We start from the raw sequence: 106,431 nt of genomic DNA on the forward strand, positions 1-106,431 counted from the left end.
CCCCAGAGAAGAAGGAGCCCGTGTCCGGCCGGGCCGCCGCAACCGGGCGTCGGCGCCTCACTCCCGCTGCGGCTCCTCCAAGGGGATTAGTGGGCCGCCTGCGCGGCTCGGCAGCCCGGGAGCCATGTTGTCCGGGGGGCTTGACAACGCGTGAGGGACCGGCGGCCCTTCCCGGAGGCTCGGACCCTCGGCGTGAGCTGGAAGGCTGCTGCGGCGGCGGAGGCCTGCGCCTCGGAGGCGCCTCGGGTCTGCCAGTCGCTGGGACCCGGACCTGCATCCGGTCGCCGCGGGCGTCGGAGGAGCCGCTTTCCTTGTGCGCCTCGCCTCGCCAACTCTCGGGACGCGGTCCCCGCACTTGCTGGTGAGTTGGCGGCTGGCGGCCGCTCGGGGCTTTCCCTGCTGCCCCGCCGACCCTGGGCTGAGAGCGGCCGGAGGGTGCTTGGGACTGGGGGCCGGGGCGGGCGGCTCAGGCCCGGCCGGGAGGTTGAGGAGGACGGCGCGGCGCAGGGGCTCGCTTGTGTTTGTCGCCCCTCGGGTCCACTTCGGACCCCGGTCGCCCGGGCATTTCCGGGCGTGGGGTGGGGTGTGAGTGTCTGACGCTTGGGCTCCTTCGCGAGAGGCGCCTCCAGCCGCCGCCGCCTCCGCGCTTGCTGCCGCTTTGGTCTCCGGGGGAGGCCGGTCTCCCCGCGAGGCCGAGGAGGGGAGGAGGCAGAAAGTCCCCCGAGACACAAAGGTCCCCTCGGCGGGGGTGGAGCTGCGAGGGCGGGCTGCGCAACTCCGAGGGGAAGGAAGGGGCGCAGGTCCGCGAGAGGTGGGAGAGGAAGCGGCGGTGGCCACCGCGTTTCCAGCTCCTTGGAGACGCCGGGGGTGTGCGTGGGTGGGGAGCGGGAGGAGGAGGGGCCCTCGCGTGAGGAGCCGGCCGAGACAAAGATCAGGGCAGCCTCCCGCTGGCGAGTCACACCCCTGAGTGTGGGTCAGAGCAGAGGTGGAGGGAATGTGGGAAACCCAAAGAACCGATGGGGAGGGGCACATGGGGCGGGGGGGGGGGGCTGCCAAGTATTGTCGTCTCCGTCACAGTGGCTTTTCTCAGCGTTTTCGTGCCCGATGGTTTTGCTCCGCAATTCAGCTGGATAGCTCCAGATTCGCTCCCTCCCATCACCCCCTCCCTGCCACACTGACTCTCCTGTGGTTTTCCCCTCGTTCTCCCCGTACCTCTCACCGCTCCTTTTTGGGTAAGCAGTATTTTGCCTTCAGCTTGGGGAACGTTTGCTAATGACAGGATGTCTGAGCTTGTTCTGACCCTGAACTGCCTTGAACTCCTCTCTCTTCCTCCCACCCTTTCCTTTCTGGGATCTTATAATGTCACATGGCCATTAACAATTAGCTTTTCTTCTGCAAAAATGGCAAAAGCACTTAGCTGAAATCCCTGGCGCTCCTTCTTTATATTAATGTGTCCACCAGAGACACGTCGTTGGTCATGGATTATCAGCTCTTATTAACCAAATTAACTTTTTAGATAAAAAAGTGGCAAATTTTGTTTTGAGTTTTGACTATTCCTAGGGTCAGCAAAGTGTATCCCTGGCAGCCGCTAGACCTTCTGTCACTTATCAGGAAATGCTTGACTTAGACAATTCTTTCCTCCAACTTTGCTGATTCTTTCTCGAGGCTTTGTTGAAGGATTTCTTTTAAAAGGCGCTTGCGTATAGAGTAACAAATCTGAGTTACTGTATTGTAGACTTATTTTTTTGGCTATTGGACAGAAGAAAATGAATGGGATTTAAGATCTTTGATGCCTTGAGTAAAGGAAAGCCTTCCTTGAAGGTAGAAATAAGGTTCAGCCACATTTTAAGAAAAAAATTTGCTAGCATTAATATTATTGATTTTGTTCAGTTCTTTTATGAGATTAAGTAGTTGGTTTATTTAATGTTGAGATGTTGCTTTGTTGATGAAGTCATTTCAGTCTTTGTAATCCTAGCACCTGCATACTTCCATAAACAACGGGTTGGAACAAAAGAAAAAAATGTGGCTATATTTAAGGAATATTCTTTTTTTTTTTTATGAGCGAGATTGTTGGAATTAAAAGTGATAACCTTTTTGGTAAGTTATCTCATAGGTCAGGAGCACTAAAAGTTTGAGTGCTGGGCTTCAAAGAAAATAACTTAGTCATTGAATTTAAGCTGTTTTAAAATTACTGTGCAAATATAATTTATTATTGATTTTTTTAACAGCGAAAATAACATTGGAATATGAATGGAAAGAAAAGTAAAGCCTGTTTGATGTTTGGGACATTACTGTTGATGTCATTGTAAGAACAGTCATGTCTTGCTGCTTATTGCCATTAAAATGTTGACACTATAAAAATCGTGAACGGGATTTCAGTTTAGGGACCAGTCTCTGAATTGAGGGACTCCCTCAATTCTTTGTGAAATTAACAGGTCATACCATAAATAATCGATGTTTTATTTATTTATCGAAAGGTCATATTGAGGATACGCTGATTTTTTTTCCACTACATATTAATTAGTGTCTAATTAGATACCTGAAGTTTTATTCTCACTAGAAGGAAATCTACCAAAAAGTTAACAAAGATTTCTGGGTGGTGAGACTTATGGATGAATAAAAATACATTTCTTTATTTTTCAAATTTTCACATTACTTTTACAATCAGTAAAAAGAGTGTGTGAAGAATTAAAGTCTTGTTTAAAAGAAAAAAAGAATTAAAGTCTTGTTAATATCCTAATTTGCCTGTTACTTAAAGAAGCTTTTATAAAATGTGTAATTTATTCTCATCCTCGGATTCAGGCCCATTAAAGTCACTTTTAGTGTGAGGTATTTGAAATAGTGCAGCTTGTGAAATGTACTCTGGTTACCTGAAGGAAAAAAGAGATAGATAGTAAGGAAAGATGAAATTAGAATAATTAATTCTAATTAATTAATTAATTCAGTGTATGGTAGCGATCCAGTGTGGTAGCTTTGTACACCAGCAATCTTGTTCTAATAAGTCATTGGTTTTACTGAAATAGAAAAATTAAATTTTATCTTTTCTGTAGTACAAAATAGCTGTGTTGAATAAGATTTTAAAGTATATAAATGTTGATATATTTAGTTTTCAGTTACTTGTTTAGTCCTACGATTATGGTGGAAAGAGATGGCATATAAAATAATTTACTCTATCAAGGCTTTTATTTTTCCCCTTATTTTCAGTAATGTTTTTCTCCTTTTCCTTTATTGGTGAAATAGTACTAACTAAAAAACTGCAAATATTTTATTGTGAACAATGGAACTATAGTGGCTTCTGAGATGGATATTCAAAAGTGAAAATGATGATCCTTAATATAAAAAAATTTTCTATGAACACAAAATTTTTGCGGTGGTATTTTCTTTGTTATTGTCTAATAATACTGAATATTTATAGGGCATTACATTTTGAATCTTTATTACTGTTCTCTAGTCTTAATAAAAATAATAGCATCATGTCATGGCATTCATTTATATAGCTTTTATACTTCCATGATGTGTAATTACAATGAATGTATTGCTGTATTGTAGAAAAGAGACATTATATGTTAAATAGAGTATTTTATCTATTTCAAAAGTTGCCCCCTTTCATACATGTGAAGGAAAAATAGTTTTGAGTTCTTTGAATTTTGAATGTGTAATTTTTGCTTAAACTTTTAAATAGAAAAATTATTTTAAATGCATTTTGTAAACTGATTGTGGCATTTTGCATTTGAAATGATGAAGATAAACAGTAGGTTTATGGCATTTTTATATGTACTTCATATAGTATTTGTCAGGTAAAAAACTGCCTACAATAGAAAACCTGGTATAACTTGTGTTCAGCCTACAGTGTTGGCAATTTCTTTGACTGGTGATGAGAGGACCTATTAGACTGACTTTTTAAAAAAATGTCTATGAGCCAAAAAGTCTTACTGTCACCAGTGAATTCTTTGTCATTATTTTGCTCCCAGGCTTTTTTTTTTTTTTTTTCAACTTTTTATTTTGTATTGGAGTATAGCCAATTAACAATGTTGTGATAGTTTCAGGTGCACAGCAAAGGGACTCAGCCATATATATACATGTATCCATTCTCCCCCAGACTCCGCTCCCATCCTGGCTGCCACATAACATTGAGCAGAGTTCCCTGTGCTATACAGTAGGTCCTTCTTGGTTATCCTTTTTAAATATAGCAGTGTGTACATGTCAATCCTAGACTCCCTAACTGTCCCTTCCCGTTGTCAGCTACTTTGATATCTGCAAAATATTTGACCTGAAAAGAGGAATTGCCAAGGACCAGAAAAATGTATTGAATGTATTTGAGTGTCGGTTACCTTTCCTAGCCTGTTTTCCTCTCTCTTTTGGCCAGCTTGGAAAATCAGTAGACGTCTATGCGTAAATCTAACAGGTGGGGTGCCTACTATAAATAACGTTATGTTCTGCAGTAACATATAATATTGAATATGGTATTTAAGGAGTAGATTTATAAATCCATGACATTCTGCAGTAACATATGATATTGAATACTGTATTTAAGGAGGTAGATTTATAAATCCATGACATATCGGGGTAAGCGAAAATTGCCTTTATTTTGATTTTTTTAATGTGTTAAAATTAGTTCACATTATTTGAGCATGTGTCATAAAAGGGAAGATAGCGCCAGATACATACTGTGTAGATTGCTTCAGTGTTGGGGAAAAATTTGCCTTAAGGTAGATAAAAGCTATGTCTATATTTATACAGGTATAAGTACTTACTGGTTTTTGGTTTGGTATTGCATATTTTAATTAACTAAAGTGTAATTTTGATCTTTGAAGTTGTACACTTCATATGTGGCTATGTATCACTGAAAAATGGAAATACCAGACCAAATTGTACATTTTTGTCATTTTTTATATTAAAAACTGATTCTTATATAAATTGCATATTAGTATTGTTATTATCTCTTATTCAGATTTAAAAAACAGAACATGTTATTGACTTGACCTAAGAGTAGTCCATTAAAGTGAAAAACAATGAAAGAAGGTTTGCTTTCTTTCGTTTGTGGTAAGAGTTTAAAAGGTTAACAAAATCTCTTTTTAATAGCACATTTAAAAAAATAAATTTATTTTATTTTATTTTTGACTGCGTTGGGTCCTGCGTTGGGTCCTGCGTTGGGTCCTCGCTGAGCACGGGCTTTCTCTAGTTTCAGCGAGCGGGGGCCACCCCTCGCCACAGTGCACTGGCCTCTCATTGCGGTGGCCTCTCTTGTGGAGCACGGGCTCAGTAGTTGTGGCTCACTGGCTCTAGAGCACAGGCCCAGCATTTGTGGCGCACGGGCCTAATCGCTCCGCGGCATGTGGGATCCTCCCGGACCTGGGCTGGAACTCGTGTCCCTTGCATTGGCAGGCGGATTCCCAACTACTGTGCCACCAGGGAAGCCCTAATAGCACATTCTTGTTAGTGTAAATACTTTCAAGAATACTCTAAATTTTGTATGCATATTTGTAAACAATGGGAAAAGGACCCAAGAATAATTTTTCTTTCACTATATTCATTACTAACTCACTTTGGTCTTATCATATATTTAATCCTGCTATTTTCACAGTTGATGGTTAATATTTGTTACTAGTGTGTGTTAATGTTAAATGATATAAACAAAAGTTGGTTAAAATTGGTATTAATACTTGTGAAAAATTATCAGGTAACAACACTGAAGCTCTTACTCCAAATTTAGAGGCATTATCCTTTAAATTAATTAATACATATTTTAAAGTATTTTATAAAATAAACTTTTGAAGTATAATATACTTCCAGGTTTTAATATTTTAATTACTGATTTGTATTGCTGTTTCTGGTGAGAAGGAAGCTTTTTGTTGATTTTTTTTTTCTTTTTGTTGATTTTTGAAGTAAGTTTTGGATTCCTTAAGCAGACGTTAGTCCCTTGAGCCCATCTTACTGAATTATTTTTAAGAAATGATTTTTTATCTATGGCTTTATTATACTTAATAAATATGCATTTTTCAGTTAATTCAGAGATGTAATCAGTAAGTACCTTTAAAGCATTTGTCATGTCCTCAGCATTGTGTTAGTCATTGTACGTTATAAAAATATACTTTAATGGGTAGAAATAATGGCAACATTGGTTGTCTGGAATGTTCTGTCCTTGGCCCCTCTTCTCATGTTTTACATGATCCCTGGGCATTCTCATCTGTATTTAGTGCTTTGTTCTTATCACCTATATGCTGATGATCTTCATATCTTTATTTCTAATCCAGACCTCTTTTTCTTAGTTCTTTTCTAGCTGTCTCCCAGATATTATTGCCTCTTGGCACTCCCTTACCAGAGCTGAACTCTTTTATTACCCCCCTACCTCTATTCCCAGCCACAGTGAATGCGCCACCATCAGCCTAGTCACTTAAGCCAAAACCTTTGGCAGCTTCTTATGTTTTTCTGTCATGCTCTTCTCCCTCTAGTCCAGTCAGTCACACCCAATCTTGTTAATTTTATTTCCTAAACATCTTTTAGATTTATCTTTTTCTGTTGCCACTTTCACATGTCAGGATTTTGGAATGCCTCATCTGAATTACTACTTCCAGTTTTACCCTATTTTAATCTAACAGTTATTCATTCTTACTTTATATATGTCTTTTTTTAAAAAGTATAGCTGATTTACAATATTGTGTTAGTTTCAGGTGTACAGTGAAGTGATTCAATTATATATATACTTTTTAAGATTCTTTTCCATTATAGGTTATTACAAGATATTGAATGTAGTTCCCTGTGCTATACAGTAAATCCTTGTTGTTTATCTCTTTTATATATAGTAGTGTGTATCTGTTAATCCCATACTCCTAATTTATCTACCCCCCCTTTCCTCTTTGGTAACCGTAAGTTTGTTTTTTATGTCTGAATCTGCTTCTGTTTTATAAATAAATTGATTTGTATTATTTTTTAGATTCCACACGTAAGTGCTACAAAAGAATATTGGTCTTTTCTCTGACTGACTTCACTCAGTGTGGTAATCTCTAGGTCCATCCATGTTGCTGCAAATGGCAATATTTCATTCTTTCTTTATGGTTGATTAATATTCCATTGTACATATATACCACATCTTCTTTATTCATTCATCTGTTGATGGTTTGTGTCTGTCTTTTTATCCCTCTGTTCTTTTTTCCTTCCATCCATCCGTCCATCCATCTGTGCATCCATGTCTGAAGTGCATGCCTCCTCTATACCATCACTGTGGTCAGTGCTAGAATCAAAGATGAGGAAACTGGTGTGTTGATATTACAGTGCTGTGACAGTTGGAGAGAAATTCTCATTTTTGAGGACAAATGTCACTTCCTCTGAAGTCTTCTTTGATCCATTCTGGCAGAGTTATGGTGATTCTGCTATAGCATTTATGTCTACTATAGTACTTAATATTGTATTGTAATTAATTATTTACAAATCATCTACCCTTTTGTCTGGCTTTGTGCTACAGAGGGGCCATGCTTTTTAAATTTTGGTATTTCCCCCATATTATGTATTGTTTAATTGAGTGAGTGAAGTGATGGAGTTAGGAGAAACAACACTGAATTAGTAAGTTAGGGTCAGATTAGTTATGACCTAGAAAGGGTCAAGAATTAATTTTGATACAGTAGAAAATAAAAAGCCATTAAAAGTTTTGAGTGTTGGTGCTACATGTAGGCCATGTAGGCTGTGTTTGTATGAGAGTAATTTGGATGCAGTTGGTAGGCCAATTTGGAGGGGCAGTAATTTGGTATCACTGGGCCTTTTTAACTACTCGTGAGCTGTACTAACTTGTTAGTGAAAATGGAGAGAAAAGGGCTGTAATCTTCAAAGATTGTTATCTTTTAGACAAATTAGAATCTAAAATTACAATATATGTAAATAAAATATCTATTTCTAAAGGTCTAAAAACATTGGTCAATATCAAGAGTAAGATTTGGATAAAATTTCATCCTTAATGAAATCCAGCTGTTTAACTGTATAGTACTAGACTTAAATTCATTAAAATAAAATACAGAATTGCATTCCAGAACTGCATTTAATGTCATTCCTGTTACCCTGATAGTTATGTATACAGTTGACCAGGAGATATGTTTTCACTGGAATTACTGTAATTAAATAAAAACTGCTTTATGGTCTACTTTTAAAATTAAAGACATTTTATTTAGGTTTTTATCAGTAAAATTGAGTTTTAAATTATATCTCTGATATAGTAAGTGTGTGATTAAAAACTAGATTCATTGGAGAAATCAGATTTATTTGAGAAATCAGATAATAATGCTTCCCCAAGTAATAACTGATAACTATGTGATCTTGAGCTAGTTACTTAAACTCTTAAGGGTCAGTTTCTTCTATAAAATTGGGAATGACAGAACCTACTTCATAGGGCTGTAGAAATTAAATGATATGTATAAAGCACTTTGCAAAGTACCTTGCACCTAGTGAGCACTCACAGTTAGCAATTATTTTTATCACTCTGTATTATAGCGGGGAAAACTTGGTTATGGTACTAGAATTGTTTTGCAGATCCATTCCTTCAGGTTGATGAATGTCTAAATAAGTGGTTCACAAGGGCAATTGAATCAAAATAATCTCTGGCTTTTTAAACCGTACATACCTCCTGGATTTTCTAATATGCCTGTCCCACCAAATTTGAGAATCAGTGTGTTAGTGAGTTAGTGTTACTAATGGGTGTATGTTGTACCCTGTAGGTATATTGGCAGGAAGGGAATAGTATAGACTAGTGGACTAAATAATTTAGGATATTCATTGTTGTTTCTTATCTAATGATCATTAGGGATAAAACTGTTGTAATCTTCCTGATGAACACATTGATAAGCTTTTCCTTAGGGCCAAATTTTTCGTGTAACCATTTGCTCTGTTTCCCTTCTTCAGGCTTGTGCTATACCATTTCTTTGACATCTTAACAGTTTAGGCAATATTTGCTTTCCTTCTTAATGACTTTTGTATGTGACTCAGCTTTTCTGAAGTCAAAATAGAATAACAGGTAATACAACTTATCCATCAAGAGAAGAAACTGGTTTGGTTTTTCCCTTTGTCATAAAATCTGCTTAGATGTTTACTGTTTATTATTGTTTTTGTTTATTATCTTATGTTCTTATAGGTCAGTGGCCTTAACCTGAGCTTCAGAAGCACTCTTGTTGATTTAAAAAAAAAAAAAAAAGAAAAAAGAAAAGCTAGAAGCCTGTGTGAGTGTGTGAGTGTGAGTGTGTGTGTGTGTGTGTGTGTGTGTGTGTGTGTTTGTGTGTGTGTAAAATCTCAAGCTCTGTCCCAGAGCAACTGAATTGGATACTCTGGGTTTGGGTTTTTTTTAAAACATTCCAAGTAACTCTTGAGTTTTAGAGTCATTGTTCTAGGATTTAAATTTAAAGTAAAGGCAAAATGATTAAAACTTTCATCATTCCATCCTAATTTTTCTCCCTTTCTATTCTATTTTGGATTTGCTAGTTTAATCATGTTTGGGGGGAAGTTTTCTTAAGTTGATGTATAAAAGTCTTCTGTTCCACTTATTTACTTTTCCCTTTAATGAATGTTTTTGTCTTGCTTTTTTAGTTTGTTTTGTTAAAAGGTAAACTGAGGCACATTAAAATTTTCAACTTTATTTGAGCGTACATTGATTTGAATCAGGCAGAGCCAAGCCAAAGGTGGTTAGGAGTGCTCCAACAGGAGCTAGGGTGGAGGTTTTCATAGAGAAGGCGTGGAAGCGAAGCAAGGAAGTTATTTGATTGGCTATAGCTTAAGTGGTTACCTTATTTAGGAAAGCCTAGTTGGTTGGTTGTGATTGCTGGTTCTTAAGTATCATTTCTTCAGATTCAAGTGTATTGAGTGTAGCTTAGGTTTTGGTTTGTTTACTGCCACCTCAGTCTAATGCCCTTCTTGTTTAATTACTTTAGTTTCTTATCAGTGTCTTACTGTTTTCTGTCTTTATGATCTCAATTATTATGTTTTAAAAATTACCTTTCAAATATAAGAACATAAAATAATGTAGAAAATAGACTATAATCTAAATTTCCAGTGTGTCTTTTTGCAAATGTACGTAAATGTATTTTATTTTGGAGGTTTTTCCATATCTAAAGATCTTCCTTTATTTTTAATAGTTGTAGTACTTTTGTTGGATATATGATCACTCAGTCCTGTGTGGATCTTTGGGTTGTTACCTATTCTTTTGCTATTACTTTGCCAAATGAACAACATATACATACAACATTTGCATAAGCAAATGCGTGATTTAGATTCCAAGAACAAGGATTTCCCTAAAATTCATATGTTGAAACCTAATCCCCAGTGTAGTGGTATTTGGAGGTGGGACCTTTGGGAGATGCTTATGCCATGAAGGTGGAGCCCTCATGAATAGACCTAAGAGAGATCCCTTTCCCCTTCTGCTGTGTGAGGACACAGTGAGAAGGCAGTCTGTGAACTAGAAAGTGGGCTCTCACCAAGTACTGAATCTGCAGTGGCCTTAATCTTGGACTTCCCAGCCTATAGAACTGTGAGAAATAAATTTCTGTTGTTTATAAGCCACCTAGTCTAAGGTATTTTGTTATAGCAGGCCCAACAGACTGAGAAAGTTAACTTCAGCAATCATAAATTATGTCAATAGTATGATGTGATGAGAATAGCACTTCACCTCTATGGTCTTCCTCCCCCAAAATTATAACCCCAGTCTAATCATGAAAAAAACATCAGACAAATCTCAGTTGAGGGATATTCTACAAAACAGCTGAACAGTACTCTTCAAAACTGTCAAGGTCATCTAAAACAGGGAAAGTCTGAGAAACTCACAGCCAAAAGGAGCCTAAGAAGATGATTATACTGTAATGTGGTATACTCCATGGGATCCTGGAACAGAAAAAGGACATTAGATAAAAACTAATGAAATCTAAAGGAATGACTTTAGTTAAATATATCAGTTTTCGGTCAATAATTGTGACAAATGTACCATACTAATAAAAGATCTTAATAGCAGAAACTAGGTGTGTGGTGTAGGGAAACTGTACTGTCTTTGAAATTTTTCTGTAAATCTAAAACTATTATAAAATAAAACATTTATTTAAAAAAAAAGATAGGGGCTTCTGTAATTCTGTTATAGCCAAATTACCTTTTTTTACTACTACCTGAATGTATGAGAGGCTTGTTTTCTTACAGCCTCACCAGCTGAATGTGTTGTCAAACTTCTGGAATTTTGTCGGTTTCATAGATGAGAACTGGTGTAACTCAGACTATTGTGTTTCTCTCATTATGAATGACATTGAGTATTTTTTTTTATATGTTTAATGGGCATTTTACTTATTTTCCCTTTCTGTGAACTCTCATGTTCTTTATTTTTCTATTTGGTTGCTGGCCTTTTTTTTCTTGATTTCAGGATTTCTCTATAGGGAGATGAGCCCTTTATTTGTGATATGGGTTGCAAATATATGTTTAGATTCTTTGATATTTTTTCACACAAGTTTTTTCCTTTTTTATATGGTAATTTTTTAATGTTTCTGGATTTTGAAATATAGTTGGAAAAGTCTTCCCCACTCCAAGATTATAAAGGAATTCATCCAAATTTTCTTCCAGTACTTGTGGTTTCCTTTTTTACACTTAGATCTTAAAATTTGAATTCTTCAGTTCCTCCCAATCATTGAGGCATTTTAAATGCTTAACCTTTTCTTTCAAATTACTCCTGTGTAAGCATGCCTGTGGTCTTACACGTACCTTAAATGATTTATAGTAGAAGAAATGTTTATACATTTACTTTTGGTGGATATGAAGCTTTAACTTTCTAGAAAATGTATTAAGCATTTCATTGTATCTTAATTCCAAATCATAGTTTAAAAATAATTTTAAAGTAATGAAGACTCCTTTAAAGTTTGTTTTCACTGTTATACTGTAGTATATTTAGCAGTATTTTTTCTTCTAGATTATTAGCATTGTGGATTATTCATATATTAATTTAGTTTTTTCCCCATCCTGTTTCTCCTAAGATTACGGTTTAGATTATTAAACCCCTCTGTGATTTATCTTCCATCTTCCTTAGAACTCCTCACTGGTTTTATGGCCCCTTTGATATTAGTAATCTCTTTATTTGGTATTATTTAGAAATTTAATTAGCAGGCCAGTTAGCTGTTTTAACTCATTAAGAAGCTGGAAGCAATAGTGTCAGCAGATGTTGCCTAACGTAGGGTGCTGATTTCTTATAACATTTTATAAAGGTTTCATAGTTTCCTCGCACTACTTGTGATGAACTATTATTGCTGAACTGAATCTTAAGACATTTGAGAAACTATCTGATAGTGCTGTGGAATGTTGGCTCCTAGAAAATACTACCCAAAATAACATGGTGAGTTTATTGCTTATTGTAGTAAAGGAGAACACCACCTTTCCTGAGTTGGTAGGATCTGCTGGGGGAAGAGGAGGGGTACGTGTATGGGTGAAAAGAAGAGCAAAGTTAGGAGGGAGAGTGAAGTTGGGATATTTACTGAGGATTTGGAATCTTTAATGCAGGTATTTCAGTGCAGGAGCTTGATTAGAATTAGTAGGGATCATGTAATAGTTTAGGATTGATAGACGTAGCAAAACAAGGGTTTTAAGGTGAGATTTTTTCAGAGTTTTGGAAAGTGAACAATCATTTGCTGCTATTTATTGAAAAGTTGAATAGTCTGATGTTGGTTTATATGGGGTTTTGGGGAAGTTCCTGGAATGAACAATGAAGTTATTTGCAATTCTTATCTGCCTGGGCAAGAGTTTCCTGGAATAGTGAAGTCTTGTTGTTGAAGACAGCTGAATAGTGATGCTAATGTAGACTGTAAACTCTGGGTGCAGATGGTTTTAGTTCTCAGTGCCCATTCAGAACCACAATAAGTTTGAAAATGTATTTATAAAAAGTCTAATTCTCAGGCCCGTCTACAAAGACAATACATTCTGTTGGTGAGGGGTTTGACATTGAAATTTTTTCGCCTGAGGAATGAAGCCTAGTAGGTAGTTGGATATATGTTTCTGCAGCTCAGAAAAAAGAGTAAAGTATCAGACTGGAAATTTGGGAGTTACTCTTTAGATTGAACTTGTGTGCCTAGGTGACTTTGCCTTGGGAGGAAGCATAGTAAGAAGAAATCTACTTGGGCCTTAATAGTGCTTAATGGCTATAGTGTGTGTGTGTGTGTGTGTGTGTGTGTGTGTGAGAGAGAGAGAGAGAGAGAGAGAGAGGGAGGGAGAGGGAGAGGGAGAGGGAGAGGAGTGGAGAGGAGGAGGAGGGAGGGAGGGAATACATTCCTCCTACAGAGGAGTGGCCAGAGAGGTAGAAAAAAACCCAGGATATTGTTTTGTGATCTCTGGAGGTGTGGCTGTAAAGTTGGGGGGTCAGTACACAAAAGCTTTTTGTGCCTAAATGGAGGAAGATCTATTGGCCCCAGTGATGAATTTTCACTCAACAGTTCTGTGAATGTACGAAATATAGACTGTTCACAGAACTATTTGTTCTGTCATGATATTCTTCACGTAAGAATTGCCTAGTGGGCAATTCTGTTTGCAGGGTAGGTATTTGAAATTAAGAATATTTTCTTAGAAGTAATTTTACCGTCTTGCTCCCACATGACCCCATAGAAGTTACTTGATCTCTCATTTTGACTGTGATTGAGGAAGGGAGGTCATTGGTGTGTAGCCTGCAATTTTGTATACAGTACGTATATTTGCTGTTCATAATTTGGGAGGAAGTTACGTTTGTTGAATGCCTACTATGTGCTAGACACAATATATATACAATCTAATCTATATCTCACATTCTTTTGAGGTAGTTGTTAATTCCCTTCTTCAAAGAGGAAACTAAGGTTGGCTTTCTCAGTGTTCTTCTCACTCTCCCCAGTGTCCGTATGAAGGAAAAAGGATTTGAACCTGTGTTAGACGTACTCTCACTTTCTACTACACCAAGTGGACTTCCTGTATACTATACACCCTTCATCAACCAGTGCCAAACATGTATGTAATTAACATTTTACCACAGGTATGAATTAAATGTAGGAACATTTTACCGCTCAGCTTTTGAGATCAAGACTGAATGAATAGGTAGTAAGCAATAACAAAGCAGAGAGGATCGAGGCCCTTATTATACTCAAGCTTTGATTAACTAGAATCCATTTAATTCCACTTAAGGGAGATACTCAGGTATTGTCAGAATTCCAGTTAATTTCAGGTATTACTGTTTAAAAATATTTTTCTGTATCCTCATAGGTAACCTTTCTTTGAACCTTTTTTTTTTTCATTTTTCTTAAAAGGTACATTTTACTCTCTTCTTTCTTCCGTTGTGTTAATCTAATTTAGTTCTTTGCTTTTCTTGTTTCTAGTATGCAAAGATTTCCTAAATAAGTAGAATTAGTAGAATAAAAAATGCTAGAGATAAATACGAAAACTTTTGGAAAATACCAAAGTTGTAGCTGTGGAGTTTAGTCAGGTACAAATTGTCTTCTTAATCTTTTGATTGAAATCTTACAACCTGGCCTCTACTATAGATCTTATAAAGTCAATTAAGTGTACTTGTGAATTGGCTTGTTATGCTCCCTCCCTCTTAGGATTGGTATGTGAGCAGTTTCTAATTTTCCATTTAGCAAGTAATGTGGTGTAGAGGGTTAAGTTTTTGGTTTTTTGTTGGTTTTGTTTTTCTCCAGAATCGCAAGAAGGCTTTTCTGAAGGTGATGATAGTTTTAAAAATTTGAGATCAACTGATACATGATTCAGCCTTTAGGAAGATCTCTTTTGAGGGTATTTACTATATCATCAAAACTAACCACTTTTAAGAGTTTTTTTCCCCCCTTAAACAGCCCTTCCTTCCCCAAAGAAAAACTTTACCAGAAGGTCAAAGAATGCTGGCATTTTTAATGCCACTGTTGCTGAGGAAAGTTGGCCATTATCCAGTAGAATCTGTCTTATGAAAGCTTTAATAAAGTGTTAGTTTTTTTAAAATGTGAAATATTATTGTGTCACAAGTTACAGAATGACAGAATAGCACATTCGGTTATGTAGTTCAGATGTTTATTGGAGAGAAAGGCTAGAAAGTTGCCTACACACTTTGTTTTTTTAAACATCAGAAACAAGTTCATATTTATCTTATGCCAAGTATGCTAAGAACATTCTGAGTGAAACCTACACGGATATTTAGAAAGTAGGAGATTTTGTGAAATTTGTACTTTGACAACATGTAAAGACTACATAATTTTTTATTTGGTAATTGAAAAATATGTTGTGTGATTTATTATTTTTGAAGGAAATTGAAGTTTTATTCTTACAGTAGCCATAAGAATGTGACCTTTTAAATATCTAAACATATATTTTACATAATTCTTCTCCTAAAATGCTTTTAAAATTTCCTGCTGTTGGAGTTAGGAGGTGGTTGAAAGAGTGAATGATTAGCTGAGCCTTACAGGATGTCTTTACATTAGTGAGGTCATTATGTGTCACCATGTGGTGAAGTCTGACCTTTTCAGTTTTACCGGTTGACATTCCTTCAGTTTATTTTAAGGTGATGTGGTATTACAGAATCTTTTATGTAATTTAGGTATAAAATATAGTGTTAATTTAGAAATGTACAGTGAAGTAATCTGGATTGATACAACAAGTTTTTTTTTTTTTTGATATGAGTGTTGTGATGAGGGTAAGGAGGAACACAAAGATTTTTAAAAATGTTTCTGTTGTTAAGCAATTTGTAATATGGTGAAACTCAGGAACTTTCCATTTACATAGCCCACTTATCCTGGTGAGTAAATCAGTTTAGAAGACCAGATTTTAGATCTGAGGATTGGTTGAGCATAGCTTTTTAGATCAGTGGCTTTTCAACCTTTTTGGTCTCAAGTCAAAAAAATGCTTTAATTTTTACATTAATTTTAATATCTGCTTACTTAAAAATAGCAAGCATTAAAAATTAACATAAATATTTTAAAATGAAAAATATTAAAAAAATATGGTGAGAAGGGTAGCATTGTTTTATATATTTGCAAATCTCTTTAATGTCTGTCTCAATAGAAGACAGCTGGCTTCTCACAACTTTTGTGTTTCACTCTGTTGCAGTATTCTGTGAAATGTAGTCTGGAAAACTCCACTTTATACTTGTGAGAGAAAAGTAAAAAAGGCAATTAAGTTTTTAGTATTATAAAAATAATTTTGACCTGAGGAACCCCCCACCCCCACCTTTAAAGATTCCACAGACTCTACTTGGAGAACCTCTGCTTTAGAGCAAAATGGAATTGGATCCTAATCCTGCCCTTGATCATTCTCTCTCAATTGGATATTCTTAGGGGCTATGTCTATTAAGCTGTAGTAACTCACTGAATTCTATTTCTCAAATCTATTCCTGGCTGTCTTCTTCTATGAATAGCCTTGGAGCTGTAGGTTTTGATTCTTATATTCCCTTACCTCTTTTGGAAATGACAAGGCTTACTAGCTATATGGTCTTGGGCAGATTCATTAACATTTTTGAGTCTGTTTTTCTCATTTGCAGAAATGGGCAGAGCAATACGTACCAACTCATAAGTCTTTCATGGAAATCAAATTATAATAGATGATTAAAGTTATATACAGTTGCTAATAAAATCTTATAGAGCTTAGCAAAAAAACCGCTACCTGAGGTATGCTCTAATTTTGGATCCTCTCTTTTTTTATAAGTTACTCTAGAGAGTGACTTTTTTTTTTAACTGCTCTCCTTTCTGTCCTGTCCAGCACTTATCTGGACCTTCCTTCTTAGAGCTAGGTCCTACGCAAGGAAACGGGATTTAAAAACACAAACAGCGAAACATCCTTCTTTCTCTGAAAGTTTTCTTAATTTTGTACTTAAACTAGTTAGAAACAAATAGGAACATGCTATATAAACGATGTACAATATATGATTATGAGAGCATAGTGTAGGGAATACTCTGTTCTGTCTAGGTAGAAGTAGAATAAGGAAAGGAAAAAGGATTAGTACGCGCCTTATTTCTCAAAAACTGGTTTTTGTAACTCCTAGAAGAAATAAAAACTGTTAAGCACCCAGCCAATTCATGTTTATTGAGTGAAGCAGTGTGTTAAACCCTATTCTGGGTGATATTAGTTAAGAGCATGGACTAGGTAGGGTCTTACACTGTTTGAATTCCAACTGGCTCTTCCTTTTACTAGCTGTAACCTTGAGTGAGTTTTACTCTTCAGTGACTGAGTTTCTTTAGATATGTAAAATGGGGATAACTTAATATTATAGGATTACTGTGGTAGTTAAAAGGAGTTAATGTAAATAAAGCACTAGAACAGATTGGCACATCATATTATTAACTACTTTTCCTATTACATAAAATTGGGAAAAGACATCATTTCCTTGATAATATTAACTTCTAGTAGTCTCACAGAGATCTTTTATTTTAAAAGGATTGCTGAAAAGAAAAATTGTATAATGTGAAAGGTTAATTTTGTCTTTTTTCATTTTCTTGTTATTGTTATTTAAAGCACATTTTATTACTTAGACTTGCACAAGAGGAGAAAATTGATAAAAGGCCAGATCTCATAACAGTTAAAATATATTTTACCTAAATTTACATTAATAATCTTAGGTACTTTTTTCCATTGAATTTATTATAGACGCCTTCTTACATGATGTTGCTAGAGAAACTAATGTGTAAAGAAGTACTTAAACTTAAATCTCACTTGCTGAGAGAAAAACTGTTCATTAGTACCACGGGGTACTAGTCATTTTCTGTACATTTCTAATCATTTGCCAGTGTATAGGGACATAAACTTGTGAGTTACCTGGTTAACTTTACAAACAGAATTGCTCATAAATCTAATGTTGAGACTGGTTTACTTGAACAGATCTTTTGATGTGGTAAATTAAATTTTGGATCAAAACCAGTGTCGGGTTGAGCAGTAAGCTATAACAATTATTGCATTCTAGGACAGTGATTATTAAGAGGTAAGAGTCATTTGAGCAATCAGTGAAAATCATTATTAAATTTAATCCCTTCTGCTTACAGAAATAATAGAAAAAGAATAGAAACCTTTCTCCTTTCCTGTTTCTGAGGATGTCAAAGAGATAGTAATGCTAGTGAAATGTGTACATGGAAGGCAAATACACATCAGCGCTCCAGGAAAAGCTTAATTGGTGTTACATGCTTAAAACAAGAGACCTATACTGCCACTTTTTAATTTCCAGATAAAAAATCAAGTTTGAGTGTCAGAAAAATAAAGTCTTATTTTCTCCTTGGTGAAAGAAGCCATATTTTTGGAAGCAATTGGAACCACAAAGGAGTCTATTTTGGACTCCAGGCACTTAAAAAAAAATCTACTAAATTGAACATGCTCACTCACTGTAATTAAATGATAACCCCCCCATGTTTGAATAAAGTTAGAGTAAAATACATTCTGGGGTTCAGTAATAATGAATTCATACCCATTTTACTGTCTCTTACTACTCATGAGTTCTGGAGAGCCTTGGTGAGTGCTGTTAGGTTTTCTTTCCTATTGATTGTTTGCATACCTGATGACTTGGATTTTAATCACATATTCAGCCTGCTGTTATGGAAGCAATCATATAAATGAACATGTACTCAAGTGCCTAGGAGCTCAAAGCATGATAAAAACAAGAATTGATTTTTCAAGCATCAGGTCAAATTCTGTAATAAATATTTATTTTTAATTTCTATATAAAATAATCAAATCTTAGCTGATATCCACATATTTCAAACAATATCTGTTGTAAGAATGAAATAAGAAAAAGTTTCTCATAATGGAATTTAACCTTATTTTTTAGAAAAGAAATCACATTCACAGAGATGGGCTGATAAGATTGTGCAATAACATTTTTGTTTATAATACTGAGTTTGGTTCTTTCCTTTTCTCTGGTTAAATTCTTTTCCAGTTTAAGAATGTTTTTTAAAACTGTGTAGAAATTTTATTACAGTGTGTCAGCACTCCATATAGAAAGTTCAGATCATCCACCTATACTGCAGTTAATTTGCTCCATTTAAAGTATTTTGGATGAGATGATTGCATGCTTGCAGAGACATCTGTGTGCAGCGTTTAAGAAGGCAGGTGAGGGGCTTCCCTGGTGGCGCAGTGGTTGAGAGTCCGCCTGCCGATGCAGGGAACATGGATTTGTGGCCAACGGGAGAGGCCACAACAGTGAGAGGCCCGCATACCTAAAAAAAAAAAAAAAAGGCAGGTGAGGGTGTGGTAGAAGCTCTGACTGATTTGTGGCCTTCAGTCCCTGTGTAAGACTACTGACTGATGGTCATGGCATGTTCAGTAGTAACTGATGACTAGTAGGCTTTTCTTTAGTTTGACCGTACATTCTTTTCCTACCAGTTGTATGCCAGCTTTACTTGTAATTACATAATGTAATCAAATATTACCTGAACCAATAAAATATCAGTGTATAAGGAGAGTTATTTCTGTGAAAACTTTGGAAAGACTTGATAAAGGCAGGTTGCTAAAAAAAAAAAAATCTGTGGAACTAGATGTAAGGAAGACAACTAAAAGCCTGGAAGGGTGATACAAATCTAGAAGTTTGGCTTTGCAGGTGTTTTCAACTTTTCCCTTCAATTTAAAAACAATTGACTAGAAATGGTAGAGTCTTTATTGGCACATGGGTTTATGTAAGAAATTCTGTCGTGGCCTTTGTTTTACAGCAGAAGATTGGTAAGCACATTTGAATGTTTTAAGTTAAAATGCGTAAGGTAATTTTTTCTCTTTTTTTGTGATTCATTGAATTACTTGATTAGTGGACTGGTCCTTAGGTGGTTCACCAATTGTGTTTAGTGACTATACCATTCTATCTCAGACATTTTTCTTGAACTCTGACTTGAAAGTTAGTAGTAGGATTGAAGCATATTTTCAAACTTTAACATGGATTTTGTAGTAAAATTGGAATATTCTGTGATTCCATAGTTAATACCACTTGTGGTTATAACAGTGGTCATAAAATTTTGTATTCAAGCTGTGTCCTTTAACAAGACTTTGTATTAGTTACCTAGGTTTGGAAACCCTCTTATGCTCCTTTCTAGCCTTGGTTGCCCCTTTTTAAAAAACACAGAATGGCTTCCTTTTGAATTTCCTCTTCCAAGGAATCAGCTGATGCTTCTACGGCTGACTCTTGAGCCAGTATAATGGTTTCATACAGAGGTGTCAAAATATTTCATTTTCTGGTGGCTGTTAGATTAAAATGTGGAACAGTTCAATAATTATAGGTTACTTGGAAAATTAAAAGGAGGATATTTCCTATTTATGTTTATTTTACTTCTTATCTCAGGGAGCTAAAAATACCTTTTAAGAATTAATGTCAACAGCATCGGACTGCACTTGAATCTTAGGAGGCACAGTGCCCGGAGAGGGCCCCAAAGCTGTTTTGCTGGCTGCCTACTCTGGAGCAGCTGACTAACCAGCTGCAGAGCACATTGATCTGGTCATAATTGCTTTCATCCTGGAGCAGAGCAAGTTAACACAATTTAAATCAAGAGCCACATTAGAGGATCCTGACCTCAGGATAACCTCTCATTTCCTACCTTTGAGAGAGGGAACAATTCCAGTCACTTCCCTAACTTCTAGCCACAAAATAGCTTGGGAACATATAGCCACATCTAAAGATTGTGATCTCTTGACTTTTTTTTATACTTTATACAGGTGGATTCAGAACAGTAAAAGGAACAAGTCTTAATGTAGTATTGTTAGTTGAATAGAGAAATAATCCCTCCCCTCCTCTACTCATATTTTTCCTATTGAAATCTCCTAGACCATTCCTATAGAAGCAGTATAGATAAAATAGACCTGAGATTGTGTTTTGTAAGCCTGCCTTTTTCCTAAAAAAGCCACCAGAGTGTGACAACTCTCTTGTCTGTGTTAGATAGCAGACCAGTGTTTCTTGATGTATACATTTTTGGACCACTGCTTTCTTTTGATAAATCTGGGCCTCCCATTATTCTCTGAATACTCATACCAGTCACTGTAGAGGTTTTATTGAGCTTTATTTTCTAGAGGTTTCAGTTGTATGCTGTGACTCACATGACAGCAAAGATAATTTCACATATGGAAAACTATAGATAAGAGAGACTGAGAATTGTGAGCAATTTCCGATTCATAAACTATAAAACCATTCTTCTCTCCCATTCATTCTTGGGAGTGACATTATTGAAATAACCCTGAATCTGCTCTAATTCATTAAGTATAATTCACATAGTTCTTATTTCAACTGTTAGTAATTCAAGTGCTCAAGTGCTCTTGGAGGACATACTGAGTTAGAACAAAATAAGAAGCAAGAGTAGAAATCATTAATCATTAAAAATGTCATGCAGTGAGAGGATAAAAGGAAATAAGGAGGTAAATATATTCAGATGTTTTGTAAGTATTAAAATTGTGTTGACTTATGTAGTTAATACCTTTCTAATCAGAAAAGGACCCAGTTATCTAACCAAGGTCACATCCTTTGTGTATCCTCTGTGTCAGTGATGACATTGAGCCACCTATAATCTTGGCTAAATTCCCATAAGACCAATGATACAGAGTTCCATTTCTTATTTCGTAACGTCCAGAGTTATGGATACATTATATTCCTAGTAGTGCAAAGCTAATTGATTTATATAAGGATCAAATTATGGGTCTTAGCCTTAACCAAATACTTTAAACAAGCATGAGTTACTAATAACTGACTTTTTGGTGGGGGGATAGTGGAATTTAAATAACACGAATCATTCAGAGATGATGTCTACTTTTTTCATGTCTGTTTAGCCTATATATTGCAATACACTAGATATAACATCAGATATTATATAATATAATATGTCAGGTAGTGGCTATGGTTTATTATACTTAGAATTTAATGGAGCTTTTCATGTAGATATTTATTTTACTTTTTCTTATATGAAGGACTGGATTATACTGCCCATTAGTGACAAAAATGGCTTGCTATGTATGTATTGATAGTAAGGGTAATGTCTGTGTTCATACAGTAATGGGTGTGGCCTATTTATTTCTCTCATGGAATGTGTCATACTTGACAATACTGTCCTCAAAAAGAGTTTATTAATAATTTTAAATAACTTCATTTAAAAATACACTGACTAGGAAGGCTGGATAGCTGCTGAAGGTTTGTCCTTCCCTTTGTCAGATACCTCTTCTCAGAAGTGTTGAAATATAACCAGGAATAGTTGAAAAATTTTCTTAACCATTTGTGGAATTGAATCTGGAATTTATCTTTATGAGTCTGCTCAAGGAGTAATGTTTGTAGGCCTACTGAAGGAGGAAGGAGGAATACTTACAGGTCTCCTGCAAATGTACTATTTATAATATCATCTACTTTGTATAAACATAGTTTATATTTAAAAGAAATAGCAAATAAGATACCCTCATTAGGAAATAATTTGTTAAGCACATTTTGGTAGGATAGTAAGTAAAATCTGTTGACTTTCAGATAATTTTATATTGCTAAATTTGCTTTAAGTTGTGGTTTTTCTTTTGAAAAAGATTATCACAAGTGCTTTGACTTATTTTACTCAAGAATATTAACTCAGTTTCACAAAAATTAAAAGGAAAGGCCATTTGTGGTTCCCTTGTAATCTGCACATGAACCAACTTATTTGTGTGTAGGTTAATGGAAAGAACACATAGGATTTGAATTTTGGCTTTATCATGGTTTACTCAGTGTAATGACTCTTCGGTGAGTTACTTAAGTTTTGAGATTTTATTTTCTCATTTGTGTAATGGGAAAGGTAAATAATAATACCTTTTTTTTATCTCATAGAATTATTCTGAGAATCAGGTAAGATGTGAAGACTGTAAATTCCATAAGGCTAGGTACATACTGGTGTTATTCATGTTATTTTAACAGTAACTTGGTAAACTAATTATCTGTGTTGTGGCTATCAATGCGTATTTCATCTTTGAAGAGAAAAGCAATTTTATCTTAATTTTAACATTGAATGATATTTAAGGACAATTCTAAAGCTTAAAAATGTTTATGGATAAATATAATAGATATTAAATACAATAACATATTCAGAGGATATTTAATTTGGCAAAAAAATATTTGTGATAAATAGACAAAGTATTGGTGTCTGAAAGATTTCATTGTAACCAAGTAATAACTTTTTGTAAGTTCAGCACCTTCCTTATATACTGTGCTGTCTCATATTTGTGGTGACCTCTTAAGTCCTTGAACATATTAAATAGTTTTTTCGTGGATGAGACTAATGGTAGGGCTAGATTCCCAGCTCTCTGCCTAAAAGGGAGGAGTAATTTTCTAATCTTAAATTTTTTTCAAGGCAGTTTTTGAAGTTCATTTGTGTAACATAGGGGAAAATATTTTCATTTCCCCATTTTAGGGAGTAGAGTAGAAGACCAAGCATACTAAAGTGATTTCCTGTAATACTTGCTATCTTTCTTGATAGTACCCCCTTGGAAGGGTTGTTGTAAAGATATGTTTAAAGCACAGAGAGAAAACAAGATGGAAAGAAGCAGAACAGCATAAAAAACACCTATGTATAATTGGAGTCCCAGAGTACTGTGTTCCAAATGTTTGTTTCCTCAAATTTTTTATTTAAAAAAATTTTTTTTGCGGTACGCGGGCCTCTCACTGTTGCGGCCTCTCCCATTGCGGGGCACAGGCTCCGGACGTGCAGGCTCAGCGGCCATGGCTCACAGGCCCAGCTGCTCCGCGGCATGTGGGATCTTCCCAGACCGGGGCACGAACCCGTGTCTCCTGCATCAGCAGGCGGACTCTCAACCACTGCGCCACCAGGGAAGCCCTCCTCAAATTTTATATGTTGAAATCCTAATGCCCAGTGTATTGGTATTAGCAGGTAGGGCCTTTTGGGAGGTGCTTAGGTCATGAGGGTGAAGCCCTTACACATAGGATTAATCCTCATATTAAAGAGAACCCCAGAGAGCTCCCCAACCCCTTCCACCATGTGAGGATGCAATGAGAAGTCTGCAACTTACATGACCATGTTGGCACCTTGATCTCACACTTTTAGCCTCCAGAACTGTGAGAAATAAATTTCTGGGTTTTTTTCCTTCTCTGATTGCCGTGGCTAGGACTTCTGTTGTTTATAAGCTAGTCTGTGGTACTTTGTTATAGCAGCCTGAACAGACTAAGACATTGATGAAATAGGGGAAAGGGGCAGAAGCAGTATTTGAAGAAATAATGACTATTTTTTGAAACTTAAGACTACAAACCAGTGATTGACAAGAAGCCAGTGAACCCAAAACAGGATAGATAACAAAGAAAACTACACTTAGCCTTAGTTCTTAGAAACTTTTTCATAGCACCCCTAATGCAAAAGAAGTAACGAATAGTTCTGTTTATTAGTAGTTAGGTCCAGATAAATGAGCAGTAGCAGTTAGTACAGTATCTGACAGATGTTGCTGTGTTTTCTTCAGCACACAGCTTGGGATCAGTGCTAAAATCCACATGTAAAAGAAAAACCTTAAAAGCAGTCAGAGGGGGAAAGACATGTTACTTAGAAGGAACTAAGAATTTGGCAAGTCAGCTTTTCAGCAGACTATAGAAGTCAGAAGACAGTGGAAAGACATTTTTAAAGTGGGAAAGAAGATACTGCCAACCAATAATTCTATACTCAGTGAATATATCCTTCAAAAAGCAAAGTGAAATAAAGATATTCTTAGGTGAATAAAAGCTGAGAGAAGTCATCAGCAGCATATCTCCACTTAAGGAAGTTCACCAGGATAAAGAAAAAAATCTCAGATGGAAGCATGATGGTGAAGAGTACCAGATAGGTGAAATATGGTAGGCAGGATCATTGACTGCTTAAACCAACAGTATTAACAATGTCTAACAGTGTTATATTGGGGAACAATGTAACATACAATAGTCTCCCCCCCACCCGGCCCAATCCATGAGGAATATGTTTCAAGACCCTCAGTAGATACCTGAAACTGTGGATAGTACTGAATCCTATATATACGATGTTTTTTCTTATACATACATACCTATGATAAGTTTTAGTAGAATATCCAAATTGCCAGCATCACTATGCTTCCACTTTGGGGCTATTATTAAGTAAAATAATGGTTACTTGAAAGCAAGCACTGCGATGCCCTGACAGTCAAGCTGATAACTGAGACGGCTACTAAGTGACTCATGGGGCTGTAGCATATCCAGCATGGATATGCTAGACAAAGGGATGATTCACATCCTGGACAGGACGCAGCTGGACAGCGTGAGATTTCATCACACTACTCAGAATGGTGTGCAATTTAAAACTATGACTTGTTTATTTCTAGGATTTTTCATTTAGTATTTTTGTACTGTAGTTGACTGCAGGTAACTGAAACCACAGAAAGTGAAACTGCATATAAGGGGACTACTGTATGTATGATATGATATGTATTATATGATAGCAGTAGCAAAAAAAAAAAGTAGATGCAGTTGTAACAATCTCTCATTGTTGGGGACATGGTAAAAGTACTAATGTAAGATAGAAAATAAAGGTGCTGTTTTGTATCTTTTACAGTAACCACTGAAAGAGTGATGCTAAAAGATAACAAGCCTATAGAACACATAAAATAGAAGAATAAAAAATACTTGATTAATAGAAAAGAAGGAAGGAAAAGAAGAACAAAGGATAGAGAACAGTGAGACAAATGGAAAACAAATAGAAAAGATGGTAGACTTAAACTCAACTATATCAATAATTAAATGAAATTTAATGTTCCCATTAAAAGATATCATCAGACTGAATAAAAAAGTATAGCCTATCTGTAAGGTGCTACAAATTATAAACAGAGAGGTTCAGAGTAAAAAGGTGGAAAACAATATACTGTGCAAATACTAGCCAAGAGAAGACTGGTGTGACTACACTAATGTTAATGGCTTTAAGCCAAGAAACATTATTGGAGGTAAAAAGGGATAATTTTATAAGGGTCAGCTCATTAGGAGAGTACAACAGTTCTAATTTGTATGCACCTAATTGCATAGATTCAAAATATATGAAGCAAAAATTGAACTACAAGGATAAACAGATAAGTCCATAGTTATACTTGTGGATTTATTAGACCTCTCTCACAGACTCTCTGATAGGATACACAGACAAAAAAAATCAGTAAAGAAATGAATAACTCACATGCTATTCAAAAAATATTTGAGGGGACAAAGACAATTACAGAAATGACTCACAGGTATAACCTTATACATCTAACCCTTACCTCACAACAAATACAAAAAATAATTCAAGGTGGATAATAGACTTAAATTGAAGGACTAAAACTATAGCTTGTAGAAGAACTTGTAGAAGAAAATAACTTGTAGAAGAAAATATAGAATAATATTTGTCATCTTATGGTACTAAAAATTTCTTAGGACACAGAACCAATCATAAAATAAAAAAAGAAAAATACTGGACTTCATCAAAATTTAAAATATTTGTTCCTTAAAAGACAATATTAGAACAAAAACAAGCCACAGAACAAGAAAAAAAATTTTGTAATACATAGTTTGACCAAGGGACTTATATAATACATAAAGGAATTTTAGTAAGACACATAAGTTGAGTAAAAATGGACAAAAGATTTGAAGATGGATTATATTATATGGATAATCACATGAAAAGATGGTCAAAATCATTAGTCACTAGGAAAATGCAAATTAAAATGACAGTGAGATGTAACTCATCAGAATGGCTAAAATTAAAATAGATAAAATCAATGTTTATGAGGATGTGGAACAACTGGAACATACATTGCTGGTGGGAATATAAAACTGGTACAATTGCTTTGGAAAATTGGACATTCCTTAGAAAGTTAAACATCTACCATATGACCCAGCAAAAAAGATTTGTACGAAAACGTTCCTGGGAACATTCAAACACTGGAAAACAACGCGTGTGTTCTTTAACAGGCTAATGAAGACAAAGTGGTATATCCATACAATGGAATACTCTTCAGCAACAAAAACAAACTGCTGGTACATACAACATGGATTAATCTCACAGTCACTATGCTGAGTAAAGAAGTCAAACATGTAAGAGTATGTACTCTTATGTGATTCAATGTACATGGAATTCTAAAGAATGTACTACCTCAAGGGGCTCGCAGACAGGAAGCTGCTAATGGAGATCTTTGGTCACCTTCCAGCACTGTGAGCTCTCTTTCAGTGTGCAAAGTTCAAAGAAAAACTGTTTTTTTTTAAAGTCACGATCTCTAAAACAAGTAGCACCTCACAGGACGCTAAGATGCTGTGGAATCCCATTTGAAAAACTGTACTGTGATTTATTTCCTTTCAAAACTGGAAATGATGTGAATTTTGATTAGATGTATAGGGCATGTATCTGTGAGTCACTTCTAGAATTGTCCTCTCAAATAGTTTTTGGATGTGATGATTATAAGTGTCTGAGGGCTGGCTTCTTCGATTAATGCACCTTGGATACTGAAAAGGTGCATCTAGAATATCTGATTTATGACGTGGAAATAATTTTTGTTTCCAAGCCCCACCCCTACCCCCCGCGGCAGTGCATGAGAGGAAAAATGAATTTCTCAGAAGACTAATACTGCTCTTCCGTTTAGTTTCCTCCTTAATGTTGTCATCACTTTGGGCTACTTTGGACTGCTTGTTTTCTGAAATAGAAAAGCAGTATGTGATTGGAGTAGAGTCAACAAGCAACAGTTCTAGAGCTAAGAATGGCTTTACATTTTTAATGGTGGTTTTAAAAAAATTTGGCAGGTGCTGTATGTGGTCCACAAAGCCTAAAATAGTTTCTGTTGAGTAATACACAGATAAAGTTTGCTGATACCTGAACTAGAGAATCCTATAATGCAGCGGTCCCCAACTTTTTTGGCACCAGTGACCGGTTTAGTGGGAGACAGATGGGGAGCGGCAGATGAAGGTTCGCGCACTGGCCCGCTGCACGGTAGCAGTCTGCGGCCTGGGGGTTGGGGACCCCAGCTCTAATGTATAGTTATTTTCAGTTATTTCAAAAGTATGCTATAAATATTTTATGTTCAGTTAATTGTTTTGATGTGAGAAAACAATTTGTCATAGATACAGTTACTTTAACAGCTTTGTTGAAATATAATTTATGTACTATAGAACTCACCCCTTTACAATTCACTGGTTTTTTTAAAGTTATTTCTGAGATATACATTTTAAAGTAATAACTAGAATTATGACTTATGACATTATACCAGAATGTATAAGATTTTTAGAAATTTCATGTAATGTCTGAAACATTTATATTAACATATTTCCATACAAATAACCCAAAGAAAGTTTAGTATTAGTTGGTTTTTTCTTTTAATACTGCAGGTTCTTATTAGTCATCAGTTTTATACACATCAGTGTATACATGTCAATCCCAATCGCCCAATTCAGCACACCACCATCCCCACCCCACCACAGAATTCACTGGTTTTTAATATATTTACAGTTCTACAAGCATCACTATAATCTAATTTTAGAACATTTTCATCACCCTCCCCCCCAAATAAAAACCTTGTACCCATTCCTCCCCTTCCTTTCCCATCCCCTGCCTTTGCCCTACAAATGTTAAATAATATTATTTAGCTCACTAGTTTGAAATGAAGTAAGGTTAATCTTTGTGCTCTTTCTAGAAAAAGGGATTTGTTGAGTAAATAGTAAGGTAAACAAAGCTACAAGAAAAATAAAAGTAGAAGTTTAAGAAACCAAAATACATGTACTCTAAAAACCAGTATAACAGCAATTGACAATAAAAAAGTTATTAATCAAAGTGTATTCTGAGTAGAGTTCTTTCAATAAGTTTTAAAAGTCCATGGAAGAATTCATGAAGTCATAGTTTAATTTATAGCATTTTTTTCCTTAGTGGTTTATGCAATTATGCTATGCTCCATAATAGATGGAATGTTAGATTTGGTGAAATGTGTATGTTTGAAATGATGTATGCATAAGTCAGCTATTCCAGAGATGCAGAACATTTCAAGCAATAAAAATATTAAAGTTAATCACTAAGATTAAGATTTGGTCTAAAAGAAAAAGCGACTTACGTTTGAAAGTAATGAAATATCATTTATCTAAAATTTTAGCAATTCAGACCTTTCATTAATCCACCTTAATCTTTTCCTTTGATATTTGAATAGGTGAGAGTTTAAAATTTGTATGTAGACATTAAATTTGAGGCTTCAAGGTTTTGCTGAACTCTTGAGATTCTGATTTTGTGTTTTAAGATCTATACATTGCCTAATTTATAGAGTACAGAAATGCTTGTTCTTTTAAAGTTTGGGTTTTAAAATAGATGTCCTCGTTTTGGTCTTGATTATTTAATTTCCTCACAAGTCATGAGAAGACTCAAATAGCCTTCATTCAACTAGAGCTTTGTAATTCTAAATATTTGCAGAATGTTATCTTAAATATTTAGAATGGAGAAGTAAAATTATATAGGTGGTGCTGGCTGTTGAGCTATTTTCTGTCAGCTTCAGGTTCATCCTTCTAAACTTTATTTTGTGGTGTATGTTTCTCTTTTGCCAGCTGGTTCCCTGTCACGTTCTGCAAATAGGAGATACCAGTGGGAGACAGTAAAGCCAGACGGGGGACAGGGGATTTGCTCCTCCTTGTTTACCTCTTCTTCCTGTCAGTATTTCCACAGCAACAGGACCACACCCTGGCAGGAGTAGGAGTGGTAAATGGCTCCCGTTTGCCGTTTGCAGGGACCCTCCTTCAAGTTCTTGGTGAGCTTCCAAGAATGCTTTCTTTTCAGAGATTTGGGTCCCAGTTTCATAAGGTTTCTCCAGGCCTTTGAGTTTTATTCTTTTTTTTTTTTTTTTTTTTTTTTGCGGTACGCGGGCCTCTCACTGCTGTGGCCTCTCCCGTTGCGGAGCACAGGCTCCGGACGCGCAGGCTCAGCGGCCATGGCTCACGGGCCCAGACGCTCCGCGGCATGTGGGATCTTCCTGGACTGGGGCACGAACCCGTGTCCCCTGCATCGGCAGGCGGACTCTCAACCACTGCGCCACCAGGGAAGCCCCAGGCCGTTGAGTTTTAATACTTCCAGCCACTTCCCTTTGTTTCCCTAGCTCTGGGGTCATAGCTGCTTCCCTCAATTGCTATCAATCTATGCCCTCTTTTTTGCGTTTTCAGTTCTCCATTTCCTGATTAACAACTAATATTGAATTCTCTCTGTTAAAATTACTGGTGTCGTTTCTGTCTTCTGACTGATTCCTGACTAATACACTGGTCAAAATAATAGGACTTTGCAAATTATAGTCTTAGAGATCACATTAGGCTACTCTTCATTTAGTAGTTAGTTAGCCTCTGCAATGTGCGAGGCCTTTCTTTGTTCTTTGTGTTCACTATCAGACATCCTCATTTGCGGTCCCAGAGCTGTTTGAGAATCATCATCATCACGCTTCATTATTGTTGTCTGCTTTTCCTTTCTTTGCTTTTTTTTTTTTCATATTTATTTATTTGGCTGTGCTGGGTCTTAGTTGCGGCCCGCGGGATCTTCGTCATGGCATGCGGGATCTTGACGTTGCGGCGTGCAGTATCTTTTAGTTGTGGCATGCAGGATCTAGTTCCCTGACCAGGAATTGAACCCCGGCCCCCTGCATTGGGAGCACGGAGTCTTAACCGCTGGACCACCAGGGAAGTCCCTGTCTGATTTTCTTTATTTCTCACTTCAAGGCCAGTGTTAGTGTCTTTTGTCTCTCTGTCCTTAGTTCCTAACACAAGATTTGTGTATACTGGATGCTCAGTGAATATTTTATATAATGAACATGCTTGTAGATAATGCTTGTAAAGGGTAGAAGTCATGATAAAAATTATCTGATGAAGGGAAGGATCTTATTTTGATTACTTTTGGCATCTGAAGCTCCTCGGATATTGAGATGTTTAAACCAAATGTTAATATGACATCAAAGATTATATGATAACCCTCCAGAAGTCACATACTTGAGGCTTGGTTGGACCTTTCTGGTTCAGTTGTTACAGTTTAGTTGTTCACGCGATTGAATATGCCTAGTTCTTTTTTTTTTTTTTTGCGGTACGCAGGCCTCTCACTATTGTGGCCTCCCCCGTTGAGGATCACAGGCTCTGGACGCGCAGGCTCAGCGGCCATGGCTCATGGGCCCAGCCGCTCCGCGGCATGTGGGATCTTCCCGGACCGGGGCACGAACCTGCATCCCCTGCATCGGCAGGCGGACTCTCAACCACTGTGCCACCAGGGAAGCCCTATGCCTAGTTCTTAGTAGCACATCTTCACCAACTCTTATACAACTCTGTTCCAGGGAAGAATCTAAATCATGATACCTCTCAGGTTATCAGTCCTATCATGTCTCACTTTTGATTAAGCCTTCAAGCTTCCCTTTCCCTTCTACAGAACTTCATTGTGATTATAGAGTATGAACCCATTTCTACAGTGTACTTTCATCATCATTACTTGTGTATGCTAGATACAGGGTAACCCAGAGGGTTTCCAAGTCTTCTAGTTCAGTTGATTGCAACATACATTCCTCTCCAGTATTTGGTTGGATCATCCTGGCCTTCATCAATCCCAGTTCTTTCCTCCATCACGGTACATCGTATGGGACCCATGTCACTCCTGTTGTAATACCTTAATGCAGGCTACCTTCCCCTCAGTTTAAATCAAACAGTTTAAATCTGTAGTTAACTGTTTTCCAGAATGAGAGTTTGGGGGACATATTTCTATTCCTATTTTATTTCCTAATTTCCTGTGGACAACTTGAATGTCTTAGTCAGCAGTACTGAGATTTTAGGGGAAAAAGTAAATAGTTCCTTGAAATGTCTTTATGCTTGTTGAGGGTTAGAGATGTTTTTTTCAATCTTTGGAATTTTGATGGGGATTTGGTTTGCATTTGACCTTTTCTTTATTTGCTGTTTGAATTTTTATGTTGTTAAATCTTTAAAAAACGAATTATGTTGGTTATTTCTTTCTGTTCTTGAGTTTTTAATACATAATAGTATGTTAACATTACATTTGATGTTTGTCTCCAAATGCTAAAACAACGTGAAATTGTGAAAATTGTTCACATATATTCTGATTTTCCTCTTGGGAATATGGTAGCAATTCCTGCCTGCTTAAAATTAGGCATGGCCATGTGACTTGATTTAGCTAGTGAAGTGTGATTAAAAGTGATACCCTAGATAGAAGCTTTAAGAGTTAGTATATTCTTTGCCACACTCTTTGTTCCCTTCCTGTGGTGGCTGCTACTTCAGATTAGGTCCTTGAAGACTTGGAGCAGAGCCCCAGTCAACTCTCGATGGACATACAGCATGAAAGAATAAAAGCTTCGTTATTTAAAGCCACCAAGATTTGTCTGTAACTGTAGCATAACCTAGTTAAACCTTACTTATACTTATTTTGTAGTAACAACATTCATTTCACAGTTGTTCTCCCAGGGTATATGTGTCTTTTGAAGTTCAACCTAAGTGCTTGTAATAATCAGTATAAGTTATTCAGAGAATCTGCTGGGATGATTAGTTGGGTGCCTTATTTGTGTGCAAAATAGTACAGTGACAGGTATTAGATAATGTTGGCAGGCTAGGAATGGAAGGGAAGCCAAGAATGGAATGACACATCTTCCAAAAACGACCAGATTTCATACCTGATAACATTAAATATAGTCCATTTGTTTCAGGAAAAACTGAACTATGGACTATGCCTCTGACCATAGTCAATTTTGCAAACTCACCTGTTAAGTGACTAGCCTAAGATTACATAGCGACTTAGTGGCAGAACTGGGAAAAAGAAATCAGCCCTTTTGACTCTAGCCCTCTGTCCTTTTTTTAATTAAAAGATTTCACTCATTCTCAAGATTTTTTTTTTTTTTTTTTTTGTGCGGTACGCGGGCCTCCCACTGCTGTGGCCTCTCCCCTTGCGGAGCACAGGCTCCGGACGCGCAGGCTGAGCGGCCATGGCTCACGGGCCCAGCCGCTCCGCGGCATGTGGGATCTTCCCAGACCAGGGCTTGAACCTGTGTCCCCTGCATTGGCAGGCGTATTCTTAACCGCTGCGCCACCAGGGAAGTCCCTCAAGCTTTTTTTTTTTTTTTTTTAAATCACAGAGAATTTGGTATAACAAATCTAGCTGGAATAAATAATTAAAAGAGAATTTGATTCATTTACAAAGAAATAGATAAAAATGAATGAGGTCGAACATTTTTCATATACCATTTTGTTTCCAAATCTTGGCTGCTTTTTCAGTGGGCCTTTTCCTTTTTGTATATACCCATTTGTGTAACAAAATGAGGCACTACCTCAAGTGATTACAATAGCTCTCTTGGTTCTGCTCTGAGTAAGACCATTATTGTCAAAAGCATCAGATGACATTTCTTAGTAGATGACTTTCTGAATTCACTGAAACTGAACAGCTGTTTCAAACAGAAGCCCTTTCTGTGAGAATTTATCATCTGCAAATCAATTGATGATTATTCATGATGAAAATGTCTACATTTTGAGTGATTTTTAAATCAGGTTTTAATCATTTTAAATTTTTTTCTCTTTTTTAGTTTTTCATGGAAGTTATTTTAAATTTTTTATTGAAATATAATTGACTTACTATCTTGTATTAGTTCTAGGTATACAACATAGTGATTCAATATTTTTATAGATTATACTCCATTTAAATTTATTACAAAATAATGACTCTCTGTGCTGTACAATATATCCTTGTGCTTATCTTATTTTTTAACATTTTAGTATTTTATTTTTAAACTTTATTTAATTTTTATTTTATTTATTTGTTTTGGGTGCATTGGGTCTTTGTTACTGCACGCGGGCTTTTCTCTAGTTGCAGCGAGCGGGGGCTACTCTTTGTTGCGGTGCGCGGGCTTCTCATCGGGTGGCTTCTCTTGTTGCGGGGCATGGCCTCTAGGTGCGCAGGCTTAGTTGCTCCGTGGCATGTGGGATCTTCCCGGACCAGGGCTCAAACCCGTGTCCCCTGCATTGGCAGGTGGACTCCTAACCACTGCGCCACGAGGGAAGCCCCTAACTTTTTAGTTTATATTGGAGTATAGCCGATTAACGATGTTGTGGTAGTTTCAGGTACATAGCAAAGTGACTCAGCCGTACGTATGCATGTATCCATTCTCCCCCAGACTCCCCTCCCATCCAGGTTGCCACATAACATTGAGCAGAGTTCCGTGTACTATACAGTAAGTTCTTGTTGGTTATCCTTTTAAAATATAGCAGTGAATCACATTTTGAATTTTAACTTATTTCCCATTAGAAAATGTATGCAAAAATACATGTTTAAAGAAAATAATTAAAATAACTTTTAGTGGAAAACTGTTACCTTCTAAAAGCCAGAAGTATTTGGGGGATTATTTATACCAGTGAATGTACTGAGATACAACATTAATAAGCCCTTTAGAGGCTTCTTGGCGACTGGTTTAGGTTTCATCTAAGCTGTTAATTGAATACAGGGGATAACGAGTCATTTCATGTACCTGTAGGGGTTCCAGTATAATGAACTAAATGTCTTGATCTTTACAACCTTAAAGTTAGCCAATCAAAATAAATTTCACATGAGTTGTCACACTGGTGAAGCAATGTTCACAAAAAGTGCAATTTGAGTATTCTCTTGGTTGAATAAATTGTTTGGCTTTTGTAACAATTATAAAAACATTTAATGTATTAACCTAGAGTTACATTCACTTGCAGTACTACAACTTCATCGTTCTGAAAATGATATAACACCTCCCCAAACTAAGTTTCTTATGGGCAGAGTTCATATCTTATTTATCTTTCTGCCTCATATTGCCTGGGACATGGTAGGGCCTCTATGTGAATGTTTGTTGAATGAATAAATAAAAGTTTTTAATATAAAGGGGAAAACCTAAGCAGAGCTATCAGAATGGGACAGTGATCTAAAACTTTGCCAGTTGATAGATTGACTTTAGGTAGGAGAAAGATCTTCTGTTATAAAAGATGACTTAGCTCTGTTATTTGCTTTCATTCAAACAGGTATTTATGAGTGCCAGGTTTTGTGCTAAATGCTGGGTTGTACTAAATACAACAGTTAACAAAACATTAAGTCCCTGTTCTCAAGGAGATTAAATTCTAATGGAAGGAATCAGCAATAAACCAGTATTTAGAATGTCAAGTAGTAAGGCTATGGAGGAAATTAAAACAGGCAAGGGGAATGGAATGTGTAACCTGGGTGTGGAGTTGTCACTGTTTAATACAGGGTGACCAGGGAAGTGATGTTTGAGTAGAACACAGAAGGAAGTTAGCCTTAAGCGTATCTGGGAGAAGTGCATTCCAGGCAGACAAAGAGCAAGGGCAAAGGCAGGAATCAGCAAAGAGACTGTGCTGCTAGAGTAGAGTGGGTGGGAGTAGAATTGTAGTAGATGTGGTTAAAAAGGAGAGTGGCAGACAAGTCATATAGGGTCTAGCAAGCCATTTAAGGACTCTGGGTTTAACTATTGAGTAAAGTGCCAGTCGTCAGAAGATTTTGGAGAAGAGAGATGAGGTTATTTATGATTTAGTATGTTTGCTCTGGCTGCTATATAGAAAATATACTATGGGCAGTGGGGCAGGGAGGGAGAAGGTGGTGGGTGGGAGCGGGAAGACCAGTTAGGATGCTCTAAATATTATATTCTAGACAAAGAGATGATGGGGCCTGGCTTAGGATTTTAGCAGTTCATGTGGTAAGAAGAAGGAGCCTACAGGTTTTGGTAATGTATTGATTGTGGGGTATGAAAAAGGAAGACAGCCAGAGCAGATGATAACTATAGAGTTACCATTTACTGGGATAGTGAAGATTACAAGAGGAGCAGGGTTTGGAGGCAGTGGAGATACGTGTGTTATTTTCTCCTTGATACCTTTCCCAGATGCTAGACTTTAATTCTGAATAGCTACATTCATGTATGTAAACGTGTCTCCATGACATAGGTTTGGGGGAAGAGCTGAAATATAATATTTGATAGGAAAACAGTCTAATTTGTGTCCTAACTCTGTTATAACTTTAGTTATATTTAGTTCACCACTGGTATCAAATGTTCTGAGTGCAGAATCAGAATTTTCCCTTCGTTAGGGCTTGAGGTCTGAGCTACCTGTGAGACTCAGGAAATCTCTTCCCACTTTAAAGCCCAGCCAGCAGTTGGCAAAACTGTAAGAGATCTCTGTTTCACAACTCAGATGCTGAGGTTTTGGGCAGCTGAGCCATTTTCTTTTCTCTTTAGCCCCACCCCTGGCTTTCCTCACCTGTGGAAAAAGCATTCACCTAATACCCTTTCTGTAGTAGGCCTGGACTTGCCCCTTGGGGACAGAGTTTTTTCTCTTAGCTCTGCTGCACTGTCCCCAGCATTTTGCAGTCCTACCTCCCCACTCTCCTAATAGAGCTCCAATACTTGGAAAGGATCCTTTTGAGAAAGTACAGATTTGCTCTGTGACTGAAGCTGCTCAGGGTTTTAATGTCTTGCCAGACCCCATGAACCCCTAAAAAGTTTCTTAAAAGTTGGGCTAGTTTTCCCCTTTTATAGCAAGTTTACTCCTCCTTTCACTGTGACACCAGACATTCCTGTTTTCATTCCTGGAAAGGGCTAGTTCCCTCTAGGAATTTAGTTCATTTATGTTGTGTGGCTTTTTTTGTTTTGTTTTGTTTTTGCGTCTCAGCTCTCTGAGTTTAAAAAACTATGATTTTATAGCCTGTCTGGGTTGTTCTTATTGTTGAGATGGGAGCAAAAAAGTCTTTTGTGAGTTTCTGTATCCTAACCATAAGCAGTAGTACTAGTTACTCTTTTGTGTTCAAAATAATTTGTATAGTTTGTTCATACTGAAATTATTTAGCCTGTTCTTTTAATAAAATCGTACTAAAATAAGGTATTGACCATATGTAGGTTTGATAAAAAACTGATGTAAATAAATGCATGCTGACACAATAGTTGATTTTTTTTTATTGTGGTAAAATATACATAACATAAAATTTACCATTTTAAACATTTTAAGTGTATAATTTAGTGACATCAATACATTCAAAAAGTTGTGTAACTATCACTACTGTCTACTTCCAGAACTTTCTCATCATCCCAAACAAAAACTCTGTACCCATTAAACAATAACTCCTCATTGCCCCCTCCCTTCTATTTCCTGGTAACCTCTGTTCTACTTTCTGTGTCTATGAATTTGCCTATTCTAGATATTTCATACAAGTAGAATTATATAATATTTGTCCTTTTGTATCTGACTTATTTCACTTAGCATGATGTTTTTAAAGTTCTTCTACACTTTAGCATGTATTAGAATTTCATTACTTTTTTATGACAGAATAGTATTCTTTCCATTGTATGTATTTTTGTGTATGTATTTATGTGTATATATACATATTGTTTACCATTCACTTATTGGACACTTAGGCTTGTTCACTTGTTGGACACTTAGGCTGTTTTTACCTTTTGTCTATTATGATTAATGCTGCTATTAACATTTGTGGAAGAGCATCTGTTTGAGTCCCTGTTTTCAATTTTTTGGGATATATCCCTGGGAGTGGAATTGTTTTCTTTAGTCTATAGCTATTTTCTAATATCTCTAGTTACTACTTCTTTAATCCATTGGTTAAGAGTGTGCTGTTTAATTTACACATATTGTGAGTTTTCCAGTTTTCTTTGTTATTGATTTCCAATTTCATTTCATTGTGATCAGAAAATATACTCTGTATGATTTCAGTCTTTTTAAATTTATTAAGACTTGTTTTGTGGTCTTACTAATGTCTGTCATGGAGAATGTTCTGTTTGCACTTGAGAAGAATGTATATTCTCCTGTTGTTAGGTGGAGCATTCTAATGTCTGTTAAGTCTAATACACTAGGTATATAGTGTTGTTCAGGTCCTCTGTTTCTTTATTGATCTTCTGTTTGGTTCTTCTATCCAGTGTTGAAAATGGGGTATTGAAGTCTCCAATTACTATTGTAGAACTCTCTTTTGAATTTTTTCAGTTTTTACTTAGTATATTTTCAGGCTCTGTTGTTAGGTATGTATGTTTATGATTGTCATGTCTGAATCTGTTACCATTATATAGTGTCTCTCTTAGTCTCTTTTTTCACTATTCTATTTTTCTGACAAAAATTTAGTCATTTCAGCCCTTTTGGTTACTGTTTGCATGGAATACCTTTCTCTATCCTTTTACTTTCAATCTCTTTGTGTCTTTATATCTTGGGAATTAGAATTAGCTTATAACAACCTAGCTTGAATAATACCAACTTACCTCAATTAGTATGTAAACACTCTGATCCTGTATATCTCCATCCTTCCTCCTCTCTATTGTTATTGTCACAGATTACCTCTTTATACATTGTGTGCCCATTAACATAGATTTATCATTTTTATGTGTGTGGACATTGTCCTTTAAACCATATAGGAAAAAGGGGGAAAAGAGAAGTTGCAAACCAAAAGTACAATGATACTGTTTTTTATAACTGCGTATACTTACCTCTACTGGTGTTCTTTAGTTCTTCTTATGGCTTTGAGTTACTGTCTAACGTCCGTCCTTTCATTTCAGCCTGAAGCTCTTTGATTAGCATTTCTCATAGGGCAGGTCTACTAATAATGAACCTCTTCAGCTTTTGTTTATCTGAAATGTCTTTATCTCTCTTTCCTTCTTGGAGAATAGTTTGCTGGATATAGAATTCTTGGTGGACAGATTTTTTTTTTTCCTTCCCTTTTCAGACTTTAAATACATTATTCCCAGTGCCACCTGATCTTCATGGTTTCTGATGAGACATCAGCCATTAATCTTTTTGAGGGTTCCGTGTGTGTGTGTGTGTGTGTGTGTGTGTGTGTGTGTGAAGTTGCTTCTCTCCAGCTGTTTTCAAGATTGTTTTTTATTTTTATCTTTGGGCTTTGACACTTTGAATAGCATGGATCTTTTTGAGTTTATCCTTCTTGGAGTTTGTTGAGATTTTCAGATGTGCATATGCATGTTTTTCATCAGATTTGGGAAGTTTTCAACCATTTCTTCAAAAAGATATTTACCCTCTTTTTTTTCTCTTCTGGGACTCTGATGTCTTTGTGGGTATACTTGATGATGTCCTACAGATCCCTCAGAGTCGGTTCATTTCTCTTCATTCTTTTTTCTTTCTGTTCCTCAGACTGGATAATTTTGACTTTATCTTCAAGTTCACTGATAGTTTCTTTTGCCTACTTAAATCTCTTGTGAATTTTTCATTTCAGTTACTGTATTTTTTTAGCTCTAGAATTTGTTTGGTTCCTTTATAATATCTGTCTCTTTATTGATAGTCTCTATTTTCATACATTGTTTTCCTGGTTTCTTTTAGTTATTTGTTTCCTTTAACTCTTTGAGCATATTTAGGGCAGTTTATTTAACATCCTTGGCTACAAATTCCAAAATTCTGGTCTTCTTCAGGAATGGTTTCTATCAAATGCTTTTTTTCTTGTAAATGAGCCATGCTTTCTTATTTGTTTATATGCTATGTAATTTTTTTGTTGAGACATGGGCACTGTACTATAATGAGGTAACTCTGAAAACCAGATTCTCCCGCTCCAAGGCTGTGGGTGTTTCTTGGTTGTTGAGGTCTGCTTCCATCCATTTGTGACTTTCCCAAATGATTTTTGCGAATGTGTATTCCTGTGTGTGGTCACTGAAGTTTCTATTCCATTACCTTTGCAGTCAGCTAGTGACCTACTGAAGATCTTCTTTAATATTTGGCTCAAGCAACAGCAAAAGAAAACATCGCTGTCTCTTTTAAGTCTCCCAGTAGATGCCAGTACAGGCACCCCCTGCAGCTCAAAAGGGCCTTAAGGAAGGCAAGTGCCTGCATCAGTGCCAGTCTCTCAAGGGGTTTGTCAGACTGCCCCAAATCTGCAGCCCCCACTTTGTTGTGTCAAGGTTCCCCACTGTCTGCCCTGGCACCAGCCAGCTGCCCTAGGAATGCAGCTTGCTATCTCCATTGTTGGGACCAGGCTGAGGAAAGGGCAGCGTTAACTGGTTTGCACATGTGGTTCTCCTATCAGGATCAACAGCCTCTTCCTTCAGCAAGCACTCCCCTAGTTGTTATACGTGTTCAGTCAGGTTCCAGAGTTCTGAGATAGTTGATTCTGGTCCTTTTTTCCACTTTGCTGGTTGTTTATGGTGGGGGGACCAACCCCAAGAGCTTCCTACTATGACATTTTGCATCTCAAGTGTCACAGTATTATATTGTCTTTCTAATGTGTGTTTATGAATAGAGGAACGTCTTCCGGTAGGTGTCTTTTTTCTGGTTGGTGTGTTTGCTCAGACTTTCAAAGGAAAAGAATCAGTCTCAGATTTGAACTCATAAAGGATTAAGATGTTTAAAGTGTTTGGTGAAAAAAACCTATAAGCATGATTGAAATTCTATTTCAGTGCTCTGTTAATATTTTGTACAATAACTTCGTGTTTTATACAAATAAGAAATTTGTGTCTTCAGTGAGAAAACTTAATTTTTGTTATTCCTCCTCATCAAGTATAGCTAGCTTAAGTGTCTTAGAAAGTGCTAAATATTTATCATGATTTAATTATTGAGGAAAAGCTATTAGAAAATTTGCTTACAGGCCACTCAGTGAGTTTACCTCAGTTACAGAAGGTTTAATTTAAGACTATAGTCACTGAAGAAAATGTTATAAAGAAATAAATAAAGTTCTCTTTGTTGAGAAGTCATATTATTCTACTTGATATTTTGGAAAGATTGACAACAGCAGGACTTAGTGGAAAAGTACTAGTCTGTCATTTCAGTCTTAGATTTAAATTCAAACTTTAAAATGCTTAATTTGTTCTGCACGTAAATTCTGCTTCTTTACCTACAGAAAAGTCATAGGCATTTTTAAAACAATCTCAGCTTTTTCTTCAACTTTTCCTGCAATTATTAATAAGAAGTTGTTTTAAGAATGTTTCAAAGACATAAGCAGAGAATTACCACTCAAATAAGTCCTTTAATCAAGAGAAATTTGGATTATAAGGTAAATTTGTGTACAAAAATTTTTTATTGGAAGTACCAAAGGGCCACAAAATGACAGCATTTTTTCAGGTAAATACTCATAGTAGAGGATCTAGTTTGTGAGTTTTCATAGCTGTTGTCTTAACAACAACAACAATAACAAAGTGTTTCCCATTCCTAGGGCAAAACTCAGTTGGCATTCCAGGATGGTTATCTGTATTCTCTAAGTAAATAGAATATGGGCATTCCTCAGATATATTGCAGATTTGTTTCCAGACCCCTGCATAAAACTTATGTTTACACTATACTGTAGTCTAAGTGTGCAATAGCGTTATGTCTAAAAAAACCAGTGTATACACCTAAATTAAAAAATACTTTATTGCTGAAAAATGCTAACCATCATCTGAGCCTTCAGTGACTTGTAATCTTTTGGTGGAGGATGGCTGTTGACTGATCATTGTGGTGGTTGCTGAAGGTTGGGGTGACTGGCAGTTTTTTAAGATAACAGCTGCTGCATCAATTGATTCTTCCTTTCATGACCGATTTCTCTATAGAATACAGTGCTGTTTGATAGCATTTTACCCACAGTAGAACTTCTTTCAAAATTGGAGTCAGTCCTCTCAGACCCTTCTGCTGTTTTATCAACTAAGTTTGTATAATATTCTGAATCATTCGTTGTCATTTCAGCAGTCCTCACAGCATCTTCACCAGGAGTAAATGCTAGCTCAAGAAACCACTTTCTTTGCTCATCTGTAAGAAGCAACTCCTCATCTGTTAAAGTTTTATCATGAGATTGTAGCAATTCAGTCATATCTTCAGGTCCCACTTTAATCCTAGTTCTCTTGCTGTTTCTACCAAATCTGCAGTTTCTTCCTCCACTGAAGTCTTAGACCCCTCAGAGTCATCCATGAGGATTGGAATCAACTTCTGCCAAACATTCTGTTAATGTCTTCCCATGAATCACGAATGTTTTTTAATGACATCTAAAATGGTGAATCCTTTCCTGAAGGTTTTCAATTTTTGTCTAGATCCCTCAGAGGAATCACTATATATATAGCAACTATAGCCATATGAAGTGCATTTCTAAAATAACAAGACATGAAAATCAAAATTACTCCTTGATCCGTGGGCTACAGAGTGGATGTTGTGTTAGCAGTCATGAAAACAACACTAATGTCATTGTACATCTCCATTAGAGCTCTTGGGTGACCAGGTGCATTGTCAATGAGCAGGTAATATTTTGAAAGGATTCTTTTTTTCTGAGCAGTAGTTCTCAAAAGTAGGCTTAACATGGGGCTTCCCTGGTGGCGCAGTGGTTGAGAGTCCGCCTGCCGATGCAGGGGACACGGGTTCGTGCCCCGGTCCGGGAAGATCCCACGTGCCGCAGAGCGGCTGGGCCCGTGAGCCATGGCCGCTGATCCTGGGCGTCTGGAGCCTGTGCTCCACAACGGGAGAGGCCACAACAGTGAGAGGCCCGCGAACTGCAAAAAAAAAAAAAAAAAAGTAGGCTTAAAATAGTCGGTAAACCATGTTGTAGACAGATGTGCTGTCATCCAGGCTTTGTTGTTCCTTTTACAAAGCACATGCAGAGTAGATTTAGCATAATTCTTAAGGGCCCTAGGATGATTGGAATGGTAAATAAACATTGACTTCAGTTTGAAGTCACCAGCTGCGTTAGCCCCTAACAACAGAGTCACCCTTTCCTTGGAAGCTTTGAAGCCAAGCATTGATTTTCCCTCCTATGAAAGTCCTAGATGGTATCTTCTTCCAGTAGAATGCTGTTTTGTCTACATTGAAAATCTGTTGTATAGGGTAGCCACCTTCATTAATTATCTTAAATCTTCTAGATAACTTGCTGCAGCTTCTACATCAACACTTGCTGCTTCACCTTGTACTTATATGTTATGGAGATAGCATCTTTTCTTAAACCTCGTGAACCAACGACCTCTGCTAGCTTCAGACTTTTCTTCAGCTTCCTCATCTCTCTCGCCTTCATAGAATTGAAGAGAGTTAGGGCCTTGCTGTGGTTTAGGCTTTGGCTTAAGGGAATGTTGTGGCTGGCTTGATCTTCCATCCAGCGCATTAAAACTTTCTCCATATCAGAAGTAAGGCTATTTTGCTTTCTTATTCGGGTGTTCATTGGAGTAGCACTTTTAATTTCCTTCAAGAATATTTCCTCCGCATTCACAATTTGGCTAACTGTGTGGCACAAGAGGCCTAGCTTTTGGCTTGTCTTGTCTTTCAGCATGCTTTCCTCAGTAAACTTAGTCATTTTTAGCTTTTGATTTAAAGTGAGGGATGTGCGACCCTTCTCACTTGCACACTTGGAGGCCATTGTATGGTTATTGATTGGCCTAATTTCAGTATTGTGTCTCAGGGAATAGGGAGGCCTGAGGAGAGGGAGAGAGTTGGGGGAACCGCTGGTGGGTGGAGCAGTCAGAACACATATAACATTTATGAAGTTTACTGTCTTAGATGGGCGAGGTTTGTGGTGCTCCAAAACAGTTACAATAGTAACATCAAAGATTGCTGATCACAGATCAACCCAACAAATATAATAATAATGGAAAAGTTTGAAATATTGTGAGAATTACCAAAATGTGACAGATACGAAGTCAGCGAATGCTTTTGGAAAAATGGCACCTGTAGACTTGGAGGGTTGCTGCAAACGTTCCATTAGTGTAAAAAACACATTATCTGTTGTGGAGTAAAACAAAGTGCAATAAAGATGCACTTTGTTTTACTGCATGCTTATGTATGCTTGTAGTTACATTTTCAGGATTAAAAAAAAAATGAAAAAATTTCTTAATTGTACAGCAGGCAATCCCAGATCAAATTTTAGGTGATAAAGTAAGGTAACACATTACATGTTTCTTTTAAGCACTTGTAGTTGGAAACTGATTTTTGAACATTTTCAGCTCTGTGTGTGTGTGTGTGTGTGTGTGTGTGTATAAATATATATGGGGAGGGAGGAAGAGAAAGAGGCAGGGTTTATAGTAAGTCATTCTGAGTATCATTTATTGCCCCTTTACCTTTTAAAATTTGATCTAGCTATGGCAAAAAGCTGGAGATCTTTTTGACAACTAGAAAGGCATAAAAGTTGTTTTGTATTATACATGCACACAGATATATTCGAATGGGTATATATATATATATGGAATATATATGTATTATATATACGTGGTAAGTGCTGTGAGTAAAAAAAAAAAAACAACTAAGGATAAAGGAATAGAGAGGGTCAGGGTCAGGAAAGAGCCCTTTGCAGGGTAAAGCTTATGTTGAAATTTGAGCATTTATAATTGTTCTCTAGATAGCTAAGTCTTTAAAATATTAAAACCAAACAGTTGTGGAGTTTTTATTTAGAGTTTATTTTAAATTACAGTACATTTACTTGTAAGGTAAAAATAGCTTTTTCAGTGGCATGAATTTAAATATAAAACAATATTTAAGCGTTCACTATAAATTACTGTTAATATATCTTAATCTTCATGAAAATGACAGTGTAAAGATCCTAACAATCCCAAATAAAAGTTTTTGCTAAAACAGAAAAAATATTTTACCCCAACTGTTTTTTAAAAAATATTATTTATTTATTTGGCTGTGCTGGGTCTTAGTTGCGGCACGCGAGATCTTTAGTTGCAGCTTGCGATCTCTTGGTTGCGTCATGTGGGATCTAGTTCACTGACCAGGGATTGAACCCAGGCCCCCTTGTGTTGGGAGTATGGAGTCTTAGCCACTGGACTACCAGGGAAGTCCTTTAACGCAACTCTCAAGGGTTTTGGTTTTAGGAAATCAGTAGTTTAGCACTGCTTTATTAATATACAGTACATATTAGTTAACCTTCAAGCTAATGTAAATAGTAATATTTACTTCACAAAAGGTGTTTTATTGTAGCATTGCATGTGTTTTTGTCCTCGACCTAATGGGCAAAAAAGTTGACATGCGTAATTCTTCTTAAAGATAATTAGATATGTCAAGGAATCTTTAATTTGGGCGTATTTTTTCTTTAATAATGATCTAGGCATTGTTGATGAAATTCCTTAACATCTGTGTTTACTGATCATTGTGACTTAATTAAAAGGTTACAGTTATAGCATGGAAGATTAAAAAAATAGGACCTTTTTGAGGATGCGATGTGTTTTATTATGAAGTTTTTCTTTTTTATAAATTTATTTTTGGCTGCATTGGGTCTTCGTTGCTGTGCGTGGGCTTTCACTAGTCGCGGTGAGCGGGGGCTACTCTTCGTTGCGGTGCGCGGGCTTCTCATTGTGGTGGCTTCTCTTGTTGTGGGGCATGGGCTCTAGGTGCCTGGCCTTCAGTAGTTGTGGCACGTGGGCTCAGTAGTTGTGGCTCACGGGCTCTAGAGCGCAGGCTCCTTAGCTGTGGCTCACGGGCTTAGTTGCTCTGCGGCACGTGGGATCTTCCCAGACCAGGGCTTGAAACCGTGTCCCCTGCATTGGCAGGCGGATTCTTAACCACTGCACCTCTTATTAATGAATTAGAAATGTCCTTCTTATTCCTGACAGAGAAGAAAATACATAAAGTTAGTTACTTTATATACTAGAATTTTCTTCACTCTTGATGGAAATGCATACTGTTCTGAGTTATAAACACATAGAATTTCAACTAATATATTGTTCAAAAGCATTGTATGAAGAAAAAGTTAAGGCTTATGTGATTTCCCTTTCCCCCCCTTTTCTGTACCCACTTAAAACCATCAAGATTTACTTGGCGCTCTATAGTGGCATTGCCCAATATAAATATAATGTGAGCACCATACTGAATTTTAAAGTATTTTGCAGGTATATTTAATTAGTAGAGTTAGTTTTAGAAATATTGATAAATTTTACTTAAATATGTCTAGAATTTTTCAAAATCATGTTATGCATATAACAATAGATTTTTTACGTTCTTTTAAAATACTAAGTCTTTAAAATCCAGTGCATATTTTTTATTTACAGTACAAGGCAGTTTGGAGTGACCACTTTTCACATACATGGTCAGAATGGGATGTTACCATGTTATGTGAATTAATTCTGTAATAACATGTCTGTTATAGTTTGTTATTTTATCCTTATTTGTCATCTAAAATAAGAGGCAGGTACATGGTCAGCAAGCTTTCAAAAATGGTGTGCAAATTCTGAAGTGGTGATGTTTGTATAGTTACGTAGACATTCGTGACCACATGACTGTTTGAGAAAATTGGAGTCAAAAGGTTGGTAACTGTGAGCTTCTAGCACTTAGGGGTTTTTGTTAGGGCACACAGATTTCTTGAAGGAGTGTGTGTTGAGGGTTCCTAAGATACTCTCATGCTTGATAATTTGCTAAAAGGGCACAGAAATCAGAGAAAAGCTGTGAAACTCATGATTGTTTTATTACAGTGAAAAGATAACAGATTAAAATCAGCAAAGGGGAAAGGGTATATAGGGTGGAGTCCAAGAGAAACCAGGTGTGAGTTTCCAGTTATCCTCTCCTAGTGGAGTTGCATGACAGTGCTCCATTCCTCCAGTTGTCCTGTATGACAGCATGGCAAAGTGGTGCCAGCCAGGGAAGCTTACCTGAATCTTCGTGTCCAGAGGTTTTTTTAGGGGTCAATTATATAGGCATGGAAGTACCTACATGACTGTCTTTAGTTACTTAGTCTCCAGTTTCCCTTATTCCTCCTCCCCCCTGAGGTCAGGCTGATAAATGGTGTGGCCCAAAGCCCCAGGCATACAGAGATAGGGATTTACCATAATTCACATTGTTAATATAAATTACCTGGTGTGGCCCAAGATTTTAGGTGTACAAAGAAATTTATCAGGCAGGATATTGCAAGGGGTCAGAGGTTATCTTCTAGGAGCTTGTCTTAGGTGATTCCTTTCTTTGGAATATGCAGAGTTTAACCCCCCAAGCTTGCAGAGTTACCCCTTAACTGCACAGGATGATTCTGGATACAAAGGAGGGTGTCTCTAGTATCAATTCTTAGAGAAACAAAAGGGTAGATGAAGATTGGTGATAGCTCAATTCACCTTAAATATCTAATATGTTTTAAGCAAATGGCATGGATTACTGACTGTCAAGGTAGAGCTATATAAAGGCTGACTTTGAGAAGTAAAGAATCTAGCATTTAGGACAGCCATATAGTTACAGGTTTCTTAGTTGGAAACAACTCTTAAAGTTTACTGACTGCCTCCTATAAATTCACCTTGTTTGCTAAAGTATATGTTATCTCCTTTAATCCACATCTGAATGTCCATTTCTGCCTGTGATGGGAGGAACTTGTATCAGACTAAGGCTCCCTATGAGACTAGGGAAAAAATATAGTTTGAAGGCATCGTAGAGCTTTTGAGTCAGTGAAGACTTCAGGAGTAAAGATTCAGGAGAGAAGAGAAATAGACATATTCTGTGGGTTTCCTCTAGAGATATTTTCTAACTCTTAAGCTCTTTTGGATAAGAAGATAAAAGTTGAGCAGTGTATGAGAGGTGAGCAAAAAGCAGCTGAGGGAGTTGAGTGGAGCTTTCAATAGTTTCTGTTGTTGTTTTAGTCCTAGGTTTGCAGTTTGAATCTTTTGAAAGGCCACACCATAGGAGTGGGAACAAACAGAAGTAGGCCAGACTTTACAGTATCTGAAACTCAGTCTCAAGCCAGCTCTGTTCCTGATTGGACTGAGGTAATCTCTTACTCTGACTGCTTGTTAGAAAAAAATTAAATCCTTTCTGGAAGAAGATAATAACATCATCCAGAGCTTCTACATTTTTTCTTCCATATTTTCATACAGTCATTCACATACAATGTGTAGTATTCAGTAAAAAAATCACTATGCATTCAACAGGACCAACAGAGAAAAACCAGCATAGAAACAGGTTATGCATGTTATTCATAGGTTGTGTAATTCTGCAGTTATAGACAAGAACTTTAAAATACTATAACCTAGTCATGAAAATAGATGGCAAGGTGAAGAATTGCAGTAGAGAACTTGAATCTATAGAAAGGGATCAAATAGGAATTCTAGGATTGAAAATACAGTAACTAAAATTTAGAACCCAGTAGATCAGTTTAACTGCGGTTTAGGCACTGCTGAAAAGAGGTCAGCTGGAAGGTTAGTCGAAAATATTCCGCAACATTGATTTGTCTTTAAGTATGTAAAACAGAGTTGGTAAAACATAGTATTATCACTTATAAACTTGTATTCAGTACCCTACCCCGAGCCTTTGAGCAAACAAAAATTATTCATTAAAAATATCTTATGTAGAGTTCACTTGTTCAGCACACTCAGCTACTTGGAATAGAGCCTTAGGATGAGAAAATAAGCAAAATACAGATTCAAGATAGATATCCAGAGCTGGATGGTAAAACAGGTATTTTAGCATAGGGGAGTTAGAAGCAGCTCTTAGTTGGGGTAATGGTTACAGTACACTTGGTAATCTGGTAAACTAGCTCACCACAATTAAGACTGTAAATTAGAAAAGAAGTTACAGGTAAATAATTGAGGAATTGGTTTTGGCAGCAAATACCTTGTTTGATCATATCCAAGACTCCACTATGAATTATACCATTAGTGTATGTACTACTAGGAAAAAAGAAAGCTGTCAATTATAATTGACATCCCATTACAGTAAGTCCCCTACATACAAACCTTCAAGTTGTGAACTTTCAGAGATGTGATATGTGTTCCATCAACATCAGGCGTGAGTGAAATTGCAGCTTGCCCTCCATCTCCTATTGCAGATGATCCTTCATCTCTGCCAGTTCCCACCTCCTCTCCCTCCTCCAGTCAGTAACTCTTCTTGCCTGTTCACTCGATGCCAGCCCCTGTATGCCAACTGTTGTACTGTACTACTGTACTTTTCAAGGTAGTGTACTGTAAGATTAAAAATGTTTTCTTTATTTTTTGTGTTTGTTTTTATGTACTATTTGTGTGAAAAGTATTATAAACCTATTACAGTACAGTACTGTATAGCTGCGTGTGTTAGTTGAGTACCTAGGCTAACCTTGTTGGACTTATGAACAAATTGGACTTATGAACACGCTCTTGGAATGGAACTCATTCGTATGTAGGGGACTTAACTGTAATTGTGATACATCCTGATTTCAGAGATGTTAAAATGTGGGGGAAAAGGTAAATGGTAATCTTAGTTTTAAATCTCAGTTCTATCCATAATTGTTTGTTTGCCTTCTGTCAGGGAACTTCTTTGAGCCTATTTGCTTATTTGTGAAAATGGGATAGTATAGTATGCTCTTTAGAATTAGGAAGACTAAATGAATTCAGAGACATGAGAGTGTCTAGTATGGAGTAGGCATTTGAAACCTGTTAATTTGACTTTTATTTTTTCCTTCTAAAATTTGGCATTGTTAAAATAATAGGAGGAGACTCCTGACAGCTGACCAGGGTGGGGGGAAGAACAAACCCCCAATATATTGGCTAAATAAGAAGTTAAAAAAGAAAATTTCTGTTGGAGCTGTTTAATAAATTGTCAAGCATCATTCTTTATTCTCCCTACCCCACCTCTTTCACCTGTCTTATCCCCTCAGTTATATTTAAAGGTATCACTGACTGGTTCCAATATGATGATTGATATTTATAATAATGGAACCTACACATCAAAATAATGATATATTTTCACTAAATTGGTTTTTACAAAGCTCATTTTAGGAAGATTTGTAATCCTTCTAAGTTTAGTTGTGATGCTTAAAATCTCAGTCTTTAGTTTGTAGAATTCTTGCTCTTCTGATGATGCGATATGAGTATGGCATTAATTCAAGTGAGTGGATCTTTTTAAGGAAGGGTTGGATTTTGTGATGTTTGATGGATGTGAGAATTCCTCATTTTATTCTTATTTTGAAGATTCCCAGTAAACCGAGAACAGCATTTTTCTGGAGCTGTAAGATATTCATAGCTTTAATCTTATGTTCATTCTGTTCTCTTCTTTCAGGATTTTTCAAGTCACATTCAGTTGATAGGATGAAAAAATTTAAGAGAAGGCTATCCCTCACGCTTCGAGGAAGCCAGACTATTGATGAATCGTTGTCTGAATTGGCTGAACAAATGACTATTGAAGAAAACAGCAGCAAAGATAATGGTAAATATTGAGGGGGTAGGGAAGGGGAGGAGAGAATTGAATTACATGATAAATCGAATGTAAATTTACTTTCCTGATTAGTCCTTAGTAGGTTCCTTCTGTTTATTTCTCTGCCTCCTTCCCTAGTTCAATAACTTTGGCTTGCTTACTGGAATGTTCCATTCTTACTCCAACAGTGTTACTATAGCTGGTCTCTAACCCTGATGAATTCTCTATCCTGTTTATCTTTCCATTTTTCATTAGTTCTTAAATAAGAATACTTTGTATAATATTATCCTAGTTAAGTAGCTATTTTAAAATTAACATTTAAATATTTTTGTTTTCTTATAACAAAGTTTATACAGCTTAAAAGTGCATAGTAAGTTTGTGAAATTCCTGGGAATTCCCTGGTGGTCCAGTGGTTAAGACTCTGTGCTTTCACTGCCGAGGGCCTGGGTTCAATCACTGGTCAGGGAATTAAGGTCCCACAAGCCATGCGGCGTGGCCCCCCAAAAAAAAAGTTTGTGAAATTCCTGTTTTAAATTTCATCAGTTTTATAACATTATATATGCATATATTGACTATCCACATAGACGACAAGGTTTATCATATGAGTGAATCATACCATTTTTTTACTTTATATTGACCAAAGAATCTATCCATAGTATTGAAAGCAGTTAATAGTAGATAGGCATATAATGTTTCACAAGTTTGACAGTTCTTTTTACAGTGTAAAGTAGTTAGTACACAGATGTTGATATAAAATAAAAAGTTTGTTAAATTGAATGGATTAAAATGCAAAATCCTGATGAAATCTGTAGAACAAGCCTACATATTCAAAACTGAAATAGCCCTAGAGATGTCATAGTAATAACCAGGAAGGAGCTTACAGGAATGGCTGCCAGTGTGTCATAATGTGCAGATTCTCTTCCTTGCCTCTGCCTGAAGTTCTTCTGTTTAGAGGTTTGTGGCAGTTGGTGAAAACATGAATACCCTCACCCCCTCTGGATGAAATGTAACTGTCCTTGTGAGAGAGGGAAAGGTATAATGGAAAGTGCTCTGGACTTTAAAAGTCATGGATTGGGACTTCCCTGGTGGCGCAGTGGTTAAGAATCCGCCTGCCAATGCAGGGGACATGGGTTCAAACCTTGGTCCGGGAAGATCCCACATGCCGCGGAGCAACTATGCCCATGTGCCACAACTACTGAGACTGTGCTCTGGAGCCCGTGAGCCACAACTACTGAGCCCGCATGCCACAACTATTGAAGCTCACGCACCTAGAGCCCATGTTCCACAGCAAGAGAAGCCACCGTAATGAGAAGCCCGCGTACAGCAATGAAGAGGAGACCCCGCTCACCGCAACTAGAGAAAATCCGTGTGCAGCAACAAAGACCCAACGCAGCCAAAAATAAAATAAATAAATAAATTTATTTTTTAAAAAAGTCATGGATTGGAATTTGGGATACACTTACACACTTATTAGTTACATGACTCTGGGTAAGTAATTTATCCTACCCAACCTTCAGTTTATCTCTTCCTCAGAAGGGTCATTATTTTACTCAAGGTTATCTGGCTCATAATATAGGAGGGGAAACATAGATGAGTTTGGTAGAAAATTTAAAATAATAATTTGGTTATAATTTACTTTAGGAGAGAAATATTTTACATTTGGATCAAATCTCAAAGCTGATATTATAATGTTTTACTTTTATTCCTTTTGCCAGGAGAAAAATCCTTAATTCTCTCTCAGATCCCCTTTGATTTCTTGTTATTAATTAAACCCTGTATATTCATTCTTATGATCCACTCCACGAGTCTTGCGAGCTATTCGCCAATGATATTCAGGAGTAAAGTAAGCACAGAGTACATCTTGATAGATGCTTTCTGGGAACACATTCTGGATGGGAATTTGACTACAAGACAAACCTCTTAAAAATAAAAAAAGAGTGTGAGTCAAAGAAAATGTACATACTTTTTGGAGAGCCAATTAATATTTTAGATTCATAGCATATTTCCTGGAATATTTTAGTATTAATTGTCTTAAAACATGCTTAATTTATAATGAATGGTGAAACATTGAAAATTTTTTTCAAATAGAACATAGTTTAAAGTTTACTTTTATTCTAATAGTAACATTAACAATTAGTAAAGAAGAGAAAATAGAAACTCTGCTGAGTTTCCTCTTTAAGTTTTCCGAATTACTTGAAATAATACTTGAAGATGTCATAATAGACTGATTCCTCTTGGGTTGCAGAGATTGCTGGTAGCATAGGCTATCTCTGAGTTATATCTGCTATTACTTATTTCCTATGTATAACAACGGCACATGGGACAGCTTTCACAAAGATTCTTTACCTTTTTGGTTATCTTTCAGTACCTGATAGCTGGTTCCAACATTTTCTTTCTTTATGGAGTTTATCTTAAAGGTAAAAAGCTCCTAAGATTGGTAACACACACAGTCTGTGTCTGAATATGGTTTAATGAATGAGAAGAGGTAGACTATACTTCTTAAAAGATCTTCTCACATACACTATAACCAGTTTGTAAAGCAAGTGATATTTGTCTAACAACTATATAGTGGTAGTGCTGGCTTGAGGAGGAAGAATATAGTTTATAACTTTCTTAAACTAAACCAATTTTTCATCTCCTGTCTTTTGTTCAGTCACTTGTATGAGCAGAATCCTCTTACTCTTGCATTATATATAGGCAGGTGTCTCTCATGCATATTCTAGGACAAATAAAATGAGAAAGTACACCTAAATGGGGCTAATACTATAAAAATCTTGGAAAAATTATAATGCATATGATACAGTTGGTGTATCAAAATGTACATACACTGTCACTCATACATGTTCTACCTCCATCCAAAGAGAATTTGAGCTATTATCTCTATTTTGATAATTATGAGTCATACTGTGAAGGCTTTAACTCAGTTATAAATGTATAATATAATTATAGTTCGCATTAGAGTACCTTTCTAGATAAGCTAGTGTGTTTACAGATTGATCGGTGGATTGAACCCCAGGGAAAGAGGAATCTTGAATTTATATTTAGTGTGTTAAAATTAGGTTGAAAGTTTGCAAACTTGGTTGATTTAAGCATACTGGCCTTAACTCAATACAGCTTTTCCTAATTATAAAATGAAATTTTTGCACTAAAATTTACAAACTGAAGTATAAGAAACATTTTTTTCTAAAGTACTTTCAAGGAAAGAGAATTCTGAGCACATCAGATTTTTTTTTTCTTAGTAACTGAGAAGGCACTGAATATTTCATTTAAAAAAAAAACTGTCAAACATTAATTCATCTCAGTTCCTCAGAAGTTAAAAATAGAATTACCATATAACCCAGTAGTTCCATTCCTAGGAATATATCCAAATAATTGAAACAAGTATTCAAACAGAATCTTGCACATGAATGTTTATATTTATAGCAGCAGTATTTACAGTATGCAAAAGGTGGAAACAACTCAAATGTCCATCAACAGATGAATGTATAAACAAAATGTGACATATTCCGGGAATGGAATATTATTCAATCATAAAATGGAATGAGGTACTGATACATGCTACAATATGGATGAATCATGAAAACTGAAAGAGACCAGACCCCAAAGGTCACATATTCTATGATTCCGTTTTTATGAAATATCCAGAATAGGTAAATCCAGAGACAAAAAGCAGCTGAGTGGTTGCCAGGGACTCAGGAGAGGGGGGAATGCGGAGTGACTGTGTAGTAGATACAGGGTCTCCTTTGGTAGTGATGAAAATATTTTGGAACTAAATAGAAGGGATGGTTGTACAACATTGTACATCTACCAAATAAAATGATTAATTTTATGTTAGTGAATTTCATCTCAGTAAAAACAGTTCATCTGAAAAATACCTTTTTCTCATAGATTCTTGATTTGCTTGCTAGAAGTCTTACTATGATTTTAGACATACAGAAAGTTACATTTCATGATGTTGTCTTTAAGTAGTTAGCCTTACTCTGTAATGAGAAGTGTATTGAAATTATTGATTTGATGAGGAGGACAGGTGACAATTTAATTATGATGAAGAGAATAGATCACACTTATAGAAAGGCAAAAGTAGTGTTTTATTACACGTAAACTATTTGAGGCTTACAAAGGCAGCAATAACAAGAACAAAAAAAAACCCCAAAAGGCAAAGATTGAAATGGTCCAGTTTTCCTGATATTCAGTTTCTTGTCCTTACTCCTCAGTCTGTGCACTGGGACAGTTTATCGTGTTGTTCAGAATTAACAAGACTAGTTTTATGGATATTGTGAGACCTTGTCTTATTTCCAGGTTTCTCCCTTTCTCCTGGTAATCTGATACATCAGGGTCCCCAACCCCCCACCCCCACCCCGGGGCCGAACAGCAGGAGGTAAGCACAGCAGGAGGTGAGCGGCGGGCAAGTGAGCAAAGCTTCATCTGCCGCTCCCCATCGCTCCCCATGGCTCGCATTACCGCCTGAACCATCCCCCACCCCCACCCCACCCCACCCTATCTGTGGAAAAGTTGTCTTCCACGGAACGGTCCCTGGTGCTAAGAAGGTTGGGGACTGCTACACTACATGGTAGCAGTGACAGTTTTTGACAATAGTGGATGACATAGGGTGTTCTAAGTAGTGCTAACTCCTCCAAATAGGACAAGATCTGTGAGAGGATGAGGCTGAAAGCACAGACTTCATTGGATGTATGTAGGGTCTGGAATAGGATCGGGTTAATAAGAGAGCTTACAAGAGCAGGATTAGGAACCAGAGAGTGAGTTAAGGCTACGAGGTGTTGGCTAAGAAATTCGTTCTCCTGATCATAGTAGTACACATAATCAGAATATCCAAATAAGATGTCAAATAAATTTCTTAGTGGAATCTAATGATTGCCATGTTATGATATTAAAAAGTCATTGAAATCCTTACTTGGAACTAATTATAGAATAGGAAAGATCTAGTGCAGGTTTTCATATAGATTTCCATTACTTTTAAAAATATATTGTAAAATATATATAACCTGTAATTTACTATTTTAACCATTTTGAAGCATACAGTTTTAGTGTTAGTACATACATTCACATTGCTGTGCAGCCACCACCACTAACCATATCTAGAACTTTTTCATCAGCCCAGACTGAAACACTGTACACATTAAACAGTAATTCCGGACTTCCCTGGTGGCGCAGTGGTTGAGAATCCACCTGCCAATGCAGGGGACACAGGCTCGAGTTCTCGTCTGGGAAGATCCCACATGCCGCAGAGCAGCTAAGCCCGTGTGCCACAACTACTGAGCCAGCATGCCACAACTACTGAGCCTGCTCTCTAGAGCCCGTGAGCCACAACTACTGAAGCCCGCACGCCCAGAGCCCGTGCTCCGCAACAAGAGAAGCCACCTCCATGAGAAGCCCTTGCACTGCAACCAAGAGTAGCCCCCGCTCGCCACAACTAGAGAAAGCCTGCGCGCAGCAACGAAGACCCAATGCAGCCAAAATTTAATTAATTAAAAAAAAAAGAAAACAGAAAGATCAGTAGTCTGTAATAACCTATATGGGAAAAGAATCTGAAAAACAATGGATACATGTATATGTGTAATTGAATCACTGTGCTGTACACCTAAAACTAACACAACATTGTAAATCAACTATACTTCAATATAAAATAAAAATTACAAAAAAACAAAATAGTAATTCCCCATTCTCCTCTCCCTTCAGGACCTGGTAACCACTATTCTCCTTTGTCTATTTGTCCTCTTCTGTCTAACTTATTTCATTTAGCATAATGCCTTAAAGGTTTCCACTTCTTTTTAAAATAGAGTATTATTATCTTACTGAACTGTCCAGTTAATTGCTGTCATAATCTTGAAATGTGTGAATATTTGACCTCATCTAGTCCTATGACTTCAGCTACTATGTAATGCTGACTACACCGAAATTTGTTTCTCTAGTCAGGATTTTTTTCTGGATCTTTAGATTCATATCGAAATGCTTACTTGGCTTCTCCACATAGATGTCTAATAAGAACCTTAAATTTAATACATATGACTAAACCACAAAGCTTGATTTCCTCCCCCCACCAAATCAGCTTCTACTCCAACTTGCCTCACTTAACCTAAACCACTTAAAGCTAGAAATCCAGGAATTATCCTTGATTATTTTCTCTTTTACCCTTTCTTCCCTCCTCTACCATTGTAGTTTCCTATATATTTACTACATAAATAACTTTTAAAAACTCACTGTTAATGATAGTCATTTGCATACTTGACACTTGATTCCAATTGTCCTTTCACATATTGTATTTCATATATTTTTAACAGTCACTCTATTGGAGATTTAAAATTTTTCTTTGGATAAATATTTTTAATGTAGGTTATCACTAAAAGCTGTGGTGGGGTGCGGAGAGTATGTATGAAAGTAATTTTGCAGCCAAGTCTGCTGGCCTTCTGGTTCTGCCTTTGTGTAGTATATCCTAAATCTGCCTGCTTCTCTTCATCCTCGTCCAGGCCACCATTATTTGTTGCTTCGAGTACTATACAATAGTCTCCTCCTCCTGTTTCCCTTCTGTTGTTTTCCTATCATCTGTTCTCCAGCAGCAACCAGAGTGATGTTTAAAAATTTTTTAAATTTTTGATAATTAATAGATTCAGGGGAAGTTGCAGAGATAGTATGAGAGGTTGCTTGTACCTTCTCTCAGTACCCCCACCCCCCCGCTTTTGGTTACACCTTCTGTGACTATAGAACATTGTCAAACGCAGGAAATTAACATTGGAATAAAGCGTCAATATAATTCTATGTCATTTTATCACATGTGTGGATTCATGTAACCACCAGTGCAGTCAGGATAAAGAGCTACTCAGCTGCCACAAAGAGACCGCTCGCATGCTACCCCTTTATAAGTCGTCCCTGCCTCCTTACCTCCCACTATCCCTGACCCCTCAGAGTGATATTTTTAAAACATGAATCAGATCATATTACCTCCTACTTCAGAGCTACCATAACTGCTTCCAATCTCAGAGTGAAATTTAGACTTCTGTGGTGACATATAAATCTGCTTCTCTCTCTGATCTTAATAACACTGTTCCCCCCACAATTATTACTATAGCTACACTTGCTTTCTTTCTGTTTCTCTGATGCAGTGGTTCTCAAAGTGTGACCCCTGGACGAGTAACATCAGCATCACCTGGGAATTTGTTAGAGATGCAAATTTTTGGATTCAATGCCTGACTTACTGAATCAGGAGGTCTGGGGGTGGGACCCAGAAATCTTGTGTTTTAACAAGTCTTTGAAGGTGATGCTGAAACATGCTAAAGTTTGAGGACCATTGCTCTAATAAGTCAAACTCTTTGCCACATGCTGACTTCTGCAGTAGCTTTTCCCTTTGTCTGGAATATCTTCTAACCCACCACTCACCCATCTTCCTATGACTGGCTCTTTCTTGCATTTATACTTATTTTGAAAATACCTCTACAGAGAGAACTTTTTTCAATATTCCAGTGTAAAATAACCACTCATTTATTTTCTACTATATCTCTCTATTTTAATCTTTTGCATATTACCTGTCATTATCTGATATTTTTCTTATTTATTAGTTTCTTATCTTTTTTCCCCTTAAGTAGTTTCTATAGTTTCAAAGAGTAGTACCTTGTTTGTTTTGTTTACTTCTTCATGCCCAGGGCCTGGAAGAGTGCTTGTCAAATGGTAAGCACACAATAAATATCCCCTGAATAATTGAATGTATTTATGATCTCTGTTTTTTGTTTTGTTTTGTTTTTTTGCAATATTCCCCAGTACTATAAAGCTATGTTTCCCAGGATAACTTCAGAGAGCAACTAAAACGAATGTCTCTAGGCAGAATATTTATATATTATGATTGCAGATATGAAATATTATAACCTAGAAAGAGAAGATGTTTCTTATAGTTCTAGCCTGTATCCCCGAGTGTTTGTAACTAATTTATATGTTCATGACAGATACCCTCTTCCCATTCATTGTTAAATCATTGTTTGTTTCGCTAGGCTTAGGTTAAGATCCCCAAATCTTTGATCAGCTAGCTATTGCCAAGGAATGTACAGGCATGGGACATGGACTGATGTTCTGCTTTACTAGTTATGCATTTCCCCTACCTCCAGTCTGGTGTTCTACCCAGAGTAGATGACCTAGGCCTTGTGTGATCCTTGAGGGCTCTTTTGCCCCATCCTCCTCCTCTCTGCTCCTTTTAGGCAGCCATTATTAGTCGAGGCGCAAGCCCAGTGGCCTTCTTGGCTCATTTTTCATAAGCCCATGCCATGGTCTGTCTTGTTCTGTGGATCTGAACCACCCGGTCCTGCCAGTTGTTCTCTGTGTCTGATAAATCTTTACATGTAGAGGAATCTCCTCATCAGGAAATAATCCTTACTCCTGATTATCAGCTACAAAAGAAGAGCCAGCTGCACGTTAGAGGAAAAGATACTCAGAGAAGCCCACTTCCTTTTAAAATTCCTGACTACTACCAGTAAAAACGTAATTCTAATACAGAAGACGGTGAGTCACAGAAGACTTCATGTCCTTAACAGTTACCAAAGCTCTTTGGAGGTGGAAAGGCGTCATGACATTCCCTATAAACATTATAAAACAGGATCTCCCCCATTTATAATTAAATAATTTTTAAGTATTTTTGTAATGTTTCTGCATGGTTATAGGCCGATGATTTTTTTTAAAAAACTCTTTATAGTAAAAAATTCCAATTTGGGGTAATAAATTTCAGAACTTCTATATTGATCTGTACTTAAGTACTTCTGTTTTATTTACTAACTTGACATATTTTTTGAATGTCTAGCAAGTAGGGATATAAGTTACTTCAGGCCAGGATCATGTCTTTTATATTCTACAGCATGCCTAATCATAAAGCCTATATGAGGCAGTCAGTAAACGTAGAATTATGGAAACAGTCTTGAGATGTATTAAATCAAAAATCTTTGGGCTATATTAGTAATTTTGTGATTGCTAACCAATTTTGACTATTAAAAATCGGTAATTAAGTTACTAGATCAATTCCAAATAATGAAGAATTTTCTGTATTTTTTCATAGAAATTATTTTAATTCTAGTACTTTATATACATAGCCAAAGAAATGAGGTTAAATGTAACGATCTCTATCATAATCTTTGTTTTGTTTTCTCTCTTGCTTTCTCAATCCTTCTCATGTGATCCTGGATGGAATGATTTTTGGATTCTCTGAACCACAGAGCCTATCGTGAAGAATGGCAGACCTCCAACTTCTCACAGTATGCATTCCTTCCTCCACCAGTACACAGGGTCCTTCAAGAAGCCTCCATTGCGGAGACCACATAGCGTTATTGGAGGAAGCCTTGGCTCCTTCATGGCAATGCCCAGAAATGGAAGCAGATTAGGTAATTTGTTTTTTTAAAAAATTTTCTGACTGTAGCTTATGTCCATAGCTAAGTTTTAGTTGTATGCAAGTCAGCCAGCCTTTATTATCTAGTTTTTTTGGTAAGGTAAAAATCAAGTTGAGAATAAGAGGGAGAGCAGAAAGATGGAAAGGTCTAGAGAGGCAGTAGTGCTGACACTACAGAGGAATAATATTTGAAAATCTGTCCACCAGGAAGAAAACAAAACCCTTAAGAGGTGGATGCAGGATTTCAAGATGAATAGCAGTTTGAGATGGTGCTTAATTTAGGGTCATACTTAGTAACTCCAGATTATCACCATTTGATAGCTTAGTGTAATAATTAGTACATATGATGATTACCTGAGTTGTTATTCTTACATCACTGTGTCATTTTAAATATCTAGGAAAAATATATATCTGCAAGTTTCTGTTTATTTCTCTGGTCTTTTTTGATGGTTTCTTATTTATTTATCATGTTTTGTTTTTAAATAATTTTAAGTATAATTATTTTATAGTCTTATGACATAATTATATTTACTGAAGTTCCTGAGGGTTTTATTCTGCTTCTTGCTTTATCTGCTTACTCTAGCCATAGTAGATTATTTTCTCATGTGTTTTGTTAATTTTAGGAGGATGAGCTTATTATCTACAGGGGGGTTTTGTCTGTGGCTTACACTGGTTCATGAGAGATGATGGTTAAAATTTTCAGAAATTTTGCAAGCTGATTGTTAAACATAGCTATTATTAAAATTTAAATTATATACACATACAATTAAGTAAACTAAATTAAAAACAAAGGTAATGAATACTCAAAAGTCATTATTTCCTAATTATTTTACTACACTTTACTGTTGTCTATGCTTTGGGGGTTATTTATTTCTATTACATCTGAATAGTCAAAATACTGTGTCATGGTGTGCCCATTTCCCAACTGCATGTTCAGTGATGCCATGTGGGTAGCTTGAGGTTGGCCATGAACAGAGTATTTACCCCACAGAAGTTGGAAAACACTTCAAATCAGGGCTTAATTTATTGTTCTCTTGATTGTCTAGACTAGGGGTTGGCAAATTTTTTCTGTAAAGGGCCAGGCAGTAAAAATTTTTGAGGTTTTGTGGGCCATATATGGTCTGTTGCATAATCTTCTTTTTAAAATAATTCTTGAAAGATGCCAAAACCATTTTTAGCTCAGGGCCATACAAAAACAGGTCACATATGCTGATCCTTGGTCTAAACTTAAGAAAGTGACGTTGAAAACGTTAGTAATGCAGATTAAATTTAAAAATGTGTTGTCTGTCTGTAGCTGTTGCATTGTGAATTACACAAAAATTGAGCCATTTGAGAAGTAAATATTCTTCAGTTACTTAGAAACTATTACCTGATTCAGGAAAGAAGTTGCTCATACCAGTGACAAATGAGTGAAGTCTTGACGTAAGCCTCCATCATTTCACTTTTGTCTTGTTGACGGAAATGAAAATACCAACTGGTATCCGTGTCGGAACTATACTTGGCTCGGTAATGACATGAGTTGTTTCTTGGTTGAGTCAGATGCTACTCAAGATTTTTGATCTGTGCTAGTCTGAGATTAATATGCTCCTTTGTAGTCCTCATGCAGAAGAGCAGATTTCTTTTTTAAGTCTGCCTTTTACTGAAGATGTAGCTCTTTGAGAGTCTCGTGCCTTTCTAAAGGAGCTCTCATTTGCAGGTGGGACACCCGAGGCTTCATCTTTTATCTCAGGTGGCTGCTAAATCCAAGCACATTCTTACCAAATAAAAAGCCCATCCCAAGAAAGTGACAGAATCAATTTTTGCATAACAACTTTGGACTTTCAGTTCTCTGTCTTTGCTTCCTAGGTATTAAACATATATTCATGCAAACTTAGCTATACATTATAAACTATATTTTTATTCAACATTTCCTTGAGGAAGGAAGATTTTTAAATTTTGCTGGAAGTGGAAGGCATGGTTAAATTATCTTTAACATTTTAAAAGTGTGGCAGTAAAGAATGCTTGGCCTCGGATGTATTAAATACCATTGGATTAGGAATTAGTCACCCAATAAATACATTGACTTTCACTGCCATGTTAATAAATATTTTTTGTTCAGATGGGATAAAATTTCTCCAGAAATCTCTGTGTCATTGAAGTATATTCTTTTTTTTTTTTTTTTTTTTGCGGTACGCGGGCCTCTCACTGTTGTGGCCTCTCCCGTTGCGGAGCACAGGCTCTGGACGCGCAGGCTCAGCAGCCGTGGCTCACGGGCTCAGCCGCTCCACGGCATGCGGGATCTTCCCGGACCGGAGCACGAACCCATGTCCCCTGCATCGGCAGGTGGACTCTCAACCACTGTGCCACCAGGGAAGCCCGATTGAAGTATATTCTTAAATTACATATTGGTTTATTAAAAACCATTATTACTATTTGCAGCTGCTTATCAGTGTGAAAAAGAATTTTCTTAATAATGTGTTATCAAGACAAAATACAGAAATGTATGAATTCTAAGACTGATTTGATGAGACCCTGGAGTTCAATTTTTTTGTTAATTTAAACAGTTCTTATATTTGTATAAGTAAATGTTAACTAAAAGCTCAAATTTATAATTATGAAATACTATTTTTATTTATTTTACATGTTGATATTTCATATAACATTTCATTTGAAAGAAAAGGTCCAGTTGTTTAGTCCATTCTTTGATTTTTTTTTAGTTAATATTTAATTCAGTAGAACATTTGTTGAGCCACCTACTAAGTATCATGAACTTTGTTCGGTTCTAGGAATAGAAAAGTGAATAAGCCAAATTCTTGCCCCAAGGATCTTATAACTTGGTATAAAACAACGTGAACCAAAAAATGCTCTTCAGTGCAGTAGGTGTGCTAGGTGTGGGTACAGTAGTCATCTGTGTCTGAGAGTAGAAAAGACTTCATGAGTGCTGATGACATATGTGCATAGTTTTGAAGAATGGGTTCACCAAATTGATAAAATGAAGAAAGGCATCTCTTACAGATAAGGAAAAAAAAAAAGCTTGTTAAAGCACTGCAGTGTGAAACAACATGATACTTTTGGGGGAGTGAATAATTCTGTGGAGAGGACTGGTGGCAAGAGATGTGTTTGAGATCTAGCATTTGTTTCTGGTGGGCTGTTCTAGATGAATTAGAGGATGATTGACCAATGCAAATTTATGAGCAGATACAGAAGTATACAAGTTTGTTTTTAATATTCCCAAATGGAATTAATCTCTCTCCCCTCTACTACCATTTATCTTTTTTTTTTTTTTTTGCCGTATGCGGCCTGTCACTGTTGTGGCCTCTCCCGCTCCGGACGCGCAGGCTCAGCAGCCATGTTTCACGGGCCCAGCCGCTGTGCGGCACACGAGATTTTCCCGCACCGGGGCACGAACCCATGTCCCCTGCATCGGCAGGCGGACTCTCAACCACTGTGCCACTAGGGAAGCCCCCCATTTATCTTTTATCCCTATTTAAAAAATATCATAATCCGGGCTTCCCTGGTGGCGCAGTGGTTGGGAGTCCGCCTGCCGGTGCAGGGGACGCGGGTTTGTGCCGCGGGGCGGCGTCCGGAGCCTGTGCTCTGCGGCGGGAGGGGCCGCAGCGGTGAGAGGCCCGCGTACCCAAAACAAAACAAAAGAAATATCATAATCCACCTTGTCATGTAAGTGTAATATGTTTTGGCCCCTAGTAGATTTTGTGGTACTTGCTTTGTAGTTATGATACAAAGTAGATACTCAGTGAATACTTTTTGAATTGTTTTTTAACACAGGGGGGTGGGAAGCTGCATTAGCAGCTGTAAAACAGTTTTTAAAAAGAATATTCAAAGAACCATTTCATTTGGCTATAGACCCAATACCCATTATTTCATGGAAAGAATACTAAACTAAATAAAAGACCAGGTTTCTATTTTAGGTCTGCCTTTAAGCTCTGTGACCTTTGAAAGTCATTTAACCTTTCAAGGTGTCAGTTTCCAGATCTGGAAAATAAGAGAATTGACTAAAATAATCCTCAAGTGTTATTTTCAGTCTCTAATTTTAATATTCAACTCTTGGTAATAACTTGAATGTTAGTTTTTTAAAATAGCTTTTCATAATCTGAGAGCATAAAAGGATTTATACTACTGTTTTAGGACATTTGTTCTAAGTGTGCAGTTTTTATTAACTGCACACCTATGGTACCCAGAATGTAAAAGCCTTCTTATGCTATGATTTTTATGTGTTGGCTGTCTACATCTTACCTGTGGTGATAATACATTGATATAGTAGAATTTAATACATCTTTTCTAAGATAAATAATGTTTCATTTTCTGATACAGATATTGTTCATGAAAATCTAAAAATGGGATCAGATGGTGAGAGTGACCAAGCTTCTGGGACATCATCTGATGAAGTCCAGTCACCTACGGGTGTTTGTCTTAGAAATCGTATACATAGACGGATCTCAATGGAGGTACCATTTAAAAAATACAAATATGCCTGTGTTTGTGTGTATAAATATATATGTATAAATATGCATATATATGTGTGTGTGTATATATATATATACATATATATATGTGTGTGTGTGTCAAACAGAATAAATGCCTATTTGAAAATGTTGATTAGGGCAGTGACCACCTGTAAGAAAGTTGTTTCTTTGCATTAGCAAAAACTAGTCTGTGAATATTATTTTTTTCTAATTACTATACCAAGGCAAGTATACATTAATTATACTTAAACATTCTGCAAAATACTATGTAGGGTCTCTGTAAGGGATGTGGATTTTCAAAAGTTTCAGAAATCCAGGATGATACATTAGGAAAGTCTTCTTTGTAGAAACAAACAAAAAAATATATATATATATTTTTTGGTACGCGGGCCTCTCACTGTTGTGGCCTCTCCCGTTGTGGAGCACAGGCTCCGGATGCTCAGGCTCAGCGGCCATGGCTCACGGGCCCAGCTGCTCTGCGGCATGTGGGATCTTCCCAGACTGGGGCACGAACCCGTGTCCCCTGCATCAGCAAGCGGACTCTCAACCACTGTGTCACCAGGGAAGCCCTGTAGAAAATATTTTAATTATATTTTTGAGATTCATCTAGATACTACAAATTTTATAAATATTTTATTTCAGATTTCAAAAAGTATGCATAAAATAAGCACCAGCTTTTTTTTCTTTATAAATATGGATATCACTTCCTTTATGGTTTTTATACCTACTGATCTCTAGCACATATAAGTTATTTCTCCATGTAAAAGGATGAAGAGCTCATTTCCTTTTCTTTGTCAATGTTATGTATAACCTTGAGGACAGAAGTTGATTATGAATATTATTTCCATATATATTGTAGATTAAAATAATTTTCTCCAAAAAATTGAACATGTTTTAAAATAAGAATATTGTTATTTTTTGAGTGCTATTGAGTTAATGATGATTAGGGTATTTATCCTATTGGTTGATTGTATTTTCACTGATCAAAGATTGCTTCTGAATCAGTTACAGAAAACAATATCAGTTTCTAAATGGTAAAAATAGCATTTTCAACTACTGAAATCAACTTGATATCTGTTCATATCACTGTATAAATTATATCACAGTAGTAATAAAAGGGCTTCGCTGGTGGCGCAGTGTTTCAGAATCTGCCTGCCAGTGCAGGGGACACGGGTTCGAGCCCTGGTCAGGGAGGATCCACATGCCGCGGAGCAACTAAGCCCGTGTGCCACAACTACTGAGCCTGCGCTCTAGAGCCCATGCTCTAGAGCCTGTGAGCCACAACTGCCAAGCCCGCGTGCCACAACTACTGAAGCCTGTGCACCTAGAACCTGTGCTCCACAATAAGAGAAGCCATGGCAATGAGAAGCCCACGCACCGCAATGAAGAGTAGCCCCCACTCACCGCAACTAGAGAAAGACTGTGCGCAGCAACAGACCCAACGCAGCCAAAAATAAATAAATAAATTTATTTTAAAAAATAGTAATAAAAATAATAATTATTTTTCTTCACCATATATGTGATTTTCTTTATCATATGTTTAAAAATTTTATTTAATATTAGGATCTATATCTGGATTTTCTCATTCTTCCATTGAGCTGTATATTTTTTTTTCCCCAAAGAGACACACTCTTGGTTTTGTTTTTTTAATTGTATAACTTAGTATCTGGAAAGACTTCTTTCTTAACACCCACGCACCCCCACATATATACTTATTTGAGAATGTTTCTGGATGTTTTCTATTTATTCTTCTAGATAAATTATAAACATTTTGTTTCATTCCAAGAATAATGCCTGTGATTTGTTTAGGGTTATGTAAAATATAAAACTAATATGGGAGGATTATCATCATTTTATTTCTCTTATCATTTGAGAACATGATACAAATCTATACTTAAGCCATATCTCTCTCAATAAATATGTATACAATTCCTATACATCTCAACTTTGTTTCGTGGTTTGGTTACTATTTTGAACAGTAGGGATTTATTTTTAAAGGATTTATGTTTCTTGGAGTGATAATATAGGCAAGATCTCTTTTTATGTTTCTCGCAGTTCACATAATACAGTGAAATAGAAATGCCTTTTACTTCTTCCCATTGGCATAGCAATAATAAAATATTTCAACTGTCTCACTGTGTTGCATGCAAAATCATACAATATCCACTTGGTTATTTAAACCAATCGCATTTTGTGGTAGACTTTGCCTATTCTTACTATGGTATAATAATGTCAAAATTATTTCCATGTTGAATTTATCAGTGAAGGGACTCAAATAACTGGGTTGTAGAATACCATTTCTGTTAAACTATATTGTATACTTTTGCTTACAGTAAATAAATACATTGGCATTCAGTATATTATATATAATTAATGTAGGTAACTTTACAATTGCAATAAAACTTTATAGTTATTGATCACTAAGAAATAATATGTTAGAGCCCATGAATCCAAAAGTAAAATGCCCTTGTCTTTTCTGTTTGTGGTTACCTACAAATATCTTTTTTTCCTGCTTTTTTAAAGGATTTAAATAAGCGGTTATCGCTGCCTGCAGATATCAGAATACCTGATGGATATCTTGAAAAGTTGCAGATAAACAGTCCACCATTTGATCAACCAATGAGCCGAAGGTCTCGGAGAGCTTCTTTAGTAAGTTTTTAAGTCTACTATACCTGCACCATCAGATCTGGTTGTTTGATTTTCTGGGTATAAACATTTTATATTAATTTTTATATTTAATTGTTGAATAGCTAAAGTTTATTATGTTGCTTTCTGGATTTTGTCATTTTCCCTTCCTAAGGGTTTAACGATATTATATTGGAATAGAATTTAAGGTATATTTTATTTTTTGGTAAATTTTACTGATACATGCTAGATGTACAGAATATGTACTAGATATACAGAAAAGTACATAAGCCATAATTGTATAGCTCCATGAATTTTTGTAAAGTTAACATACCTGTGTAACAAGTACCCAGATAAATGAAATTCCAAAAATCCCAGAAAACCTGTCCTGCCACTTCTTTGTTCACTTTCTATCCTCACTTCCTTAACTTTAGCCATTATCCCTGCCTTCCAAGGCCAAAGATTAGTTTTACGTATGTTTCCCACTTTTTTTTTTCCTAGAAAGTGGCAATGTTTCTAAATTTCCACACACATCCACACCTACAGGGTTTTTTTGTTTTATTTATCTATCTATCTATCTATCTATCTATTTATTTATTTTTGGCTGTGTTGGGTCTTTGTTTCTGTGCGAGGACTTTCTCCAGTTACGGCAAGTGGGGGCCACTCTTCATCACGGTGTGCGGGCCTCTCACTATCGCGGCCACTCTTGTTGCGGAGCACAGGCTCCAGACGCGCAGGCTTAGTAGTTGTGGCTCACGGGCCTAGTTGCTCCACGGCATGTGGGATCCTTCCAGGCCAGGGCTCGAACCCGTGTCCCCTGCATTGGCAGGCAGATTCTCAACCACTGCACCACCAGGGAAGCCCTTTCCCACTGTTTTGATTATATTATGTTTATAGTGTTTTAATATCAGGAAAGACTTCTTTATTCTCATTTACATACACATTCTTATTTATTTAAAAAATGCATTTGATATTCTTTTTCTGATTATTCTTAAACTTTTGAACTTTATGTAATTATGAATATACAAATTATTAAAATACATTTTATTGAAATATATAAAAATGTATATTTATACAAGTTTATATATATAGTATACAATAAATATCCTACCTATTATGTATGTATTATGTATGTACACATGTGTATCCTTTTGTGATTGACTTGTTCAGTGTTGTGCTTGTTTTTCATTTAGGTTATTGCATGTGGTTATGTAATTCATTTGTTCTTTTTGTTGCATGGTATTCCATTGTGTGAGTATGCTATATTTTATCCAGTCTTCTGCTGATGGATGTTTACATTTGAGTTTTCAGTTTTGGCTATGATCAAATATTGCTTCTATCACTATTCCTGTTCATGTGTTTCGGTTAACATATGTAAGCATTTCTGTTGGTTGCATATCTAGGAGTGGAATTGTTGGATCAGATTGTATGCATATATTCAGCTCTTCTAGGTATTGTCAAAATAGTTTCTGAAGTGATTATACCATTTTACACTGCCATCACCAGTATATGAGAGTTCTAGTTGCTCTCCATGCAGTTTTTTTTTAAATAAATTTATTTATTTATTCATTTTTGGCTACGTTGGGTCTTTGTTGCTGTGCACAGGCTTTCTCTAGTTGTGGCGAGTGGGGGCTACTCTTTGTTGCAGTGCACGGGCTTCTCGTTGCGGAGCACGGGCTCTAGGCACGCGGGCTTCAGTAGTTGTGGCACGTGGGCTCAGTAGTTGTGGCTCGAGGGCTCTAGAGCACAGGCTCGGTGCACAGGCTTAGGCATGTGAGATCTTCCTGGACCAGGGATTGAACCCGTGTCCCCTGCATTGGCAGGTGGATTCTTAACCACTGCATCACCAGGGAAGCCCCTCTCCATTAGATTTTCTGATATTGTTTCTTCTTTTTAAAAAAATTTTTTTTTAACTTTTCTGGTGAGTGTATAGTGCTGTCTCATTGTGGTTTTTTTTTTTTCATTTTCCTGATGCCTTAAGTTGAACACCTTTCTAATATTTATTGGCCATTTAGATATTCTCTTCTTTGAATTAAGTGTTCAAGTCTGTTATCTCTTTACTCTTGGACTTTCTGCCTTTTTCTTATTGGTTTGTTAGGAATTCTTTGTACATTTTGTATAAAGGACCTTTGTCAGTTACATGTCTTGCAGATGTCTTCTCCCAATCTGTAGCAGTTGACCCAGCACTGCTAATTAAAAAAAATTTTTTTTTATATATATATATTTTTTATAAATTTGTTTATTTATTTTTGGCTGCGTTGGGTGTCCGTTGCTGTGCGCGGGCTTTTCACTAGTTGCGGTGAGCGGGGGCCACTCTTCGTTGTGGTGCGCAACCTTCTCATTGCAGTGGCCTCTCATGTTGCGGAGCACGGGCTCTAGGCACGTGGGCCTCAGTAGTTGTGGCTTGCGGGCTCTAGAGTACAGGCTCAGTAGTTGTGGCTTGCGGGCTCTAGAGTACAGGCTCAGTAGTTGTGGTGCACGGGCTTCGTTGCTCCATGGCATGTGGGATCTTCCCAGACCAGGGCTCAAACCCGTGTGTCCTGCATTGGCAGGCAGATTCTCAACCACTGCGGCACCAGGGAAGCCCAGCACTGCTTATTGAAAGGATAGCTTTCCCCATTGCAGTGTCACCTTTGACATAAATTGAGATGATTGTGTATGTGAGGATCTGTTTTGGATGACTTTAGTTCTATGGTAGAAGTATATATAAAGTGCTATGAGACAATTACAGAGACAGCAAGTAAAATGTCTTTGAACATCACAGGCTTATAGTGCTTAAGCTGGCTCTAGAAGGATCGGTAGTTATTTGACATTCACCATTATACAACAAGGTTAAAGTGTAATACCAACTTGACTTTGGTATAGGTTATGATCATCATAATTTTGCATCACTGCTTAGGACATTTTTATTCAAGTAACTTTGTCATTTAATTACCAGCTTGCAAGTATTCTTTGGTTATCAATTTTTATTAAAGATCGATACTTAAGTTTTGGAGTTAGTAAATATTTCAGATTGGGACTAAAGGTATGGTTTAATCACCGAAGCTATCATCTAAGACCTGTCTTTTTCAGTGTACATGAAATTAAGGAAAACAGTGCCCTCTAATGAATGTTAAGTGACTGGAGTTTTTATTGTGTTGAGTGTTCCTACCTACCTCCCTTGCTTTTTGATCTGAAATGGCTTATAGATTTCAGATTAATCATGCCAGCTCTGTTCTGGGTTTCTACTGATTCATCCTTTTCATTATCTATCTACCTTACTAAAGCCATGGTTTCTTTGAAGTATATTAGAAAATTATTCTTCAATACCCTAGGTTTATATGTGAAGGGGAAGGATTAGGGAATGCATGGAAAGGAGATGGGAAAAGAAAAATATTCTTCACATTTGTTAGAGCTCATGTTTCCATGGATGATATACTCTTTATCTAAAAAAAATATGTTTTACAAGACAAAATATAAAATTTTGTCTTTCTAAAAGGATAAAACGTTGTTTTTTTGTTTTCAATAGCAGTATATTATAAGTAGGGTAGTAAAAATAAAATAAATCCTTTGTTTGAGTAGGAAATAAGAAACCAGTCAGAGAGTTCATTTCTGGTAGAGAAAGACATAAAATAGGGCTGATTGGTTCTTCTATGAATTTATGATCATCAGCCTCAGTTGGATTCTCAGTATCACTTGGCTGCCCTATTGTATTTCTCTGGTTAATTCTTCCCCTCTCTAAGCAGATGACCTCTCCCACTACATGACAAAGAAGAGAGAAGCCACTAACCAGAAACCCTCTCATTTTCTGAATTACACTAATTCTTCTCTTTCCTTTCTTCAATATTGAGGAATTGTCCTTCTTCCTATCCCATCTCCTCAGGATGCTTAGAGTATTTGTTATTCCTATACACTCATGTATAGTCAGTCTCCCTCTCTTGCTGAATCCTTTCTATTGACTTTTTATTTAAATAAGTTTTTTTATTTTAGAGTAGTTATAGATTTACAGAAAAATTTAAAAGATCATATAGAGAGTTCCCATATACCACATACTCAGTTACCCCTGTTATTAACATTTTACATTAGTTTAGTACATTTTTCACAACTAAGGAAACCAATATTGGTTCATTACTATTAACTAAACTCTGTACTTTGTTCAAATTTCCCTAGTTTTCCACTAATATCTTTTTTTTCCCAGGATCCCATCCAGAACACATTACATTTAGTCATTCTATCTCATATTAAAGATATTGGTTATTAGATTGGTGAAGTGTTATTTAATATTCATTTATAGTTGATAAGAAATGGAATATTCTGACTCTTAACATACTGAGTTAAACATTAGACTGGTGGGAAAGCCCATAGGCAGATAGTGATTTGTTAGAGCATTGTTGCACTTACAGTGATGGCATGCCCCGTGGAAGTTTTCTGAGAGTGTTAAGTGCAGCTTTAGTAGACTAAGTCTGTGCATGAAAGTTTGTCTCATTTTATTGAAGTTTAAGTTATACACATTTTAAGAATCTGCCTCTTCCTAAACAATGAGTTTTGGATTCCTCATTCATGACTTTACCAATATATATCATATGTAGTCCTTGTTTCTAAGAATAGATGAGAAAATAGGGTATCAAGTCCTGATGTCTCTCAGAAATAATAAATATATTATGTGGTGTGGAAGTGAGGTTCAAAGTCCACCCACAACTTAATTTACCTTTGGCATATTATGGTCAGGGTTAAGGTGGTAGTATGATGATGATGACAGCACATTTTTGCAAGACAAATGATCAAGTAGAATAGAGATTCTCAGTCTCTTTTCTGCCCCCCACATATCTAAGAACACATTTCTGTCAGTAACAGTAACTCGGTAAATCTCACAAGGAGGGAAATGGGTGTTTGAAAAATCTCCCTTTGCCCCCAGTGTTTCTTATATACACATTCACTTTTAGAATGGCATCTATAGAACTTTTGCATGTATTTCAGTTGTTTTGAAACTCAATTAGAACTGCATTGCCAGCATGTTAATACATCTTTATAACTTTGATAGAGTGATTATATTGCCAGAGCCAAAGTAATCAAGAAATACCCCATAATACTCGATGCTACTTACAAGTTACCCTGAATTATAGGAATCTGGCTATTATAAATTATATTTTTGTTTAATTTTCATGTGCTTATGGTACAAGAGCTGATTGAACAGGAATTTGCTTGGTTTTCCAAAAAGCCAAGTATTCTCTTAGAGCAATGAATATGAGAAAAAAATTATCTTTGTTTGGAAAGCAGAATTAAGGAAATGTTTATGTTGTATTAAAATGCAAAGCTTACTGTTCCATTCCTTTAGCTGTTATTTCTGTTTATATGAGACTTTAAAAATATTCTAAAGTAATCTAGGATGGAACTCAGTCTAGATTGTGAACTTATGAAAGCAGGAATCATATCTGTCTTCTTCACTATATCCCCAGTACCTAGTATTGTGCTTGGTAAATATTGAATAAATGAGCTTTGTCCTTTGTCCTCTGAATAATTTCCGTAGGAGAGCGTGTCAACAAGCTAGTCATTATATCTATTGTTAATCTTGTCATGTTCAGCAGATAAAAATGCAAGCAAAATTTTCTAGAAATTCCATATAAAGATTCAGTAAGTAATATTTGGATGTAATAAATCCTAAAGGTTGGGAATCATTAAAATGTTGTGAGGTGGGTACACTTACTCTGAATTGGGTTGTGGCAGATAATTCCAGTATTTACCTTCTTTTTAAAAAGCAGACTTTCAGCATATATTAATGATCTCACTAAGTTTCATTCTTTGAAGAGTGACTCTTTGTAGTGTTAATTTTTGATGCATGTCTTACAGTTTATTCTTTATATACTTCATATGATACAGTAAATCTCTACAACATTTTTATCTTTATAATCTTGAATTTATAGTTCATTTATACACTCTTTAAAGCAAATCTCAGCATTTTTGTCATAGTCACCATTGGACCAAAGTGTACTTGATCTTTTAAGGGCATGCTAGTATTTATTCACTTAAGGTAAAAGAATGAATAAGAAAATTTCCCAACTCCTGATAAGAAAAAGTTCCCAGGAATTCCCTGGTGGTCCAGTGGTTAGGACTCTGTGCTTTCACTGCTGAGGGCACAGGTTCAATTCCTGGTCAGGGAACTAAGATCCCACAAGCCACGCAACGTAGCCAAAAAATAAACAAAAAAGTTCCTAGCTTGTAGTTATATGTTTCTATGTGCTTCTTATTGTTACAGATAATGACATTTTTATTATATTTTTGGGGGGGATGTTTATTATTTTGTTCTTACTAGTTTCCATTTATTCTTTAAATATAGTTCTTTTTTCCTTCATAAAGAAATGTGATATAAGACTTAAAATTCATGGCAGAATAGTTCCATGTTTGTGAATTTAATCACCTGAATTCTAGAGGTAGGTATAAGAAAATAAACATATTCTATCATAGTTTGTGTGACCTTGGTAATTAACCTTTTTTTAAGTGTTAAGATAATATGTAAATAGACTATAAAAACATGCAGGGCTTCCCTGGTGGCGCAGTGGTTGAGAGGCCACCTGCCGATGCAGGAGACACGGGTTCGTGCCCCGGTCTGGGAAGATCCCACATGCCACGGAGCGGCTGGGCCCATGAGCCATGGCCGCTCAGCCTGCGCATCCGGAGCCTGTGCTCCGTAACGGGAGAGGCCACAACAGTGAGAGGCCCACATACTGCAAAAAAAAAAAAAAAAAAGGTGTCCCCAGAAAAACATGCAAAGTCAAAAGGTTATTCAGAATCAGGTTCTCATGCACCAGATGGTGGGCTATTTGCCACATTTTCCATATTAAAATAAAAAACTCCATTTGTATTTAGCAGATGTTGTCTAGTGTAGTTTTACCTTATCATTCTGTATAATTATTGATAATAGAAAGCAAGGACTTAATATCTGTGAGTCATATATAAGATAGTACATGGGTGGATGGTGCATGATGGTTCCAAAATCTCACTTTTTTAATTTTTTTTTTTTTTTTTTTTTTTTTTTTTTTTTTGCGGTATGCGGGGCTCTCACTGTTGTGGCCTCTCGCGTTGCGGAGCACAGGCTCCGGACGCGCAGGCTCAGCGGCCGTGGCTCACGGGCCCAGCCGCTCCGCGGCATGTGGGATATTCCCGGACTCGGGCACGAACCCGCGTCCCCTGCATTGGCAGGCGGACTCTCAACCACTGTGCCACCAGGGAAGCCCTAATTAATTGTTTTTTAAAAAATACCATATATAGAGAAAAGTCTTTAAGAGTGCAGAAAGAAGCAATTTTTCAGTCATTCAGTAATACTGCCTGTGACCACAGTTTTCATTAGTTTTCCAAAATTGAATTAAGTACTATTAGATATGCAGTTTTCCTCATGACTTTTATTTTATTTTATTTTTAATTTATTTATTTAATTTATTTATTTTAGGCTGTGTTGTATCTTCATTGCTGTACATGGGCTTTCTCTATTTGGGGTGATCTGAGGGCTACTCTTTGTTGCAGTATGTGTGCTTTTTATTGCAGTGGCTTCTCATTGTGGAGCACAGGCTCTAGGCACGCAGGCTTCAGTAGTTGTGGCACGAGGGCTCAGTAGAGTGCAGCCTCAGTAGTTGTGGCGCACGGGCTTAGTTACTCTGCAGCCTGTGGAATCTTCCCGGACCAGGGCTCGAACCTGTGTCCCCTGCATTGGCAGGCGGATTCTTAACCACTGCACCACCAGGGAAGTCCCTGCATGGCTTTTAAATGGATACATATCCTTGTAACAAAAGGATAGAAACAGTTCCTTTGAGAGGCCTCTGCTACTTCCGGCCATTCAGGTTGGGGCAGTTTATCCTTTTGTTCCAAGTGGTGAGAGATGTTAAGTCAAATATTAATTGTCAAGTATCATTTTTATTTTATTCAACACCTCCAGAAAAAATTGTGTATAACCTCCAGAATTTGACTAAAACATAGTATTTAATGATCCAGCCTTATTTATACACCTTTGAGAGCTGAGGTTATATATAAAAGAACATTATTCCCTTCACTGGCTATTTATTTAAGGGCATTAGTATCACTCTAAAGTGAGAAGTGAATTTTTAGATTATTATTGCCTTTTGCACTATCTACAAAGGGTTACTAGAAAGCAGTTTAAGAAAATTCTTACTCTTCTCCTCTGTTTAACTTTTCCCCCCCCCCCGATTTCTGCTCTCAATCCCTAAATTTTTATCACTTTGTTTTTTCTTTTTTTCCTAAATCTTTTGTGTTAGGGTTTTTTGTTCTGTTTGTTTTTAGTTTTTAAATACTGGGTTTCCATTACATATTTGAGTATTCCATCTATCTCATTTATTGACTCCATAGAAAGTAGTCAAACAATCTCAAGGTTTAAAAGCAATGGCTTTAAGAACTCACTTTTAAACCCCTTTTTTGGGGATGGAGGGGACTGATTTAGGTTTATATTGCTTCTTCTGTGTTAGCCATTTCCTGATTCATAATAGAGTATGACTTGCAGTTGTCTTTTTTGTTATATTTTGGTGGGAAAACCTGAAATAAATAGTATTTTGTTTTTTGCAGGCCTTCCTAGGGAACACAAAGATTGGTGAAGGAAAATATGTAGGAAAATTATTTATTTTGCAGTGTTGTTAAAAAGAAAATCATGTAGTTACCTTTTATAAAATTCTTTAGTATCTTAAAATGCCTGTGGTATCTTAAAATTTCAGGATCTTAAAATAGGACAAAATTTTTTCATAGCAGAATTTTTTCTAATTAATTTATAGTGGAGTATAGTTGCTTTCCAATGTTGTGTTACTTTCTACTGCACAGCAGAATGAATCAGCCATACATATACGTATATTCCCCTCCCTTTTGGATTTCCCTCCCATTTAGGACACCACAGTGCATTAAGTAGAGTTCCCTGTGCTATACAGTATGGTCCCCTCACTTGTCTATTTTATACATTGTATCAGTAGTGTATATGTATCAATCCTAATCTCATTTCTTCCCACCCTACCCCTTTCCCCCTTGGTATCCATACATTTGTTCTCTACGTCTCTGTCTCTGTTTCTGCTTTGCAAATAAGGTAATCTATACCATTTTTCTAGATTCCACATATATGCATTGATATATATTTGTTTTTCTCTTTTTTATTTTTATACAACAGGTTCTTATTAGTTATCTATTTTATACATATTAGTGTATATATGTCAATTCCAATTTCCCAATTCATCACCCACCCCTGGCCCCCTTTCCCCTCTTGGTGTCCATACGGTGTTCTCTACATCTGAGTCTCTATTTCTGCCTTGCAAACCGGTTCATCTGTACCATTTTTCTAGATTCCACATATATGCGTTAATATATGATATTTGTTTTTCTCTTTCTGACTTATTTCACTCTGTATGACACTCTCTAGGTCCATCCACATCTCTACAAATGACCTAGTTTTGTTCCTTTTTACGGCTGAGTAATATTCCATTGTGTATATATGTACCACATCTTCTTTACCCATTCCTCTGTTGATGGACATTTAGGTTGCTTCCATGTCCTGACTATTGTAAATAGTGCCACTGTGAACATCGTGGTATGTGTATCATTTTGAATTACGGTTTTCTCTGGGTATATGCCCAGTAGCTGGATCATATGGTAATTCTATCTTTAGTTTTTTAAGGAACCTCCATACTGTTTTCCATAGTGGCTGTATCAATTTACATTCCCACCAACAGTGCAAGAGGGTTCCCTTTTCTCCACACCCTCTCCAGCATTTATTGTTTGTAGATGTTTTGATGATGCCCATTCTGATCAGTGTTAGGTGATAGATACCTCATTGTAGTTTTGATAATAGCAGAATGTTTTTTGTTTGTTTGTTTTTATTTATTTTTGGCTGTGTTGGGTCTTTGTTGCTGTGTGCAGGCTTTCTCTAGTTGTGGGAGTGGGGGCTACTCTTCGTTGTGGTGCGTGGGCTTCTCACTGTGGTAGCTTCTCTTGTTGCGGAGCATGGGCTCTAGGTAGCTTCTCTTGTTGCGGAGCACGGGCTTCAGTAGCTGCAGCATGCGGGCTCAGTAGTTGTGGCTTGTGTGCTCTAGAGCACAGGCTCAGTAGTTGTGGCACACAGGCTTAGTTGCTCTGTGGCATGTGGGGTCTTCCCTGACCAGGGATCGAGCCTGTGTCTCCTGCATTGGCAGGTGGATTCTTAACCACTGTGCCACTAGGGAAGTCCCTATAGCAGACTGTTACTCGATCTATGTAAAAGATGGGTTGACAACTTTAATTGTGAACTTTGATAGTTTTGAACCTTTGAATATTCCAGTTTTTAAAATTTATTTTAAAATTTGACAGATGTTCAACAATTTAATTATAATCAGATTTTTCTATTCCAAGACACTCCTCAGAGCAGGAGAGTTTCAGAAATTGAGGCAGTGATGAATTGAAATTTTAAGAATACTAAATTTATAATTGTTTGCTTTCAGTCAGAAATTGGGTTTGGAAAAATGGAAACCTACATCAAATTGGAAAAGCTTGGAGAGGTAAGTTAATACTTATTTCAAACATGTAAGGTGCATTTTTTTCTTGTTCATCATCTAAAAGATTATATCTTGTTCTGAAAAAGCAACAGAATGTTAAAAGGAAAATACCTTTAATTCTTGATATCATCCCATCCGTGTGAGAAGAAATGAGTTTTTTTAATAGCCTTATAACCTGATATTGAAGCATAAAATATTGTGCTTTCTTGGTAACAAAATAGACATTTATTTGTTAGTTAGCTTCCTGGTATTCTTTGTGCAATCATGTGGGAAATTGCATGTGTTCAAACTTGTGAAAAATCAAAATACTATCTTTAAGGTTAAAGACACATCTCATTAAAGGTTAAGGAAATTCTTGACCCATAAGACCTTGGTTTTCTTGAAGTTGCTACTAGTACTGACTAATTTTGAAATGGTCTACCTCCCAGAGTGAGAAAGTGAGAAGAAAATAATAGAATTAGTTACTAGGGAGGCCTTAAGGGAGTTTGAGAACTATCCTGGAAATGATAGAAGAAATCTATAGAATATATTTGTTTTTTAAAGGAGAGCTCTAGCATACAAAGATTCTGAAAAGTCTGAAAACGGGTAAAGTTTCATAATATGTTAGTTAAATTTTCAGTTTTCACTTACTGTGCTTAATCTCCACATACCATTGCAGTTAAAGTACCTTTGATTCCAAATCTATTGATTCAGTTATTAATCTAATACGAAGCACAAAAAGTAAATTAAATATTCTCCCTATGTTTTCATACCTTTGAAGCACTCTGTAGGGTTGTAAGAGTAAGGAAGCTGTGTGTATGGAACTGAAAGTCCTTTTAGCTATAGGAAAACCAAGATTAATCATGGTGGGGTTTTCCTTGCAAGATAGAATTTAACACATGCTTAGAAATTAGAAATTTAGTTAGGGCTCTTTATTGTGTAGATGATATAGATAGACTCATGATATTTTTGATGTGTCTTTCAAAAATATATTTTGTAGGGTACATATGCAACAGTATATAAAGGAAGAAGTAAATTGACAGAGAATTTGGTGGCATTGAAAGAGATCCGGTTGGAACATGAAGAAGGTGCACCCTGCACAGCAATAAGAGAAGGTATAATTTGTACTTTTGTGAGCAGAATGTATTATGAAATTTATATAGAATATTTTAAAACCAAAGCTATGTAATAAGAGTTCATTTTTTGTAAGCACAAGGAGCTCAGATATAGAAATAGTACATGACTGGAAAATATATGCCACTACAGCTTACGGCATCTCATTGAGGAGAAAGAATACAGTAAAACAAGGCCCTGGGGGGAGGGGGGGAAGCAATAGCTAAAGCTGAAAGATTTAATAAAAGGAATTAGATATATTATTGTACTGCTTATAATGAAGTACTATGAAGTCATTAAAGATTGTTGTCACAGACAAATATTTGACATTGGGAAATGTTATATATTGGTGCATGGGGGAAAGCTAACTATAAATAGTATATACAGGATGTAAATATATTTATATAATGGTATGATTTTTTTAAAAAAGATTATCCAGAAAATAGTTTGAGGCAACTGACAAGCAATTTGAAGGAAAAAAAGGTACCTTGGACTTTATGTCTAAATTAATCCTAGAAGTCTCAATAAGTTAACATTTGAGAAAAAAAGATGTCATGGAGAGTATTAATGTAATATTGATAATTTTTTTTTTTTTTTGCGGTATGCGGGCCTCTTACTGTTGTGGCCTCTCCCGCTGTGGAGCACAGGCTCTGGACGTGCAGGTCCAGCGGCCATGGCTCACGGGCCCAGCCGCTCCGCGGCATGTGGGATCTTCCCAGACCGGGGCACGAACCCGCGTCCCCTGCATCGGCAGGCGGACTCTCAACCACTGCGCCACCAGGGAAGCCCTGAGGATAATTTAAGAATTAAAAATATCAAACCCAGAACCATAAAAGAAAAGAAAAAAATTGATTCTATTAAAATTTCTACTACAAATTCCTTTGGTGGATTATTGTTTTAAATTTAAGAGACTCCTAAACTCAATCATTCATATGTTAAACTTAGGATTTTTTTTAAAAAGACTGGCTACCACAGATTAAGTAATTGGCTTTCTTTTTTGTTTTGCAGTTTCACTATTAAAGGATCTAAAACATGCAAATATAGTAACGCTACATGACATTGTTCACACAGATAAATCTTTGACTCTGGTCTTTGAGTATCTGGTAAGCATTTACTAAATGATAAAACATAGCAAATTGGATTTTTTAACAGCCCCGGGGACATTATTGTTATTAGTATTTAATTAAATTATGTGTGGTGCATTCAGTATCTTTCCTCAAAAAACAACTTATTTTTCTGAAAAAGAATATGTATATATATATGTATTTATAGCTGAATCACTTTGCTTTACACCAGACACTAACACAACATTGTAAATCAACTATACTTCAATTAAAATAAATTTTTTTTTTTTTGTGGTACACGGGCCTCTCACTGTTGTGGCCTCTCCCATTGCGGAGCACAGGCTCCGGACGCGCAGGCTCAGCGGCCATGGCTCACGGGCCTAGCCTTTCCGCAGCATGTGGGATCTTCCCGGACCAGGGCATGAACCTGTGTCCCCTGCATCGGCAAGCAGACTCTCAACCACTGCGCCACCAGGGAAGCCCCCCCCCAGATTTTTTTTTAAACTAAACACTATTAAGTAAATCAGTCATGCCTTCTCAAAACTATGTATCACGTAGTAAAGTGCTGTATTTTTTCAGGATAAAGATCTAAAACAGTACATGGATGACTGTGGAAACATCATGAGTATGCACAATGTTAAGGTATGCTTTAGTGTGTCATTTTAAATTTTATTTAAAGTACAGACAAACACTTAAGCATAGATGAACTACATTACATATGAAATATGCTTCAGAATTTTCTGTTAGGCATTTTAAATAGGTTATTGTCCTCTGAACATATTTACTCAGAACTTCTGTTTACTACACTATAGTATTTCTTAGAATCAGACCTTTTTATAGAACTACTTCATTTAAAAAGTTTTAAAAAGTACTTTTGAGGAGTTTGAGGATTTTGAGCACGAGCTACCCTTGCTCCTTGCTTGGCTCTGCAATAAACCTTTCTCTGCTCCAAAAAAAAACAAAAATAAAAACTTTTGACAATGTCCTTTCACATTATAACATTGATTCTCTTAGATATATGTAGAATACATTTATAGGTATATTCTGCTTAAAAAGAAAATGACATGCCTATTATATCAAAATCCAAATGTTTAAGATCAATGAAAATGATTAGTGCATTCTGCAAAGGGCTTCCTTTATATGGCAAACTCCCCTAAAGTATTTAGAATGGTATTTAATTATAAAACAACTTTTCAGGGTACTAATCTAATGAGTAAGGCCAGGAACCTGCATAGGTATTATGAATACTAGACTGGAAATACCATTCTGTACTGTCAGGAGGAAAAGTAACATAATTACATATTTTCTTATGTGAAAAATATCTAAAGATGCAAGTAATGCTAGAAAAGTTTGGTATAATAGTCCCAGATGAAACCCAAGAGTAAAAGTAAAATCAAATGAAAACCTTTGATACAGTTGTGTTCTTTCAGTAGGTTTCTTTGACCTGATATACTCCAAATATAGCAAAGATTTATTTATCCAAACATAGTCAACAGTTTGTGAGAAACTGTTCTGGAAGTAGGCTGTCCCAGCTGTATTTTTGAGACAGTTCCAATTCTGTAGGTAGTAACTTTAAACTTATATACTTTTAAGTTAAGTTTGGTATAAAGGAGAGCCAGTTTCTTTTAGTAAAAGACAGTTCAAAACACATGGGTAACACATTGCTAAGAATTTTAGAATAGGGCTTTAAGTCTCTTTCCATATATTTTCTATGAGAATTGTTTTCATCATATTTCACATTTTGTTTTGCAAGGTGTACTGAATCTCATTTGTGTTTATTTTTGTTTGTGGCTTTTATGTTGTTTTTCCTGCTTTCATATTAGCAGTAATTTGGAAAGAAAATTGTCCTTAATCATCATAATTTGACAAAGATTTGAGAAGTTTGTATGTCTTAAGCCAGGTTTACATTCCTGGCTTAAGTTGTAGAGTATTTTAGTCTGTGTTTAACTAGCCCCTTATATTTTTTCAAACATAGAAAGTAACGGAAATATTTGGAAATAGTAATTTAAGAGTTTTCAAAACACATGAATATGTAGAGTGTAGAAACTGCTAATTAGATTTTCTTCAGGCCCATTGTTCACCTGCTGCCTTGGCTTATTCTTGAAGTTCTAATGCTATTTTTCACCTTCAAGATAACCAGGGGTACAATCCTGAATCCTCTTCTTTGTTAACCACAAAGAATCAGAGACCTCCTGTGTTTCATATTCTTTTTTCCACCAAAATCCACAACAAAAAGTCTCCCATTAGCCTTATAGGAATTGGTTTTCTCAAAGAGCCATTCAGAGCTCTACAGTGCCAATTCCCTTTTCTGAATCATAGCAGATTTTGAAGGCTGAGTAGGAGGTGCTGAAAGTAAAGTACCCAGAAGGTGGGTGATAGAAGCTGGTTTAGGTTATTTTAGGTTATTTTTATAGCACATAATTTGCCAGAGCTATGCAACACCATTCTGTTTGACATCTCAGAATGTTCATAAAACCACCAATTCCATTGCCTTATTTTAAAGACGTTGCCCCACATTAGTTTTTTTGGGGGGGAGTAGGGTGGGGTAATGGTAGAAGGTTGTTTGTTTTGCCAGAATTTCATAATTAAACTGTAAGCCTAATTAGTAGGCCTGTAAATTTATGAGGTACATTTATTTAAAGTCATTTTCAGTAACAAGTGAACTATTGCTACTAAGACAAAGTTTCATTTCGCTTTGTTCACTCTAAAAAAATACGTAGATGGTTCAAATAGAACAGTAAATTGTAAAATTCAGACAACAGGTATGTAAGGAAAAGGATGTGGTTCCTTTTTTTTTTTCTCTTACTGTTCTAGGCCAGTTGCTTTTCTGTTTACCATAACTTATACCAAAGTATATCTTATTATCTGTAAGACTAATTTCTATTTTTTGTTTCCGTAGCTGTTTTTATACCAAATTCTACGTGGTTTGGCATATTGCCACAGAAGAAAGGTGTTACACCGAGACTTAAAACCACAGAACCTCCTCATTAATGAAAAAGGAGAATTAAAGCTAGCAGATTTTGGTATGGAATGTATGAGATATTTATAAATAGTTCCAGGTGTTTAAGTTTAAAAGAACAACCATTGACACTGCATGATTGCTTTTATGTGGGTTTGGAAGTGTTCTCTGTAGCTCATGGAATAAAATATTTGAAAATTTTGGTGGTGAGTTATATTAGTGAATGCTAGAAGGCATTGGTTCTCAGGTATGGTCCATAGACCCCTAAGCATCCTGAGACCCTTTCAGGGGATCTCCAAAGGTATAATATATTCTCAAAATTATACTGAAAGTTTACTTGCCCTCTTCACTGTGTTAATATTTGCGTTGATTATCCAAAAGTAAGAAGGGATAAAGCTACTGGTACCCTTAGTGTAAATCAAGGCACTCACACCAAATTATACTTAGTAGCCATTGTATTCTTCACCACTATACACTTGTAGGAAAACACTTTTTAAGAGGTATCAGATGAAGCAGTAAAATTTATTAAATTTTATTAAATCTCCATTTTTGAGTAGGTGTATTTTTAGTATTTTGTGTGATGAAATGGGAAATATACATAAAACACATCTGCACACAGAAATACTATGGTTATTTCAAGGAAAAGTGCTTGTGTAATTATATGAGTGGAAACTGAACTAGCCCACCTTTTTATCTTAAGAAGTATCATTTTTACTTGAAAAAAATGACCAATAGACAAACTGTGGTTACTCAGACTTAGGTATTTGGCAGATGCTTTCTTAAAAAATGAATGAAGTGAGCCTTATCATTTCAAGGAAAACAACTGTGAAAGTATTTCTTGACAATAGTAAAATTCGAGTTTTCAAGCAAAAATTAGATTTTGGAAATTTGGATCTGCCTTTTTTTTTTTTTTTTTTTGGCGGTACGCGGACCTCTCACTGCTGTGGCCTCCTCCTGTTGCGGAGCACAGGCTCCGGACGCGCAGGCCCAGTGGCCATGGCTCACTGGCCCAGCCGCTCCGCGGCATGTGGGATCTTCCCGGACCCGGGCACGAACCCGTGTTCCCTGTATCAGCTAGGCGGACTCTCAACCACTGTGCCACCAGGGAAGCCCTGGATCTGCCATTTTGAATTTGATAGCTTCCCAGTACTTGAAGACTTTTCTGGTGAGATCAGTGGTGACATTAACAAATATGATTTTTTTTGATATGCTAAAGAAATGTGTAAACATTTGTAATATCTGAATAGCCTAGAGAACCAGTATTTTCCAGATGACCAATGCATGGTATTACAGAATCATGCATAGGTAAAATATCCATTTAAAGTGCAGGATAGACCAGTGAATTTTAATGTAGCAAAAGTATTAGAAGTTGATTGATATAGTTCCAAGTAACCATATAATCTTTAAGAAGCTAAATATTTTCTAATTTTGATGCAGTATCAAAAAAGTATATGCACAATTATCAGAAAGGCTATTAAAATGCTCTTCTTTCCAATTTCGCATCCGTGTGAAACCTGATTCTCTTTATATATAACTGCAGTCAAAGAAACATCCCAACAGATTGAATGCAAAAGGAGAATCCAACTGTCTTCTATTAAAATAGACTACAAAAATGTAAAACAAGGACATTCATACTAATTTTTGTTTTATTTTGGAAAAAATATTTTTCATAAAAATACTCATGTTAACATATAAATGGTGTTTTTAAGGAAGAAGTTTTAGATTTTTCTGTTTTTCTAATATGCAAATATCAGTAAATATAATCTACATAGATAAAAGCTCTTTGGATCCTCAGTAATTTTTAAGAGCCTAAAAAGGGTCCTGAGACTAAAGAGTTTAAATGTCATTACTGAAAGGGATTCCTTTAATATGCCTGCCACCATGCTTTTTTTAAAAAAATAGTTTTATTTATTTATTTATTTTAAAATTTAATTTATTCATTTGACTGCGTTGGGTCTTCATTGCTGTGCGGGCTTTCTCTAGTTGCAGCGAGCAGGGGCTACTCTTCGTTGTGGTGCGCGGGCTTCCCATTGCAGTGGCATCTCTTGTTGCAGAGCGCAGGCCCTAGGAGCATGGGTTTCAGTAGTTGTGGCTCACGGGCTCTAGAGCACAGGCTCAATGGTTGTGGCGCATGGGCTTAGTTGCTCCGCAGCATGTGGGATCTTCCTGGACTAGGGATCAAACCCATGTCCCCTGCATTGGCAGGCAGATTCTTAACCACTGCACCACCAGGGACGTCCCTGCCACCATGCTTTGTATTTATTTATATGCTTAATAATTTAATTAGTAGCTGTCTGTCTGTCTCTCTTTAGCTAATCCAGTTATAAGGGACTAGAATGGTGAAATAAAATTACATGTTTTTGGCTTCTAGGGAGTAAACTTTTTCATATTGAAGGAACTCCATATAGTAACTTTGTTTTTTTGTGTTTTTTTTAATATTCCACATTCTGAGAGTTTGAGTACTGTAACAGAAGTTAGTTTTTAAAAGCCCATGCAGTTTTTCGTAGTTAGTATTTATCATTTTTCATAAGTGATTATAGTAGTTTTACTTTTGGAATATTTCATTAATGTGATAAATATTAGTGTTTCAAGTATTACTCTGTTAGTAACAGATTAAAAATTCACTGTTATTAAGTGGTGAATTTGTTCTGAAAATTCCTATACTTTTATTCATTTAACACTTCTCCATTTGTTTGAAAGGTAGGTTGCTATTTAAAAGGAATTGGGTAGGTCACATGAGTCTAAATGAGAAATTATAAGTCATTTCCATATGCTTACATAGAGTCTCTAGGGCATAGTTTACGTTATTTTCCTAGTAATTGTTATTCTCTTTCTCTCTTTCCCCGCCCCCCTTTTAAATTTTTTTGGCCAGGCTGCATTTACTGCTCCTTATTCCTTAATCCCCAAATGAATGGCAGTGATGGAGAACCCCTGCTTAGCTATAAGATATGCAAAAAGAATGGCAAAAGCCATCAAAAATGTACTTTTGGTAGGGGAATACTATGAGTGCTTTGAATTTTACTTTTTACCTCTACAAACCAAGCCAAGCAAATTTTATCTGTCCACCGGCCAACAGGAAAATCTAATTATTCCATGAGATGGTACAATGAATTTTGTCTCTGTTGCTTTTAGTTATTTATTTTTTTATTGGTTTCATAGTAAGTATACTTCGGACACAAGTAAGGGAGAGTCATATAACTGAGTATTTTACAACAAATTGTTCTTGATCTCTATGACCTACTTTTCCTGTGATCAGGGAAGTATTAATATAAATAGACATTTTCATTAATAATAGAAAATGGTTTATATAATAATACCGTATCACAATTAATTTGGTTTGGAAGAAATTACTGTGTATTTCATTTCATGCCAAAATTGCAAATCTAATTGTGAACTGAATCAGAAGGCTGTATGAGCAAGCATCATAGTTTAGAATTCTCTCAGGAGATGGAGTATAAGGTACTGAGGAAACTATAACTGCAATTGCTTTGATGTTATATGTATAGCATTAGCAACTTGCAGCCTTGTCCTTTCCCCCATATAACCCAGTATTACATCAGGAAGAGAAATCAGAAAGCTGCTTCCATTTGCTAATTACCGAAATTTGTTGAATTTATTTTACCAAGTTGGAATGGTAGAGTAAAACCTGTAATAAAACAGTGTCAACATTGTTTCAGTTACTTCCTTTAGCCCTTATACTTAATGAAAATAGTATGAGTACTGCCTAATTTTTTAAATTTCTGGTTTCATTTGGGTGACTTTATCCAGTTTAACAAAGTATTGAATCATCCTTTTATTACATTTTTCTTATTTAATATTTTAATCAGATACAATAGTTACACACAACAGAAATCACAGCCTAAAAATTAATTATTCCTTGTTGTTTGAAATAAACTGTATGTTAAAATAAATTTATATTTCTTCATATATCTTTTAAAGTTACTTCTTTAGGTGATCAGAATTTGGAGGCGTAGAGGTAATAAAAGCAACTCTCTTAACGCCAGTGGCTCAAGAGATAAAGTTGTGAACTCTTGCCTTTATTTCTAGATAATCAGTGAATTTCATATTAAATTGGCAAAGGAATGGTTCGTGTTTTACATCATCTACAGCAATTAATATCCAAAGACAGTGAGGTTCACCTTATTTTAAAATTAACCATGTAACTTAAAACTTAGAAAGTACAGAATGACATTGTAGTTTATTCCAAGGAAACTTTCTCTAAATATAAACTTCTGCAAGGGAATTGTCAATAAAACTTAACAGGATCATGAACCAGTAACTTCATGGTTTTTGGTAAGAACTGATATAGCAAATGGAAGTTGGAATCAGGTTAAAAGGTGACAAATGTCATTGGCCTGTTTTGCATTAACTTAAATCCAAGTAGGAAATAATCTTGGCATAATAATTCGTGGATAGAAGGAGGGTATCTTAAGTTTTGATTAGCCCAGATACTGTACCAGGTGCATTCACTCATAAAAGTAAGCATGGTCTCTGAATGTGGAATTATTATTATTTAGTTTAATAAATAATAGGATTTGCTGACCCAAGACCACACACACTCAAAAAAAAAATTCATAAAACTAATTTTGTTAAGCCTCAAAAAGGTATAGAGTAGCCATCTCAGGCATCCTTGTGACTGGAGTCATGGTGAGAATATGGACTGGGAAATGCATTCCAGCTATTTCTTAATTGTTCTCTTTTCCCTGTGAAGGACTAGCCAGAGCCAAGTCAGTTCCCACAAAGACCTACTCAAATGAAGTTGTCACACTGTGGTACCGGCCGCCTGATGTGCTTCTCGGTTCCTCAGAGTACTCAACACAGATTGACATGTGGTAAATATATGCAGATTTACTGCCATTTATAATTTTGAAAGAATGTAGCCATTAACACAGGGCATACCGATAGATATTTGGCTTTAAGGAGATAAAATATAAGCAACGATTAAGAGTTCTGGCAAGTAAGATCACCTAGGTTTAAATACCAGTTCAACCACTTATAGCTATACGATAACCTTACTGAAATTATTGGCCTGTGCCTCAGTTTCCTCATTTAAGGAAATGGGAATAGTAACAATAACTACTTTAAAAGGCTGTTCTGTGGATAATGTTAAGACCAAATGAGCTAATGTATGTAAAGCACTTTGAAGAGTGTCTGGTACATAGTAATTTAAGACAAAATTTATTTTTATCATCATTTAATATTCACCAAAACCCACTTGCTTTAAGTTGATCTAAAAATAATATTGAAAAAATACCATAGGCGGCTTCCTCACATAGCACTTTGATCATGACACTCCTTTATTTAAACATGTTTGCTGCTTCCCCATTTATTACCTATAGAATAAGGTGCAGTTCTTCAATCTGATACTTGATCTTCATAAAATGTCTCTAAACTACCTTTTTCAGTTTATTTCAGAATATTCTCCACAAACGTTTCCTTTTAGCCAAGTGGCTACTCACTATATTTCATAAATAGCCTGGGTTTTCCCACCTTTGTGCTTGTGTTCATACTAGTTCACCCATCTGGAATGCCTGCTCTTTTTCTATAACTGGGGCCTGTGCCTAGGGCCTTCAAAACATAGTTTTTCATAAATCCTTTCTGAATATAACCTAGCCTACTGTGGTAATTCCTTCCTCTGAACTGTGGTTATACTTATTGCTTGCACTCTTCGTATAGTGATAAATCATATACTTCGTTCTGTTTTGTCTTGGGTTGAACATTTATATAATTAATTTTTGTATTATGTAACATTTCTTTCTTTTATAAACTTTTTTAAATTGTAGAAAAATATATACAACCAAATTTACCATTTTAACCATTTTATGTGTACAGTTCTCTGGCATTAAGTACATTTACATTGCTGTTCAAGCGTCACCACCATCAGTCTACAGAATTTTTCCATCTTGCAAACTGAAGCTGTGTACTTACTAAATAGTAACTCCCCATTACCCTCTCCCCCTCCACCATTCTCCTTTCTGTGTCTGTGAATTTGACTTTTCTAAGTATCTCATGAGTGAAATCATACTGTATTTGTTTTTTTGTGACTGGTTTATTTTACTTAGCATAAATGTCTTCAAGGTTCACCCATGTTGTAGATGCAAATATCTCTTTGAATCACTGCTTTCAATTCTTTTGTATACTTAGAAGTAGAATTGCTGGATCGTATGGTAATTCTATTTTACATTTTTTTTTAAGTAAACACCATACTGTTTTCCATAGTGGCTCCATTATTTAATCTTCTGTATAACATTTAAAATATAAAATTATTATATAATTGCTAGATTGTGAGCCCTTTAAAAGAAGGACTGTGTCTTAAACTCATATGTATTCACACAGATCCTAGAAGACAGTATCTATTAGCGAGCCTCTATCCATTTCTCTTCCTTCTCTTAACTCTCTCACTCTCACTCTCGCTGTCACTCACACTCACACACTCTTCACTCTGCATCTGTGTGTTCCGTCTCTGCTTCCTGCATAAAAACATCTTGAAATACTTGCTTCTCCCTAGCCCTGCTAACCACTGCCTAATACATAGTAAGCTTTATATCACTATTAGCCATTGTTAGTGGTGTTCTTCAAGGATCATGCAGAGGAGGGCTGGACATTTTAAGTGGAGAAAATGGATAAGGCAGTATGGAAGTTGAGACAAATAGGGTAAATGTTAAGAAATTAGTTTAGTTGGATCTGAAGAAAAATCTCTGCAGATTTTCTAGCAGGCTAGTACAAAATTCTCCAGAGAGGCAACCTTAAGGAAAAGATTCTTGTGCTTAATAATAAATAAATGGTTTGCTCATCTTTTTTTTTTCTTTTTTTTTTTAATGCTACATTTTATAGGGGTGTTGGTTGCATTTTCTTTGAAATGGCTTCTGGAAGACCTCTGTTTCCAGGATCAACTGTGGAAGATGAACTGCACTTAATTTTCCGACTGCTAGGTAACAGAACTCTCTTCCCAGTGATTTGTTACGTATAATTGAGTAGCTAGATAAGACTATATCTTTAAAAAATATATTTATAAATTTGATACTGAGACTAACATAAATAGATGTTATAAGAATTATAATGAGCATAATTACAATAAAGATAGATCCTTCTAGATAACGTCTGCTTTTTATTTACCAAGTTCTACCTTTGCAATAATGATTGTATGGAAGAACAGAGAAGAGAAATATTATTGAAAATTGACTTTTAGCACATTATTAGGAAATATTTTAGCTTAGGTGTCAATTAGACAACATTTTTATGGCATCATTGCTTAGTCCAAAAAAAAAGTCTGTATGATTACTATTTCTATCTTTTTAGTTTCAGTTGAAATAATCAAATTATCTACTAAATATAAATTGTTCTTTAAGACGCTTTCTTAGTTCTCCCTATTTATATGTATTTGCCTGTATAAAAATTTCTATATATTTATAAATATATATATTTTTAAATTCAGGAACTCCATCTCAGGAAACTTGGCCAGGTGTTTCTTCAAATGATGAGTTCAAGAACTACAACTTTCCAAAATATAAACCACAGCCTCTAATTAACCATGCACCCAGGTATTTTTTTTTTTCCTCTTTAAGTGAAAGGGGGGGAACTCATCTTTTTTTTTTTTTTTTTTTTTTTAGTCTCTTGAAGCATTAGCCACAGTAAGGATTCATGGGAAAATATGTGATACACATACACAGTTCTTAAATATTTTAGGATTTAATTTCTTCCTTCCTGTGTCATATTAATTTTATAATTCAGTGAGCAAGAACTACCAAAGTATGTAAGTCCACAGAATTGAGCTGTAAATAAAATGAATATAGAATATATATAATAAAATTCTAGGGCTTATGTAGATTGTTCCATTTCCCAGAAAGAAGACATTGATTAATGCCTTATTCAATACTGTGAAGACCATGATGAAGTTTGCTTTGCTGTCTACACAATTATTCTATATGTATTTACTTAGAAAAACCTAAGAATGTGTTATAAGTAAAATCTTGACTCCTACACAAGATGACCCATCAGCATTTCAGTCAATGAATGACAATTTGTATTTGAAGAATATAAACTCTTTCTGACCCTTCATATCCTATATGTTGGCCATCTGATTAAAGTTTCTTTTCAGACCTACCTCAGATCCATCCAAGATTCCCATTACAGTTTGAGTCAGGGGACTTCCCTGGTGGTGCAGTGGTTGGGAGTCTGCCTGCCAATGCAGGGGACATGAGTTTGAGCCCTGGTCCGGGAAGATCCCACATGCCACAGAACAACTAAGCCCATGCACCACAACTACTGAGCCTGTGCTCTAGAGCCTGTGAGCCACAACTACTGAGCTTAAATGCCACAACTACTGAAACCCACATGCCTAGAGCCCATGCTCCGCAACAAGAGAAGCGACTGCAATGAGAAGCCCGGGCACTGCAACTAGAGAAAGCCCACGTGCAGCAATGAAGACCCAACCCAGCCAAAAATAAATAAATATTTATTTAAAAAATTTTTTTCACAACATATTTACTTATGGAATGTATTACATTTTCAATAAGTAACATAGAATAACCCCTTTGACTGTATTTTTTCATCTTTAAGAAAAAATAAAAATGAGAAGGGCACCAGGATACCAAATAAGGCCAATATCTCTTTCGTTGTTTCACATAGCTCACAACATAACACACTCACTCTAGTTCCATTTATTCTCAAGATAGGGAAGAATAGTAAAAACATTCTGGTACCAAAAATATTTTGAAAGTTTTTATGTGAATTGATGCTCTTGTCACTATAGCAACTAAGAATATTCTAATTAGACTTTCTTAGGAAGAATAATGTGTTAGACTTTTTGTATGTGTCTCTCCCAAATAGCATAAATCCTATTTTTGTCATATATATATATATTTTTTTACACTGGACATTACAACATATATATATGTATACATATGTATATATGTTGTAATGTCCAGTGTAAAAGGTTGCAGCTCTTTAAAGCACATTCTTTATGACCTTAGCACCTAGCTTTTCTATGGCCAAGGAGTTCTGGTTATTTGTCAGAATGGCAAACTGCAAAGGATTAGAAGACTCTGTAGAATTTCTACGCCACAGCATCCACAGTACCGACTAAGCACTAGGGGGGAAGGGGGGGGATTTTTTTTTTCCCCCATAATTGGACTTTTGCCAGTGAAAGTCAGTGCAAGGTAGAATTAGTGATTTCTGATCAAGAGATTTTCTCATTAAGATAACCCCTAAACCCTCTACTCCCTATTTTATTAATTTCATCCTTGTAATTATCTGTCTTTATTGACCATCTGATTGGTTTTGTATCCCTTTTTAATGAAGTTTTATAAAGTTATTGAGGCATATTTAAATTGAATTTTATAGCTTGTAGTACCCAATGCTCAGCCAACTGCCCTGTAAAAGTTTGTTGAATGACTCATCTCTGTTTATCTTGAACCACAGTGATATATTTTGGGGTCACTTATCTGTTTGTTTTCACCTGTATAATAGGAAAATGATGCTTTTGTACTCTTGCCTTCACTGAAACACTATGAAAACAGATCTAGTTTACTGAAGCTTTTTCAATAATAGAGGTTATTTTGTTTTGAGACAAAATGGTGATTTTTACAAATTCTGTAGTTTTAGTAATCTAACTCTTGAATATTGAACATTTGAGTTGATGCCCAGTTATTTGTGGTTTCTTCTTAAACAAGTGGCAAGATAAATCTTCTAAGGATAAAAGATTTGAGTCTGTTTGAAAGCAGCAAGGTGTGCTATTTTAGGGCACTTGAATTTAGCAGATAACAACATTTGGAAAATAGTTTTATTTGAAAAGTTGCTATCAGCTAAGATTAAAGAATAAATTGCTACTTGTCTTTCGTTTTTAGGTTAGACTCTGAAGGAATCGAGTTGATAACAAAATTTCTTCAGGTAAGTTATATCTTATTTTATAATTGTTAAATGGTCTGTTAACTTCTCTGAGCTTTAGTTTCTTCATCTGTAGAATGGGATCAGTAATACCTCCCTCAAATATTTGTCATGACAATTAAATAAGATTATGGTAGTATCTAGCATTCTTAAGACATGTGCTTAGGTGAAAAACAATTATGGTTTCTCTTAATGTGTCTGGGTCTCTCATTGTAACCTAGAACAGTCTGAGGTAGTTAGCTGCTGGCCCTGATCAACTGTGTCAAGGCCATGTTCTCTGCAATTCCTGTTCTCTTACGTTCTCTTTCTTTTCCTTATACTTACTGCCTTACAGGCTGTTGTACCTCCCAAGTACCATCCATATCTTCATTCAGAACAGGAAGAAGAGAGAGGATAAGAGTCTGTCAGTCTCATTAATCCTTTTGTATCTGGAAAGCAAAGGCTTTTCCAAAAACCCCTGTAAGGACTTCTTCCTAGGTCTCCAAAATCTTCCTAAGGCCAGAATATTAATTGTAAGAGAGGCTGAGAATTGGGGAGCAGGATTGCCATAATTAGCCTAAACTTAGAATAGTCATGATTCATATGTCAGAGTTGGAAGCATGTATACCTTAAACAAATCTACATTATGTCGTCAAGGAAAAAAGGGAGATGGGTATTGAATAGGTAATTTAATAATGTCTTTCATAAAGGTATTAGGTATATTTCCAGTAATACTGTGGTATTCGTGAAGAAAAGTAACACGAAAGGTCAGATATTTTGCTTTTTTTCATCACTTCAGAAAATATAGGGCATCTAAATTTTTCGTTAAGATCCAGCTTTATCTTGGAAATTTGTAACTGAGATATAATCATTGCTACATAATCTCAGTAGTAACTCACATTAGAGCATAGTACTCCAAATTGGTTCTTAAAAATAATAGTCACTCTATTAAGTAATCAAGATAAGAGTAGCTCTAAATGCTTAAATGCTAATTTGTGTGTGTGTCCCCTCCCGCTTGCATACGCTTTTTCCAGTATTTAGAGAAAAAAATTAATGAAGCAGTTTTTTGGTTTCTCACAGTATGAATCTAAGAAAAGGGTTTCAGCAGAAGAGGCCATGAAACATGTGTACTTTCGAAGTCTGGGACCAAGGATACATGCTTTACCTGAAAGTAAGAGAGATTCTAGAGTGTGTCCCCCCACCCCCTTTATTTTTATCCAGGTTTGGAGACTGGGGTGAATTAGGGATTTAGGAAGATGGTTGGTTTTTAAGCCTAAAATTCTGGTCTTTCTGTAATTAGATCAGAATTCCTTAAAGGGAGGTGTATGTCTGTCTTGCCTGTTTTAATTTATTTCTTTTAACACTGAGTATATTGCCACGACTCTGTAAGAAATCAGTAGCACTTAGATGTGGGTCATTAGTCTTATTTGACTTAAGTAAGTGGAAAATGCCATCTGATGATAGACGTTGTCATTAGGCCCAATCTGGATTGCTTTGATTCAGAGTTGTTAAAAATGGATTTCAAGTAAATAGTAATGAAGCACAACCAAAACAAGATTTTTTTGTGGAAGTAAATTTCTTTTTCAAGATGTGAAGATGATTTTCCTTTACTGTGTTCACTCTGACTTTACCATCCCCATGACAGTGGTGAGCATATTGTCACTAAAATAGCTGATTTCTCATGCCTGGGGTAACTGCTTGATTTTACTCAGAAGTTTCTTATAAATTACCCCAATATTTTACTTGAAAATTAGCAAGGTGAGGACTTCCCTGGTGGCGCAGTAGTTAAGAATCCGCCTGCCAATGCAGGGGACACGGGTTCGAGCCCTGGTCTGGGAAGATCCCACATGCTACGGAGCAACTAAGCCCATGCGCCTCAACTACTGAGCCCGCGTGCCACAATTACTGAAGCCTGTGTGCCTAGAGCCCATGCTCCACAACAAGAGAAGCCACCACAGTGAGAAGCCCGCACACTGCAACGAAGAGTAGCCTCGGCTCGCCACAACTAGAGAAAAGCCTGCACGCAGCAACAAAGACCCAATGCAGCCAAAAATAAATTTTTAAAAATTAGCAAGGTGAGTGAGGAATTAAGAGAATATTTGGGAACTGAACAGCCAAAAGCTTTCATTAATTTCCCGTTCTCATTTACTAGACAGTATTGATTCACTAAAAGGTTTTCTAATTGGAATCAAGACTCCTCAAGACTTTTCACTTAGAACTTATTGGATATATACATATTTTAATTAATTAATTTATTTTTGGCTGCGTTGGGTCTTCTCTACTGCGCATGGGCTTTCTCTAGTTACAGTGAGCGGGGGCTGCTCTTCGTTGTGGTGTGTGGGCTTCTCGTTGCGGTGGCTTCTCTTGTTGCAGAGCACTGCCTTTAGGCGCAAGGGCTTCAGTAGTTGTGGCTCAAGGGCTCTAGAGCACAGGCCCAGTAGTTGTGACACATGGGCTTAGCTGCTCTGCCACACGTGGGATCTTCCTGGACCAGGGCTCAAACTTACGTCCCTGGCATTGGCAGGTGGATTCTTAACCACTGTGCCACCAGGGAAGCCCCTATTGGATATTTTTTTTTTTTTTTTGCAGTACGCGGGCCTCTCACTGTTGTGGCCTCTCCCGTTGCGGGGCACAGGCTCCGGACGCGCAGGCTCAGCGGCCATGGCTCACAGGCCCAGCCATTCCGTGGCATGCGGGATCTTCCCGGACTGGGGCACGAACCCGTGTCCCCTGCATCGGCAGGCGGACTCGCAACCACTGCGCCACCAGGGAAGCCCTGGATATTTTTTAATGAAAGACTACCTCTCTGGCAGAGATGGAAATAAGAAGGATGAGTTACAAGTGTTTTTTAAGAGATTTACGTTTCATTATTAATACCAAGTTTTATAGTTTGAGGTGTGGGTGAGGTGTACAAACCATTTCTTGTTTTTCTCTAAAATTCTGAAGATAGTTTGAGGATTTGACCTTCATGCCATCATAAGGAGACAGATAAAGAACAGAGAGAATAAAACCGAGTAATACATTTTGATTAGGTCTTCCAACCTCAGTAAGCCCTAGAAATAGACAATGTACATTCTCCTTAGAGAAACACATACTCAAAGCATGATTTAAGGCAGAATTGGGGGAGAAAGGTTCTGAGGGAGAGGTTATTTGGTTTGGTTTTCTTAAGACATTGGGACAAAAGGGAAAATATTTCAGCAGGGCTGTAACCTTGTAAATGTAGTATAAATGTTTCATGTTGAATCAGTATACATTTTTAGATATTTTGTCTATAGTTGGATTATATTTGCTTTAATGATAGACTTTCATCTGATAATTTTTGTCTGTGCATTTTAGGTGTATCAATATTCAGTTTGAAAGAGATTCAATTGCAAAAGGACCCGGGTTTTCGAAATTCTTCTTATCCAGAGACAGGTGTGTTTGTCATAAACCATTTCACGTGTCGATCATGAAATTTTGCGTGGAACCAAGTTTTGGGTTTATAAATTGATCGGTAAAATTATTGATGTAAAAAACAATGTACAGTGCATTCCACAGCTGTGTATGTTTAGCATTGCACATACTTTCCTGTATGATATGGGCAGCTCAGTAATTCTTCAGAGAGAAATCTGACTCAGTCAAATCAGGGATCCTGAAAGCTGCAGATGGCACAAAGACCTTTTACAAGTGGCCTGGCTTGATCACTGCACACGCCATCCCTGGCACCTGAGGCAGAAGACACATCTTGTGCTTCCCTAGTCATCAGGTTCATCACTTCGAAGCATAGAAGCTGTAGACTGACCCCATCAACAAAAGGGTCGTTTAAGACAGTGCTGATCACTCTTACCGTGGAATATTAGCTTTTGCTGGTGGGAACATTAGCTTCATAGAGTCAACAAATACTGTATGTGGGATAAAACTGAACGTTGAACTGCCTCATAAAATGACTTTATATTTTAGGACATGGGAAGAACAGAAGACAGAGCATGCTCTTTTAAGTCTGGTAACATGGTTTCAAGCCCAGCCCCCAGCCTTTCTTATCAATCAAGGACTCAGATCTGAAGGCAGTTATTTCTTTTGGTGGACTTGGAATCTTCGTTTGTCTACACTGTCCTCTTCACAGTGGAGTCTTTTTATTTCAGACCTACAAATTGTTTTTATATTTGTTGTCACAGTGTGACAATTTTTTTGTACAGTTGGTTTTAAAGTCTTCTCTGCCATTAGAGCCAGTAGGTTACAGCTATTGATGTAACTGTAGCTGCAATTTTTGTGCAGGACTGAGAAACACAATGCATTATTTATTGCGGAATCATTGCTGCTAAATAACTACTGTCTGTTTATTTAACACAACAGTTGAATGCCTGAAGAAGTTGCAGTGGCTTTATTATACGTGAATGCATCTGTTTCTCCTCACAAATTGTTTTACTGCTGCATTTTTTCTTTGTTTGTTTTTAAAATTAAACTGCAGTGTTTCCTGGAATGTAAATCCAGCTTTGCTTAACAGTAAAATAAGTGAGCCAACTTGAACACTCTTACATTCATGCTATATAATTTTTTTATTGAACATTGGCAAATAGTGTAGTAAGAAATTGATAAGCACATTATGTTTAGGAAAGCATGTGATGCAGAAGTTGATTCAAGCAAGTGAATATCTGACATTTTGGGGATCTCGTATTAAATACCAGTAAATTAAAGCACCAAAATTATTTATTTTTATTTTTCCTCATTTTAGAAATATTTCCTGCATATTATTGGATATTTGTATACTAATACACTTACCTATTTTACATCGTGCTTTAATTTAGTTAAAACTAAACCATACAAGTCCAGTCAAACATCAGAGGTCTTGTTTTGTTTATTTGTTTTAAATACAATTCTTTTATTAGAATGGATGATCATTGGGGAACAGTTTTATTTCATTTGGGAGCTGTGTGTGTGTGTTTTAATAACATTCACTTGGAATCAGTTGAAAGCTGTAATATGTCTTTGAAATGAGCCATGCTAAATACAAATGAGAGAAATGAGAACTTGGAAGATTGTTCTAAAGCATTATAGATATTATCTGTTTACCAGAGGTAGTAAATATTACAGTTTTAATTATGCATCTTTTTGAACATCATAAATACACCTTGGTGTTGGTAACAGTGTTTTAAGCATTTGTGTTCACTTTTAAGGACTGTTTGTTTAGTGCATCTTACCAACTGCAAATCTTAATTGCGATATTTTGAAATGGTCATGTAAATTTTGGGCTTATATATCATGAAAATAGTCATAACTTAATTCTTTTCCTGACATTCACTGTAAAACATTCAGGGGTCCTACCATTTCTGTTCAGGAAATCTTGTAGTTTATTGTTATTTAACAGTATTAAGTGAATTTTTGTATATTTCATTTTAATTTTATTTGTGAATAGTGATTGTGGCATGTTTGGGGTGTTATTTTAATATTTCATAATACTGAAATTTTAATTTTTTAAGAAAAATTTTCTGGAAGAAACAGATTCATGTGTAATGGTGAATATTGGACCACTACTGCTTTTCACATTTGTAAATTGGTTTTATGTTAAACCCTGTAGCCTAACAAACTGCTGTTATTTCTAACTGACAGATATGTATTAATATTGTACTTTGAAGGTTATAAATATTATGTGAAAATTCCTCCATTTTGTTTTGAAATTTATAATAACAAAATCTTCATGTTGTTAAAATGTGGTTTTGTTGAGTCACAGTTCTTTCTTGGGGAAGAAGGCTGTGCAGAATGGGATCTTTTTTTTTTTCCAATTTTATTTATTTATTTTTATGCAGCAGGTTCTTTTTAGTTATCTATTTTATACATGTTAGTGTATATATGTCAATCCCAATCTCCCAATTCATCACACCACCCCCACCCCACTTTCCCCTCTTGGTGTCAATACGTTTGTTCTCTACATCTGTGTCTCTATTTCTGCCTTGCAAACCGGTTCATCTGTACCATTTTCCTAGATTCCACATATATGCATTAATATATGATATTTGTTTTTCTCTTTCTGACTTACTTCACTCTGTATGACAGTCTCTAGATCCATCCACGTCTCTACAACTGACCCAATTTCGTTCTTTTTTATGGCTGAGTAATATTCCATTGTATATATGTATCACATCGTCTTTATCCATTCTTCTGTCAATGGGCATTTAGGTTGCTTCCATGACCTGGCTATTGTAAATAGTGCTGCAGTGAACATTGGGGTACATGTGTCTTTTTGAATTATGGTTTTCTCTGGGTATATGCCCAGTAGTGGGATTGCTGGGTCATATGGTAATTCTATTTTTAGTTTTTTAATGAACCTCTGTACTGTTCTCCATAGTGGCTGTATTAATTTACATTCCCACCAACAGTGCAAGAGGGTTCCCTTTTCTCCACACTCTCTCCAGCATTTGTTGTTTGTAGACTTTCTGATGATACCTTTTCTAACCAGTGTGAGGTGATACCTCATTGTAGTTTTGATTTGCATTTCTCTAATAATTAGTGTTGTTGAGCATCTTTTCATGTGCCTGTTGGCTATCTGTTTGTCGTCTTTGGAGGAATGTCTATTTAGGTCTTCTGCCTATTTTTTGATTAGTTGTTTGTTTTTCTAATATTGAGCTGCATGAGCTGTTTCTATTTTTGGAGATTAATCCTTTGTCCGTTGATTCATTTGCAAGTATTTTCTCCCATTCTGAGGGCCTTTTCGTCTTGTTTCCTTTGCTGTACAAAAGCTTTTAAGTTTCATTAGGTCCCAGTTGTTTATTTTTGTTTTTATTTCCATTACTCTAGGAGGTGGGTCAAAAAAGATCTTGCTGTGATTTATGCCAAAGAGTGTGCTTCCTATGTTTTTCTCTAAGAGTTTTATAGTGTCCAGTGTAAGACTGGACATTTAGGTCTTTAATTCTTTTTTTAAATTTATTTATTTATTTTCGACTGCATTGAGTCTTCGTTGCTGCATGCGGGCTTTCTCTAGTTGTGGTGAGCGGGGGCAACTGTTCGTTGTGGTGTGCGGGCTTCTCATTGCAGTGGCTTCTCGTTGCGGAGCACGGGCTCTAGGCATACGGGCTTCAGTAGTTGTGGCACACAGGCTCAGTAGTTGTGGTTTGTGGACTCTAGAGCACAGGCTCAGTAGTTGTGGTGCACAGCCTTAGTTGCTCCGCAGCATGTGGGATCTCCCCAGACCAGGGCTTGAACCCGTGTTCCCTGCATTGGCAGGTGGATTCTTAACCACTGCGCCACCTGCAAAACCCTTTAATCCATTTTGAGTTTATTTTTATGTATGGTGTTAGGGAGTGTTCTAATTTCAGTCCTTTACATGTAGCTGTCCAGTTTTCCCAGCACCACTTATTGAAGAAACTGTCTTTTCTCCATTGTATATCCTTGCTTCCTTTGTCATAGATTAGTTGACTATAGGTGTGTTGGTTTAACTCTGGGCTTTCTATCCTGTTCCATTGATCTATATGTCTGTTTTTGTGCTAGTACCATATTGTCTTGATTACTGTAGCTTTGTAATATAGTCTGAAGTAAGGGAGTCTGATTGTTCCAGCTCCATTTTTTTTCCCCTCAAGATTGCTTTGGCTATTCGGGATCTTTTGTGTCTCCATACAAATTTTAAGATTTTTTTGTTCTGTAAAAACTACCATTGGTAATTTGATAGAGATTGCATTGAATCTGTAGATTGCTTTGGGTAGTATAGTCATTTTCACAATGTTGATTCTTCCAATCCAAGAACATGATATATCTCTCCATCTGTTTGTGTTATCTTTGATTTCTTTCATCAGTGTCTTATAGTTTTCTGCATACAGGTCTTTTACCTCCTTAGGTGGGTTTATTCTTAGGTATTTTATTCTTTTTGTTGCAGTGGTGAATGGGATTATTTCCTTAATTTCTCTTTCTGATCTTTTGTTGTTAATGTATAGGAATGCAAGAGGTTTCTGTGTATTAATTTTGTATCCTGCAACTTTACCAAATTCATTGATTAGGTCTAGTAGTTTTCTGGTGGCATCTTTTTTTTTTTTTTTAACTTTATTCATTTTGGCTGTGTTGGGTCTTTGCTGCGGGCAGGCTTTCTCTAGTTGCAGCAAGCAGGGGCTACTCATTGTGGTGGCTTCTCGTTGTGGAGCACGGGTTCTAGGCACGCGGGTTTCAGTAATTGTGGCACACAGGCTCAGTAGTTGTAGCGCATGGGCTTAGTTGCTTCATGGCATGTGGAATCTTCCCGGACCAGGGCCTGAACCCATATCCCCTGCATTGGCTGGCAGATTCTTAACTACTGTGCCAGTAGGGAAGCCCTCTGGTGGCATCTTTAGGATTATCTATGTATAGTATCATGTCATCTGCGAATAGTGACAGTTTTACTGCTTTTCCAATTTGTATTCCTTTTTCTTCTATGATTGCTGTGGCTAGGACTTCCAAAATTATGTTGAATAATAGTATCAAGAGTGGACATACTTGTTCCTGATCTTAGGGGAAATGCTTACAGTTTTTCACCACTGAGAATGATGTTTGCTGTGGGTTTGTCATATATGGTTTTTATTATGTTGAGGTAGGTTCCCTCTATGCCCGCTCTCTGGAGAGTTTTTTTTTTTTTTTATCATAAATGGGTATTGAATTTTGTCAAAAGCTTTTTCCACTTCTATTGAGATGATCATATGGTTTTTATTCTTCAGTTTGTTAATATGGCGTGTCACATTGGTTGATTTGTATATATTGAAGAATCCTTGCATCCCTGGGATAAATCCCACTTGATATGGTATATGATCCTTTTAGTGTGTTGTCGGAATCTGTTTGCTAGTATTTTGTTGAGGATTTTTGTATCTATATTCATCAGTGATATTGCTCTGTAATTTTCTTTTTTTGTGGTATCTTTGTCTGGTTTGGGTATCAGGGTGATGGTAGCCTCCTAGAATGAGTTGGGAGTGTTCCTCCCTCTGCAGTGTTTTGGAAGAGTTTGAGAAGGATGGGTGTTAGCTCTTCTCTAAATGTTTGATAGAATTCACCTGTGAAGCCATCTGGTCCTGGACTTTTGTTTGTTGGAAGAGTTTTAATCACAGTTTCAGTTTCATTACTTGTGATTGGTCTGTTCATATTTTCTATTTCTTCCTGGTTCAGTCTTGGAAGGTTATACTTTTCTAAGAACTTGTCCATTTCTTCCAGGTTGTCTATTTTATTGGCATAGAGTTGCTTGTAATAGTCTCTTATGATGCTTTGTATTTCTGCAGTGTCTGTTGTAACATCTTTTTTCATTTCTAATTTTATTGATTTGAGTCTTCTCCCTCTTTTTCTTGATGAGTCTGGCTAAAGAATTATCAATTTTGTTTATCTTCTCAAAGAACCAGCTTTTAGTTTTATTGATCTTTGCTATTGTTTTCTTTGTTTTTATTTCATTTATTTCTTCTCTGGTCTTTATGATTTCTTTCCTTCTACTAACTTTGGGTTTTGTTTGTTCTTCTTTCTCTAGTTCCTTTAGGTGTAAGATTAGATTGTTTATTTTAGATTTTTCTTGTTTCTTGAGGCATGATCGTATAGCTATAAACTTCCCTCTTAGAACTGCTTTTGCTGCATCCCATAGGTTTTGGATCGTCATGTTTTCATTGTCATTTCTCTCTAGGTATTTTTTGATTTCCTCTTTGATTTCTTCAGTGGTCTCTTGGTTATTTAGTAATGTATTGTTTCGCCTTCTCGTGTTTGTATTTTTTACGTTTTTTCCCCTGTAATTGATTTCTAATGTCATAGCGTTGTGGTCGGAAAAGATGCTTGATATGATTTCAGTTTTCTTAAATTTACCAAGGCTTGATCTCTGACCCAAGATGTGATCTATCCTGGAGAATGTTCGCTGTTCACTTGAGAAGGAAGTGTAATCTGCTGTTTTCGGATGGAATGTCTTATAAATATCAATTAAATCTATCTGGTCTTTTGTGTCATTTAAAGCATGTGTTTCCTTATTAATTTTCTGTCTGGATGATCTGTCCATTGATGTAAATGAGGTGGTAAAGTCCCCCACTATTATTGTGATACTGTCAATTTTCTCTTTTATAGTTGTTAGCATTTGCCTTATGTATTGAGGTGCTCTTATGTTGGGTGCATATATGTTTATAATTGTTATATCTTATTCTTGGATCGATCCCTTGGTCATTATGTAGTGTCCTTCCTTGTCTCTTGTAACATTATTTTAAAGTCTGTTTTATCTGATATGAGTACTGCTATTCCAGCTTTCTTTTGATTTCCATTTGCATAGAATATCTTTTTCCATCCCCTCACCTTCAGTTTGTATGTGTCCCTAGGTCTGAAGTGGGTCTCCTGTGGACAGCATACATATGGGTCTTGTTTTTGTATCCATTCAGCCAGCCTCTGCCTTTTGGTTGGAGCATTTAATCCATTCACATTTAAGGTAATTATCAATATGTATGTTCCTATTACCATTTTCTTAATTGTTTTGTTTTTGTTTTTGTAGGTCCTTCTCTTGTGTTTCCCACTTCTTAGAGAAGTTCCTTTAGCATTTGTTGTAGAGCTGGTTTGGTGGTGCTGAATTCTCTTAGCTTTTGCTTGTCTGTAAAGCTTTTGATTTCTCCATTGAATCTGAATGAGATCCTTGCCGGGTAGAGTAATCTTGGTTGTAGCTTCTTCCCTTTCATTACTTTAAATATATGATGCCACTCCCTTCTGGCTTGTAGAGTTTCTGCTGAGAAATCAGCCGTTAACATTATGGGAGTTCCCTTGTATGTTATTTGTCAGTTTTCCCTTGTTGCTTTTAATAATTTTTCTCTGTCTTTAATTTTTGTCAGTTTGATTACTGTGTGTCTCGGCGTGTTTCTCCTTGGGTTTATCCTGCCTGGGACTCTCTGTGCTGCCTGGACCTGGGTGGCTATTTCCTTCCCCATGTTAGGGAAGTTTTCAACTATAATCTCTTCAAATATTTTCTCGGGTCCTTTCTCTCTCTCTTCTCCTTCTGGGACCCCTATAATGTGAATGTTGGTGCATTTAATGTTGTCCCAGAGGTCTCTTAGGCTGTCTTCATTTCCTTTCATTCTTATTTCTGTAGTCTGTTGCATGGCAGTGAATTCCACCATTCTGTCTTCCAGGTCACTTATCCATTCTTCTGCCTTAGTTATTCTGCCATTGATTCCTTCTAGCGTATTTTTCATTTCAGCTATTGTGTTGTTCATCTCTGTTCTTTACTTCTTCTAGGTGTTTGTTCTTTAATTCTTCTAAGTCATTGTTAGATTTCTTGCATCTTCTTGATCTTTGCCTTCATTGTTTTCCCAAGGTCCTGGATCATCTTCACTATCATTATTCTGAATTCTTTTTCTGGAAGGCTGCCTATCTCCACTTCATTTAGTTGTTTTTCTGGGGTTTTATCTTGTTCCTTCATCTGGTACCCAGCCCTCTGCCTTTTCATCTTGTCTTTCTGTGAATGTGGTTTTTGTTCCACAGGCTGCAGGATTGTAGTTCTTCTTGCTTCTGCTGTCTGCTCTCTGGTGGATGAGCTATCTAAGAGGCTTTTGCAAGCTTCCTGATGGGAGGGACTGATGGTGGGTAACTGGTGGTGGGTAGAGCTGGCTGTTGCTCTGGTGGGCAGAGCTCAGTAAAACTTTAATCCACTTGTTTGCTGATGGATGGGGATGAGTTCCCTCCCTGTTGGTTGTTTGGCCTGAGGTGACCCAGCACTGGAGCCTACTGGGCTCTTTGGTGGGCCTAATAGCGGACTCCAGTAGGATTTATGCCAAGCAGTACTTCCAGAACTTCTGCTGCCAGTGTCCTTGTCGCCACGGTGAGCCTCAGCCACCCCCCGCCTCTGCAGAAGACCCTCCAACAGTAGCAGGTAGGTCTGGTTCAGTCTCCTATGGGGTCACTGCTCCTTCCCCTAGGTCCCAGTGCGCACACTACCTTGTGTGTGCCCTCCAAGAGTGGAGTCTCTGTTTCCCCTAGTCCTGTTGAAGTCCTGCAATCAAATTCTGCTAGCCTTCAAAGTCTGATTCTGTGGGAATTCCTCTTCCTGTTGCCAGACCCCCAGGTTGGTAAGCCTGACGTGGGGCTCAGAAACTTCACTCCAGTGGGTGGACTTCTGTGGTATAATTGTTCTCCAGTTTGTGAGTCACCCACCCAGCGGTTATGGGGCTTGATTTTATTGATTGCACCCCTCCTACCATCTCACTGCCGCTTCTCATTTGTCTTTGGGTGTGGGGTATCTTTTTTGGTGAGTTCCAGTGTCTTCCTGTCGATGATTGTTCAGCAGTTAGTTGTGATTCTGGTGCTCTCACAAGAGGGAGTGAGCGCATGTCCTTCTACTCTGCCATCTTGAACCAATCTCTGGGATCATTTTCTCTTAATGGATCTCCTTAAGATGATGAAGTCTCACTGTGTCAATGGCAATTAATTTATAATTGTGCTGGCCATTCATTTAATAATCTTTACTGTAATTTTATAGGATAGCACTTTTAAGTATCATTGTCAGATTTGTCATTTCATTCATGATATATTTGTTGCAAATTTGACATAGTTATCCATTTGTTTGATTCTTGCATATAAAAGGTGAAGAACTGTATCCAGCAGTTACGTAAAATTGTTCTTCCTAGGAAAAGCTGGGGATGTTTCTTCATTTTACTAAGAAATTTGATTTTTTTTTGATACTTGAGCACCATTCAGATTCTGAAAACTTTGCAGTGAAGACAATTGAAACTCAGAAATATTGAACCTTGAACACGTGATTCATCTTAAACTGACAAGGTTCTTAAAGGTAAGAGAGGATGCCTTTTTGTTTTCCTTCCAAGTGATGTTGTTAACACACTGAATATGTTACTCTATATATAGAAGTGGCTGCATTCTATTTGGTGCTTTATCAGCTTACATTTGAAAGAGTACTTGTTAACATGTTATAACGATCTTTTTGACCCAAGACAGTTCATGTGGTTGTTTTTTGTGTGTGTGTTTTTGTTTTTACTATTTTTTAAAATTGTGGTAAAATACATATAACATAAAAGTTGCCATTTTTATACTTCGTAAGTATACAGTTCAGTGGCATTAATTATTACGTTCACAGTGTTGTAAAGCATTTACCACAGTCGAGCTCCAAAGTTTTTCATCACTCCAAACAGAAACTTTGTACCCATTAAGATTTAACCCCCACCCTCCCACGTTTTCCCCTTTCCCCAGCTCTTGGGTAACCTCTCATATATCGTGGATTGGCCAAAAAGTTCGGTTGGGTTTTTCTGTAAGATGTTATACAGAAAAACCTGAACGAAGTTTTTGGCCAATCCAATACTTTTTGTCTTTGTGAATTTGCTTATTCTAGATATTTCATGTAAGTGGAATCATAGCACACTTGTTTTTTTGTGTCTGGCTTATTTCACCTGCGTGATGTTTTCAAGGTTCATCCATGTTGTAGCATGTGTCAGAACTTCATTTGTTTTCATGCCTGAATAACGTTGTACGACTATACAACATTTGCTTATCCACTCATCTGTTGATAGACACTGTTTTTTTCCATTTTTGGCTGTTGTAAATAATGTCACTATGAACACTGGTATACAAGCATCTGTTTGAACCCTTGTTTTCAATTCTTTGGGTTTTATATACCTAGGAGTGGAATTGTTGGGTTAGTTAGTAATATTATGTTTAACTTTTTGAGGAACCGCCAAACTGTTTTCTACAGTGACCGTACCATTTTACATTCTCAGTAGTAATATATGAGGTCCAGTTTCTCCTCGTCCTTGCTTTTTAAATTTTCTCCCATTATATTCATTCTAATAGCTGTGAAGTGGTGCCTCATTGTGGTTTTGATTTGCATTTTCCTAATGACTGGGTGTTAAGCAGCTTTTCATGTGTTTACTGGCCATTTGTGTATCTGCTTTAGAGAAATGTCTATTCAAGTCCTTTGCCCTTTTTAAAATTTGGTTGGATGTCTTTTTGTTGTTGAGTTGTAGGAGTTCTTTATATATTCTGGATTAGACCCTTATGAGGTATATGAGTTGTAATTATTTTCTCCTGTGGGTTGTGTTCACTTTCTTGATGATGTCCTATTGATATATACAGAAGTTTTTAATTTTAATGAAGTCCAGTTTATTTTTTCTTTTGTTGCCTCTGGTGTTGGTGGCATATTTAAGTTGGTATTGCCAAATCCAAGAACATGAATATTTTCCCCCATTTTAAGAGTTTTATAGTTTTAGCGCTTACATTTAGGGCCTTGATCCATTTTGAATTAATTTTTGTCTGTGGTGTAAAGTGAATGTCCAACCTTATTCTTTTGCATATGAGTATGTAGTTTTCCTAGCCCTACTTGTTGAAAGAACTGTCTTTTTCCCACTGGATGGTCTTGGCATCCATGTTGAAAATTAGTTGACCATAGGTATGAGGGTTTATTTCAGGGCTCTCAATTCTGTTCTCTCAGTCTACATCTCTGTCCTTCTGCCAGTACCGCAATGTTTTAATTAATTGTAGCTTTGTAAGTTTTGAAATCAAGAAGTGTAAGTCCTCCACCTTTGTTTTCCTTTTTCAAGATTGTTTTGTATATTCAAGGTTCCTTGAAATTCCATGTAAATTTTAGGATGGGATTTTCTATTTCTGGGGAAAATAAGTTTCTTTGGGATTGTGATAGGAATTGCATTGAATTGGTAGATCACTCTCGGT

The 106,431-nt window shown here is 36.5% G+C and overlaps 1 protein-coding gene across 2 annotated transcripts; it reads left to right on the forward strand.

Annotated features, from left to right (window-relative positions):
* The first annotated feature begins 231 nt into the window (after positions 1–231).
* CDK17 (cyclin dependent kinase 17) lies at positions 232–97,672 on the forward strand. 2 transcript variants are annotated; one of them, XM_079937175.1, is made up of 17 exons: positions 232–361; positions 49,757–49,903; positions 59,098–59,262; positions 63,579–63,712; positions 66,254–66,379; positions 76,792–76,848; positions 77,825–77,939; positions 78,946–79,040; positions 79,581–79,643; positions 81,901–82,024; positions 86,672–86,792; positions 88,795–88,892; positions 89,396–89,501; positions 91,806–91,848; positions 92,905–92,995; positions 95,161–95,238; positions 95,764–97,669. In XM_079937175.1, exons 2-17 carry the CDS (start codon positions 49,786–49,788, stop codon positions 95,799–95,801), a joined length of 1,572 nt encoding a protein of 523 aa, XP_079793301.1. In that variant the 5' UTR covers positions 232–361; positions 49,757–49,785; the 3' UTR covers positions 95,802–97,669. The 2 variants fall into 2 exon arrangements, with proteins under 2 accessions (XP_079793301.1, XP_079793302.1); XM_079937176.1 differs by lacking the exons at positions 232–361; positions 49,757–49,903; positions 59,098–59,262 and adding an exon at positions 62,823–62,924 and having other exon boundaries at positions 95,764–97,672.
* The last annotated feature ends 8,759 nt before the right edge of the window (positions 97,673–106,431 follow it).

The sequence above is a fragment of the Stenella coeruleoalba genome, assembly GCF_951394435.1.
Source record: "Stenella coeruleoalba genome assembly, chromosome: 11".
NCBI lineage: Eukaryota > Metazoa > Chordata > Mammalia > Artiodactyla > Delphinidae > Stenella > Stenella coeruleoalba.

Excerpts from the sequence above, each read along its gene's own strand:
- CDK17 (XM_079937175.1), top strand. The coding sequence starts at position 49,786 with ATGAAAAAATTTAAGAGAAGGCTATCCCTCACGCTTCGAGGAAGCCAG. Across the intron at positions 86,793-88,794 it reads TCAACACAGATTGACATGTG|GGGTGTTGGTTGCATTTTCT; the intron begins GTAAATATATGC and ends TACATTTTATAG. Across the intron at positions 92,996-95,160 it reads GATACATGCTTTACCTGAAA|GTGTATCAATATTCAGTTTG; the intron begins GTAAGAGAGATT and ends TGTGCATTTTAG.